This window comes from Macaca thibetana, chromosome 20 (genome assembly GCF_024542745.1).
Source record: "Macaca thibetana thibetana isolate TM-01 chromosome 20, ASM2454274v1, whole genome shotgun sequence".
NCBI lineage: Eukaryota > Metazoa > Chordata > Mammalia > Primates > Cercopithecidae > Macaca > Macaca thibetana.
In genome coordinates, this window is record NC_065597.1 from 31,731,512 (window position 1) to 31,843,873 (window position 112,362).

At 60.9% G+C, this 112,362-nt stretch overlaps 4 protein-coding genes across 4 annotated transcripts; 1 reads left to right on the forward strand and 3 right to left on the reverse strand.

Moving 5' to 3' along the window:
- Positions 1–2,840: 2,840 nt before the first annotated feature.
- SNAI3 (snail family transcriptional repressor 3) lies at positions 2,841–10,509 on the reverse strand. Its single transcript, XM_050773749.1, has 3 exons — positions 10,339–10,509; positions 5,147–5,767; positions 2,841–3,038 (listed from the first exon to the last, which is right to left on the reverse strand). Exons 1-3 carry the CDS (start codon positions 10,412–10,414, stop codon positions 2,857–2,859), a joined length of 879 nt encoding a protein of 292 aa, XP_050629706.1. The 5' UTR covers positions 10,415–10,509; the 3' UTR covers positions 2,841–2,856.
- Positions 10,510–20,811: 10,302 nt separating this feature from the next.
- Positions 20,812–31,194, reverse strand: RNF166 (ring finger protein 166). Its single transcript, XM_050773765.1, has 6 exons — positions 30,944–31,194; positions 25,956–26,112; positions 23,968–24,080; positions 23,319–23,433; positions 22,803–22,910; positions 20,812–21,926 (listed from the first exon to the last, which is right to left on the reverse strand). Exons 1-6 carry the CDS (start codon positions 31,096–31,098, stop codon positions 21,861–21,863), a joined length of 714 nt encoding a protein of 237 aa, XP_050629722.1. The 5' UTR covers positions 31,099–31,194; the 3' UTR covers positions 20,812–21,860.
- Positions 31,195–31,245: 51 nt separating this feature from the next.
- Positions 31,246–40,628, forward strand: CTU2 (cytosolic thiouridylase subunit 2). Its single transcript, XM_050773662.1, has 15 exons — positions 31,246–31,371; positions 31,915–31,989; positions 35,198–35,276; positions 35,474–35,533; positions 36,690–36,750; positions 37,284–37,393; positions 37,708–37,991; positions 38,388–38,523; positions 38,731–38,862; positions 39,222–39,313; positions 39,642–39,745; positions 39,845–39,992; positions 40,111–40,177; positions 40,288–40,346; positions 40,422–40,628. Exons 1-15 carry the CDS (start codon positions 31,304–31,306, stop codon positions 40,489–40,491), a joined length of 1,545 nt encoding a protein of 514 aa, XP_050629619.1. The 5' UTR covers positions 31,246–31,303; the 3' UTR covers positions 40,492–40,628.
- Positions 40,590–107,723, reverse strand: PIEZO1 (piezo type mechanosensitive ion channel component 1). Its single transcript, XM_050773805.1, has 51 exons — positions 107,594–107,723; positions 73,285–73,380; positions 66,143–66,265; positions 65,896–65,938; positions 65,570–65,708; positions 62,745–62,913; positions 62,401–62,614; positions 62,108–62,279; positions 61,903–61,989; positions 61,734–61,821; positions 60,861–60,961; positions 60,466–60,726; positions 59,560–59,671; positions 59,299–59,477; positions 59,076–59,224; positions 58,782–58,964; positions 58,368–58,498; positions 58,051–58,208; positions 57,773–57,949; positions 57,132–57,257; positions 56,859–57,059; positions 55,851–56,055; positions 52,860–52,964; positions 52,342–52,495; positions 52,018–52,261; positions 51,845–51,941; positions 51,583–51,754; positions 50,898–50,987; positions 50,718–50,821; positions 50,323–50,394; positions 49,191–49,291; positions 48,540–48,636; positions 48,409–48,465; positions 48,150–48,322; positions 47,884–47,990; positions 47,517–47,696; positions 47,107–47,365; positions 46,839–47,027; positions 46,418–46,736; positions 45,918–46,035; positions 45,614–45,761; positions 45,301–45,515; positions 45,048–45,206; positions 44,814–44,961; positions 42,304–42,492; positions 42,089–42,181; positions 41,835–42,007; positions 41,637–41,759; positions 41,474–41,553; positions 41,174–41,360; positions 40,590–41,096 (listed from the first exon to the last, which is right to left on the reverse strand). The coding sequence occupies exons 1-51, from the start codon at positions 107,655–107,657 to the stop codon at positions 40,847–40,849; spliced, it is 7,581 nt and encodes a 2,526-aa protein (XP_050629762.1). The 5' UTR covers positions 107,658–107,723; the 3' UTR covers positions 40,590–40,846.
- Positions 107,724–112,362: the final 4,639 nt, after the last annotated feature.

Genomic DNA, 112,362 nt, shown 5'->3' on the forward strand with positions numbered 1-112,362 from the left:
GACTATGTCCTCATAAGAGGAGAGACAGAAAACACACACACACCAGGGAGACGCCATGGGAAGCCAAAGCCACCAGAAGGCCTGGAACAGCCCCGCCCTCACAGCCTCCAAAGGAACCAGCCTTGCCGACACCTGGATCTGGGACTTCCAGCCTCCAGAACTGGGGGAGAATGAAACTCTGTTGTTTCTGCCACTCAGGCTGGGGGCCTTTGTTATGGCAGCTGAGTGGGTGCCTCCCTCTCTGGGGACGGCCAATCCCTGTGGGGGAGGCAGTGGTCCTGGTCCAGGAATGTGAGAGAGGCTTTCTCAGTGTGTTCACTCCTCCAGCTCACATGGAGGCTGGTAGCGGCTGCAGCCTGAGCTCTCCTGGGGTCTGTTTACTCAAGGTCACCCTTAGTCCAGAGGAGCCCAAGGTCTAGGTCAAGTTTCCTCTGGGATGTCCCCAAGGCTCCTCAAATAGGTGTCGTCAAACCATCTGCCCAAGGGCCCGTTAGCACCTGGCAAGTGTTAGCCAGGCTGATCTGCCGCGGCCTGCCCCGAGTGGGGCTCTCGCTGCCCAGGTTGGGACTGGAGCAGCCAAGTGGCTGAGCAACAGGGTGCTTCGTGTGTGGTCCCTGTGAGCCCTCCTGAATATTCTCATGGACAGACGGATGGACAGGAGGCTCAGCGGGCTCTGGGGAGCAAGGGGAGCCCTTGCCGCTCTCCACGTGGCTCCATTCCAGGACCAGGACGATGATGCCTTCCTGGCTGGAGCCAGAAGCAGAGCAGCTGACAATGGGCCAACCCTCCTGAGGAACAGGTGTCCCCCAGAAACCTCCTCCACTGCCCTCCTGAGGAACAGGTGTCCCCCAGAAACCTCCTCCACTGCCCTCCTGAGGAACAGGTGTCCCCCAGAAACCTCCTCCACTGCCCTCCTGAGGAACAGGTGTCCCCCAGAAACCTCCTCCACTGTCCTCATCAGTGAAGGCGTCAGGGACTAGGAGCAGCCTCCTTGCTCCTTCCTGGTTGCTGCCCCTGGGGTTGAGCTGACAACGGGCCAACCCTCTTGAGGAACAGGTGTCCCCCCGCCCCGAGAAACCTCCTCCACTGTCTTCGTCAGCAGGTGTCTCCCCCAGAAACCTCCTTCCGCTGTCCTTGTCAGCGGGTATCCCCCCCAGAAACCTCCTCCACTGTCCTCGTCAGCAGGTGCCCCTCCCAGAAACCTCCCTCCACTGTCCTCATCAGTGAAGGCATCAGGGACTAGGAGCGGCCTCCTCGCTCCTTCCTGGACGCTGCCCCTGGGGTTGAGCTGGAGAGGTTGAGACATGCTGGGAAGAGGAGGACCAGCCCAGTGGGTGGTCACCCAGCAGCTTGGCGGTGAGAAGAGGCCATGTGTAAGAAGGAAATGCCACCATCCCACTGTACGGGGGGAGCAGGACTCCGGGGATGGGGGTGTTGGGTGTAGACAACCATGCCAAATTGGCACAGTGTCTCAGCAGAGCAGGGCAAGGGTCTGGGACTCGACAGATGCCCCAGGTACCATGGGTGGACAGAGGCCCAGACCCTCTGCGAGACAGCAGTGATCACGTCAGACCCTCGCAGCATGTGAGGGCTGCAGGAGGAGCCCTGAGTCCTCTCTTCTGACCAGGCAGCAGGGAGGACTCACTGCCCCCAGCCGCACAACGCCTGCCCTGGCCTTGGTCTCGGCCCTCTCACCGGCATGAGCTAGAGCCTCTAGGCCGTTCCTCTGTGCCATGGGACAGGCAGCTGGGAGGACTGACTGCCCCTAGCTGCACACCACCTGCCCCGGCCTTGGTGTCGGCCCTCTACCCAGCACAAGCTGGAGCCTCTTGGCCGTTCCTCTGTGCCGTGGGATGCTCTCCCACTTCTGTGCTGGCTTCTGCCCACGACTGCGCCCCTGCTCACCCGATGGCAGCATCCCCACCTCTCAGAAGAGTTTTTCACAGTGGCAGGCCCTGATCCAGAGTCTCCTGCCTACTTGGTGGCTGAAGGCCCCAGGTGATCCCCAAATCCTGCTGTGTCAGGGAGTTTCTCAGAGTCCCACCTCCTCCACAGAACCAGGGGATTGGCCGAGACTCAAAGCTTCGAAGAATGGAACATGCAGGTGTGCAGAGACCGTTTATTACCCCATGGCTGTTCTTGCCTGGAAAGTTGAGTGCCCTGAGATCCCAGCCCCTTGAGGCTCTGAGCAGGACAAATCCCAGAGGCACGCCGTCTCATCCCAACGCACCCGAACCACCAATTGTGGGCTCCCCCAGTCCTGCCCCATCTTCTGGAGAGTCTGGCGAGGTGGGGAAGGCGCGTGTGTGTACATGTTTGTGCACATGCGTGTAGACGTGTGACACGGGACAACTTGTCCCAGACCCCAAACCGAAGGCTGGCAGGGGCCGGCTGAGAGGTAGTTGTGCCTACTGAGGAAGGACCACACGGCCGTGCTCACTGTAAGTCCAAACTGTTCATTTCTGCTGCAAGGGAACGAGGCAGCCTTGCAGGTCATCTGGCGGCAGTGCCGGCCCATGCTGGTGGCCACCTCCCCAAGGCTCTGACTCTTGGAAGGGCAGACCCAGAGACCTGACCACATTGAAATGGAACCATGGCTCTTGTTCTGATGACAGTCTTCGCTGGGAGAGGAGTCTCCTCTGAGTGGGCTCCGTGGGGTGGGAGGCCTGGGTGAGTGGCCTCCGCCCTGGTGGCCCCGCTGGACGTCTTTGGTTCTGACTGGACACAGATATGGAGGATGCACCAAGTGTGAAGCCAGGCCCTGCCCTCCCAGACTCCCGGCTCCTCTGGCGGCAGGAGGGACACCAGCTCTCAGGGCGAGGACCATCCCTCCTACCTGCACCGACTATGTGCCTCTCAGGGGCCTGGGCAGCAGCCAGACTCCTCGTGCCGCGCCAGGAGGGACATGCGGGAGAAGGTCTTGGCACAGCGCTGGCACTGGTACTTCTTGGTGTCCGAGTGCGTTTGCAGATGGGCCCGAAGGTTGGAGCGGTCGGCAAAGGCCCTGCTGCAGTGCGAGCAGGCATAGGGCTTCTCCCCTGGGGGAGGAAGAAGAGGGCCGGTGACACCATGGAAGGTGGCCTGAAGGCTAAAACACCCACTGTGACCATCAGTGGATACTCCCATCCCTTCCCTACAAATGCTCACAGCCCGAGCACCCAGGGTTGAGCTGTGTGGGGACGGGGTGGCACGCCACACCTGGGCGAGACACACCTGAAGACCCTCTGAGAAGCACAGGCGGCCACAGGCTTTAGAGCTCCTAATGTTGCTGCAATAGCCCTCCCGGGGGCCTCGGCCACTGGAAGAGGACGGGGGAAGCACTGGGGGCCTCTGGCAGCTGTTCCTGGCCACTGACAGGCAAGTGGGGGGGTCTGGCCAGCTCCAGCAGAATCCAGAGCAGGGGTAGAGCTGGGGACTTCGAGGAGGCAGCATTTAGGAGCCACCTCCCATCAGGACAACATGGGGTCTGGACAAAGTCCTGTTTGAACCTTGGCCCAACACCTGTAAAGGGAAGGGTGACTGGGAATCGTGTGTCCATTCCTGTAGCCCCATAGAGTCCTGAGAGACCCCAGCCTGCAGCCCCTGAAGGGCCCAGAGCACCTGCATTCCTGCTGGTGGGACACCAGGCATGCTCCTAGCCAGGCCAGCCTCTTGCAGGGCCTCCCCACACCCCTCACTCCCAGGCTGAGGGCACCAAGCCCCAGGGCCCTTTGGCATGGAAAGGGGGTGTGGCGGGTCTCCTCATCAAAGGGTTGAGAAAAACCGGAAAGGATTTCCTGGAGACCTGGAAAAGGCCTTCCCTCTGGCCTGCATCCAGGTGTGACTCAGAAGGTCCCAGTCACAAGAGTCATGACTTAGGGGGTAGGGAACCTCCAGTTAGAAAAAGTGTGAACTAGCTGGGCACAGTGGTTCATGCCTATAATCCCAGCACTTTGGGAGGCCAAGGTGAGAAGACAGATTGAGCCCAGAAGTTCAAGATCAGCCTGGGCAACATAGCGAGACCCCTGTTTCTACAAATAATTTAAAAATTGGCTGGGCATGGTGATGCATGTCTATGGTCCCAGCTACTCAGGAGGCTGAGGCATGAGAATCACTTGAACCCAGGCAGTCAAAGCTGCAGTGAGCTGTGATCAAACCACTGCACTCCAGCCTGAGCAATAGAGTGAGACCCTGCCTCAGACCAAAATAAAAACAAAAGTGTGAACCTCTGGGCCTGATGTGGAGACTGAAGCTTATTCCTGGAGCCCTTTCTTCCTTTCTGTTTTTATTATTTGCATGCTGAGGTTGACAGAAAGCCTGGGCAGAGGCTGCTGGCTGGCTCTTGGGAAGAGCAAGCCACTTTTGTACTTTAATGGCATTATTTTTTTGATTTTTTTTTTTTTTTGAGACAGAGTCTCGCTCTGTCACCAGGCTGGAGTGTAGTGGCACCATCTTGGCTCAATGCAACCTCCACTTCCTGGGTTCAAGTGATTCTCCTGCCTCAGTCTCCCCAATAGCTGGGATTACAGTTGTGCACCTCCACGCCCGGCTAATTTTTGTATTTTTAGTAGAGACAGGGTTTCACTATGTTGGCCAGGCTGGTCTCGAACTCATGACCTCAGGTGATCCACCCACCTCAGCCTCCTAAAATGCTGGGATTATAGGTGTGAGCCACCATGCCTGGTCGGTGTTTTGTTTTGTTTTGAGTTGGGGTCTTGCTCTGTTGCTCAGGCTGGAGTACAGTGGCATGACCACAGCTCACTGCAGCCTCAACCTCCTGGGCTCAAGTGATCCTCCTGCCTCAGCCTTCTAAGTAGCTGGGCCTACCAGCAGGGGCCACCACACTCAGCTAAGTTTCTATTTTTAGTAGAGACTGGGGTCTTGCTGTGTTGGCCAGGCTGGTCCTGAACCCCTGACCTGAAGTGATCCTCCTGCCTCAATCTCCCAAAGTGCTGGGATTACAGGCGTGGCTCCTGCACTGGCCCCTACTGACACCTGGACTTTGGACTTTTGGCCTCTAGTCTGTGGTCTGTGGGACTCTGCACAGATAAGTCAGGAGGCAGAAGCTGAATTGTTTATAAAATCACCCCTCTTCCTTTTCTAACTCCCACAGCCCTCCCTCTTCCCCCAGCCCAGACCGTCCTTGCAGACCTTCACCCTGTCCTACCTGTGTGGGTGCGGACGTGGCCCTGCAGCAGCCAGGGCCTGGAGAAGGCCTTTCCGCAGATCTTACAGGTGCAGGGCAGCGTGTGGGTGCGGATGTGCATCTTGAGGGCGCCCAGGCTGGTGTACTCCTTGTCGCAGTACTTGCAGGTGAAGACGCGCCCCGCCTGCAGGTGGCAGTGCAGCTGCCGGTGCCTGGCCAGCCCGGCCAGGGTGTGGTAGGGTTTGTGGCAGTGGAAGCATTGGAAGCCGCCAGGGGCTCGGGGCGTCCGCTCAGCCCCGAGCAGTTTTTCTGGAGCCCTGTGCCCATCTGGGCCCAGGATTGGGGACCACTGTGTGGGCAGCACCAGCAGTGGGGCCAGGTTGAGGTGGTTCAGGCTGTCTTTGAGGGGTACAATGGGGGCCCGGCTGGCCCAAGGGTCGACCCGGCTGACTTCCAAGGCGTCCGGCCCAGAGGCCCCCAGAGCTTCCTCGATCCGTGGAAGGAGGGGCAGGGAGATGCAGGCGATGGCTGAGGAGCCGTCCCAGGGCTGGGGAAGGTCACCGGGCACAGAAGGGGGCTCCTTGTCTTGGGGGAGAAGGGGCACCACCAGCCCCCCACAGGCAGAGCAGGCACCATTGATTTCTAGAGGGGTGGAGGGGAGAGAATATACAGATGAAGACTGAGTCCCCAGTGCTTTGTGTTTCCAGCTCCGATTCATGGGCCCAATCCCAGCCCATCAGCAGCCTGGCATGGGAGGTGTAGCCGGGAGCCCACATGCAGACCCAGCTTGCAAGGGAGCTGGCGGTGCTGTGCAGGGAAGTGACAGCATGGCCAGGAATGGAGTCATCTAGAACAAGAAGGCCCCGCGGTCTAGAGAGTGAATCTCACTTCCTCTTTAAACACAAAGAAACATCTGACAGGACCCTTCGTGTTCAGGAACATGAAACAGGCCTCGTGGCTAAAGGAGGGCCTTTACGCCTCGGCTGGGCGGGTCCCTCTGATGAGTGCCCCCCCACCGCCCCCGCAGAGGGGTACCAGCCTGGGCCGGCATCCTCCAGGCGCCCACGCAGCACCCATAAGTCAGACGCTTGGCAGCAAGGAGCTGGCTGAGTGTAAAATCAGCCCCCTCATAACTAGTCACCCTCCAGTCACCCAACAGCTACCCCTCGGGCATCTCCTTTTGTGGATAATGAGGCAGTGAGCTCAGAAGCCTCCCTGACCGCTGACCAGTGCCCACTCTGCTGTGCTCTCAATGCAGCCGAGCCACATGGCTGGGGTGCTCTGGCCCAGGCTTTCAGAATTGCCCCTGGCTGGGCTCCTCCCCAGGATGGTGGTTCCCGAATTTGGGGGCCGGCACACCACACACCACATGGTTGGTCCACTTAAGGGCAGTAGCCCCCAAATAAACAGGTTAGTCTGCAGGCAAGAGTTAAATTCTGTATTTCCCCAAAGCCAAAACAGCCCTCAATCCCTTTCTTACTCTAGATGTGTTAAAATAGATTTCTGGCTCTGTTTCTACCTCCATGCTGAGGCTTTGGGTAGAGAAAGACAACCCATAGAATAGGAGAAAATATTTGCAAATCAGACTTCTGATCAGGAATAGCATCTAGAACGCTAGAACATATAAAGGATGTTAGCAAGTCAACAATAAAAAGACAAATAATACAATTTTAATATGGGCAAGGGATTTTTTTTTTAAGATGGAGTCTTGCTCTGTCGCTAGGCTGGAGTGCAGTGGCGCGATCTCTGCTCACTGCAACCTCCGCCTCCTGGGTTCAAGAGATTCTCCTGCCTCAGCCTCCTGCATAACTGGACTATAGGCGCCCTCCACCACACCCGGCTAATTTTTTGTATTTTTTAGTAGAGACAGGGTTTCACCCTGTTAGCCAGGATGGTCTCAATCTCCTGACCTCGTGACCCACCTGCCTCAGCCTCCCAGAGTGCTGGAATTATAGGCATGAGCCACCGCACCTGGACTTTTTTTTTTTTTTTTTTTTTTTTTTGAGACAGAGTCTGGCTTTGTCACCCAGGCTGGAGTGCAGTGGCATGAATTCAGCTCACTGCAAACTGCAACCTCCACTTCCCAGATCCAAATGATTCTCCTGCCTCAGCCTCCCAAGTAGCTGGGACCACAGGTGTGCACCACCATGCCTGGCTATTTTTTTTCCCCAGATAGAGTTTTGCTCTGTCACCCAGGCTGGAGTGCAGTGGCGCTAACTTGGCTCATTGCAAACTTCGCCTCGCAGGTTCAAGCAATTCTCCTGCCTCAGCCTCCCGAGTACCTGGGATTACAGGCACGTGCCATCACGCCTGGCTTATTTTTGTATTCTTAGTAGAGACAGGGTTTTACCATGTTGGCCAGGCTGGTCTCGAACTCTTGAACTTGTAGATCTGCCTGCCTCAGCCTCCCAAAGTACTGGGATTACAGGCATGAGCCACCGTGCCTGCCCCACCCCACCTTTTTTTTTTTTTTTTTCTTTTTGAGATGGAGTCTCACTCTCGTTGCCCAGGCTGGAGTGCAATGGCGCAATCTCAGCTCACTGCAACCTCTGCCTCCTGGGTTCAAAGGATTCTCCTGCCTCAGCCTCCTGATAGCTGGGATTACAGGCACCTGCCACCATGCCCAGCTAATTTTTGTATCTTTAGTAGACACGGGTTTTTGCCACATTGGCTAGACTGGTCTCAAACTCCTGGCCTCAAGTGATCTGCCCATCTCAGCCTCCCAAAGTGCTGAGATTACAAGCGTGAGCTACTGCACCTGGCCTGGGCAAGGAATTTGAATAACTGTTTCTCCAAAGACAATACACAAATGGCCAATGAACGCATGCAAAGATGCTCAGTGCCATTAGCCATCAGGGAAGTACAAATCACAATCACAATGAGACGCTCACACCCAGTAGGATTGACAAAAAGAGACAATAACAAGCACGGTGAGGATGAGAAATAGGTAATTCAAAGGAACATCTCCCATCTGCCACTCTCTCCTGACCTGACCTTCTCCCACCCTCAGTCTTCCTAATTACAGAGTCATCAGGTTTCTGTCCACCCAGAAGTGAGGGCAGTGACAGGATAAGAGGCAGCGTCCAAGAGAGTTCTGGGGAGATAGCACTCGGGGAGCCCCGGGTTTCCCGGCTTTGCTGGGGCCTCTTGGCAGGAGAAAGTCACCATTTCTCGTCTCCATCTCTAAGACATGGCTACCTTTCTGCCTCCAGGTATTGTCACAGAGCCAGGACCCTGTTTGTGAGCCCAGTGGCTGAGCCCAGAGGCAGGACGGGGCAAGAGACAGTCTTGCCCATCAGGCTGACCATGTGTTTCTGCTGGGATTTTAAATGCTTTCCCAATACTCTCTGGGTTTTGTTTGCTTTTTTATTCATTCTGCAGTCCAGATCCTGGGGAGAAGAGACTGTTTTGTTTTGAGACAGAGTCTCACTCTGTCGCCCAGGCTGGAGTGCAGGGGTGTGACCGCGGCTCACTGCAACCTCCATCTCCCGGGTTCAAGCGATTCTCCTACCTCAGCCTGCTGAGTATCTGGGATTACAGGCGCCCGCCAGCACACCCAAGTAACTTCTGTATTTTTAGGAGGGACGGGGTTTCGCCATGTTGGCCAGGGGGGTTTTGAACTCCTGACCTCATGTGATCTGCCCGCCTTGGCCTCCCAAAGTGCTGAGATTACAGGCATGAGCCACCACTCCCAGTTGAAGAGACTGTTAAGTACCTTGCTGGCTTCAGGGGTTCCCTGGGGAGCCATAGAAGGAGAGATTGAGGGGCCCCAAACCCCAGCACCTCAGGTCTATCCTGGGGTAACATCTTGGCAGAAAGTCGCCAGGGCCCCCTGGCTGTCAGAAAGCCATGCAGCTGGGGCTACAGTGAGGAGGGAAGCGGGGGCGGGAAGCAGAGAGCACTGCAGGCAGCAAGGCTACTCATGACAGTTGGCCGCTGGGCCCAGCACAGCTACCCAGATTTGCACACTCGGATGGACTCTAAACAACACTTTGAAACTTGCAACTATGACCCATGTAAATTCCATTTTCCATCACATCTGTAGTTACATGTGCATCCACATACACATAACTGAAGCCAGTGTCCTTCACCATGAGCCAGGCACTCCAACAGTTTCTGCTCTATTTTATTTTACAAAATTGTTGGTAGTGACTCGAAACTGATTTCAAAATGCACATTTGAAAAGCACGGTCCTAGCTGGCACCTCCTGGTGGCAGCCTGGGCCTCGGGTGTGGGTCCAGGTGGGATCCCCCCCTACACCCAACTCTGGGTTCTGAGCTGGGATAAAGGCCTCTTGGGGGTGTTGCTGGGGGCCCCTGCCCCAGCAGTGCCCTTCCTGCTCTCCCCCACCGGCCACAGCGCGTGAGTCCTGACCACTGTGTCCGCCGGTGCCTCTCAGTGGGTCTTTGTCCCAAGAAGCTGCCAAGCCAGGTGGGGACTGCTCTCACCACCCGTGTGGCAGGCTGTCCTCTGAAGGACACAGTCCTCTTCTCTCGTGTCCCTAAGCCTAGCAGGCAATGGAAATGAACGGACAGCCCAGTTGCTGGGCACCCATCTCCCCAGGCTAGCCAGTGTGTGGAGGATTGCAGCCCTTTAGCCCAGCCTGCCCAGGCAAGCCTACCAGGATGAGCAAGAGGGCTTCTGGGGTGAGGGGAGGTGGGGGAGGGAGGCAGGCTACGGGAGAAGGCTCACCTGAACTGAATGCAGGAGGGGCAGTGCCTTTGCACCGGGAAGAGCCCATCAGTCCTCCTCCTCACCATCTTCTGTGCTCACACCCCCAGTCAGCATGCGCTGGGGGTCCCTCAGCCAGGCCACCCCAGACGGCCCTCCCTCCCTCCCTCCACCCCGCGACCCCTCCCAAATGTGTGTGCCAGGAAGATGACTCCAGGGTCCCTTTAGCTGGGGCTGTAGTGGTGGGGACAGGCGGCGTATTTAAGAGGTGAGTTCCAGGGAGACTTCGGGGCTTAGAAAACTTCTCCAAGTGGGGAGAGAACCTCCCCCGCCCTGCCGGAGGCGGGGCTCAGTGCCCTGAAGTGGAGGCACCCGTGGGCCACCTACCTTCCTGCAGCCGCAGCCGCTGCGCAGAGGTACTGGCTCGTTCTCCTCCCACCTGGGACAGGTGTCCCCCCACTCCCGCTCCCAGGGGCCTCTCTCTGTCTCCCGCCCCGCAGGGTCGAGTCCCGGGAGGGGCTCGGGGATCGGGTAGCCCGTACCTCTCTGCGTCTCCAGCCGCCGGTAGTTGGGGACCCTGTGGCTGGAGTGCGTTTTCACCAGGAAGGAGCGCGGCATGTTCCCCTCCCGGGCGGCAGGCCGGGGCGGGCTGGGGCGGGAGGGGCGAGCCGGGGTCCCGACTGCTGAGTCCGCGGGCGCTTGCGGGCAGCGCCGGGCCCGGGCAGGTGCGGATGGGGTCAGGCTCATTAGCATAGCGCGCCGCCTCCGCCAACCAGCGCCCGGCGCGAGTGGGGCGGGGCCACGGGGGCGGAGCTGAGGGCGGGGCGGGGCCGCGGCAACACGCCCAGGACAGGTGCGCGGGCGGGGCGGGGCGGGGCGGGGCGGGGCGGGGCGGGGCGGGGCGCGCGTGGCCACCGGTGTCTTCCCCACGGGACTTCTCTGGCGCGCGCGCCGCGGAGTCACACACCGACCCCTCGGGCCTGGCCGCCCACTCGCCGTGAATGAAAGGGCAGAGTTCAAAGCTGAGTGGAAACCGAACTGGGCTCCAGTGCACACAGCGTGGAAGCATCTGCCGAGCCTAGTCCTCGGAAAACCCTTGCTCCGGGGCATGACGCCCTCTCCACGGCCTCGCCTCCCCATCCCTTCTGCAAACGCACACGGCAGGATTGATGGGCAGAGCCCAGGAAGTCCGAAGCTGACCCCACTGACCAGCCCCAGTGGCGGCCCAGGGTCAGTGCCCTGGAACAGGCCAGGGACCGGTGGCCTGGGGACAGTGGCCCTTTCTGGGTGGACTGCAGTCTCCGAAGCCTCCCCCGCTGGAGACAGCCCTTTAGGAGTTTGCCGAGTGCCTCCAGAAAGCTCTTTTTTGGGGGTACAGAGGACTTGGCCTGCGATTCTGGAATTCCCAGGGGGTCAGACATGGTTATGGGAAGTGTAATAAAACTGGCTAATCACATGAATTCTGCAACAGCTGCACGTGTGACCTGGGCAAGCCGTTTCCCTCCTTTGTGGTCCTGTAGAACCCTCCGGGCCATAAAGAGCTGGGAGCCGCTGTGTCCAGTGTCTGGGTCTCTTTCGACGTGGACATTTCATAACGCTGGGGGCTAGGTGGGGCCATCCCTGGGCTGGCATGCACACAGGGTGTCCATGGCTGTGCCGCCGGCCTGCCTCCCCAGCAGGGCTCCCACCTCAGAACTGGGTGCCCTTTGCCCTCTGTGGGCCGGGGGTGGGGAAGGTGGTGGGTGGTGAGTCCATGGAAGCTCTGAGGGAGGGACAGCAGGGAGGAGGGCCATGCCACAGCAGCGTCCCACGTCCCACATCCCACATCCAGGATATGAAAATCTGGGATAGTATCAGCCCCGCTTTTCCAATGAAAAAAACCAAGGCTGTGAGGCTGGGCTCGGCAGTTCACGCCTGTAATCCCAGCACTGTGGGAGGCTGAGACGAGAGACTGCTTGAACCCAGGAGTTTGAGACCAGCCTGAAAAACAAGATGAGACCCCGTCTCTACAAAAAAAAAAAAAAATTGTTTTAATTAGCCAGGTGTGGCAACACCCATCTTCAGTCCCAGCTACTCAGAAGGCTGAGGAGAGAGGATCGCTTGTTGCAGTAGCCTCAGGAGGTGGAGGCTGCAGTGGGCTATGATCACCCCACTGCACTCTAGTCTGGACAACAGAGCAAGACCCTGTCTCAAAAAATTAAAAAAAAAAAAAAAAAAAAAAAAAAACCAAGGCCATAGGAGGTTAGGATGCAGTGGGATTGGGACCCAACCACATTCCAACTCGTCTGCCACTTGGTAAGGGGGAGTGGAAGGACAGGTGGGGGTGCCCCTGGAAGAAGGTGCCCGCCTCTCCTGCAACCGCGGCCTGGCACCACCCTGCCGGGAGTGTGGATTTCAGAGGACACATGCCTGCCTTCTGCTTATTCACCTGTTCCTCGCCTGGAAAGGTTTCTATTTATAGCCTCCCTTCCTTCTCTCTCCCCCTTGCAGACACAGATAAGGCTTGCAGATACCTGAGCCAAGCCTCCACCCACACCGTCCCTCCCCGCCCACCTACCCATTGTGTGGCCACCCGCCAAGCCCCAACAAGCTTATCCTAATCCCAGCTAGAGCCTCGTGTTATTCAGGGCTGCTGTAGCTCTCCTGTGGAGAATGGCTGATCTCACCCTGGAAACGCCCCAGAGGGCCTGCGAGCACCTTTGGGGTAGGGTCCTAGGGCTGCCACAACCACTTGCCCCCCAGGGACACTCAAGGTGGCTGCAGACTCACTCTTCAGCTGTGACACACAGGGCGGTGTCCAGGCTGGACCCAAGAAGGCCCCACAGAGGGAAACATCAGTGTCCCCTTCACACATGTGCAGCCTCGGGGTGGGGGTTGGGTGAGGGCGGCCGTCTCCATCCCTTCTGTGTCCGCCGTTCCTCAGTGCTGGCAGCTTGGCTCTGGGGGTTAAACTTACACGCCCCTGCGGTGGGAAACCCACGGCCCACGGCCTGCTAGAGCCGCCCCCTGAACTGCAGCAGGTGATCCAGGTCCTCGCCCCCTTCCCTGGACATCTAGGACATTGGAATGATGACTTGTGCTGGGTCCAGCAGCCTGGCCCCTCCCATCTGCCTCCATCAGACACCCAGGAGCGGTTTTCCAGTGGGGAACCCACCCCAGGAACTGCTGGTCAGGGCAGAAATGGTTACAGTTCCATTTATATTGACATTTTCATCCTTCCTATGCGTATGTCTTCCTGCTTTTCTGGTTTTACAGTGAATGTAACCACAGTGCCTGGAGATGTGCACACAGGTATCCATCCAGGTAGACATCTCTGTCACCATTGACTGTTATTCTGAGATGGAGTCTCACTCCAACCTCCGCCTCCCAGGTTCAAGCGATTCTCCTGCCTCAGCCTCCCAAGTAGCTGGGATTATAGGTGTGCACCACCACGCCTGGCTAATTTTTGTATTTTTAGGAGAGACGGGGTTTCACCAGGTTGGTCGGGCTGGTCTTGAACTCCTGATCTCAAGTGATCTGCCCACCTCGGCCTCCCAAAGTGCTGGGATGACAGGCGGGAGCCACTGCTTGTTTTTTACTGATAGGGCTTTATGACCCAAACCTTGGAAACCCTGACTCCGAGTTAGAACATGGTCCTTGAGAGCTAGACCAGGAGGGGCTCAGCCCTTGCTACCTGCACAATGCCCGCCTGGGGTCAGGTGCATGCTGGGGGTTTAGCAGGGCTTGTTGAACTGGATGGAAGAGAAGCAGGAGCTTGCAGACAGCGTGGCCTTTTTACAGGCCCTGCCCATGCTCTGGGGGCACATAGGCCCTGTCTGTCTCGAGTAGAGACACTCAGGTGAAGAACCAGGCCCCCAAAGGACAGCCTGGCAGCTGGGCCTTGGTTGTCCTCAGACTCAGAGAGACGGCCCCTCCTGTAGGAGCAGAGGCAGTTCCTCGAGGCAGACATCCTGACTCGGGACAATCCCATGCGGCCCAAGGTCATGGGCCCATGGAAACGTGAACCCAATGCTTGAAATCTCAACGTCCAGCCAGACTAGGCGCCACTGTGTGCTTGGTCACCCTCTGTGAAGGGGAACTCACTACTGTTTATGGCTGCTCACACCACCGTCTGAGAAGGGAAGGTGGTTCTTTTTTTTTTTTTTTTTTTTGAGACAGAGTCTCACTCTGTTGCCCAGGCTGGAGTGCAGTGGTGCGATCTTGGTTCACTGCAACCTCCACCTCCTGGGTTCAAACGATTTTCCTGCCACAGCCTCCCAAGCAGCTGGGATTACAGGCATGTGCCAACACGCCTGGCTAATTTTTGTATTTTTAATAGAGATGCGGTTTCACCATGTTGACCAGGCTGGTCTCCAACTCCTGACTTCAGGTGATCCACCCGCCTCAGCCTCCCGAAGTGCTGGGATTACATAAGCCACCGCACCCGGCCAGGAAGGGTGATTCTTAAGCTGGGGTTCAATGGACACATCCTGTGTGATATGGGGGTCCTGAGAGGCAGACATGGTTGTTTTCAGAGCCCCCAGTGAAACTGCCTTTCGGTGCCAGTGCCAGGTGGCTGGCAGGCAGCCCTGTGCTCTTGGGAGATGAAGGGGATGGACGTGGTATTTGCCGTGTGCCTTTCCCGGGATGTGTCTTTTGCCTGGCACATGGCCTGATGCCTAGTTGTCTGACCTGCAACCAGGAGTCCCTCCAGGAAACTTGCTTACACTGGCAGACGTCCCATGGCTCCTGTCTGATTCACGTCCAGGTTATGCCTGCCTGACCATCGCTCTGGTGCTGGGGCCTGTCCTGTGTCCCCTGCATCCCCGAGAAAACCCAGCCTGGGCAGCCCCTGGTTCTTCCTTGTGGAAGGTGCAAATTCAGTCCCCACCACAATAGGAAACACATTCAAAGACTTACTACTCACAGATCCTGGGCAGGGAGGGCGCTGGGAGTGGGGAGGGCCATCCTCCACCCCCAGATCCCATGAGGCAGAAGTGAAGGGTCCGGCAGAAAGAAGAGAGAGCGTGTGGCAACCAGCCGTACGCACAGGGAATGGGGAGTGGTCAGTGCAGTTCACGGTCAAATGCCAGAATGGTCTGATTAGAGGAAGTGCAGGGAGCACGGGGAGCCCAGGCTCCTGGGTGGGAGAGACACCCCTAAATGCCCATCTCTGGCCACTGGCATGGACGGTTGAGCGTGGTGTCCTCCTGGTGCCCAGGCTGCAGGCTTGGCCGTGCTGCCTGTTAGAACAGTCCCTACCTACACCACCTATAAGACACATGACACTATACAAAGCCTCGGCACAGGCCGGGGAGTGACACAGGCCGGGGGTGACCGGTGCCGAGGGGCCCTTGGGCGTGGGGCAGATGAGGTGAGAATTGAGCCATCAAGCAGCGAGGCAGCGTGCATGTGAGTCTGCAGGCCGCGGCCGTGTTCATGCGTGTGTCTGTGGGCGTATGTGTGTGGGAAGTCGCAGTAGCTGCTCTGAGGTGACATGGAGGCTGGGCATCAGCGGGTAAGTCCCAGGCACCAGGAGAAGGATCTGTGGGGTCCCCAGCATGGTCCTGCAGAGTTGGATACCTGAGCTCGGTTCCAGCTCAGCCGCCTGCTCTCTGCCAGGGTCCTGTGAGCTTCCCACCTGCCGTGTGAGGGAGCTGACACCTTACTGGCGGCAGGCGGTGGGGAGGCTGTGGGGCCACACTCTGCGGCTGAGGGAAGGAGGAACTCAGCCCGCTGAGTGTGTTCTCTCATCGAGCCACAAAGGGAACAATGCCTGCCGGGCAAGGGGCTGGGGCCGCATCACGCCTGGGACCCGGATGAGCACTGTCCAGGGCTCCTGTGAACAGGGGTGGGCCTGGGGCAGGGGCACCTGGGTGGGAGACATGGGAGAGGCGGCCCCTGGGGGAGAGGGACTTAGCATCCCTTCCAGATGCAGGCCAGCAGCGGGTTCCACAACGTGAAGTGCTTTCTCTGTGGCCTGCACCCTGGGTTACCACATCAGCAGGGTCCTTGGAGCCCCAGTGCCTCCAGAAACACCAGGGACAGTATCGACAGTGCACTGACGGATGGCACCATGGACTGAACTTTGCCCCCTAAAAGATGATGGGGTCCCCCCACCTCTGGGCATGGGGCCTTATTGAAAATAGTCTTCACAGGTGCCATCAAGTCAAGGTCAGGTCATTAGGGTGGACCCTAATCCAAGGACTGGTGCGGGGGGGAGGGTGACGTGCGGGTGCAGAGGAGTTGTGTGTTGACCACAGGAGAGATGCCCCTGCCAGCCAAGAAGCACCAGGCCGCTGCGGCCACCCCTGGTCCCCGCCCCCGCCCCACGGCACAGCCCGTCCACACCTAGGTGCTGGATTTCCTCCTGAGCTGGAGACACTCAGACTCCTGTTGTGTTCGGCGCCCCAGGTTGTGACCCCTTGATGCAGCAGCCCAGGAGACCCATAGTCCGGACCGGGACGAGGCCTCAGGCCCTGGCTCACCCCTGATTTGAGGGACTTGTGGGAACAGGCCACTGCTGTCCGTGCCGACCACACCCCAGTCCCTGCATACCCACAGCAGGTACACTGAGGGTTCCGAGAAAAGCACTGCGTGGGTGCCACTCCCATTTTCCGGGGCTGGCGCCACAGCCGCTCCTCTCCAGAGGCTCTGGGAAGCTCACATGGCGGACTCTGCGGGGGTCGCACTGGCTCAAGGTTCAGCCTGCCACCCTCTGCTGGAAGAGCCCAAACCGTGGCCAAGACCAGGACTGCATGTCAGAGGGGCCGGTCAGCTTCCAGCCAGGCTTCTACCCGCTGAGGCCTGGGCTCTGAGTGGGTGCCATGTGGAGGCTCCCCTTGCCCTGCAAAAATGTATCTCCGGTTGGGTGCAGTGGCTCACGCCTGTAATCCCAGCACTTTGGGAGGCCGAGCCAGGTGGATCACTTGAGGTCAGGAGTTCAAGACCAGCCTGGCCAACGTGGTGGAACCCCTTCTCTACTCAAGATACAAAAATTAGCCAGGCGTGATGGCGCGTGCCTGTAATCCCAGCTACTCGAGAGGCTGAGGCAGGGGAATTGCTTGAACCTGGGAGACTCCTTCTCAAAAGTATCTCAGGCCGGGCGCGGTGGCTCAAGCCTGTAATCCCAGCACTTAGGGAGGCCGAGACGGGCAGATCACGAGGTCAGGAGATCAAGACCATCCTGGCTAACACGGTGAAACCCCGTCTCTACTAAAAAAATACAAAAAACTAGCCGGGCGAGGTGGCAGGCGCCTGTAGTCCCAGCTACTCGGGAGGCTGAGGCAGGAGAATGGCCGTAAACTCGGGCGGCGGAGCTTGCAGTGAGCTGAGATCCGGCCACTGCACTCCAGCTTGGGCGACAGAGCGAGACTCCGTCTCAAAAAAAAAAAAAAAAAAAAAAGTATCTCTACTTCTGCCCAGAGCCCACTGTTAGAGATGCATTCCTTAGGCTATTTTTGTTAAAGTGCCTTTGACTTTGTGATGCCTTGCTGAGTGAATTTAGGCCTCTTTTTCCTAGAGTGAGTTGAGAGAGCAGAGAATCCTGGGGATGTGGTTATAGGAGGGGCGGCAGAGGCAGCAATACCGGAGACAGCGTTTTCAGGCCACCCCTCGACGGGGCCGGGTCCTCCCAGGTGTTTTGGATTGGAGGAGGCTGCCTGTAGCTGAGGGCGTCCTCCCTCCCCACCTTCTTCCTCCCTGCATCACATCCTAGGCAGAGGGTTAGGGGTCTCCCATGGAGGCCTCTGGGTTTTCTAGATGGGCTGCCAAGTAGGTTCCCCGGGCTGGGCCACACAGTGGAATATCAGCCCTGTTTGCCTCTTGTTAGCAGGGGATTTGGGGCAGGTTTTCTGAATATCTCTTTTCATCTATGAAACAGGAGCTGAGGCTTCTGCCTCCTTCCCGAGGGCCTCAGGAGCCTAAAACCAGGTGGCCCCAATTTAGAGGAATCCTAAGGCACCACCCAGATGCACCCAGAGGATCCTGGGAGGGTGAGGCTGCTGCGGTAGGTGTGCGGGTCCCGGGGTAGAGCAGTGCAGCTGGGAGACCCTTATTGGAGGCAGCCCCCCGCCCCCCTGCGCACACCTGCAGTTCTGGAAAGGCCTGGGCTGAGTCTTGCGAACCACACCCTGCTGCCGCCGTCTCCGAGTGCCCAAAATGCTCTTTGTGGCTCCTGAGACCCAGGTATAAGAATTACTGGCAGTTTCTTGGGGGCCCAGCCTGGGGCTGGGGGATCGCCGTTCCCACCTGACCCCTTTCTAATGGAGAAGTTCCCTGGTCCCTGGGACCTGGAGGCGCTTTCTGGGGAGCAGGGTTCATGCTCCCCACGCTGTTACATAACGTGAAACCGAGGGCGTGCTGCTGCAAGTCTGCGACGGGCCTGGACCCCGCAGGGCAGGAGCCCCAGCTCCTCCAGGGTGAGCCCCATCTGGCTTTGTGCCTTGCCGCCAGGCCCTGGTATACTCCAGGGTGGGAGGGAGACCCAGGCTTCCAGGACTCTGCCTAAGAGCAGTGGGTCCACATCCGAGCCGCCACGGCCCATGTGGTCGGAGCGGGCGGCCCTCTGGCTCCAGCTCCGTGCAGGCCCCCAACCCCCGACGTGAGGGGCTTTGGCCCACTTTCCTCATGTGGCTGTAGGGGGGGTCCCGGCCTCCCCACTGTCACTGGGACAGTCCCCACGGTATCGGGGTGCAGACATTTGGCTCTACCCAGGGCTTTGTTAACAAGAACAATGGAGCAGGGGTCTTGCTCCGCGCCTGAGGCCTCCTCCCGCCATGGCAGGGCCTGCTGAGCTCCAACAGACCTGAGTTCCCCACTTTGCTGGGGTTCATTCTGAAGTCCTCCCCTGGGCAGACCCTCCCAGACACCAGGTCACCAGAGAGGCGGCCAGGCCCATGAGGAAAGCTGAGGCCGCACCTTCACCCAGACGCTGGCCTGTGGCTCTCAGCTCTCCTGTGGCCTCCATGAGGGGACCTGGAGGGGACAGGCCTGCTCCCTCCAGAATCGTGTGCAGGGACAGGGCGTCCTGAGGAGGGGGTCCTGGGCTTCCTCTGACAGCCCCCTGGGAGCGGCAGCAGTGGGAGGCCTTGGTTCAACCGGGAGGGGACAGGGTTCCGCTTCCTCGGCATTCGGAAGTAGCCCAGTGCTTGGGAGTGGGTGCTCGGCGGGGCTGAGAGTTCGGAGGTGGCCCAGTGTTTGAGACTGGAGCAGGCCAAAGGTGACGGGGATGGCTCCTTGTCCGGGCTCCACTCCGTCCCCTCACTCTGGGCACTGCTGGCTTGTAGGAGGCTTGTGGCTGCGGTTCAGGGAGGGAGGGAGGGAGGGCAGTCGCATCGTCTGAGGCCAGCGGGACAAGCACACAGGGACAGGCTTTGGCCCCTTTCAGAGGCCACAGTCTGTTAAAACCGCTCCTATCCATAGCATGAGCCCCAGTGGGCCCCTGGGGAGTCTTTCTCCTGCCCACCCTGGGCCCAGTGCCTGCCCCGGCCTTGCTGAGTCCCCAGAGCAGTGGTCACAGTGCGGTGCCAAGAGGGGGCCTCAGAGCTGAGGGTGACACAGAGGAGGGGGCCTCAGACCGGCCCAAGTCGGGATTTGCCCCCTGAGGCACCTGCCATGGAATTGGAGGCCTGGGGCAGAGCAGAGCAAGGGAGGCCAGGCAGTTCCCAGCCCCAGCCCGTCCACGCCTCCCACAACATGCTGGCTCCTCTCCCTTCCCCGAGGCGGCAAGGAGCCGCTCAGTGATTTGAAGGTGCTTTGTCCTCCCCAGGTGAGGCGCAGAGACTCAGGCGTCACCTCCCCAAGGGCTGCTGTTGAGGCCACGGCCTGCCCAGACAGGGCCCAGAGCTGTCTCCAGGCTTCCTGGGGGCACCCAGGGTCATGCCCTCGTGACGGCTCCGTGTCACCCTCCGGTCAGATGTGGAGCAGGCTTGGACGTGGAGAGCTGCCCCCATCGCTGCTCCTGCTGGGAGGCGGGTGGGCTGCCCAAGGGGTGAGACAGGCTTGGCCAGTGGCCAGGTGGTGAACACATGGCCGGGACTGTCGGCCTCACGGGGCACCAGTCAGAGGCCCACATGGCTCCAGGGGACACTGTGTCTCAAGCCTCCTTCTGGAAGGCCACAGGGAAGGGCAGGCTGGCAGGTGGCTCTGCCGTTCCCTGGAGTTTGGTGCTGCCTGGTGAGGGCCTCCCAGACACAGGATCATGTCATCAGGGGTCGAAGAGTAGTAAGAAGGGGAGGTGGGGACTCCAGTGGCCCTTGGCGAGGGCAATCGGAAATCAGCCCTGCTCCCTAGGGGGTAAGCGTCTCCCCTTAAGTGACAACTGGTAGAGGCTCCTGTGTGTCCAGCCCAAGCCGTGGCCTTCAGGGTGAGGACAGCCACCTGCCCTGCAAGTAAACAATCCAGAACAGAGGCTGGAAACACTCCTTAACTGAGAGGGACAGGGAGAAGGCAGGAAACAGTGACTGGTCTATGATGGCCACAGCCGCCGTGGGGCTGGCAAGCAGGTGATCCTTGTTGGCCTGAGGCCCTGGGAGACTGGAGAACAGAGGATCCCATGGCCCCGACAGTGACCCCTCAGAGAGCTACAGGCAGTTGGCGTAACCCTCAGTATGCTCAGAAGCCAATCCAGGGGTCGCTGAGGTGGTGCACACCTGTGGTCCCAGTGACACAGGAGGTCAAGGCGAGCGGATCACTTGAGCCCAGGAGACAGAGGCTGTGGCGAGCCGCACCACTGCACTCCAGCCTGGGTGACAGAGTGTGACCCCACCTCTAAGAAAAAGAAGGTCAGCCTAGGAGTCCGAACCCCAGCAGCCCTGCGGGTGCAGGAACCGGGTGGTCCTCTCAGAGGGAGGAGGGCCAGTGCCCATGTCTAAATGGCTCTGTGGGACCCTCCATGGCTCGGGCCCCGGGCACACACGGGCTGCAGGCTGCACCCCCAGCATGAGCGGCCTGGGGAGGACACAGCCGACCTCCAACACAGACGCAGCTGGTGATTCCACACGTGGAGCATAAAACCCAGTCGAGGCTGCTGGAGATGCTCTGAGACATTTTATTTAAACTTTTTTTAAAAAAAGACAGCAATAATTAATGCCAAGAACAGAAAAGAGTGTTGACGTGTTGCTCAGCCTGCCAAGCGGGTCCCTGCCCAGGCCAAGCTCTGCCACCGCTGGGTGCCGTCCCCTCCCGCAGCGGGGCATAGTCGGCTTTGAAGGTGACAGGGGGCCAAGGCCCGGACTCTGGGTGGAGGAGGCCCCTGCTCTGCCGGCCCTGCCTCTGCTGGGAGCGGCCACAGCCTGTGGCCGGGATGCTGGGATTTCTTCCTAGTCATCAAAGAGAAACGCACAAACCTCAAGGACCCAGACACACAGTGGGTGGCCCCGGGCAGACGCCACGGCTCGCCTGAGCTCTGGCAGCTGCCCCACTGCTCCTTCCCTCCTTGCCCCAATCCCCCAATGCTTGTTTTGATTGTTTTTTTAAAAAATATAATTTTGTAAATATTCCATAAAAATACTATTATTCCTAGTCAAACACAGATATTGCAATATGAAGAGTAACTGCTCTGTCTTTGTTCTATAAAACGTGAAAAGATTATCACACTGGATAATATAGAAAAGATGCCAGGATTCCTAAGTATCACAAAAGCCAGTACCAAATGCACAAGGTGGAAGCGGGTCGGGCTGGGCAGGGCGGCAGCCTGGGCTCCTCCGGCTCGACTGCAGAGCATGGCTCGCGCACCGCCGGTCCCTTCTTCCCACGAGAGGGCATCATGGCTTTGAAGACACAGCGGCGGCTCCAGGTCCCAGTGGCCAGCCCTGCCCAAGGAGGCCGCCTGCTCGGCCAGAAGCACCGAAGAACCCAGCGACGCCGGTGGGACCAGGCGGCCCTGCTCTGGCAGGCTCAGCAGCTGGTCCGTCTTCAGGCCCAGAGGCTTGGCCCCGGCTCCCCTCCTGCGCAGGTGCAGGTTCCTCCTGGTCCGGTGGGGCGTGCTCCCGAGCAGGTGCCAGGTACGACACAGGAGCCCAGGCCTGTCCCTCAAGCGGGGACATCCCTGACCCCAGATGCAGGCGGGTGGCTGCGCTTCCCTTCAGTTCTCTGAGAGAGACAGGGCCAGGGCGGCCTGGAAGGCGGCCTCCTCATCAATGCTGTAGTCCTGGAAACAGGAAGGAGAGACGCACCGGGCTTGAGGGAGACAGGCAGGAGAGGTCCCCTCTGCCCATTACCCACACAGGCGTGTCCACCCCTCCTGCCTCCCTCCAGCAGGACACAGGAAGGACCCAGCTCTGTTGTTCCCACCGGCACGGGGCCTGCACAGTCCTCCTGGGGGGTGAGAAGGTGCTGACTAGAAGGCGTGACCATCACCCGCTGGGTAGGCGGGCACTCGGACGGCTGCTGGTTCAGCTCGGACTCTAAGCCCTGGGGTTTCCGAGGTGAGCAGGCCGGCCAGGGCTCCCTGACCTCTAACAATTTCCATTCTCAGGCAGGTGGAGCGTGGGTCCTGGACAGCTGGCAGGGGGAGTGACAGCCATCGCCAGGACTGTTAGCCAGGGCCAGGAATGAACAGGGTTGGGCAGGGTAGGGGCCGCACCAGGAGTAAAGAGTTTGTGCGAGTGTCTGCAGGCCTGGGGGCCAGGTGCGTGCCTGACCCGCGGCGAGTAGGAAAAGGAGACAGGGCTGGAGTGTTCAATGTTGATGGAAGTCCTTCCACTTCTCTCCAGAAAGCTTCCAGAAGGAAGCCTGGCTCACCCTCGCGGGGTTCTGTGGGGTGGACAGGCAGGGACCTGCCCTGTGTGGTCCACATCCCTGAGAGGCCTGGGCACCCTCTAGTGGCCACTCGAACTCAGCTGCCATCACTCCCCATCTGCAGGCAGCCCCCACAAAACCCGGGGAATGTGGTCACCTGAAACGAGGCTTCTGTTTCTGGCTTCCTCTGAACCCTGCGGACCCTGAGGCTGGCGAGGGGCCTGAGCAGGAGGAGGGTGAATGAGGGAGGAGGAGGTGGGGGAGGACAGTGCGGCGGGACACCTACCACAAAGGTGTCATAGGAGAACTTGTGTCGGTGAAGCAGGTGCTGCAGGAAGTTGGCGCTCTTGTAGCTGGGGTCCCCCCAGGGCATTGCTGAGCAGATGGGGCACACCTGGAACAGGCACTGGGGTCAAGCCGAGCTGGACCGGGGAGAGGCACGGTGGCCGCAGTGGGACTGGGGGCCCTCCCCTGAGCCCTGCCAGTGCTGCCTCAGCCTGGGAAGGCACCCCAGACCTGGAGGCATGTGCCCGGGTGACAACTGAGTTATTCAGTGTGCGTCACCCTGAAGGACTTATGGACACTCCCTGGTTTCCAGCAGGTGCTGCTGGGGCAGCCAAGTCCCCACCCTGGGTCCCAGGAGGCTTTGTGGCCTGGGCACCCCCGGACTCGCTGGGAGCAGGCTCCTGGGCCTGGCACTGTCCCCCACAGGCCTCCCCTCGCGCAAGCGTCTCTCGAGGCAGGCACCATCCCCCACAGGCCTCCCCTCGTGCAAGCGTCTCTCGGGGCGGGCGCCGCTCACCACGCGGTTGGGGTCGCTGCGGTGGCTTTCCACACAGTGCTTCACCAGCTCCTGCTGGTCCAGGTTGCGGGCGCCGCAGTACGGGCAGGCGAAGGTGGACCTGTTGGGGATGTTGCTGGCAGGGCAGGGGTAGAGTGAGTGGCACGGCTAGGGGTCTAGGGGCCCTGCCTCCCCGCTTCTCTCAAACACAGGTGTGGCCCCAGGCCTGCCCTCTGTAGGCTGCAGGAGCGTGGCAATGGCTGGGTGCCCCCTGTGCCTCTGCACACCGTGGCCTCCTGAGGACACACCCAGGACCCTCGTCCACCCCACACAACCAGGCCAGCCAAACGGCAGAGATGCTGCTGGTGCTGCCCTGGGAGGAACCATCTCTCGGCCCATCCACCTGCTGGGAGGTGATCTGTGGGCCTGGCCTGTGCCCTCCTCTTGCTCCCCACACCTTAGGTGTCCCTACCTCAGGGGGCCTGGTGGGTATGCCAGGGAGGGCAGCACAGGTGCCTTCCTGCAGGGTGGCAAAGGGGGTCCACTTCCCCAGAGTAGACCCGGCCCCGGGTGACTCCCTAAGCCTCTCTGGGATGGGGCGCTGCACTTGCTCCCAGAACGAGGAAACCGCTGAGGATGGTTCCTCTCCCCTGTACTGCAGGGCGCCTACCTGGGGATAGGCTGGGATGTGGGCACCACGGGGACGAACTTGGGGCAGTTGGCCATCTGCTCCTGGACCTTTAGGCAGGACGAAATGTGGACTCTCATCTTTGCCAGGGTCACCTAGGAGACAGGGCAGGGAGGGCAAGGCGGTCCTGAGAATCTGGAAGGGCCGTCCTGGGGAGGCTGAGACCTCAGGTGTCCAGGACCAGAGAACTGTAAGCAAGTGTCTGTGTCGCCAGCAGCAGAGGGATCCGGTCCCTTCTGCTGCTAAAACAATCACAGGCAATGGGCAGCCACCACTCCATGGCCAAAAGCAAATCACTGCAGGATGATCTGGCTGAGGGCAGAAACCTGGCTGGAGAACGGTGGTGGGAAACAGGCAAGGAGACCTCTGGCGCCTACGGGAGTTCAAATACTTGCTCCAGAAAAAGGAAGAGGCCAGGTGGAGGCCACTCAGAAATGCCCCAGGCTGGGGACAGATGCTCCGTGGGACTGAGGGGCAAGCCGGGGATGCTTCCATGGGGGCAGGGCGCCATCCTCCACCCACAGCGCACTCACTGTCCAGGGCAATAGGTCACAAGACCGCAGGTGCCTGAGATCCTCCTGGACACAAGCCTAGCACCCAGCTCTGCCCAGGGCTGCTGGACTCCAAGGGACGCGCCACATCCCAGCAAGGTGCTGGGAGACAGTCACATCTGAAGACAGATTAGAGAACCGTGCCGCTGTGGTGTGGGGGAGGCCGCTCTGCATGTGACCCATTCTGATCCTTTCTGTCTGCCCAGGAGAGAGGAACTCTGAGCATGGGAGAGACGGGAGCTGCCCAAGCACCCGAGGCCACAGCCTGCTCAGCGGCACCACTCTGGAGTCCAGGGCAGCCCCTGGACATCTGGACCTTTGACCTCGAGGACAAACCACCGAGGGGCCAAGTACCAGTGTGAGTGCTTCATAGAACTTATTAACCTGAGATGTGGCAATGTCGGGAAATGCAAATGCAAAATCAATTTTAGCTGCTCAGTCCTATGGAAGCCACTGAAAGAAAGGGGCACTTGGCCGGGCGCGGTGGCTCAAGCCTGTAATCCCAGCACTTTGGGAGGCCGAGACGGGCGGATCACGAGGTCAGGAGTTCGAGACCATCCTGGCTAACACGGTGAAACCCCGTCTCTACTAAAAAAATACAAAAAACTAGCCGGGCGAGGTGGCGGGCGCCTGTAGTCCCGGCTACTCGGGAGGCTGAGGCCGGAGAATGGCGTAAAAACCCGGGAGGCGGAGCTTGCAGTGAGCTGAGATCCGGCCACTGCACTCCAGCCTGGGCGACACAGCGAGACTCCGTCTCAAAAAAAAAAAAAAAAAAAAAAAAAAAAAAAAAAAAAAAAAAAAAAAAGAAAGGGGCACTAGCTGGGCCCTCTCCACCCTGAAGTGGATGTGCCAGGGAGGGCCATGGGGTGTGGGCCAGGCTCCAGGACAGGATGGAGATGGGGGCCAACAAGGCCTATGACAAGCTGCAGGCCCTTAGGCTGCTCTGATGTGGGTGTGTCAGTGCCCATCAGCCCGGCTCTGGCACTCCTGGCAGCTGGAGGGTGCTCAGCCCTTAGATGTCCTTGACTCTGCCTATCGCCCTTGTGACCTTGCAGCCCCCAGCGCTGTCCCCAGTATCGGCTGGCAGGGGAAGGCTGCATTGGGAAGGTTTCAGCTCAGGTCCCTAGTCCCTACCCTGGCCACAACCCACATGGGTTCCCCTGGCCCGGGCTAGGCGGCTCTGACAGTGCTGCCCCCATCGGGCTGGCCCCCTCAGCTGTCACCACGGGGAAGTGAGAGATGAAAACGGGAGGGGAGGGGAGGGAGGCGCCGGGGCCGGCTTCCTGGTGCAGAAGCAGAGACTGTGATTACTCAACAGGAAAGAGAGATGGCCCCGGCCCCCGCCCTCTGTGGAACCCGTGGGCTGAGGCTGCCCATCGAGTGACCCCCGGCTCCAGGACGGCCCGAGCAGGCGGGTACCTTTTTGTTGCAGCCTCGACAGGGCGCTTTGTAGGACGAGAGCTGCTTCTCCACGTGGGTGGCCTTGTCCACCTTCTTGGGGTCGAAGGGCAGGCGGCAGAGTGGGCACAGTGGGGACGGCACCTGCAGGCAGGGCTGGAGGCACTCCCCGCAGAACCTGCAGGGCACAAGGGCCTGAGTGCCAGCCCGCCGCTGGGGTCTCCCGAACCGCACCGCAGGCCTCTCTCGGGGCCCTTCTTAGGACCCAGCATTTGTGCGGTCCACAGGGGCAGCTCCCCCTACTGCTATCGCCGTCTCTGGAAATGGTCACTCCTATGTCCAAGGCCCACCAGCTGGATGGGACCCATCTGCCTAAAGGGTGGCCCCGGTCCTTCCTGACAGTAGGGCCCTGTGGTTTTCTGGCTAGGGGCAGAGCCGTGGCTATGGCTGTCCCCACACGTGGGCCAGAGGAGCTCCCATAGGCAGGAGCCTCGCGCTTGGCCTACCAGGTTTACCCTCACATGGCAACAACTGGGTGGGCTGCAGGGCACAGGGACAGCCCGGGAACTCTGGAAACTCCCCCAGTTCCACCCTCTGGAGGATAAAACCTCAAACAATTGTGGGAAAGGAAACTGCCAGGCCCCAGGGGCTCTAGACGCATTGGACAGGGAAGGGCCAAAGCCAGCCAAGTGGCAGCACACCCTGAGGCTGGGTGGCAGTCACCAGGCTTGGGACAGCTTCGCAGGCAGGAGGGGGTCCTGCTCCACCTAGGTGGAGGCTCGGGTCCTGGGCACCGTTGGGGCACCTGAGGCTCCCATGGGCCCTGACTCTCGGCACTGCCCCTGGAGACACCACATCGTGAGGACAGACTGAGAGTCCCGCAGCCCCATGTGCACTCCAGGCTCCGGCAGCAGGGGCTTCCTTGGGCTCACACACCCTCCTGCTGGTATCTACAACAGCCTCCCACTCTGCAGATGCACACACCCCTTGGAGGGGAGCACCACCAGCCAGCGAGAGCATCACCAGCCAGCGGGAGCATCACCAGCCAGCGGGAGCACCACGAGCCAGCGGGAGCATCACGAGCCAGCGGGAGCACCAGGCGCGAAAGCCTCCAGCGCAGGCACAGAGAAGGAGCTTAATACCAGGGCAGCCATATCCGGCCTCGTGAGGAGCACTATGGGGACAGCTGAGCTGCGGCAAGGAGCTGGAACTGAGGCGGAGCCCCTCAGCCCCAGGAAGGCTGCAGGACAGGGGGCGTGCAGGGCTGGTGCAGGAGCCCCACTGGACAGAGGGGCTGTGGGCAGGCCCTGAGTTCACAAACGACTCAGTTGAATTCAGGGCCAGAGTCCTCTTTGCTGTCAAGAGATTTCCACATCCCTCTCAAGAAAAGGTCCTTCCTGCAAGGAGGAAGGCTGAGGACCTCAGGCAAAGGCGGCCAAGTGGGCATCTTAAGTCCCTCCTGCTGTCCCCCAGGCCCTCTTTCCCACTACTGGATTCGCACGGAGCCACCACCTAGCTGGCGGCTCCCACATTAAACTTTGTGTGAAAGAAAGTGGGACTCCGCTTGAGACCTGTCAGAAAGTGAACAAGCCTTTTCCTGCAAAGAGGTTGCTCACCTTACCCGAAGCCTCACCAGGCGCCCCGGCAGGTCTGCGGAGGAGACACCCACACCAGGCGCCCCAGCAGGTATTTCCAGGGTCATCCCTGGTACTGACCCCTGGATTCCACCAGGGGGTCCGCCTACTTCGCCTGATCACGGGAGGAAGGTGTTGGCAAGATGGACCACATGGGGAGGCCTCAGGGAGACCCCCATACTCAGGCAGGGAGAAGTGGAAACAGCCCAGGTGCCCGTCGGTAAACGCGTGAAGAGACAAAGTGTGGCATGCACACGCACGGAAAGGGCGTTCGGCTAGGAAGAGGCGCCACGCACTAGGAGGCCTGGAAAACAGTGCAGGGCAGACAGCAAGCACGGCCCACCCGTGTCGTAGGAGTCCACTCACACTCAACGTCCAGCAGAGACAAACCCAGTGACCAGAAAGCAGAGGAGTGGTTGGCAGGCGAGGGGGAGGGCCCTGGGTTTCTTTCTGGGGTGGAAAGAATCTTCTCGAATTGCGTTGATTGTTGCATAATTGCAAACACACTGGAAACGACTGGACGGTGCACCTCCCAAGTGAACCCCGAGCTGTCAGAGACCAGGGGAGTCTCGGCTGCACAGCACGGCCACGGGCTGAGGGGAAGGAAAGGGTCCCGGGCAGAGCTTGGGAAGACAGGAAAGGTGCCCAGAAGGTTGGCTGGGAGGAAGACAGCCTCGTCCTCCCCAGAAGGACTCAGGGAAGACACAAGAGGGAACCCAGGGCAGCTGGGCCCAAGGAGCAGGAGGCAGAACGAGGCACCCGCACGGTGGATGCACTATCAGCCTAGTTTCCAGTGACGGCCAGCCTGGTGTTCAGAGAGCCAGCAGCCGGGAGCAGTGCCCGCCTCCCCCACAGGAAGTTCCTGTCTGCACCCACCCAGGGGCTTGTGCTGAGCAGCTTCTCCGCTGAAGGAAGTGGCTGAGGGCGATGGGTGTGGGGGCGTCGACAGCCTTGCAAAGGGAGGGGCGATCACGCACTGGCCCTCCCAGCAGACACCCAGCTGCTGATGTGTCTCCTACACTGGCCACTGCACGAGCTGAAGAGCTAGGACGGCCCGTGCTTCAGGGATCTGCCTGGCTGGCAGGCCAGCACCCTCAGCAAGCCCCAGAGCTGTCTTGCACGGGTGGAGGCTGCTCTCACAGCCCTTCCAGACAGGTTCATGATCATGCGTGTCCTGGCCCACAGGCTTCTGGTTACAGAGATGGCTCACTGCTAGGACTGTCCCCTGAATGACAACAGCTCCTGCTGGGCCCCAGGGGGCCTCCTGCCCGAGGGCTAGAGCAGGGTGCATGCCCCCACACTGGGATACTCTTGCCATGAGAGATCTACCCTGGAGGAGGAAGCTGCTCTGGTTGGGCTTGCAGAGGGGACAGAACCAGACCAACAACAGACTTCCGAAGGGAACCCGAAGAGCCTTTAAACTTTCTGTGGTCATTTGCATGCATGCCTTAGCAACACCAACAAGAAACAGAAAGTTAGAAGCAGAGAGAGAACAGCCAGAAAACAAAAGCCAGTAGGAAAAGTCGGGGAGAAAAATCTTTGAAAGGCAAAGGCTGTGTGAAAAGCTCTTGCAGTGAGACTAGGAAGGTTATCAAATTCTACCAAGAGAAGCGTGGGGGAGGGGAGTTTGTAGGAAAGATGCTCCAAATTCCATGGAGTTCTGGATTCTGTGTTATGGAAACCACATTTTAGGAAAAGACGTATTTGCAAAGGGCAAATACCAGTTTGTGCAGGCTAGGAAAGTGGAGGTGCCGTGGGCAGCCACAGCAGGGTGAAGGTGTCGACACCCAAAGCCTACGGGAGGCTTTTCTAAAACGAGGCCTAAGTCAAGCCTCAGTGCTCAGTAACAGATGAGAAAGTGCAGAAGGCACCTTCAAACACCCGGTACTACCTGCTCCCAAGAAGGAAGTCCCACCAGGCGCGGTGGCTCACGCCTGTCATCCCAGCACTTTGGGAGGCTGAGGCGGGCAGGTCACCAGAGGTCAGGAGTTCGAGACCAGCCTGGCCAACATGGTGAAATCCCATGTCTACTAAAAATACAACAATTAGCCAGGCATGGTGGCGGGTGCCTGTAATCCCAGCTACTCAGGAGGCTGCGGCAGAAGGATCACTTGAACCCAGGAGGTGGAGGTTGTGGTGAGCCGAGATGGTGCCACTGCGCTCCAGCCTGGGTGATAAGGGCAAGACTCTCTCTCAAAAAAAAAAAAAAAAAAAAAAAAAACCCGTTCAGAGGCTGCCCCACCAAAATGTCACAGCTAAGTGAGATGGAGGAGCAGGGGCAGAGCCTTTAGCAGCCTCACAAGAGAAGTAGGTAGAGCTGTCCCAGCGTGGGCAGGCGCCTGTGCCGCCTGACACAGGTAATGAAGGCAGCTCTGCATCCTCACACTGGCCCAGCCACCTCCGTGGGTGACCAGCACACACCCACCTAGCAGTCCCAGCTCCCTCTGTACCAGGAGCCTCTGAAGTCAGCTGCCTTTGCTTGCAAAATGTTCAAGAGCCTCCTACCAGCCTGGGTGCACCCCCCTCCACTCCACCACCTCAGCAGCTTGGATGTCTGCGGGGAAGCCCTCCTGCTCTCTCTGTACCCTGCCACTGCTAATTGTGCTCAAGAGCTGTATTATTCAGCACTTAGGAGAGAGCAGACACTCTGATCTCGGCTTCCTCCCAACGGGGCTGGCAGTTCCAGAATACTTGAACACAGCTCTCCACCAGGAGAGCCACGTCCTCGAGTTTCTGTTCCTGAAACACCCTAGAGGAGCCGGCTGTGAGCCCTGGCGCAGCTGGAAACCCCAGCAAGGTGGTCAGGGTCTGCTCCTCTGTGGACCAGCCTGCCTGGCTACTCAGTGATCGGTGTGACCCAAGTTCTCCTTCAAACAAAACATAAGAACATCAGACTCCAAACAAGCCCCTCTAAACTTTAGGAAACTCCTTTCCTCTGTAGTCAAAACAGGCAGACAGCGGGTCCGAACAAGAGTTGATAGCAAAAGCCACGAGTCATTTATTTACAGCTGCCCATTCCAGCCCCACAAGCCCAAATCCACCACCACTAGCGGAGCGGTGGCACCTGCTGCCCTCTGAGTACCCGAGCGCCCGCCGCAGCCCCCGGGGACCCCAGGGTTGGGCAGGGCCGCAGGTCGCCCCGTGAACCGAAGCAGCAGTCGCACCGGCGCCTGCGGCTGGCGCGAAGGAGGTTGGGCGGAGGATGAATGCGCCCAGAAGGGCAGCGGCGGCGCCGCACAGGGGAACCCGGACCCCACGCGACCCGAGGCCCCGCGCGCCCAGTCCGGGGCTGCACCGGGACGGCCGCCGGCCTCGCGACCCCTCCCGCGGCGGGGCACGGCCCCCTCCCCGCGGCCCCCGGGCGGGCGCGCTCACGTGTGGCCGCAGCTGCCGATGGCCACGGGCCGGTGATAGACCTCCAGGCAGATGGGGCAGGTGTACTGCGCCTCCAGGCCGCTGTCGCCGCCCGCCGGCCCGGCCGGTGGCTGCCGCTGCTGAGCCGAGGCCACCAGGCTGCGGAACATCGCCATCCCGGGGCCAGGCCCGCGCCGCCCGCCTCCCGCTGTCCTGGCCCGGCCCGGCCCGCTCGTCACGGCCGTTACTGCGCCGCGCTGACGTCATCGGAGGGCGCCGCCCCCAGCCGCGCTTCGCGGCCGTCACTGCGCCGCGCTGAAGTCATCAGGGCGCGCCCTCGCGTTGTCGGCACCGCAGTCTGCGACGGGATCTGGCGTGCCCATGTGTCAGGTGGGCGAGGACTACGGGGAGCCGGCGCCTGGGGAGCCGACCCCGGCGCCGCGGCCTAGGTAAGAGCTGGCGGCCGGACCCGCCAGGCCGCCCCTCGCCTTCCCGCCGCACTCCTGCCCCGAAGGGTCCCGGCTGGGCTTTGCCGTTGCTTCGGGAACCCCGCGTGGAGGGCGGGACCTGGCTCCCTGGCACTTGGAGAATGCCTGTCAAGCGGTGAGGAGCACCTAGAAGGGGGCTTACTCCACCGGTTCGCACCTCTCATCCTGATAGCCACGGGGGGCGGCTCTGCCGCTGACAGTGCTGTCCTTATTCGGAGAGATCTGGTTCCGTGAAGCTGTCTCCCCTCCCCGTGTCAGCCTTGGGAGACTGAAAAGCGGTCTTTATGTGCCCCCTGAGCCGGCTTTTCTAGGCTAAACATCCCCTTAGAGCCTTTGTTTTTCTTGAAGTTTGGACAAAACACAAGCGTGGGTTTTTGTGTGTACCGCGGTGCCTTCCTTTGACCCAACTCAGGGTGAGAATCAGGAGCTGTCTCCCCAAAGCCCACTAGGGGTGGGGGAGATGTGATCTGTGTTCCTCTCTTCTCCCCACTCCCATCTCCAAAGCCGTGAACAGAAGTGTGTGAAGTGCAAGGAAGCCCAACCCGTTGTGGTGATACGAGCTGGAGATGCCTTCTGCAGGTGAGGCCTGGAGGTGGCTGAGACCCTGGCAAACGTGGCCTCGCTGAGCAGACAGGATAGCCCCAGCCTGTGAGGCTTTATTTCTTCCTTTTAAAAACACTTACTTTATGCCTGCTTCTGATGTGGCCCCCGGTGCCCCTGGTGTTGAAGTGGAGGCGAAAGCGTTGGTTTACTGCTTGGGAAACAATTTCCCATGATCTAGCCACAGATCCGCTGATGAGGTTTCTGATGGAGCTTATGGGGACGGTTGGAAGTGGGGCCATGATGTCTAGATTGGAATAAGGTGTAGGAGGAGTGGGCATTTGGGGGCAGCTGGAATACATCTAGGGGTGGATGGTCTGGGTGAAAGTGTTTCATCTGATGTAAGATGCTTGTTTCACCTGTGGTGGGATAGAGGCTTGGAAGACCTCCAGCTTCCCCCCAGGTGCTTGTCATGTCTTTCTTGGCTTGTAGCCATTGTATTGTTCAGTTGTTTCCACTAGACTCAGCTCCCTGAAGGGAGGACCAGGTCTCTCTCCATTTAGCCCTCTTAATTCCCAGTGGTTTTGTGTTTTTTTGTTTGTTTGTTTGAGATGGAGGCTCGCTGTGTCGCCCAGGCTGGAGTACAGTGGTGCGATCTCAGCTCACTGCACCCCCTGCCTCCCGGATTCAAGTGATTCTCCTGCCTCAGCCTCTCGAGTAGCTGGGATGACAGATGCCTGCCACCATGCCCGGCTAATTGTTTTTGTATTTTTAGTAGACACGGGGTTTCACCATGTTGGCCAGGCTGGTTTTGCACTCCTGACCTCAAGTGATCCGCCTGCCTCGGCCTCCCACAGTGCTGGGATTACAGGCATGAGCCACCACACCTGGCCAAGGTAGGTACTTCTTTAACCACCTAGGAGCACCTGAAATTGCCAAGGACACCAGGCTGCCGGGAGAATTCACTGAGGAGAGGCTGCTGTGGCCAGCAGGGCCCCTGCTGAGGCCAGAGCTTTTGCTCTGCTGTGCTTGCTGGTCCTAAGGAACAGTGGGGAGCCAGCTCCCCAGGGGAAGGCCTTAGGAGTCTAAGTTGAGCTGGGCTCCCCAGGGATCATTCAGATCAGCACGTGGGAGAAACTTTGGCCTTCCCTGACCCACAGGGGACAGTATGGTTTCAGGAGCCCAGACGCAGCATGTCCCCGTGGACCCACCATGCTTGAATCCTAGCTGGTGGTGTAGGGCGCACAGGCTCTCCTGGTCCACAGTGAGGAGGTGAAGCCCAGCACCTGTGTCTCCTTGTGTGAGACTCCCCATGCCCAAAGCTCTGTCCTGGGGTCACTTCCCATGTTCCAGCCTTGACACTTGCCAGTTACCTGCAGTCCTTCGCCTGGCATCTTGCTGTTAAACACAGACTTGCTTTACTGTCTGTAAAGGAACCACAGGGGGGTCATTCGGCCTCATGTACGTGGTAACCATTCAGCGTGGGGAGGGACTGCTGTGGACACTGAGTGTGTCTGACAGGAAGGGACTTGGAGCCCCAGCTGCAGGGCGACTCTTGCAGTGGCATTGCCTGCTCTGTACCAGGTGCTGCTCTTCACCCTGCCTGCCAGGATTGCAGGGAGCTTTAAAATGTTGATTCCTAGGCCTCACCCCTAGACATTTTGACTTAATTGGTTTGTGTGATTCTAATAGCCAGGGCCAAGAACCTCTGACCTAGTGAGCCAGAGTCAGATGGCTGGAAAGTTTATTATGAACAAAGATTATAGCTGGGCGGCCGGGCGCAGTGGCTCACACCTGTAATCCCAGCACTTTGGGAGGCCGAGACGGGCGGATCACGAGGTCAGGAGATCGAGACCATCCTGGCTAACACGGTGAAACCCCGTCTCTATTAAATATACAAAAAGTTAGCCGGGCGTGGTGGCGGGCACCTGTAGTCCCAGCTACTCGAGAGGCTGAGGCAGGAGAATGGCGTGAACCTGGGAGGTGGAGCTGGCAGTGAGCCGAGAGGGCACCACTGCACTCCAGCCTGGGCGATAGAGCAAGACTCCGTCTCAAAACAAAAAAAAGGTTACAGCTGGGCACAGTGGCTCACACCTGTAATCTCAGCACTTTGGGAGGCCCAGGCAGGAGGATCAGTTAAGGCCAGGAGTTCGAGACCAGTCTGGGCAACATGATGAGACCTTGTCTCTACAAAAAATACAAAAATTAGCCAGGCATGGTGGCATGTACCTGTAACCTGTAGTCCTATCTACCTGGGTGGCCAAGGCAGAAGGATCACATGAATACATGAGTTTGAGGTTGCAGTGAGCTATGATTGTGCCACTGCACTCCAGCCTGGGTGACAGATCAAGACCCTCTGTTTTTTTTTGTTTTTTTTTTTGTTTTTTTTTTTGAGATGGAGTCTCGCTCTTTCGCCCAGGCTGGAGTGCAGTGGTGTGATCTCGGCTCACTGCAAGCTCCGCCTCCTGGGTTCATGCCGTTCTCCTGCCTCAGCCTCCCAAGTAGCTGGGACTATAGGCACCCACCACCATGCCCAGCTAATATTTTGTATTTTTAGTAGAGATGGGGTTTCACCGTGTTAGCCAGGATGGTCTTGATCTCTTGACCTTGCAATCCACCTGCCTCGGCCTCCCAAAGTCTGGGATTACAGGTGTGAGCCACCACACCCGGCCAAGACCCTGTCTCTTAAAAATGCAGTTCCCGGGCCTGGAAGTCCTGATTCTGTGGGATTAGGGGAGGAGCCCAGGCCACTCTGTGAGTGAGCCTCTCAGCCATTTCTGGCCCAGTTGAGCCCAGCACACTCAAGATGCCAGCTCTGGGGCCCCAGGATACAGAGCCCTCGCTGTGGCCCCTCCATTTCTGCAGTTCACCCCAAAGAGCTGGTGGCTTTATGTGGTGGGTCTTTTTTTAATGGGGTCTGGGTTGCCCTTGCCCTGTGAATGCCTAAGTCCGTCCACTCTACCAGCTGGGCCATTCTGAGCACCTGTAGGGAGGGGGATGCCTGGGCTCTAGCCCCTCATTGGTTGGATGCAGCCTCCGTGGCTGTGCAGTTTGTACCTGGTGGGGTTGTGGGAGGGACCAGTGAACCTCATGTTCACTGCCAGAGGGGCCCCAGCCCCGCCCCTTTCACCAGTCTCGGGGCAGGCCCTGGATGCAAAGATGCTGCTTTGGAAGATGGAAATCGGTAAAGGACGTCGTCCACCGTGCAGGGAGCACGCGGCTCCCTCATCTCAGGTCTGTGTTTCAGGGACTGTTTCAAGGCCTTCTACGTCCACAAGTTCAGAGCCATGCTGGGCAAGAACCGGCTCATCTTTCCAGGCGAGAAGGTAGCGTCTGGGCCCCGGGGGTCTGACTGAGCAGCCTGGCCCCTCGAGGGGCCCTCCCACAGGCAGCCTGGCCTGCTGCAGCCCGCCAGCTCCTCCCTGGCCTTTGAGGGCAGACTTGATGTCCTGGATGTCCATGAGGTGGGGTGTCTGCCCGTGTTGGAGGTGCGGTGCCCTGAGTGATGTTTTTTCTCCCCCAGGTCCTCTTGGCGTGGTCTGGGGGGCCTTCGTCCAGCTCCATGGTCTGGCAGGTCCTTGAGGTGCGTGTTCACCACCCCCTGGGCCCGGGCTGCTGGGCTGAGCTTCGGGCTGGGGCCCTCCCTTCTCAGCCTGCTGAGGGGCTCTTGGTTGGGGCTAGAGAGCAGCCCACCCCGCGGCCTGGACACCTGGAGGGTTCTCAGATGTGTTTACAGCAGGTGCACAAATCAGAAGCTGTGTCCAGAGTGCGTGTGTGCAGCCCACTTGACTTCTGTCCGTTTGCTCAACCGGCGTAGAAACGCAGTCAGTGGAAAGCGGCGTCTTGGCTCAGCCTCGTGTGACCAGAGGGAAGATCAGGAAGGGAGGGGGGGTGTTGCCAGGAGAAGCAAAGGGAGCAGCATTTGAGGTGGAGGGGACGGCACATGCAGGGAGGCGGAGGTGGGCTCAGGCTGCACACAGGACTCAGCTGGGGGTGGCGGGGCTGTGTACGTGGCGCATCAAGGGGCGGCTCAGGAAGTCCGAGGCAGGTCAGGCTTCTCAGGAGGGCACAGGAGTGGGATGTGCTTGGTTTCTCCGCACTCCCAGTGAGAGGTGCAGACCGGAGGAGGCTGCTTCTGTGGGGCGGGTGGCTGAGAAGGGGGAGTCGTTGGCTCTGCCGGGGTGAGAGGTGGGTGTTGGTCTGAGGATGGGCGCACTGCACGGCGCTGCTGAAATCAGTTTTCTGTTTTCTGAGGTCCGCTGAACCTGCCAGGAGGGTGTTATAAGGGACTGGCCCAGCCCTCTGTGTAACAGCGCTGCTGCCCTTCCTGTGCCCGGCGGCGCCCCTGCCTCTCACAGGCTGCTGCTTTCTGCTCGTGAGAGCGAGTGCTTCCTTAGTGGTCAGAAGTGTGTGGGATGGTGACACAGTGGCCCTGTAACCCCAGCCCCCTCTCCTGGGGTGTTGTTGGGACATCCAGGACCAGCTGGTGGGGGGCGTGTTTTACCAGGGGGGTGAAGACCCCCAGGCTACTCTTTAAAACAAGTCGGGCATGCAGCCTTTGCCTATTAGACCTGCCTGGCACCTGAGTCTGAATGGCTTATGTCCACTAAACGCAATGGCAGGGCAAGGCCACTTCACCTTCCAGGACGGCGTTAAATCCAGATGAAGAATGTTCGGAGCGGGAAAGGTGTTCTGTGGCTTATGGCTGGGGGCTGAGTCCCTGCCGCTTCTCCCTCCAGGGCCTGAGCCAAGATTCTGCCAAGCGACTGCGCTTTGTGCCGGGGGTCATCTTTGTTGACGGTATGTGGGGCCATTGCTCCTGCTAATCCCTGGCCGCTTGGGGTATGCCTTGCGGACGCTGCCTCTGGTAGAACGTGTCGAGCTGCTGGTGCGGCCCCTGCACTGAGGCCCTGGTGGGTAAATTTCCCTGGAGGAGGCAGTAGATGTGTCCATCGTTAGGTGACACCACTGTTCCTGGAGTCTGAGAACATCTTTAGAAAGTTGGGGGTGGGAGCAGGAGCGGCGGCGGCCCAGCCCCATCGTGGAGTCTGGGGACAGAGAAGGGGAGTTAAGTGCTGGTGGTGAGGGGGGTGCAGGGGCCGACTCCCGACCTTTGCTCCTGCAGAACGAGCTCCTGGGTGTTCCCGGTAGCGCTGAGGTCAGCCACAAGGGAGAACCCCCTGCCCAAAGGAAAATGGCGACACCCCACAGCTCCGCCAGGAAGTGCTGCCCTGCAGAGCAAGGCCTTTAGGGGTTTCCCCAGGTGGAGGTGGCCCCGTGCCCTGCCCTGCCTGGCTCTGTGAGCCCTGACTCTTTCTGCCTGGGTTTTTCAGAGGGAGCAGCCTTTGGCAAGAGTCTAGAGGAGAGATCAAAGACCCTGGCCGAAGTGAAGCCCATTCTGCAAGCAACTGGGTTACCATGGCATGTGGTGGCCTTAGAGGAGGTGGGGGGGCTGTCCCTGGAAAGGGGTCCTGGAGGGGACCTCTGGGGGGCACCTGCCCGTGTCCCGGGCCTCCCTGCCCTCTGCCTTGTCCCAGAAGGTGGGGCTGTCGGTGGGGGGTGGGGGGCATCTGCCCATGCCCCAGCCTCATTGCCCTCTCCTGCATCCTGGAAGGTGGGGCTGTCTGTGGGGGGCACCTGCCCATGTCCTGGGCCTCCCTGCCCTCTCCCTTAGTCCCAGAAGGTGGGGCTGTCGGTGGGGGGTGGGGGGCACCTGCCCGTGTCCCAGCCTCATTGCCCTCTCCCGCATCCTGGAAGGTGTTCAGTCTGCCCCCGTCGGTGCTTCGGTGCTCTGCCCAGGAGCCGGCAGGATCCGAGGGGGCCTACAAGGCGGCTGTCGACAGCTTCTTCCACCAGCAGCATGTGCTGGGGGCCGGGGGTGGTCCTGGCCCAACTCAAGGAAAGGAACAGCCACCCCAGCCCCGACTGGACCCCCAGAGCCTGGCAAGCCCTCCTGCCGCTGCCCAGACCGAGGCTCTTTCCCAGCTGTTCTGCTCGGTGAGGACACTGACGGCCAAGGAGGAGCTTCTGCAGACACTGCGGTGAGGCCCCGAGAGCCCCCCCCTTCCCTGGGCCCTGAGCCCCCAGGTCCCTGAGAGTTCCCCTTCCCTGGGTCCTGGCCCCCCAGACCCCTGAGAGTCCCCTTTCTCTGGGTCCTGGCCCCACAGACCCCTGAGAGTCCCTCTTCCCTGGGCCCCATACCCCCCAGGCCCCTAAGAGTACCTCTTCCCCAGGTCCTGACCCCCCCAGATCCCTGAGAGCCCGTCTTCTCCGGGTCCTGGCTCCCCAGACCCCTGAGAGTCCGCCTTCTCTGGGCCCTATACCCCCCCAGGCCCCTAAGAGCACCCCTTCCCCAGGTCTTGACCCCCCCAGACCCCTGAGAGCCCCCCTTCCCCAGGTCTTGGCCCCCCAGGCCCCTGAGATGCTCTGTGCTTTAGGACCCACCTGATCCTGCACATGGCCCGAGCCCACGGCTACTCTAAGGTCATGACTGGGGACAGCTGCACACGCTTGGCCATCAAGCTCATGACCAACCTGGCGCTGGGTCGAGGGGCCTTCCTGGCCTGGGACACGGTAGGCAGGGACCTGGGTGTTCAGGAGGCCCATCCCCACCTTCACCCCTTCGACCACCTTCACTGGAGAGCAGCCTCTCGTGTATCAGTCCTGCAGCCTCGCGGATGGTTGTGGGATGGAGGTCTGTGACCTCCCCCAGCTGGCAGGGGAGGAGGGAGGAGCACATTCTGGCCTTGACCTCGACCACACAGCCCCCGCCTCCCCCAGGGCTTCTCGGATGAGCGGCACGGGGACGTGGTGGTGGTGCGGCCCATGCGGGACCACACCCTGAAGGAGGTCGCTTTCTACAACCGCCTGTTCTCCGTCCCTTCTGTTTTCACACCAGCCGTGGACACCAAGGTGGGCCATGTGGACGGAGCAGCCTCTCTCACCACTGACACTAGGGTGGGCCTTGTGGGCTGGGCAGCCTCTCACAGGCTCAGGACACCAGCACACCTTCAGTGACTCCTGCTGTATTCCCCCAGCAGTGCCGCATCCTCTCACCCGCCCTGTGCCCTGAGGGCGTGGGGTTGACAGGAGGACCCCACAGTGGGTGCACTGCTGAAGCCGGTTCTCTGGCTGCCTTGAGCCGTCGCAGCAAAGCCAGATCCATGTGGGCCAGCAGTGTGGAACCCACGGCACCTGCCCTGGGGACTCTCTGCCCCAGCCTGGGGCTGGCCTCTGGGCTTTCCCATAGCCCCCAATCTGATTGTCTCTAGGCCCCTGAAAAGGCCAGCATCCACCGGCTGATGGAGGCCTTCATCCTCAGGCTGCAGACCCAGTTCCCCTCCACTGTCAGCACTGTGTACAGGTGTGTGCGGGTGTGTGTGCGGGTGTGTGTGCGGGTGTGCACGGGTGTGCGGGGGTGTGTGTGGGTGTGTGCGGGGGTGTGTGCGGGTGTGCACGGGTGTGCGTGGGTGTGTACGGGGGGTGTGTACGGGTGTGTGCGGGTGTGCGCGGGTGTGTGGATGTGTACGGGTGTGTGCGGGTGTGTGCGGGTATGTGTGGATGTGTACGGGTGTGTGCAGGTGTGTGTGGGTGTGTGCGGGTGCTGAGCTCACTGCTCGTGCTCAGGCCAGGGCTTAGGGTGGAGCCGCAGCCCGTGCAATTCACCTGCTCCTCCCACACCCTGGCCACAGAACAAGTGAGAAGCTAGTGAAGGCCCCCAGGGACGGCCCTGCTGCCGGCGACTCCAGCCCCTGCTGCCTCCTCTGCATGTGTGCCCTGGATGTCGATGCGGCTGGTCTGTGTATCATGCTCTTGGGGTGATGGGGGAGGGAGCTAGGGAGTGGGTGTGGGGGCTCAGCAGCCCCAGGCTCCCTCAGCCCCTTTCTGCTTGCAGACAGTGCCACGGCTTTTGGGGCTCAGACCTCACGTCTCTCCCAGATGCAGTCGCCCACCCCCCTGACAGAGACCCGGACACCCCCGGGGCCCTGCTGTTCTCCAGGGGTGGGCCGGGTCCAGGGCTGTGGCCAGGGGGCCTGCAGGAGGTGAGTCCCTGTCCCTGCCACCCATGGCCAGCTGCATGGGGGGAGGGGGACCTGCCCTTACCCCACAGTGCACAGCACTGAGGTGCCAAGGTGGGCACAGCCAGCTCTGCTCCCGCAGGGAGGACCCCCAAGCCTGCATCGAGGAGCAGCTGTGCTATAGCTGCCGCGTGAACATGAAGGACTTGGTGAGTGCGTGCCCACCTGCCCCGGGCCAGGCTTGGGGACGTGGGAAGGCCGTCCCCTCGAGGGGGTGCTGGCAGATTTTGTGGCCCCTTGACACCGGCCTCTGTTGCAGCCCTCACTGGACCCCCTGCCGCCGTACATCCTGGCCGAGGCCCAGCTCCGCACACAGAGGTACTGAGGCCCCCACTGCTGTGGCGTGTGGGGCAGGGGCCTCGGGGCTGGTGCCCACTGCAGCTTTCTCTCTAGGGCCTGGGTCTTGCAGGAGATCCGGGACTGTCTGATTGAGGACAGTGACGATGAGGCAGGCCAGAGCTGAGCCTCAGGAGGTGCTTGACGAGACAGCAGGTGGTGGCCGCCTGGTGCAGGGCCCAGCACACTGGAGCTGGAAGGCAAGGACGGGGGACTGGCCTCTGATTGTCCATTTGTATAAATAAAACATTTTTAATTAAAAAACTCTACAGTACATGTAGCGGGTGGCAGCACCACCCCGGCCATGGGGATGCAGTGTCCTCCTCTGACAGCAGCATCAGGGCTCAGGCAGGCTGGGAGGATGCATCACAGCTGGCGGCCTTGGATGGGGCAGTGGCTCCCCCGGCCTGAGGAGTGCCTCCCCCTGTGGCCACGCTGCCCAGCAGGCCGGCTCCTTCCCTCTCGGGCGCCAGCAGCAGCTCCTACTCCTTCTCACGAGTCCACTTGATCATGGTCTCTGGTGAGCGGTAGAGGAAGATGAGCTTGGCGTACAACTCCTCCTCCAGCTCCAGCTCACGAGTCTCCCGCACCAGGAAGATGTCCTGGCAGAGCTTGAGGATACGGTCCACGCACGGCAGCTCCTCAAACATGATGGAGTGTGAGATCTCGCTGAAGAATCCACGCACGAACTTGCCGATGACCAGCACGATGGAGACATACAGCCCCATGATCCTGCGGGGGAAGCTGGTGAGTCCTGGGGCCGCCCGGAGCCCCCTGAGCTGCGGGGTGCCCCCCAGCCACTCACTCACCCGTAGCCAGCCAGGAAGCCGAGGCTCGGTGGGCTGACTTTGTCGCTGAAGATGACCATGGGCAGCAGGTTGCAGTCGGTCCGGCACTCCTGCAGCTCGATGACCCACCATTCAAGGAAGCCGGTGGCCCCAGCACCCTGCTCCCTCCGCAGCTGGATGCGCACGCCGAGGTAGTCGGCCTCCTCGTCTGGGGCGGAGCGAGGAGACGGTTGGGGCCGCAGCCACCCCTCTCTCGCCTCCCCCAGCCCCGGCGCCCGTCACCCCTCTCTGGCCTCCCGCAGCCCCTGCGCCCGCACTCACTGGGCTGCAGCTGCTTCACAGGGTTGGCTTCGGGCCCGTTGGGGGCACGGATGTACTTGGGGAAGAGATTTGGGATGACCCTGCAGGGAGGTGCTGGCAGGTCAGGCCTGGCCCAGCCAACCTGGCCCAGCCCTCCTGCCCACCGCCCGGGCCCTTCACTCACACAGACTGGTCCGAGGTGCCCTCGAGCAGGCTGGCCAGCTGCCGCCGTTCAGTGCTGTTGGGGGCCAGGGCCAGCATGTGCTTCTCGTTGGCGTACTCCACGGTGCCTCCCTTGGCCAGGTCCCTGGGGGTGGGAACACAGCATGACCCACTGTGGTGGGGCCACTCACCCAGGCCCTGCCTCAAGTCCAGGACGCACCTCTGGAAGTTCCAGGTGAAACGCAGGGTGATGTCAGCCGTGCCGTTGTAGAGCTCCCGCTTCATCTGGGCGCGGCTGGGTGGGCTGATGCGCCACAGCGCCCCGGAGCTGCCCTCAATCTGCGCCGTGACGATGTCCTCAGGGCTGTACTGGCTGATGAACTGCATGGCCAGCTGGGTACAGGTGACACCCTCAGTGACTGCAGCCACCTCCCCCATCCCCCACCAGGCTGTCACAGGGCAGAGGCCACTTACCGGGTGGGGGTCAAACTGCCGGGACAGCTCCTCGTAGGCCTGGGCCGTGAAGGGGATGATGGACGGCTGCTGGGCGCTCATGGTGAACAGCGGCTAGGGGCAGGTACGGGGACACGGGGCCATGAAGATGAGTGTGGAGGAGCCGCTGGGGGTGGCACACCGCCCTGGCCAGAACCCTCGGGGTGGGAACGGACAGGTGGGCCACACATGCTCACCTCGTAGCCGCCCAGCTTGAGGGTGACGGTGACATCGACGGGCTGGTTGACGACCCCGACCACGGAACGCACCAGCGACATGAAGAGCAGCGGGAACCAGATGATGGCGATGAGGAAGAGGATGATGAGGCCACCCATGCCGTACTTGACGATCTTCTTCTTCTTCTGCCCTTTGGGCTGCGGATATTTCTGGAGGGGAACGACACAGGTCATACGCTCAGCTCTGCCCTTCCTGCAGGTCACATGACTGCATTCTTCAGCTCACCCAGCAGCCCACAAAAGCCCCAGCCTGACCTCAGCATGGCACAGCTGTAGTAATGGCGGGCAGACGCAGGCCAGTGGAGAAGAACTGAGGGTCCAGTTGGAACCCAGGGGCCACTGATCTTAGACAAGGGAGCTGTGACCGTTCAGTGGGAACGGTCAACCTTCTCACCACAGTGCAGGCAGCGCCCCAGGCAGGAGAATGAGACGCAACTCCTGCCTCATACCACGTGCCAAAATTTACCTCAGTGGATCAAAGAGCTAAACTTCAGAGCTAAAACTATAGAACTTTTAGAAGAAAACGGGCAAATCTTCATGAACCTGGATTTGACAAAGGAAACAAAGTAAACCAGATATTACCAAAATAAATACTCTGTGCTTCTAAAGACGCCATCAAGAGAATGTAAGAGACAGTCCATAGAATTGGAGAAAGTTTCTGTAAATTATATCTGATAAGGGTCTGGCAACCAGAGAATACAGAGAATTCTTCCAACTCAGTCATTTCTAGCCGATGTATCTACAGAAAAACTCTAATAAAAACCCAGCTGCCGGGCGCAGCAGCTCATGCCTGTCATCCCAGCACTCTGAGGTCAGGAGTTCGAGACCAACCTGGCCAAAAATACAAAAACTAGCCAGGTGTCGTGCACACCCGTAGTCCCAGCTACTCGGGAGGCTGAGGTGGGAGAATCGCTTGAACCTGGGAGGCAGAGGCTGCAGCGAGCGAAGATCATGCCACTGCACTTCAGCTTGGGCAACAGAGCAAGATCCTGTCTGAGAAGCCCTGGAGAAAGGATTTGAATAGACATTTCCCCAGAAAAGATACACAAATGGCCCAGCACGTGAAAAGAAACTCAACATAGGTCAACAGGGAACTGAAAAAAAGCCCACAGCAAGCCACCTGTTCAGCAGGAATGGCCAGAACAAAGATGACATAGCAACAGGTTGTTGAGGATGTGGAGAAACTGGAACCTCGTGTTGCTGGTGGGCACCTAAGATGGTGGAGCCGCTGTGGAAAACCAGTGGCTCCTCACGATGGAAACCACCACCAGCCCTTCCAGCCCTGGTGTGCAGCCACAGAACCGGGGGCATGGGCACACGTGTACCCTGGCATGCCTGGCAGCATCATGGGCAACAGCCCCTCAGTCCACACGTTGTGGTCCATCCATGCCACAGAATATCATTTGCCCATAAAAAGGAAGGCCATACTGCCACGTGGGTGGACCTCGAAGACACCATGCTGAGTGAGGAAAGCCAGTCACAAAAGGACAAATGCCGTCTGAGCTCGTTTTCATGAAATATCCGCTGTAGGCAAATCCATAGAACTAGGACCTAGACAAGGGGTTACTGGGGCCAGGGGAGGGGGAAACGGAGTGACAGCCAATGGGCACTGGGTTTTTTCTTGTTACTTTTTTAGAGAGGGTCTCACTCTGTTGCCCAAGCTGGAGTGCAGTGGTGTGAGCAGGCTTAATGCAGCCTTGACCTCCTGGCCTCAAGCCATCCTCCCACCTCGGCCTCCAGAGTAGCTGGGAGCACAAGTGTGCACCGTCACGCCCAGCTAATGTTTATTTTTTTGTAGAAGAGATCTCGCTGCGTTGCCCAGGCTGGTCTTAAACTCCTGGCCTCAACTGATCCTGTCCCTCCTTTGGCCTCCCAAAGCGCTGGGACCATAGGCCTGAGCTGCCATTGCCGGCTAATTTATTTTTACATTTGCTGAGGTGGGGTCCCACTGTGTGGCCCAGGCAGATCTTGAACTCCTGGCCTCCTCGATCTCTTAAAGTGTTGGGATGACAGGTGTGAGCCACTGTGCCCGGCCCAGGGTTTCTTTCTGAAGTGGTGAAAATGCTCTAAAATTGATGATAGTGGCAGATGCTTAACTGCGAATCTTCTAAAAACCCCTGCATTGTACTATTTAAATGGGTGAGTGGTCTGATGCACGAATTATCTCTCAACAAAGCCGTTAAACAAGAACGCAGGGAACAGTGTCCGTCCGGTCCTCCCCGCACCAGGCCCTGCTCTGCTGCCAGCCTGCCTGGAACAGGACCAAGTCCGCTACCCACTTCTGCCCCTGGCACTCGCAGCTGCCAAGATCACTGGCCTCGTGATCAGCCAGTGGGTGGGCTCACCTCCTGTCCCCATGGGCTGCAAGCCCGGGGAGGGCCACCAGCACCACGGGTTCTCGTGGCAGCAGTGCCTCTGCCTTAGGGAGAGGGCGCATCCCTTGTCCAGGCCCCCGCCCCGGGCCCAGGCACCTTTTCTGTCTCTCGGCTGCATTTGATGATGAAGATGTTGGCATAGATGTCCTCCACACACATCCAGCTGGACAGGGACAGCGTGGTGTCCGTCCACACCCAGTCCATCACTGCCCGCAGCTCCACCAGAAACGGCACCAGCCGGAACCTGCCCACAGCCAGGGTTCCCATCAGGCGGGCTCCCTCCTGCCCGGGCTGTGACCCCCACCCCGGCGGACCTGCACTCACGCTCACCCCTGGAAGAGGAAGAGGTTGAGGTGATTGTACTTCTTGGTGAGGAAGTTACCAAGGATGCGGGTGGGGTAGCCGCAGCGGATCTGGTAGGCGGACAGGGCGAAGTAGATGCATTTCACAAAGTACCACAGCTGGGCCACCACGTTCTGGCTGAACATCCTGGGGTGGGATGGCCAGGTCAAGGACCCCCTCAGAAACGGAGCCCTGCAGGGCCCCGCCCCCGGAGACCGAGCACCCCTGCGTGAGGGCCCACCTCTCGGTGACGGCAGGCAGGATGAAGAACATCCACAGGTGGATGGCCAGCACCAGCGCCACCTGGAAGGCCAGCTTGCCCAGCACGGTCTTGCGCAGGTAGAGGGCGCGGTCAACCACCATGGTACTGAACTGGATCAGCAGCATGACCAGGAAGGCCTCGGGTACCTGGTCGTCTGAGAGGGAGGACGTGATATCCGTGGCCGCCGAGTGTTTCTGTGGCCGGGAGAGCACAGGTCAGGGGGAGCCAGGCCCTGGGGATGTGGGTGGCTGCTGAGCTCTGCGTACATTGGGGTGTCCCGGGTCTGGCTCACCCCAAAGGCCCAGAAGCCAAAAATGATGATGATGAAGTCGACGACGTCGGCCAGGAACATGAGGGCATAGACGTCGGTGGCTGCGCGGTACTTAGTGTGCAGGATGTCATGGAAGAAGCGCCGTAGCGGCCGGTATGTGCCCTGGGCCCTGCGGAAGGGGCTGTTCAGCCTGGTGCCAGTACCCGCCTCCCCACCCCCACTGCCCAGCTGCCCCCGGCCACCATCACTCACAGGGACAGACCCTGGTGCCAGTACCCGCCTCCCCACCCCCACTGCCCAGCTGCCCCCGGCCACCATCACTCACAGGGACAGACAGAAGCCCTGCAGCTGCCGCCCAGCCGCCCTCACTCTTCTTCCAGCGCGGCTCGGCCTCTTCTCTCTCCCCGTGGGGGCCTCTTTCTCTTCCTCCCTGTCCTCAGCTTCTGTAGGGGAAAAGCTGACTTCTGCCTGGGCCCCCTGGGGCCTGGGTCTGGCTCCCGACCACCCTAAGAGGCTGGCATTCGCCCCATCTGACAGACAAGCAGACTGAACGCAGGAAGCGCCTAGTGTCCCTGGCAAGGAGACAGCTGGGGTTGTGTCCTCTGTCTGGGGCAACCGTGAGGGACCAGCCCAGGCCAGCAGTCACCCTGCATGTGGGGGGCATCCCTGGGGGCAGAGCCAGGAGCTGTGGCTTCAGAGTGCCTTCCTGGGATCCAGGTGGGCCCTGCACTGGGCTTGGCCGTCTCATCTGAGAAGGACCCTCCCTGCAGTAGCCCCGCTCAGAGAACTGGGTAGGCAGGAGGTGGTGGGACGGGGCGCTTATACCGATGGCTGCCAGTCCTCTCTGTGCTGGGCCCTCCTTCCTCCTCCTCCTAAAACGTAGACTGATGCGCCTCGTGTCACGGGGCCTGAGCTCCGCTTGGGGTTCTGGGGTCCCATCCGTCGGTACGACCCTCGCTTCCACCTGAACATGGTCCTCGGTGGTGGCCTCGGGCACTCCTGGCTCCTCCTCGAGCCCTGTGCCTGCCTTGGCCTGGGGTTCCTGCAGGGCCCCTGGCCCCTCCTCGGCCCCCTGCTCCTTCCTGCCGCTCTTGTCATGCTCCTTGGATGGTGCGTCCTCCTCGTGGTCCCAGAGGCCGTAGCACTGTGGGGCGGGAGGCTGTGGTGAGGGGGCCTTGCCTCCCGGCTGAGGGCGCAGGTGCCCAGAGGGCCTGCCCAGCCCCGCACTGGCAGGGCTCGCACTCACCAGCAACTGGGAGCGGTGGAAGAAGAGGGCCATGAGCTGCACCAGGTCGTACTTGATGTAGCCGTCAGTCTTCTCCAGGCCCAGGATGCGCGGCGGGAAGTAGGGCTTGTTCTCGTAGCGCCGCAGCACCGCGTGGCTGTTCCAGGGGAAGAATCCAAACTGGAACAGGTACTTGACGACCACTGAGACCTGCGGGGAAGGGGGCTCAGCACGCGGGGGGGCTCAGCGCAGCGGGCCAGGCGCCCCCTCCCCCGCGGCCTCGGCCCACCTCGGTGAAGACGATGGCCGTCATCCAGAAGCGCTTGCTGGGCCGCGGGATGGACAGCATGGCCCACAGGAAGACGAGCACGGGCAGCACCAGCGAGCCAGCAGAGGCCGTGACCATGTGGTTGAGGATGATGATGAAGTAGCAGAGCAGCTCTGAGTGGGCGGCCACGCACTGGTACACGGCCCGCAGCAGCCGCAGCGCCCGGCCCTGCCCCTCCGCAAACAGCTCTGCCTCCTCCAGCTCTGGGATGCGCAAGCGCCTGCAGGGAGACCCGCGCGTTTGGGGGAGCCCGGGACTGCCCGGAGGCACAACGGCCCGACCTGCTGCCGGTCACAGACAGGCTCCTGTCCCCGTTCGGCAGCTCCCCGAGGGCCATGGTTAGGCTGGAGTTGTGCGCGTCCCGCCCCCACCTGTCCAGCAGCAGCTCGCTGGCCGTCCGCATGCGTCCCTGGTGCAGAGAGGCACCAGCCTCGTGCTCCCCGGGGTCAGCGACCGCCTCCTCGCTGCCACTGCGTGTGTGGTAGCCAGTGCTCAGGGGGCTTCCCGTGTCATCTGTTGTGCTGCTGAGTGGCTCCTCCGCACCCAGCCCACTGGGGAGGGAAGCCGGGTCACAGAGAATCCTGCTCTAGGGCCTGACCCCAGGCTGCAGGGAGGGTCAGTGTGGAAAGTGCCCACGGTCCTTTGGTGGACAAGGGAATGGCGAGGGTCGGGGATGGCTGGACATTGCCCACCCTCCAGGGGCAGCAGCTGCGGTTCAGGGGTCACCCCAGCACCTACCTGGACACTGTGCTTGGTGCGTCGGGGGCCTCGGTGGGGCCTGGCAGCGTGGCCTCGGCCTCGCTTGTGTACAGCTGATCCAATATGCCCCGGTGCACTTCGCCACCCTGCAGGGCACAGGAGGGGGCTCAGGGCTGCCTGGCATGTGTCCCAGCTCTGGTCCCCACACAGGGTTTAATGTAGCGTGGGCATGGGACTAGGCTGCTAAGCAGGCAGGGGCGTGGTCAGGCAGAGCAGGGACGAGCGTGGTGCGTGGGCCGGCTCACCTGCAGGAGCTCCTGCGTGAGGACGTAGCGCTCTGCCCGCAGCACGTCACTCATGGTGCTGTGGTGCCGGGTGAACTCCTGCAGCCAGCGCGTCAGCCCGTCCACCAGCGCCTGCCCCAGCACCCACAGGAACTGCGCCATGCTCAGCACCCTCTGCACCATGTGGCTCCGGCCTGTGGGAGGGCGGGAGGGGGCGCTGGAAGGGCAGCCTGTGGGGCCAAGAGAGACCTCCCACTCCCCAGCCCCGGGGCCCACGCACCTGCTGCTGCCTCCTCGGGGCCCTCTGCCGGCTCCACCTCCTGGCTGGGGCCACCTCCTAGGCACAGGATGCTGGTCAGTGACTGGGAGTCCTGCAGCTTCCCCTCAGAGTCTCCACGCCACCCAGCTCACCTGTGGGTAGCTGTCCTGCCTGCTCCTGCCTTGCCTGCTCCTGCTGCTGCCGCCTCAGCACCGTCTGGGCGTTGGTCACCCATGCCTGGTATGCCATCTGTGGGCCAGCCCCCTGGGTTAGGACCCGGCCTTCCAAGCCATGGGACCCAGGAGGGAAGAGGAGGAATAGCCGGGGTTGGGCAAGCCTGGCACCAGATCCAGATCCCTGCTCTGTGTCTACCAGGGGCCTCCGTGTCCCTGAGCCCCTCCCAGATGTGGACCTTGAGGGGCTGTGGGTGAGGACCCCCACGCATGCAGCCCACCCAACTCCTGGTCTAGCACCGAGAGCCAGGGGCCCAAAGACAGACCCTGGACAGCCAGGCGGCCAGCACAAAGGTGTCAGGCCCATCTGACAGGTCAGGCCACAGGCAGCCACCAGAACCTGGGTGTTCAGAGCCAAGACCGTGGGGCAGCAGGCTACACGTGACCCACGTCCCTGTATCCTGGTTTCCCTTGGGACTTGGGAGGCCTGGATGGGGCTGGGTGAGCTAACTGGAGGCGGAGGAGCTGGGCTTCTAGGCCCTGGGGGCATCTGGCACCCCCTACGCTGCCCTGGCCGAGGGCCACAAGCTCTGTGGTTGCAGTGGGGCAGCGGGGGCTCCCCGACCTCACCTGGAAGGCACTCTGGGCCGATGGCCTAGGGTCTTCAGGGGCAGCCTCCTCCTCTTCCTCGCTGTCAGACTCAAACAGGAAGTAGTCCCCGGAGTGGATGACTGTGGGCAGGCAGTGCTGAGAGCCGGCCTTCCATGCAGGAAGACCCCCAGCCACACCCTCTCCGCCTGCATGGGCCAAGGCCCAACAGCCACCCTTCCCATGTGGAGCAGCCGGGAGCGGTGCAGGTACAGGACACAGGCCAGCGCGGTAGGACAAGACAGAGGTGGGCAGGGCAGCTGAGGAGCAGAGCCAGTGCAGGCTGGGGTGCTGAGTGGGCTGACTGCAGAGGACCCGGGAAAACCCAGGAGAGTTAGAAAAACAGACCGGACACAGTGGCTGACACCTGTCATCCCAGCACTGTGGGAGACTGAGGCAGGTGGATCACCTGAGGTCAGAGATTTGAGACCAGCCTGGCCAACGTGGTGAAACCCCATCTCTACTAAAAATACAAAAATTAGTTGGGCATGGTGGCGGGCACGTGTAATCCCAGCTACTTGGGAGGCTGAGGCAGGAGAATCCTTTAAACCTGGGAGGTGGGGGTTGCAGTGAGCTGAGGTCACGCCCTCGCATTGCAGCCTGGGCAACAGGGCAAGACTCCGTTTCAAAAAAAAAAAAAAAAACAACAACACTGGCTTGGAGTGGGGCGCATGCTTGTAGTCTCAGCTACTTGGGAGCCTGAGGCAGGAGAAACACCTGAACCCGGGAGGTGGAGGTTGTAGTGAGCTGAGATTACACCATTGCACTCCAGCCTGGGTGACAGAGTGAGACTCCGTCTCAAAAAGAACAGAAAACGTAGAACGACGCAGTGCTTGCTGCTGGGACCAACCAGGTGAAACTGCCGCTCAGCTCCGGTGGCGTCGGAGCGAGCTCTGAGACGTCCCCGTTGGAAGGGCTGGGGCATCGCCGGGAGGACATTCAGTCCAGGGGTGTGCAGCCAGTGAGGCACCCCCAGACCCAGGAGGCCTGAGCGCGTCCTGACACTCAGGGCCTGGGGGTCGGGGAAGGAGGGGAAGACAGCAGCCCAGGCAGAGGACAGGTGAGGGCACAGAGGGCCTGAGAGGGTGGTCACAGGTGGGCTAATTGGGGGTACCTGTGGCGTGGTCCAGCCAGGGCCGCCACCACTGCCTCCGTGGCGGGGAGGAGCCCCCTGGACTGTCGGGCCCTGTGGAGGGGTGGGGTGAGCGTGAGGCAGCAGTCAAGGCACCAGGAGGGGTCGGGGCTGAGTGTCTTGGGGACAAGATGGGTGGAGACAGACACAGAGACCCACGGTGATGGGGGCCACGTGAGGCCACGGGGCTCAGAGTCCATGTGCGTGGATGGACAGTCACGGGGCGGCCATGGGGCCTGCCGGACGGTGATCACGCGGACAGGACAGGTGGGCGGGGAGCCCTGTGGGACATCGCACGGGCACAGACGAGGCACACACCAGCAGGCACAGACATGCTGGACATGGGGCCTTGGATGCTAGACTCCAGCTGCACTCACCTGGCTCCGGGCCTGGGTCCTTGGGGCCCAGGGTGTCCTGGGGGTGACCGCGGTCCGCCCGGCCCTGCCTGTGCTTCTCCTGCTTGGCACGGATACGCTCCATCCTGTAGGGGGGAAAAGGCCAGGTATGCTAAGCGCTGGGTGGAGGAGCCGGGGAGTCCCCGCCCTAGAGGCACCTACTGTCTTTTCAGCTGGGCCAGGGACTTCTCCTCTGTCCTGCGGTGGAAGTCGATGCTCTTGAGGTTGGCAGCGTTGTAGAGGGCAAAGCCCCTGTCGAGAGGCAGGGATGGGGTGTGAGCACCAGACACTCAGCCCCAGCAGCACGGGCAGCCGCCGCTCCCCGCTCAGCCCGGGACGGCTCAGCCGGCTCCTCTCTGCCCATGCTGGGCGAGAGGCACCCACCGGGGAGGCATCTGCTACCCCCACCCTCTGTGGTGTCTGCGGGGAGGACAGGCCCTTCTGCCGTACAGATGCAGGGGTGTCTGGTGGCGCCCACCCAACCGGGGCTGCAGGGAAGCAGGCAAAGCTGGCCCCAAGCCCAAACCCCTCCCTGGGGCATTCGTGATACCACACAGGGGCCCTCCCGCTGGTGGGACACTTAGTCCTTAGCAGGCAAGTCGGCCGGGTGGTGAGACACCAGCCACCGTCGGAACTGCAGCCTGTGGTCTCTGACAGACCCAGCACTGGGGCAGGGTCTGATGGTGCCGGGAGTCTGCTGTCCTTCATTCTCTAGATGACATGCCCATGTCCCAGAGGGGTGGAGCCTGTTCTCCACAGGCTGGGGCCTGAGACAGCGAGGTCCCTCCCATTGCCCCCTCCCAGCCCCAGGACGGGAGCTCTGGGCGGTGTCTGGGCCAGAGCTTGCCTGGAGGCCAGCAGGGCGGTGGCCTGGAGGTCGGCCCTGACGTGCAGGTAGTAATAGCTGAGGAAGACACGGCGCTGCAGCAGCAGGAAGAAGAAGCAGATGCTGTCCCAGATGATGCCGGCCTCCTCCACAGGCAGCAGGCAGTCCTGGTCTCTGCCCATCATCTCCTTGGCTGCAAGGCAGGCGCCAGCAAGGGTCAGGCTCAGGGCCCAGGAGCAGGGGCTTCCCCACACCCTCCCCAGCGGCCATCCTCGCCACTCACGGTCATAGTAGCCCTTGACGGTGCACACAAGGCTGAAGAGCTGGATGACCCAGCAGAAGCCGGTCTGCATCTGCTCCACGAAGACGCAGGCCAGGAGCTGGGGGAGAGCAGGGTCAGCAGGGCCAGCAGGGCCCCGGGGCAGGGCGGGTGGGTAGGGCCGGGGCTGGGCTCACCGACAGCATGTTCTTGGAGATGATGACGGTGACGTTGTACAGAATGAGGCAGTCCCACAGCACGAGGCGGGCCCGCGTGTCCCTCTGCAGCAGGGCGGTGCCGAAGAGCAGCAGGTAGAAGCAGGCCAGCAGGTAGCCCAGCCCGAAGATGCTGATTCGGGTGGCCCCCGTGACAAACACCACCACCAGCACCAGCCAGAACAGGTACCGGAAGACGGCCACCTTCAGCATGTCGAGGTAGGACCTGCCAGGCCGGAGTGTCACGGCGGGCGCCCCGGCCACCCCTCCCAGAGGACTCCCCATGGAGGGTGGTGTGGGACCCACCTGCAGTGGATAAAGTTGGGCACAGGGTTGGGCTCCCCCCGCAGCGGCTCCAGGCGGTCGGTGTTGACACCAGCCATGCACTGCCACTCCTCCGTGCGCTCAGCTGAGAACACTTGCCACTGCTGGGAGGCGCACAGCAGCAGGAGGAAGTCGCCTGCAGGACACAGGAGCCGCTGCTGTGCTGCTCGGGGACCCACACGAGGTGGGCATGGTGCACACAGCCCGCCTCCCACCCCAGGCCTGTCGGCGTGCAGCCACTGGGAGCGGGGACACGTCTGCCTGGGGGAGTGGCCGGGTGCCACTGAGGGAGCCCTGGTGTGGGAGCGTCCGTACAAGGGCTGCCGTACACACATGTTGAGGTCTATGTGCGTGTGTGTGAGGTCAGGGCCTGCAGACTGCCACATGCCTGACTGCATGTCTGCCCTTGCAAGCCTGTGTGCACACTTGTGAGCAGATTGTGGGGTGTGAACATGCTCTGAGGGTCCTCTGTGGAGGCGGGGGTGGTGGGGGGCACTCACTGATGAGGTTGGTGGAGTTGGGGGCCCGGAAGAAATCAGGCAGGTACAGCCACTTGATGAGTGCAGAGTTCATGGGGACAGCCCGGCTCCAGCGCCACGGGTAATCTGGTGGTGGGAGCGTCATGTTAGGAAGGGCCTGGCCTGCCTAGGGCCTGAGATATCCCGTCCCCACCTGCTGACCAGTGGCTTCAGAGCCCGAGACTTTTTCACCAACCCTCAGGATCCATGGGAATCACCTCACGCACACCTGCTGTCTTGAGAACTGACAGCTCTCGTGTCCTGTGTGTTCACACACACGCATTCCTTCAACTATGCGCCAAGCCCCCAGGGGCAAAGGAACCAAGCGGGAGGCCGGAGAGCACGGAGATAGGGGCTGCTGGGCCTCCCTGGGTTGTGGCTCACACGGCCTCATAGTCCAAGATACGACAGTGTGTGTGATGTGACAGCTCTGAAAACAGCCAGGAGCCGCACGCAGTGCAGACCCCCGCAGCAGCCACAACAGGGAACGCCGCTCAGCACGTGGGACCGGGATCCACGGGACAGCCTAGACAGACCTCAGTGTGCTCTGCCAAGTGAAAGTCAGACCCAGCAGCACCTGCCGTGAGTCCTGCTGACGTGGCGTCCTGACAGGACCACGTGCCAGGGATGGGAGGGGCCACGGCCTGCGGGGGGAGGGAGCCATGGCTTTGCCGGCCCCGGCCACACTTCCTGGGAGGCGTGTGAGGCAGGGAGGGTTGGTCCCTAAGGACTGAGTGGGTGGATGTGACTCCACACGTCTGCAAAACCCACGACACCGTCTGCCGCAGAGGGAACCTCATGATATGAAAACGAAGTTGCCTCGATGTCAGAGAACCCAGGTTCTCTAACGCAGGTGTTTTACAGGAAAGATCTGGAGGGCCCAGAGGCAGGGGCAGCCCTGTAGCAACAGGCACAGCCGGCGCCCAGACCCCTGGCTCTAAACCTGATACTCCTGGAACGCGATCGGGCTCCCCGGAACAGTGGCTATGAGCACAGAGCTGAGCCTGGGAAGCAGAAGATGAGGCAGCAATGCCTGGGAGCAGAAAACAGGACAGGGCCGGGCGGGGCGGCTCACGCCTGTAATCCCAGCACTTTGGGAGACTGAGGCAGGCAGATCTCCTGAGGTCAGGAGTTTGAGACCAGCCTGGCCAACATGGTGAAACCCTGTCTCTACTAAAAATACAAAAATTAGCCGGGCGTGGTGGTGGGCGCCTGTAAGCCCAGCTACTCAGGAGGGAGGCTGAGGCAGGAGAATCGCTTGAACCCGGGAGGTGGAGGTTGCGGTGAACAGAGATGGCACCACTGCAGTCCAGCCTGGGCGACAGAGCAGGACTCCGTCTTGAAAAAAAAAAGAAAAAGAAAACAAGACGGGCTTGAAAAGGGCGGGGCAGGTGGAGAAGGCCCAGAGCTCCCAGGGCCTGAAGCTGGGACCACACGAGACTAAACAGTGCTGGTCCCACAGCCAGTCCCAGAGATGACGACCAACATCAGTGTCCACACCGACATAAATACCTGAGTAAAGAAATCAGCAGAGGACAAAGGACAGCTTTTCCTTACGGAAGATGCCAATTAATATATGTAGAAGAGTTGAGGAAACAGGAAACCGCCATTAGGAAACAGGGCCGAGCGCGGTGGCTCACACCTGTAACCCTAGCACTTTGGGAGGCCGAGGGGAGTGGATCACCTGAGATCAGGAGTTCAAGATCAGCCTGGCCAACATGATGAAACCCTGTCTCTACTAAAAAAAATACAAAAATTAGCTGGGAATGGTGGTGCCTGCCTGTAATCCCAGCTACTTGGGAGGCTGAGGCCGAGAATCGCTTGAACCAGGGAGGCAGAGGCTGCAGTGAGCCAAGATTGTGTCACTGTACTCCAGTCTGGGTGAGGAAAAAAAAAAAAAGTTCTTGCTATGTTGACCACAGTGGTTTCAAACTCCTGGCCTCAAGGGATCCTCCTGCCTCGGCCTCCCAAAGTGCTGGGATCACAGGTGTGAACCACCACGCCCAGGCAAATAAGGGGAGACGACGTAACAGTGTGTGGCCAGAGGGGCCAGGGCCTCCACTCAGCAGAGGGGAGGCCCAGTGTCTGTGGATGACGGAATTCTCGGAAAGTGGCCAGTGAGAAATGGCAACTCTCCCGGATGGGAAACCCAGCTGACGGACGCACAGAGATAACAGAAAGGGTCTGTTTCATGAAGCCACAAGGCTGACCCCAGACAGCCCACCAGTGCCAACAGGCTGGGTGCCACTGTGGGGCAGGTGGGACGCCCCTGAGCCGGCCGCATGCACAAACGTGACTCCCCATCTCAGACTGCAGGGTGCTGTGTGCCTTGAGCAGACCCTCATCACCAGGACAGCCACGCAAATCCAGTCTCAGGGCGTCAGCAACACCGCCAGCCTCCCTCCGGAACTTCCCAAGAGACCGGAGAGGCGGGGGCGGCCTAGACCCAAGACAAGAGACTAGAGCAAACATCAGACCAGATCCCATCTGAAAACCAAACCGCCACAAAGCAGGGTGCTGGGGCCGGGGCTGTTTCAATGCAGAGGACACATTTGACAATGGCACTGCCAGGAGACAGGTCCGCGCATGTGGGGCTGTGGGCTTAGGGACACCCACCCCCGGGAGACGCTCGAGGCAGCTCTTGGGTGTGAGGTATCACGGCCAACCCACGCGGGGACCAGAGAGGACGCAGCGCTCCTTGTGTGACTCACAACTTTCCTGAAGGTTTGAAATATTTCAAGATAGAATATTGGGCAAAAAGGAAAGAACAGCAGAGCCTGGAGAGGGCCGGGCCGCCCCCAAGAGAGGACGTAGATGAGGGCGCTGGGTAGGATGTGGGGTGGGCAGGAGGGACTGGGGGAGGCCAAGGCTAAGTCCAGGAGGGTGGACAGGAGCCCGGGGCAGGCGGGAAACACCCCACAGGTGTCCACAAAGCCCCAAAGCCCACACCCACCCAAGCCACGTGATCCTCACCGATGCACAGGGCCGGGGGCATCCCCAGGCACAGCAGGTACTGGTACAGCAGGAACAGAGCCAGGAAGAGGCAGTAGTTGGGCCAGAGGCGGGCGATGGCCTGGCGGTGCCTGCGGGTGAGGATGGCCACCAGCCAGCAGCCGTGCAGGGTCACCATAAAGTTCATGCGCTGCCCAATCACGTTCACGGCCATCAGGAAGCAGATCTGGGGAGGGGACAGGGTGGGGTGTGGGGTGCAGTGAGTCGGGGGGAGGGTGGGTGTGGGGGTGCAGTGAGTCGGGGGGAGGGTGGGTGTGGGGGTGGGGGTGCAGTGAGTCGGGGGGGGAGGGTGGGTGTGGGGGTGCAGTGAGTCGGGGGGAGGGTGGGTGTGGGGGGTGCAGTGAGTCGGGGGGAGGGTGGGTGTGGGGGACCAGTGAGTCGGGGGGAGGGTGGGTGTGGGGGTGCAGTGCGTCGGGGTGGGGTGTGGGGTGCAGTGAGTCGGGGAGGGTGGGGTGTGGGGGTGCAGTGAGTCGGGGAGGGTGGGGTGTGGGGGTGCAGTGAGTCGGGGAGGGTGGGGTGTGGGGGTGCAGTGAGTCGGGGAGGGTGGGGTGTGGGGGTGCAGTGAGTCGGGGAGGGTGGGGTGTGGGGTGCAGTGAGTCGGGGGAGAGGGACTTTCTGGTCCCACCCGGCAGGCCTCAGGCTTGCGGCAGCCCTGCCTGGAGGCTGTGGGCATCAAGCAAGGACAGGGCCAGTGGTGCTGTGAAGAGGGCTGGAGTGGCTGGCAGTTGCCATCATACAGGGGAAAGTGAGGCTCCAGGAGGTGGGCTGTACAGTAGAGCGAATCTACCTTGGCCCCCTGCTTCTTGTCAACACCACAGGAGGCCAGGGGAAGCCTTGCCGGGCCCTGTCCCCCGCCCCCGGTGGCCCAGGCAGACCCAGGTGGGGCCAGGCTTTCGGTGCCTGCACGGTGCAGCCCTCCCTTCTGACGGCCAAGCCCTGCCCCAGGAGGAGGCAACGTCCCTGCCTCACCTCCAGCCCGAATTTGTAGAAGAAGAAGTTGATGAAGTACTTGAGGCAGCCGAGCAGATCCTGGTCCAGCTGCTGGCGGGTGCCACTGGCGAACACGGCCTGGGCAGGCAGCGGGGCCAGCTGGTGCTGCCGGCGGTGGTGCTCCTGGCGCCGGTACACGATGGCCTCGAATACCAGCAGCAGCAGGACCTGCAGGTGGTTCTGCGGGGGGGGCAAGGGTCAGGGGGCAGCCGGGTACTCGTCCGCCCCGCCGTCCACCAGCCCCTCACTCACCTGGATGTAGCCTAGGTTGGGGAACCCTTTCCGCACCCCAAACCAGTTGGCAGGATCCACGGGCCCCCGGTACAGCAGGGACTGGCTGATCTCTGTGGTCAGCAGGTTGGTGCTGTTGGGGGAGGGCTGGCAAGAGACTGGGCATCAGTGTCCCCCTCCTAGGCCACAGTGCCCCCCTGGCCCTGCCTGGAGCCCACCACAGCCACAGCTCCGGGGCAGGTCCACCGCTGCCCCAGCCAAGGACACAGGGGCTGCTGGTCTTGGAGCCACCTTCACGGGGAAGGGGACCAGGTGTTTGAGAAACAGGGAGACCACAGGCAGGGGCTAGGGGAGTGAAGAGAGGTCCAGGGAGAAGGAGGAATGTGTGAGAAAGTGCCAGGCAGCAGCTGCCTGACTGTCTCTCCCCGCCCAGGCCTGGGGTGGGGCCCTCCCCTCCTCACTGCAGCAGACCCTGGGACTCTGCCCCTCCCAGACACCCTTGTGTGCGGGGAGTGGACCCCTGGTCCACAGATCAGGTCAAAGGATGCTGCCTCCAGGAGGCCCCCTTGGCCCCATTGCACTGAAGCAGCTGCCCTGGGAGGGTGGGGCTGCGAACACAGCTGCCTGGAGCTTCCTCCCGTCTCCGCCCACGGGGGCCGTACCTCGGTGCAGTTACTGGAATACTCCTGAGGGTTGACAACCTTGAGCTGGTACAGCATCTTACACACGATGATGACGCAGGTCCACACCGTAGACAGGCAGGAGGCCATGGGTCGGAAGCGTGGGTAGGGCAGGGCGAAGGCCCACAGCACCACCAGCAGCAAGTTCATCACCGACACCTGAGGGCAGCGGGCATGTGGGGCTGGGCTTGGGGAGGACAGCCGGGCAGGCCAGAGCAACCCCACCCCAGACGGGAAGCTGAGGTGCCTGCCACACTCACCTCCTTCAGGGCCACCCAGACGGTGTACAGGGCCACCAGCTTGAAGACGTGCAGCTCCAGCAGCCGCCGCAGGAACACCTGCACCCGTGAGAGGACGTCCGAGAAGCCGGCTGCCAGCTCCAGCAGCCGCTCGGCCACCAGGCCCCACTTGGCTGCGCCTGTGACGGTGTGAGGGTCAGTGTAGGGCGGAAATGGGGAGTCCCAGGTCCCTGTGCAGAAGAGGCTGTGAAGCTCAGAGGGGACTCTGTCAACGACCCCCCAGCTGGGATGTGGCACAGCAGACTGGGTGGCCGCTGTGCTCTGCCCGCCCGACTCACCTTCAGGCACCTGGGTGGCCTGGTGGGGAGTGGCCATGCCCAGCCCCTCATCCCTGGGGCCCTCCTCCTCCTCCTCCTCCTCCTGCTGCTGCTGCTGCTGCAGCAGTGGGGTCCCGCTCACTGCATCCTGCCTGGGAGAGAGTCCGAAAATGGCATCTCCCAACTGGGTTCCTGCCCCTCTCATTTCCTGGGCCTGGAGGAAGCCCTGTTTGCACCGCTGCTACTGCAGCTGCCAAGTCAGGCGCATACCTGCGTCGTAACTCATGCCCACTGTCTCCGGGACCTCCACGCTACTGCCATCCCCTCGATGTGAGCAAATAGAGAATGTGGCTCCTGTCCAAATCCCACCTGTCTCCCTCCCTGGCCCAGGAGGTTGCACCTCTCCAGGGCCAGCCAGGGAGGGCGGGGCCGCACCTGTGAGCCCAGCGTGGGAGGCGCCTGCCGGGCGGGGACACGTGCTCCATGTCGGTGAGCTGCATAAAGGGCCGGTGGAAGTAGTGCAGCTGCAGGATGCAGGCCAGCAGGAAGAAGCCGGGTACCAGGATGCTGGAGAAGAGCTCGGACACGCTGAACTGCTCCAGGCCCAGGTCCCCCAGCCTGCGGAGGGTTAGCATCAGCACCGGCCCGGCCCCTGGCAGAGCCGCTGGAGCCCTGGGGAAGTGCATGGGGTGTCAGCGCCGCTGCCCCACCGCCCCAGCCTGGACTCACTGCTCATCGGTGAAGCCAGTGAGGTTGCGCCAGTAGGCGGGGAAGTCCTGGAACTGGAAGGTGTAGACGGCGATGAGGACCAGCATGGTGTAAGCCACCACGAGCCACCAGAAGGCCTTGAGGAGCTTCCGCCACAGGCTGTAGTAGACCTGCCGGGTGAGGGGGGCGGTGAGGGCCGCGGGGAGGGTCCGTGCCCCAGCCCCCACCCCGGCCCGCCAGCCACCTGGAAGAGGGTGAGGCAGAGCAGGAAGAGGAACATGTAGACAATCTTGTAGACCACGAGGCGGCCGGCGAAGCTGACCACGATGAACATGCCGGCACACACATAGATCCAGTACTTGGCATAGACGCCCTTCACCAGCTCCCCCAGGCTCTGCAGCAGCGTCTGCGTCCGCGTGGGCTCTGTGGGCCAAGCCAGGGGGCAGGCGATGGCATCGGGGCGGGCAGGCAGGAGGGCAACTCCCACCTCTGGCCTGCCACTCACCTGTGTCTGCCACAGTGACCTCCGTTAGCGCAGCTGGAGCCTCTGCCCGCTTTAGCAGCTTCTCTTTCACAAACTGGCGCAGCAGGAGCCAGAAGGTCAGGGTGTAGAGCAACTGCGACAAGAGCGGTATGTCCCAGTCAGCCGGGGGGCCCAGCACCCCTCCCACAGCCAGGGCAAGAGCCCTCAGGGAGGCAGCGGGCACCAGCCCATCTACACCGGCCTCCCACAGGCACGAAACACCCTCTCGCTCACACCCACCCAGAGGCACACGAGCACACACTTCCATACCCACGGATGAGTGCATGGGTTCACACGCGCTCACATGCAGTCACACGGGTTCACTAGTTCACATGGGCACAGATCCATGTACACACATGCACACACATCCACATGCCGGAGTGCACATTTACCCACATGCATGTTCACATATGCCCACAGGCTTATGTGGAGGTGTACACACAGGTGCACGTGTTTGCACACACGGGCTCACAAGTCTCACAAGATGAGACACAACCCACTGGCCTGCAAACAGGTGACCAGACATGATGCTGGCACCCAGCTCACATGGACACACAGGCACCCCGTGAACACATGGCCTGCACAGCTTGTCACTGAGACCCAGGGCTGTGCCAGTGGGCAGAGCCCACGCTCACACACAGCGTCAGGGGTGCAGGGGTGGTGCCCGTGCCAACACAAGGTTGTCTGTTTATTTGCTCAACAAACACTCACTGCGAAGCTACTCTGGGCTGGCCCTGGGTGGGCAGAATGGGGACCCCATTGTGACAGACAGACACGGATCTACCTTCCTGGTGCTGCTACTCCCCTGAGCAATGGACATTGAACAGGACGATGACCCTGACGGGTCCATGCACCCAGGCACCCCTGGATGTGGTGGTGCACACTCACCATGGCGCCAAGGTCCAGGCAGGGGTACCGGGTGTGCTCCAGCCCCAGCTGGCGCAGGCTGACGGGGCCCAGGGTGGTGGGCAGCTCAGGGCGCAGGTCCATGGCCCACACGTAGCGCAGACAGCACAGCGTCATCCCGTACAGCAGGATGCAGGGCGAACACAGCATGGCCAGCTGGTGGCGGCTGCGCACCGTCCAGATGAGGCAGGCCCAGAGCAGCAGCACAAAGGTCAGCCAGCTGTGGTAGGTGATGCTCCACACCTGCATGGCAAAGGGACCTGCATGGCCGCCCAGCGCACCCCCCCCCAGCAATGCCCCACACCTGCGCAGAGGAGGGGGTGCTGCACAGCCACCTTCCGCCACCCCATCCCATCCCGATCCCCACGGCCGCCTACCATCATGGCAATGAGTGCGCACACATAGCTCTGGTCCATGATGAGGTGGCCTAGGCTGTGGAGTGGGGATGCCTCCCTGGGCTCAGCCCGTTTGGGCCGCACTGCAGGCGGGGACAGAGGTCAGCTCCGGCAGGGTGATCTCCAGGCGCCCCCCACCCTGACTATGCCCTAAAATCCAGGTCATGGGCAAGCACACAGCAGGAGGGACAGACCCCCGGTGGCCATGGTGGGCTATGGGCGGAACACACGGGCTCCAGTGGTGGGGCTGACACTGTTCCCCGAGCGTCAGGGATCGCCCTGCCAGCACCTGCTGTTCTCTGGGCCTCAGTTTCCTTGAAAGGGTGGGGCGCACAAGGTGGCCCTGACCCCGCTTCCAGCCCTGTGCACCTGAAGACTCTCGGGACCCCCACCCCAGGGCCCCGGCTTCACTTGTTTCATTCAGAAACACATTGCAAAATGGAAAATCAAGGGTTAGGGTAAAGAAAGAAAGGAGCCAGAAAGAGCCCCCAGACCCTCCCAAGGCGACATGGCCAACACGGAGTTCCCAGGCCAGCCCCTGCCCTGGACGAGCGGCCTCCTGGGGCCACTGGTCCACCTGGAGCAGCTCCCAGAGCGAACAGCACAAGACGGCGTAGCCATGTTTTCTGGGGAGGGGTTGGGAGACTGAAGGGCCCCCCCATGGGGTCTTGGGGATCAACGATGCAGCCACTCGGCTGCCCTGGGGGTCTCAGGGGTCAGGGACACCGACACATGGATGCCCGAGGGGGCAGCAGGCAGCGGTGCTGTGCGAGCATGCGAGAGCGCCAGGCGGTCACCAGGGGGCAGCACCGGCCTCCCCCTTACCAGCCGTACCTCGGAGTGCACGGTACTTACCAGGCCGCTGCCGGATGGGGCTCTGGCCTGTCAACTCGTGCACGATGCAGTTATCAGCCTCCGTGTCGGGTGCTGTGGGCACCACGTGCTGTGGACAAGCAGTGGTGAGCCATGCAGGGGCTGGCCCAGTGCCCCCCACCCTGGCACCTCCACCTACCTGGCTGCTCACCTGGGCAGCCTCCCCATCCTGGGGCCACTGGTCCAGCTCTGCCAGCTCCAGCTCCCGAGTCTCGTCCCCCTTTGCCGCCTCCTTCCTCTGCAGAGACCAGCGCCTTGAGCCCAGACCAGCTCCACACCCCACCCAGAGGCAGGAGGTCCCGAGACCAGCCCATGGTCTGACCTCGGCCCACCCCCCAAGGGTGGCAGGTACTCGCCTGGCCGGAGGGGCGGTGCACACGGAGCTTGCGCAGAGAGGCCGTGGCGTAGCACAGCAGCAGCAGGACGCCGGGGCTGGCATACATGGGCCAGTCCAGGCTGGTGTTGAGGACCAGCACGTGGGGGCTGGAACAGTTCGCAGGACCCACGAAGTCCTTGAGACCCAGCACCCTGTCCAGAGAAGACCTGTCACTGCCCACCACCCCGGAGGCAGTGGGGCCACAGGGGTTAGACGGGCCAGGTGGGCAGGACCAGGGCGGGAGGAAAAAGGGGCCGTGTGGCAAGCCGTTACCTAGCCCAGATGCCGGCAGGCGGGAGCAGAGCCTGTGCCAAGGGCGTCTGGTAGCAGTAGAGGGAGAGGAGATGGCCGGTACTGAAGCAGCCCACTGCGGCGCAGAGTCTGTTGAAGCCCAGAGTGCTGATGGGGAAGTGGCAGGCCCACCAGGTGCAGATGGCCAGGAAGACCAGCAGGTAGACGCTGGAGAGGACCGAGGGGTGGGCGATGCCTGCGGGGCAGGGCAGGGGCACACAGGGTTGTACCTGGCTGGTGTCATATGTCCCACTATCTCCACGGTCATCAGGGAACTCCAAGACCCCTCCCAGTGTGACTGCCAGTGCCCCTGCCTCGGCGCGTACCTGCCAGTGCGAGCAGTGTTACGGCCAGGACCCGCCCAGCCGCCACCAGCAGCCAGTGGGCAGTGACGCGGAAACGGGCGGCCAGCCGTGACCTCCGTGTAGGGGCCAGCGCTGCGGCTTCCTGCAGCCCTGCCGGGGGGCTGGCATCCACATCCCTCTCGTCATCATCCTGCCAAGGTCACGGGCAGGGGCAAGGTCAGGTGTATCACAGAGGCCACCTCTGCAGCCCACATCTGCCCAGCCAGGAGAGCGGGAGGTGGCCACGTCCACAGCTGCCCCTGTGAGGGCCACAGGCCAGCCTCCCTGAGCACAGGCCCCAGCCTCCCTGAGGTCTGCCTGACACCTTCCTACTTCCTCACTCGAGCCCACAGGCCCTGCAGGCCTTCCTGGTAGCAGTTCTCACCCTGGCTGAAGACCCACGGTCTGTCCTGGCAAGTCCAGGCACATGATGACCTTGCCAGGTACAGGCCGACCGCAGGCTGTCCTAGAGCGCCTCGTCACCCTGAACCACGCGCCCAGGGAGCAGCGGGGCCCTGTCTGCACCCCGGGGGGTCTCCAGAGACCAAGCGGGCCTGAGGGACATGGCCAGGCTCCAGGGTCTCCTGGGTACCCCTGCCAGCCTTCTGGGTGGCTGTGCCTAGAAGTTAGGGGTGGTGCTCCTGCCCTTGCCGAGCCTCTGGGGAGACAGAGGCTGCCAGCTGCCTAGAAGTGACAGGCCGGCCCGGGGTCGGGGGAGAGACCGGACAGCCTGTTTTCCCTGGTCCTGACTAAAGATTTCCCAGAACAGCCGTTTCCCAAACACAGGGGAAAGCCAGGGTGTGGTGGAAAGAACACGGCTGTCGTCAGATGCCCCGGCTCTGGCCTGGCTGCCAGCAGCCCAGTGTCCCCATCTGTGACTCGGGGGCTCTCCTGGTGGCTGAGGCGCCAGGCGCCCAGGCTGAGAGCACAGGCTGTGGGGCTGGATGATAGGCACCATCCCAGCTCTGACAGTCTCAGGCAAGTCACTTAGCCTCTCGGAGCCTGTTCCCCTTCTGTCAAACGGGATGGGGGCTTGACGGGACAGATGAGCCAGACCGGTCCTGTCCTCATAGGCCTCCAGGGCTGCAGGGGCTGCTGGGAGGCTCCAAGGCCAGGGGAACAGGGAAATCAGGGCAGGAGAGGCCTGGACCCTGAGCCCACCCCTCTGAGAGACCACACAGCAGCGGGGGGCGAGGCTGGATCAGAACGCAGGGTGCCATCGCTCACGCCCGGGGCTCTCCCACCAGACCCCAGAGCGCCAGGGCTGGGGCTGGAAGGCCTGAGCTCACCCCGTCCACAGCCTGGCCCTGGCCCTGGGAAATCTTCTGAGCAGAGCCGTGAAAAATGAGCATTTCTGGGAGTGGAAAGAACAGAGGCAGCTGCTGTGGGAGGACAGGTGTGAGGCCACCGAGGGGTAGGCCTGGCCCTGATTTGGGCCCCACGTGCCACAGCCACGCTGCAGACGCCCCTCACCTCCTCCAGCGGCCGGCGCCCCTCGGGCTGGCTGGCACACTCTGCCGCATGCCTGCACACACGTTGTGTGTTGCCCGTATGTGGGAGTGAGGGTCTCCCAGGGGCCCTGCCAGGCCGGGTCATGGGGCTTCTAGATCTGGGTTTCAGAATGGTGTCCTGGAGGTGCCTGGTGCCCCCACCGCACTCTGAAGTCTGTCCACACTGGCCGGCCAGGGCGCAGCTGCACGCTCAGGCTCCCATCACACCAAGAGGAAGCTGACCAGAGTCCAGCCCCCCAGCCCCGTCCCAGCAGCCAAGCTCCAGGAAGCTCGGGCCCTCCCTCATCAGCATGGAGGGGCTGACGAGGGAGGGGCAGGTCTCTCAGAGGACAGGCAGCAGCACAGCCCCCACGATGACCGGACCCCCTTAAATGCCCGGAAAAGCCACTCCAGGTCCCCATTCCCGCCTCTGAAATGTGGGTGCCAGCCTTGTTCCATGGTGCGGGGACAGGACAGGCAGGAGGGCAGCCCGCCTCTGCAGGCTGAGCAGCTGCACCCAACCTACCATGTGGCTTGGGGAGCCCCTTTCCCTCTCGGGTCCATGTGCCCAGCAAGCATCAGCTGACTGACGAGTGGGCACTGGGAGGGTGAGGTGGGAGGAGGCTGGGTGCCCGGGGCAGGGAGTTCATGGGCCAGGACACCCAGGTGACCATAAATCCCGGCTGAGCCTGGGGATGGCGAGTGTGGGACCGGGTAGGGGTGAGAGGGGCTGAGCAGCAGTGACGCAGGCCCCAGCTCACTCCCTGCCCGTGGGAGGTGGCCGTAGCTCGGAGATTCCCGGGGCCAGACCTCGAAGTCTCGTAGCAGCTAAAGTTCACTCTGCCTCCCACTCCGAGGACAGAGGCCCTGCTTCAGGCCCGTCGCTCCTGGGGCCGAGGCCCCTGCTGGGGCTCTGGGCCGACAACCTCTCTGCCTGGGGCCGAGGCCTCCCGCCGGGGCCGCCCCTTCTCAGCCCGTCTGCAGCGGCTCTCCAGCCAGACCCACTGCCCAGCACTGCAGGTTCCCACCACCGCGTGGCCCCAGACAATCCCCCCGTGAAGAGTTTCTAAGGGCAAAACAGACACCACCTCAGGGCCTGGAGGTTTCCCACCAGAGGCAGAGCCCGGGTAGAAACAGGTCAGAAAGGATAGAACCGCAGGCTGGGCCCGGGGTGGGACATGGAAGTTCCTCCCCTCTTTAACACCAACTTACAACTAAAAAGTCTACATTTGTTTTTAAAAGATTAACCCTCAAAATGGCTGAGACCACAGCTCTCAAATGACCTCCCTGACACATGGGTGATGCAGCTGCCCTCACCAGCTCCTGCGTATGTGGGCTCTGCTGGGTATTCCTTGCAAGGCGCCCGCAGAGGCCGAGGCAGACAGAGGAGACCACCAAGATGCCCAGGTCAGGGGCCACCAGCCGGATGGCGTTGGGAATGTCCTTCAGGTCCAGCCTGCGGAAAGCAGGGAGCAGCCGCAGTCAGAGCAGGAGGACAGGCGCGGGGGAGAGTGCGGATGGAATGTGGATGAGTCTCCAGGTCCCCATCCCCCTCTCCCGTCCCTCCTGGGTCCCCCCACTTCCTGGGGCCTGAAATCCCCAAGGGAGGCTCGCTGGTTGGGGGTGGGGGGGACGGTCTTAACCTTGTGACCCCTATGTGTCGCGAGAGGGTCTCCCAGCGGCTGCCTGCGGAGAAAGACAGAGGAACCCAGTCAGGCTCTGCCCAGTCAGCACCACGACCCAGTCATCCCTGGAGTGTTTCACGGGGACCATCCAGGCCAGACATAAATCAGGCTGAGTAGACCCCCCCCAGGAGACTTGGGGTCACTGCATGGCCCTCTCCCTGACCCCCAGGATGGCTACCCCTGTCCCGCCCCCTCAGCGACTCACAGCTGGGTCCCAGGAGCTGGTCCAGGTGAGGTACAGTGTGCAGGCAGATCTGGAGAGCGAGATGGGCCACCAGGAAGAGCAGGCTGAGGCCCAGCAGCGCCCGCAGGAGGCGGCCTGTGTGACCTGCGGCAGAGTGGGTGGGTGAGGCTGGTCCTGGGGATGGGGAGGGGCCCCAGCCCAGGCCAGGCCACTCAGCCCGACAATAGCCCCCAGCCAGGTCAGAGCTCGGAGGCCTGAGACGCATGCCCGGCATGGACTCAGGACCCCAGCAGGCAGGCCGGCCCCACTCCCCACGCCCTCCCAGGGCCACTCGTGTCACTATTCTGACAAGGAGCCAGGCACCCTCCTGGGGGTGGCAGCAGGATGGGCCTGGGGCCCACAGGCAGGAAAAGGCCTCCCAGGCTTGGAGGCTACCACCTGGGGTTTGCTCACTTATCCAGCAAATATCCGTCACCGTTCAGTTGTGGAAGCAGAAGAAATAAACACAAGGAGACGCGAGAAGCTCCACCTCACCCCAGTGGGGGCTGCAGTTGGATGGAGACCAAGGCATGGGGAGCGCCCCTGAGCAGCCGTGGCCAGGGTCGGGGTTGGGGGTGGCGAGGGGGCTCCCCCTGAGCAGCCGTGGCTGGTGTGGGAGCGGGGCCAGGATGGTTCTCGAGAAAAGTGGGGCGGGCAACTGCTTCCCTGGGGCTGAGGGGCCGCAAGGAGAAGTCGCATCTCTATGCATGGTTCCCAGTCCCCATGGCAGCCCTGGCATTTCAGGCACCTGCTGTGCGCCAGGTTGGGCCCCAGACCGCATACTCTCTCGCTGTGTACCTGCACCTGGCAGGAAGCGGCAGCACCATCCAGTTGCCCGGCAGCCTTGTCCTGCTCCCAGCTGCCTGTGGCCCCACTGGACTCAGCCCCCCAGCAGGGAGGCCTTGGGCTGCAGAGCGGGGGCTGGGCGGGCACCGCCTGTGGCTGGGGGCACTCAGGAGCCCTGACTTCGCCTCTGCTCTCTGCACACATGTGGACAGCTCACCCTCCAGCAGGGGTCCGGACCAAAGTCCTTGGCCCACCAGGTTCTGAGTCCTGAGCCCAGGGCTGTGGTCAGCTTCCCTCTCCACCCCAGCGCCTTCTGGCCAGAGCCTCTGGGCCCTCACCCTGGGGCAGCGACTCCTGTACCACCGGCCACGAGAAAGTGTAGAGCAGCTCGGGCCCTTCTCACAACTTCGTGGAGCTCAGGGACATTCAGGGTCTGGGTCTGGGTCTGGGTCTGAGGTGGTGAATGTCACCACACACCTGCCCTCTCTCGGCCTCAGGGCGCCAACTTAGGGCCTGTGTCCACTCTGTTCAGTTTTTTGGGCACAGTCGGTGTTAGGCGACAGACTCGGGATTGGCCTTGGACACTCAGCTTCCTCTTTCTGGAGTGATGACTCGTGACCCACGTCCAAGGCACCCTGCATATCCCTAAGCCTGACCGCGAGGCAGCACTCAGGGATGCCCGGGACCCCCATCCGCACCGCCAGGCAGCCGAGGCAGGTTTGGACCAGCTTCTCACTCACGCCTTCCTAGGGTTGCCCCAGGCCCTGACCTGCTGACCCTGCAGCTATGACCTCTGACCTGTGGAGGGTGGGAGGGGTGAGCAGGAGGGAGAGTGGGAAGGAGAAATGGAAAACAGAGACCAGGAAGAGAGGCTGCAGCCCCAGCACTAGCAGGAGCCACCACCAGTGGGGGCTGTGCAGGGCTCCTGAAAGACAGGACCTTCCAGGGCCTCCCTGCCCCGAACCCACAGGGGCCGGGCTTCTCACTGCTCAGAACCCCTGTGCCGGGCTCCTACGTGCTGCGCCAGCCGCTCTTCAGCAGAGCACAAGTCTGGCAGCAGGAGGGCACCAGGCAGGGGCCCGCGTCTCCGCCTCTGTCACTGTGGGGTGACCTGAGAGCACTGACCCGGGGAATGGGCTCCTGCCAGGCCTGCCCAGGCACCTGGGCTGTGAGTCCTGCTCGCTGCATCCTCCAGCCTGACATTGAAGTGACCTTGCCAGCGGGGCCCTCCGTGGCACTGGGCACTCAGGGAGAGCACGTGCCATTGCAGAAGGTATTCTGAGTCCTACAGAGAGAGACCCGCAGGGCACCTGCCCCATAGGCATGTGGAGCTCCTGCTGGTGCTGTCAAGGACCCCCCGGGCACCAAGAGGACATCTGGGCCCTTGAACAGCCAGGCTGATGGGTTCCCTGCACACACGATCCAGCAGCCTGGGAAGGAAGTGCCTGACCAGAGACCCCTGGGCAGGGAGGGGCTCCCAGGCCACCTGGCTCCCGCCCTCCTGCCTTGCCCTGCACAATGACAGTCCAGGATGTCCGTCTCTGGCTCCAACTCGGAGGTCACTGCCTCCCTGTTGTCCTCCTCCTTCCCCTTTCCCTGCCTCCTTCCTGGTTCAGTTCTCGGGCTGGCCAGAGTGTCCTGGTCTGGACATGTTAGAACGGCTGGGCCATGATCCCTCCCCCAGGGTCGAGGGGGCCGCAGCCTGGCCTGGAGGCCACCCCTGGCCGTGTGGCACGACCGCTCCCTGCCTGGGCTGGATCAGACTAGGGAGCTGAGAGTTCGAGGGGCACCCCCGGAAGAGACACTGCTGGAGACGGGAGGGGGCCCGAACGTGCAGAGGGACCGAGGTCCTGCTGACCTGCACGGGGCAGGGGGGTGCACACAGAGGCCGAGGGGGCACCCTGACGCCGGCCCTCTTCTCCCATGCAAACAGCATGACCTCTAGGGGTCAGATGGCTTTCTCCTTCCTCCACCTGCAGCCCCTGCCCCCACCCACCCCCTCACGCTCCCCCTGCAGGTCCCGCCCCCAAATGCAAAGCTGCGAAAGCCAGGCTGAGCCGAGGATGGAGATCAGGCCACCTCCTCAGGGACCCACTGTTGCCTCTTCCAGGAGCCCAGGAGGCCGAGTGGGGTCTCCTGCCCCCGACTCCAACTCCCTCCCGGCAGGACACACCCTATAGGCCACGGCCCAGCTTACAGTGCTCTCTCCATGCTGGGAAAGGGAGTGAGAGGAGGCTTGGGCCAGGGACCCGCCCAGCTCTGGCAGGCAGCCGCCCATCTGCCTTTGTTCCTGAACCACTGTGTGGGCCCCGGCCCATCCGCTGCCTGCTGGAGGGAGCCCATGGGGAACGGACTGTTCTTGCCACCCCTATCCATGGCAGGGGAGGGGCTCAGCATGGCCCTTGCCCACCCAGAAGAAGGTGCAGGGGGCCGGGCACAGTGGCTCACAACTTTGGGAGGCCGAGGCGGGTGGATCACCTCAGGTCAGGAGTTTGAGACCAGCGTGGTCAACATGGTGAAACCTGGTAGTCAACATGGTAGAACCCTGTTTCTACTAAAAATACAAAAAATAGCCAGGCGTGGTGATGGGCATCTGTAATCTCAGCTACTCAGGAGGCTGAGGCAGGAGAATCACTTTTACTTGAACCCGGGAGGCGGAGCTTGCAGTGAGCCGAGATCGCGCCACTGCACTCCAGCCTGGGTGACAGAACGAGACGCTGTCTCAAAAAAAATAAAAATAAAAATAAGGTGCCGGGCTCCCCTTCCAGCTTGCAGGGCTCTCAGGAGGAAGCAGGAAGGGGCGGGGAGGCCCCAGGGCACCACAGACCGGATGGTTGACAGAGCACGGACCTCCCCCAGAGCTGGAGCCCTTGGACCCCTGCCCAGCCTGCAAAGGCTCAGGGGCCCCACCATGGCAACGTCCTGATGAGTGGTCTGTAGACACCACCCCACACCTGCTGGACGAGGGCCGGGCCTGATCCATGGGGAGTGTGGAGCTGATCCTTGGGGTGTGCACGGGAGCCCCCCGGAACCTGATCCGTGGGGTGTGCATGGGACCAGCCAAGGGACCCAGGGTGCCTTGAGGCTGAGCCATGACACCCACCAGCGACTGAGCTAGGGCTGAGCTGCAGGGCCACGAGAGGGGGCTTTTGAGGCAGAGGATGGAGACTACACAAGGCTGGCAGAGCGGGGGGACCAGTGAGGCTGAAGAGGGTGGCAGGGCCTCCGTGCAGGGGGCATGGTGAGATGGGGGAGTGGTCTCTCTCCAGACAGCAGGGTCAGTCTTGGAGGTGGGTTTTATCCTAAGGCAGGATGGGGCTTCTGAGTCCCTAAATGACAAGCAGGTCTCTGGGAGCCGACCCCTGTGGCTCTGCCTGCAGCCCCGCCTGGACCACCAGGGTCTGTTCCCACCGCCCCAGCCCCTCTCCTCCCTGCTCAGTCTGAGCTCAACCTCCAGCCCCGCAAGGGTCAGGCTGACGCCTACAGGGGGACCAAGGCCCGGATGGCGTCAAACCTTCCACCAGGGCCGCGCCAAGCCCAGCAGCTGCACAAATCATAAAGCCCCGGGCACTCGGCTCGGGCAAGCCTCACACTTTCCTCTCTCCCTCCTGGAAAACTGGGCAGCGTCTCCATCTCTGAAAGGCCCCTGAGGAGGCTCAGGCAGGGAAGTCCTCCCGGGTCCACTCCAGATCTTCCCAGCCCAGCTCCTCCCCTGGCCTGGCTGGACGCCTGCCTTCCCTCACTGCCGATCAAAGGAAAGTGTTTCCAGTTGCGCCCGGGGCATGAAATATTTACGGAACAAACGGGGAAACGCCAGGGGCCTGGGAACAGATAGCACCGGCTCCACAGAGCAAAGGGGAGGCCCAGGATGGGGACCAGGATGGGGAGGTGCCCACCCATCCCCAGCCATGCATCCTGGAGAGGTTTTGGCCTCGGGTCCCAGCGACTCCCAGCACTCGGCCGCACTGGGCCCCTCCCCAAAATGCCTCTCTGCACCCCTGAATTCTACCCGTGACCCAAGATCAGTGCCTGTGCTGGGCACAGTGACTCGCACCTGTAATCGCAGCATCTTGGGAGGCTGAGGCAGGAGGATCACTTGAGCCCAGGAGGTGGAGGCTGCAATGAGCCATGATCATGCCACTGCCCTCCAGCCTGGGCAACCAAGCAAGACCCCCACTCAAAAAAAAAAAAAAAAAAAAAAAAAAAAAAAAAAAGCACGGTAGCTCATGCCTGTAATCCTGGCCGAGGCGGGTGGATCACCTGAGGTCAGGAGTTCAAGACCAGCCTGACCAACATGGTAAAACCCCTGTCTCTAAAAAAATACAAAAATTACCCGGGCATGATGGTGGGTGCCTACAATCCCAGCTACTCGGGAGGCCGAGGCGGGAGAATCACTTGAACCCGGGAGACGGAGGTTGCAATGAGCCGAGATTGTGCCACTGCACTCCAGCCTGGGTGACAGAGCAAGAATCCGTCTCAAAAAAATAAGTATAAAAGACCAGTGCTGGCCGGGCGCAGTGGTTCAAGCCTGTAATCCCAGCACTTTGGGAGGCCGAGACGGGCGGATCACGAGGTCAGGAGGTCGAGACCATCCTGGTTAACATGGTGAAACCACGTCTCTACTAAACATACAAAAAACTAGCCGGGCGAGGTGGCGGGCGCCTGTAGTCCCAGCTACTCGGGCCTGAGGCAGGAGAATGGCGTGAACCCGGGAGGCGGAGCTTGCAGTGAGCCGAGATTGTGCCACTGCACTCCAGCCTGGGCGACAGAGCGAGACTCCGTCCCAAAAAAATAAGTAAAAAAGACCAGTACCCGCCCCAAAGCACCCTGAGCTAGGAGGGAACCTGTGGGATGCTTCCAGCCAGATGTGGCGAGGCTGGAGGGTGGCCTCCCACCTGCAGCTGGCAGAATGATGGACCTCAAAGATGCCTGCATCCCAGTCCCCAGAATCTGTGAACACGGGAGCTCACACACAGAGGGGAGTCCAGGCAGCAGACGAAAGCTGCTCAACAGCTGATCTTAAACCAGGGAGGTCGGCCTGGATTAGCCGGGGAGGCAGATGGGACGCAGCCGCAGGGCTACCGTAGGGGGAGAGGGAGGAGAGACGGGGTGTGATCCTGACCCCACCCCACTGGCTCTGGAGATGGAGGGAGAGGCCCCAAGCCCAGGAAGGTAGGCGCCTGGAGCAGCTGGAAGAGGAAGCAAATCCTCCCCAGAGTCCCCTGGAAAAATGCAGCCCGGTGGACACCTCACAGCCACAGACAGGCCCCCATGCAGCCAACCTGCTGCATCCAGCACCTCCCAGAAGGTGGTGCCCAAGAGCGTGCCCCCACAGTCATGCCCCCCGGTCCTGCTTGGCCTCTTCTCCGCCCTCTGCTGGGGAAGGTCTCTCGTTCTCTACACTTGCCCTCCCTGGGAACCTTCCTTCCTTTCAGCGGCTCTTCACCTTCCAAAACCCAAAGGCCAGCAGAGGGCCCGGCCCCACCCACGTTTGGCTCATGGCCTTTGGGGACAGGTCTCTGAGTGTTTGTTCCAAAACCCGCTCTCCTAAAACGTGGGCACAAAATGGACATGGCCCCCACAGGGCAGGCAGGTGACACGTCACAGGATGGAGGGTTTGCCGCCACCCTCATCACCCAGGCTGCAGGCTTGGCGTGTGGCCTCACTGCCCTCTGTTTGGAGGATACGGGAGAGAAGCACAGTCCTGGCCCGGCTCAGACCCCAAGGTGGTTCCCAAGGCGGGCCCCAGCTCCCCACCGGCAAGTGGGTCAAGGTCAACTGAGGTCCAACTCCACGGCGGGCAGCGGGAGGGCGGTAGAGGCGGCTGGAACTTCCACGCCACCAGAGCCTTAGCAGGGAGGAAAAGTGCCTGGAGCCTGCAGGGAGCGGGCAGTTGGGGCCCACCCACTCCCTGTGGCCTCCCAGGGGACACAGGGACTCCACCCCTGTGGCCCCCTTTGCCTCCAACAGCCCCTGCAACACGGATCAGAAAAGATTCTGAGCTTAGCTTGGGGTCTACGATTAAAATAAGAAACTTTGATGGCTGGCGTGGTGGCTCACAGCTATAATTGCAGCTACTTGGGAGACTGAGGTGCGAGGATTACTTTAACCCGGGAGGCGGAGCTTGAAGTGAGCCAAGATCGCGCCACTGCACTCCAGCCTGGGCGACAGAGTGAGACTCCATCACAAAAAAAAAAAAAAGAAAAGAAATTTTTCTCGGGACCCCTCACCTTTCACCCCGGGTGGTTGAAGGTGAGGAAACCTGTATGAATTTTGGCCCCAAACGAATGTCCACCCCCTCCCACCCTGAGAGCACGGACGGGGTCCCCTGGCCTTACCTTGGAGGCTGTGCCGGGTGGGGCCAGGGAACCAGGGCAGCAGCAGCAGGAAGAGCAGGTAGACCAGCGAGAGCCCGCTGAAACGGAGCAGGCAGGCTGCGGGGAGATGGATGTCAGCTGCGTTGCCAACAGAGGATGGCCAGCCCCCACCCCAGAGGACAGCGCACCCACGGCCCAGCTCGTCACACCCCCAAGGCCGTGTGCCCTGTGAGTGCTGCCCTAGGCCGGAGCCATGGAAGCCCCCACGAGCTTCCGTACGTATCTCACGCACACCACACCATGCCACGCCACGGGCACCAGCCTCCCAGTGGGGCACTAAGGTTGTGACCCATCTTCGTACCTTGCTTTTCTTCCTTTAAAAATGCTATTCTTGGGCCGGGCGCGGTGGCTCACACCTGTAATCCCAGCACTTTGGGAGGCCGAGGCAGGCGGATCACTTGAGGTCAGGAGTTCAAGACCAGCCTGGCCATGGTGAAACCCCATCTCTACTAAAGATACAAAAATTAGCTGGGCGTGGTGGCGGGCACCTGTAATCCCAGCTACTCGGGAGGCTGAGGCGGGAGAATCGCTTGGACCTGGGAGGTGGAGGCTGCACCGAGATCACGCCACTGCACTCCAGCCTGGGTGACAGAGCAAGACTCCATCTCAAAAAACAATCAAACAAAAAATGCTATGATTCCTGCGCCCAGCACGTGTCTGGGAGCCCTCGCACAGGTATGGGGCGGTGGGACACAGTGTGCCCTCAGCCCAAACACTCTACGTGGCTGCACTCGCCGAAGCCGCCGCACGGTGTCCCGTGTCTGCCCTCCTGCCTCTCTCAGAAGGTCCTGGGGCCTGGCCTCCCACCCTCGCCTGAGAGCCCAGCCAGTGTTTGCATCAGTCCCAAGCACACAGCTCCCACGCGGGGTCTGCCTGGCACTTGCACTGATCTGACAGGGTCCAGAGTCAGGGAGGCTGCGCCTGCCACGCTCCAGCCAGGCCTGCTTCCTCCTAGGAACGTGAGGTTTGTCAGGAGATGAGGGCTGGGACCTGATATGGTCTCCTTGCAGAGGACCTGGGGGGCCACTCAGCCTTTCTGGGGCTAGCGGGGAGGACACTGGGATTGGAAGGGCGCCTCTTGCTGCCTGAGGGGCACCAGCAGCCCACCCTCCACCCGCCACCCTCCACCCACCCTCCAGCCGCAGGGCCCTGGTCAGGAGGCTGAGGAAGGAGGCCACAGTGAGCTCAGACCCGTGTCCAAGCGAGACCCGTGGCTGCTGCTCCCACCATGACCCCAAAGTCCCAGCCAGGGTGTAGCCAACCGGGTCCCTCCATAGTCTGGCTCTGTGCCCAGGGGAGGCCATGTGTGCCACCGTCTGCCCCATCCTTGGTGCCACAGGAGCCCCGGGAAGTCTTCTGGAGGGAGGCCCAACCCAGCCCAGCTCTCACCGTGACACCCGCCTGCCCCTCAGTCCCCAGGACCCGAGCCTCACCCTAGACCAGGGGCATGGAAAACGCAGGGTGAGTTAGAGGACGCACAGGCAGAGGAAGACCCCGACCTCCACGGACAGCACGGGAGGCCTGGCCTTTCAGCCTGGGGGGCCTCCAGGCCCGTCTCCCCATTGGCACCATGGGGTTGATGCTTGCACCTGAAAGGGCCAGGGGCACATGGCAAACTCAGCAAGCAGAGCCCCTCCCTTCCCCCCCTCAGCAGCTTCACCCTTCCACCCTCCCAGAAGCAGACACGAAAGGTTCACGCTCGGGATGGCTACGGGCTGAAGGCGGCCTCGGCTTAGTACACGCGTCGCAGAGTCCAGGGCTCCAGGGGGCACCACCCGCCCTGCTGGACACAGCAGCCTTCCCCAGCTCCCCCAGGAGCCCTCCCTGAAGTTAACATCCCCACTTCCTCCCATTAATGCATCAAGCATAGCCATCGGCTCCATGCTTTTAAACCTAAAGTTTTTTGATGATTATACATTTTCATAAAAAAAAAATCAATAAGATCTGGCCCAAGAGGCAGGAGGAAAATGCATTCACGACAAAGGCTTCTGAAGTTTGCGCTTGTTCCCTAGAGCTGCACTTTCCAGCCGGGTGGGTTCTGCCCCAGCCCTGTCCCCAGAGAAGGCGGCACCTCCCCTCTGCACCTGTCCGGCCAGGTGGCAGCCGTCCATGCGTCCATCAGAGCAGAGGAGCTCACAGTCTGACCTGCCAGGAATGGCCAATGCTGAACAAGTTCAGGTGCACCAGGGTTGGGTTCAAAGCCCGTGGCAGGGCGCCCTAGTGTGGCGTGGACACCAGGCAGGGCTCCTGGAGGCAGAAGGGTAGGTCCTGGGGATGAAGGTCGCCAAACCCTGAGGCTGTGGGAAGGCCAGGGAGGTCGTACCATGGGTGCGGTTTCCTTTGGGAAAACGAAGAAGTTCTAGAGATGGGTGTCGGTAACAGCTGCACAACTATGGGAACGTGTTTACCGCTGCTGACCTGTGCCCTTAAATGTGGCTAACATGACAAACTTTAGGCCGGGTGTGGTGGCTCACGCCTGTAATCCCAGCACTTTGGGAGGCCAAGGCAGGTGGATCACTTGAGCCCAGGAGTTCGAGACCAGACCGAGCAACATGGAGACCCCATCTCTATAAAAAATTACAAAAATTAGCCAGGGATGAAGGTGCATGCCCCTGGTCCCAGCTACTCGGGAGGCTGAGGCGGGAGGATCACTTGAGCCCAGGAGGCTGCAGTGAGCCATGATCGTGCTGTTGTGCTCCAGCCTGGGCGACAGAGTGAGATAATCTCAAGAAACAAACTATAAAATGGCAAGTTTTATGGATGTATATTTTGCCAGAATAAAAAAATAACCAGCCCCTGAAATCTGCAAAGGATTGTCAGAAGCCAGAGTCTGAGGCTGCAAGGGGCTGGGGCTGGAGACGAGGCAGGTGCAGGGGCTGAGGATGGAGATGAGGGAGGGCCTGGAGCCGGAGACCTCCCTGACCGCCCTGCCCCCGGCCGAGCCAGAGGGGAACCTTGAGGGGCAGAGTGGAGTCAAAGGCAGAGGGCGTGGGAGGCACTTTGGCAGGGGTTCCCCAGCAGCTCAGCGTTACCCGGCAGGGCAAGTCCCCTGCCTGAGACCAGGACCCACCACGGGCCTGCCCCGGGGTGATCAGCAACATGCCCCCCAGAGTTTGTTCACTCATTCATTCATTCATTCATTCATTCATTCATTCATTCAATACCCAGCAGGTCCCACCAGGCAGCGGGCTTGGTCTAGGGTCTGGGGACGTGGTGGACACTTGGACAGAAAACTAAGGCTTGTCCCAGGTGGTGGCCACTCACCAACAACACAGACAAGGAAAACGCTCAGAGAGGCAGAGGGCTACTTAGCCCAGAGCCCACCCGCTCGCCCGGGGATGGGCTGAGACAGGCGGGCCCTGGCTGGTCTCCCTGGCGCCATCTTTTCTGTCAGCCTTGCCGCAGACACCAAGCAGGGGCGGCCTGAGGGGTGGGATAAGAAGGGGGCTCGGGGTTACAGCCCAGCCCACCATTCCTCCCATTATCTGGTCTTGGGGTCCTCGGAGTAGCCAGCTGGCAGGGCAGGAGTGAGGAGGGGCCAATGCTCCAATCCCCCCATTTTCAGATGGGATGGGCTCTGAGAGGGGAGGAGCTCCCGAGAGTGGTCAGAACCCAGGTACAGGCGTCCTGGCCGCAGGGTCACGGCTTTTTGAAACCCTCCTTGTATCTACCTGTGTTGTCTATGCAGCCAGAGGTGCTGTTGGACGGTCTAAGTGTGTTGATGTGGCCTCAACTGTGACTTTGTGGGCTAAAGCCAGAGGGGGAGACACCAGAGCAGGCTGCCTAGAGGAGGCGGCATTACTTTTGGCCTTGAAGGTTGGCTCCAACTTAGGGCAGGTCAGAAGCTTCGTGGATCAGTCTCAGGCAGAGAAGGAAGAAACTCGGCCAGAGGGGAGGTGGGGCCCGAGACAACCCAAGGAGCGAGGACAGGAGCCTGCCCTACCCTGTGGCTCCCACGTTCCCATCAGGAGCTGCCCAGCCTGGGCCTGTGACCCTGTGAGGGTAGTACCTTTTCCTGAGTCAGCAGCAATGGGATGGGGTCAGAGAGAGAGGTGGCTCCTGAGCCCCGACCCCCTCGCCCCACCAGCACATGCCTCTTTGTGGCCCACATCCAGCCCCTCGGGAAGCAGAGAGCCCGGCCATCACCCATCCATAGACCCTCATCCGACAGCTGAGGGAAGCACAGCCGGGAGCGGAGAGGCTGCCCCCACGGTAGCTGCTGGGCCCCTGGGTATCCAAGGGCTGGGCTGGCCTCTGCTTTCAGTGGGTGCTGGCCAGGAAAGCCACAAATGCCACATGGTGGTAACCAGGACCACACACCACTCCACCGGAACATTCCACACAGAGGGCTGGACACCACCCACTCCCACTGGCCCACAGGAAGACCTGCCACGGGGATGTCAGATGCCTGAGCCCTCCCGCCAGGACGCAGCTCCTGGGATGAGACCCTTGCAGCTGGCCCACACCCGGGTGGGAGAGGAGAACCTGCCAACCCTCGTTCCCTGTGGCGACCGAGGAGCCGCCCGCTCCGAGCCTGGCCTCCTCTAACATGGGCTGAACCAAGCCCGGCGAGGCCTGAAGGACTGTCACAAGGAGGGCTGCCGGCTGGGCCTTCCACAGCCTGGACACCTCACACCTTTCTCCCTCCAGGAGCCACGCAGAGACCCAAGGCCAGGATTTTGAGCCCCCCTTGAGCAAGGAGTCTCCGTGAAACAGCCGGTGCGGCCTGTGTGTGACCCCACACCGCCGGGGCCCGCAGGCCAGCGCTGGCCGAGAGCAGGAAGTGGTGCAGAAAGACCGCGGCCAACACGGACAGGTGACCCGGGACCCACAGGAGCTGAGGCTGCACAGCAGAGCGGGCAGAGGCGAGCTGGGGGCACCGTGTGAGCCAAGGCCCCAGTGCGCCGTCCTGCTCCACACCTGCACAGGAGCTGAAAGCTGGGACTGGAGGGGCCCCAGACCGAGCAGCTGACCCTCCCACCCTAGGACACCTTTTGTGCCCCAGGGAGAGGGGAGGCCTAACCAGAGGGTGGACGCACCCGCGGCCATCACGTCACCACCGTCCCCAGTGCAGGCATGGGGCAAGGCCTAACCAGAGGGCGGACGCACCCGCGGCCATCACGTCACCACCGTCCCCAGTGCAGGCATGGGGCAAGGCCTAACCAGAGGGCGGACGCACCCGCGGCCATCACGTCACCACCGTCCCCAGTGCAGGCATGGGGCAAGGCCTAACCAGAGGGCGGACGCACCCGCGGCCATCACGTCACCACCGTCCCCAGTGCAGGCATGGGGCAAGGCCTAACCAGAGGGCGGACGCACCTGCGGCCATCATGTCACCATCATGGCCATCACATCACCGCTGCCCCCAGTGCAGGCACAGGGCTGGGCAATCTGTCCTATATAATCCTGTGGCACTAGGCAAGGACCACAACTGTCACCCCCACTTTGCAGATGAGGAGATGGAGCAAGCCTGGGACGCAGCAAACAGCCAACACCCCCGCCCCCGCCATGTGGCTCAGGCCTGGCTGGCTGTGGGGACAGAGTAACTTTATTTAAATGCTAATCTGCTGATTAACCCCGGGTCTGGGAATGCCTCCAAACTGTCTAGTTGATGTATCATATTTATGCAGGAACACCTATTCCCTGGCATTCATATGCAGGAAAAGAAAAAAAAAAAAAAGAACGCCTAGTCCTCGTAGGTTTCCTCCTAAACAAACCTGAGGCTGCAGAAGGAATCTGGCCACCCACCTGCCGCATTCCCAGCCACCTGCACATTCCTCCCAGGGCAAGATACGAGCCCCAGGTCAGGCGTTTGGGTTCAGAGCTCTACCTGTCTCGAAGCTGCCCGAGGCCATGTTTCTGTCTGTAAGTTCCCCCCAGTAAATAGCCCAGAACCAACATACTTGCTCTGTCTGCCTCCTTTGATTTCCCAGCTCCTTCAGTATCTGGGTGTTGCTTTGATTATACCACCTTTTCACAGAACAGTGGCACCTACCCTCGAAGCCACCACCTCCAAAGGGGACAGAGTGCTGGAGGCACCACCAGAGGACAGGCGCCCCCAGGCCAAGAGCTGCAGAGCAGGCCTCACAGGAGAGCCTCAGGCAGTGGACAGGTGGGGACCGGGTGGGACCAGCAGGTCTGAGACAGTGGTGGTCAGGAGTTAACCTGGCCAGCAGGTCCCGACATGAGAAACAGGGGCCAGGGGGCAGGGCTGTAATTCCTGGGTTCCCAGCACAGGGCAGAGCCTCGGTGTGGGGGGGCCGCCCAGGAGCCAGGACAGCAGGGGAAGGAAGGACGGGGGCCTGGAGTCCAGGTGCTGCCCAGCGCTTGCATCCAGGGTCACAGGACTGAGCGGTCAGAGGTGTCCTCAGTCATACAAGGCGTCACACACCAGGCAGGGAGGAGCGGCTCTGCAGCCGCCATCTGGGAGCCTCAAGGGTAGTCTACACCCTCGGGGTGACTGTCCACTCCTCACGGGCACCAGGCCACAGGGAAGGCATGCAGGATGCCCACACACCCAGCCCAATGTCCACTAGCAGCTCAGTCTTAGGCATGGAGGCACCTGCCCGACCTGGATGCCTAGAAGGATCCTAAGAGTCTCCTCCACAACCTGGAGTCAGCCGCTCCGCCCCGGGACTCTGGCCCCACCAATGGCCGGCACTGGCCGCTGGTGCGGCCGGGTCGGCCGATGGACTGTAAGGATCTCCAGTGTGACATGTCCTCAGGGACCACACCCACCTGAGTGCCGTACAAAACTGGTGGCTGGGGCTGGGCACAGAGGCTCACGCCTGTAATCCCAGCACTTTGGGAGGCCGAGGCGGGCATAGCACCTGAGGTCAGGAGTTCAAGACCAGCCTGGCCAACATGGTGAAACTAAAAATATAAAATTTAGCCTGGCGTGGTGGTGGGTGCCTGTAATCCCAGCTACTCAGGACACTGAGGCAGGAGAATCACTTGAACCCAGGAGGTGGAGGGTGCAGTGGGCCAAGATCATGTCACTGCACTCCACCCTGGGCGACAGAGCAAGACTTCGCAAAGGAACTGTAGCCATGGGCTGGACTGAGATCCCATCTCCACCTTCTCCAGGGCTCAGCTTCCTTACCTGGGAAGCAGGAGAGCCCGAGGGTTGGAGTCTGTGACCTGGGTTGGAGTCCTGGCCCTGAAGGAGCCGGGCTGCGGGGTGGAGCAGGGCCAGCTGCCAGGGCTAGAGGCATCACCCTCCTCGGGTCCTCCCGACAACCTAAGGGCGGCACCATCCCATCCTACAGGCAGGTGAACCGAGCCCAGCACGACCCACAAGAGACTCAAGTCACAGACAGGCTCCCCAAGCAGCCTCAGCTCCAGCAGGTGCCCCAGGAGGCAGGAAGGGTCTGGGCCAGTTAACACAGATTTCACAGACTCCAGCCAGCCCCAGAAGGTGCCACAGAAAGGCCTGGCTGGACATCCCTCTGCCACCCTGTGCCTCTACTTCTCTGCCCAGACCTAACTGGCAGAGAGGATATAGGGCTAGACCAACAGGCCCTCCGGGGTTGAGGGCAGAGCAGCTGAATCCCAGGAGGAATCCCCAGGAGCTTCCTCAGCCATGTGGTCCAACTCTCAAGCCCAGGTGGGTTCCCGGCAGTGGCTGCCCGGCCTCTCCTCCCACAAGGGGATGGCCATCAAGGGGCAGCGACCCTCTCGGCCTGTGTCTTTGTGCACTGGACCAACTGTGGTCTCAGACCAGTTCCTTGGTCTGGCATTCAAGGCTACCACCACTTTGGGTCCCCTTGTGTCAGCTGACCCTGTGGGCTTCCTGCCACTCCCCGACAGACCAACATCCTGCTGCATCCCAGCCTTGGCCCCAGCAGTGCCCTGGCCTGGTGGCAACCCTGGCCTCTGTGAGCTCCGTCGCCACCCATCGTCACTCAGTCATGCCCAGGGCTCCTCCTGCTGTGATGCCAGTCACACCTGGGGCTCACGGCAGCTCATGCATAACTGCTTCTCCCTGAGCCTGTGACGGGACAGTGCTTGGAAATGCAAGCCCACCACCCCCACTCCACAGGCACCCACGGACCCACAAGACACAGCAGATGTGGGAACAGCCTCAGCACCCACCCGCAGAGTGGGCCGGGCAGTAGGGTGTGCGGCGGAACCCTGTGTGTCATGTCTGTACGTGCCCTGTAAAATTACACCACTGGGCTCCAGCCCTGACCCCTCACAGCTGCTGAGATGACCACAGATGAGCCCAGTCTCCTCTGTCTTACTTTGTGCATTTATAAATCAAGAACCGTAACCCCCTCCTCACAGGATTGTTGCAGAGACAACAGTGCCTGACGCATAGCATGACAGAGCAAGCGTGCACCAAGCTCTGCGGCACTGCCGAGAGATACAAGCCACAGAGAGTCAGACGCCTACCATTCCTTTTGTGTAAAACTGAACTTCTGCATGTCTGGGATATACAAAAAGGGCCAGGAAGATCCGCACCAAGCCGCTGTGTTTGCAGAAGAGGTCCTTGGTCCCTCCTACCCACAGCATTTCCCTTTTCCACAAGGGGAATGTTTTCATGCGTTGTTGGAGTTATCAACAAGTGAACTGGCCAAAAAGAAAAAGGACTGGAGGGAACAGATGGGATGGAAGCAGGGCAGGTGGCTTGGCCCAGCCTTCCTCTCAGCCGAGGGAACAGAAGCTGGAAAGGACGTGAGTCTTCTGAGTCCCCAGAGCTCACAGCGGCAGTCGCAGGACTAGAACCTGGGCCTCCCGGCCGGGGCAGGCACTTTGCTAGGTCTTCACTTCTTTTGCTACCAGCTGAGCATGGGAAGGTCCGAAAAGGGCCAGGTGAGGGCAGGGAGGATTAGTTCGCAGATGACAGCTGCCAGGCCAAGGCAGCTACAGGGAGCCGGGGTCCTGGTCCAAGCCCCATCTGCCCTCCCCCCAGCCTGCTCCAACTCCTGCAAATGCGCTCTCTGCCTTATTTGGCTTGGAAGAGAAACCCATAAACACTTGTGTGCTAGTGCTTATGCCGGTGGGCGGGGCTGGGCAGAGGAGAAGAGGAAGAAGAAAAGAGCAGACGTGGTACGGGCAGCTCCCGGCAGCTGCTGCTCTGCCCCGCTCTGCAAGGGAGCCTGGTGGGCCTTACCTGCCATGACCCCGGGCAGAGCACAAAAACCAAACCCAGACCCAGAGGGGCCATGAGGGCTCAGGCGGATCTCACCTTTATGGAAGAAGGAGGCTGGCAAGGTTGGCCCAGGGGACAGGGGGAAGCCAGCCCACCCCCAGACGCCCCCCGCAGCCTTCACAGCGAGGTCTATGGTGAGGTTCACACAGGCCGCCACCCCACAGCCCCAGCACAGGAGCCTTGGAGAGCAGACAGAGGTGAAAGCTGTGTGGGGAGGGGACCTGGGGGGCTCCCCTAATGGAGGGCGAGCCTGCCCAGGCCCACCTTCACCAGCCACCCTGGCCTCCAGGCCTGCTCCACACATGCTCCCAAACCCCAGCAGCTTCAGTCCTTCTCTCCACGAATCCCCACCTGCCCCTCCAAGGCCCCAGCGGATGTGACCCGACCCACCCTCCACAAGCAAAGGTCCCGCCTCTAGCGCCCACCACCCCAGAAGCCCACCCCAGCCCTCACCAGCAGGGCCTCTGCGCCCTCAGTGACCCCAGCCATGGCTACAGACGGCGACGCCACAGGCTTCGCTCCCCCGGGGCGCTGGACAGTCTCAGGCTGGGATCCTGCAGAGTTCCCTGTCCATCCCACCCTGCCCCGAGCTGAGGACTGGGGAAGTCCCTCTTCCCGCCTCATGGACAAAGGAGAGTTGAGAGAAACTCACGGAAAAGGCCCTGTCTGCACCCTCTGTCCGGCAATAAGACAGAAACGGGATTCTAGAGCCCCTCACAAAACTCTGAAAACCTTAGAGACCTTCGAACCAACCCCTGCCATCTCACGGGAGAACCCTAGGCCCTAGGAGAGTAGGCTTTGTCCAAAGGCAACAGTGGGACGCAGTCATGGGACAGGCAGCACCCAGGGAGTCCAGGACAGGCAGGGCCCGAGGGAGCCACTCGCCTTCGAGGCAGCACCCAGGGAGCCCAGGACAGGCAGGGCCCGAGGGAGCCACTCGCCTTCGAGGCAGCACCCAGGGAGCCCAGGACAGGCAGGGCCCGAGGGAGCCACTCGCCTTCGAGGCAGCACCCAGGGAGCCCAGGACAGGCAGGGCCCGAGGGGAGCCACCCTGCCTTCGAGGCAGCAGGAGGTAAATGGAATGTTCCTTACCTACTTGGAGCCCGGCCAGCAGCCTGGGGCACCGAGGAGTTTCTGGAGCATTTAATTAGCTCGGTGCCTGGGTTTAATTAGCTCGGTGTCCGGGTTTAATCAGCTCAGTGTCCAGGAAACTCAGTTTTATGGCTCATCTGACCTACACGGGGCAGGGTCCTGCAGGCCTGGTGGCCGCTGTGGGCTGGGCACCCACCGCACCTGCCACAGCCAACTGCTCTCAGGCCTGCTGGTGTGGAGAGCCAGGTCACCCTCCCAGCCACACTCAGCCTGAAGCCCTCGGAGGGTTTGCAGGGCGCGGGTGGGCCCGTCTGTGAACAAGGTGACTGTGCAGGAACAGAGGGTCAGCAGGCACCTGCTGCACACAGCCACGTGGGTGGGACTGGGGGAACTGTCTCTGCCCAGGGAGTGGGGCAAAGCCCACAGGGTCCCGCAGGCATCAGCCCCTGGGATTCTCACACAAGCCAGGGGTGACTCCAACATGCCCATTTCACAGATGAGCACACGGAGGCTGCAGGAGGGAGGGTTCCCCAGGCGACTTGTGGTAGGCGGAACAGTGGTACCTGTACATCTGGGCCTGAGCTCTTGTGGCGCTGCCCTAGCCCAGGAGGGGACCAGGCTGAGTGACTTGGAGGGCACGATGGTGCTGACCAGAGGCCCAGCAGCACGGCCCGAGGCAGATGCAGTCTGGTCCCAAAGCCGCTGCCTTCCGGTCCCCACACCATGGCAGCTGTGCTTGCGGGGCGGGCGCAGGTGAGCTGGGGGGTGCCTTTGCGTTCTCCCCATGCTGCTCAGCACCCCATCCTCATCTTCTTGGTACTTGGGGTCAGCAGTGAACGACCCGCAGCATGGCAGGAGACCGAGCAGAGATGAGAACGCCCCACCCCACGCGTGAGACATGCCCCACGTCGGGGCCTCGGTGGCCCTTCCCCCCTTCCCCCGACCCTCCCCCCACTGCCCTCCCCGCCTCCCCCACCCTCCAAAGGGCCTGTCCTTCCCCACAGATGACCAGCAGTGCTGCCAGGGTGTGGAGGCCTCAGCGTTTTTCTGTGCTGGACTCTCCTGGAGGGTCAGGGATCTGGGACTCATCCCTCAACAACCAAGAAGGGGACAGATTCCAGGGTGTGGGTGAGGCCCGCGTTCCACACAGAGCAATCCCCTGACTCTGCCCAAGTGGGTTCCTCTCTAGCCTCTTCAGAAAGGGAGGAAACCAGGGCTTATCTGGGCAGCCATCTCTGGCACAGATACAGGTAAATAGGTGGGGGACAGTGGGTAGAGGGTGGGGCCCCAGGAAGGACGCGGGTCCCCGAATGTGTGACGGAGCCAACCCTATGCCTCTGCTGTGCCCTGGGAAGGGAGCTGGACCAGGCGGAGCCACCTCTGTGGGCAGCAAGGCCTCCCTCCCGGCCCACCCTGGGGTCTGGGCAGAGCCCAGATGAAGAAGGGGCCCCCGCTGGCCTCTGCACACAGCAGGCACTCAGAGGGGCGGTGACAAAGTCAGGCCTCCAGCTCAGCTCTCCTCCCTTCACACACCATGGCCTCTGCCACCTGAGGTCAGCGACTGGCACAGGGCACTCTCCTGCCATCCTCAGAGGGTCCAAGTGCATTGGCCCTGCCCACCGGCCCCCATCTGAGCTGCAGGCACTGCCCTCCTGGATTCCTGCAACTCCACAACCCCAGGGACGGCAGGACCCCCTCCAGCCTCAAGGAGAGGATGTGTCTGGGGAGGAGAAGGGGCTCCTGACTGCCAAGTGTAGACCCCCAGCAGCGCCACGGCCAGAGTGGTCTGCCAGGTCTCCCGCGGCAGCCAAGGCAAGGGTGGGGCAGCCCCTCAGGTCCCTCAGCAGCCTACAAGTGCTGAGTCAGTTCTGACCCTGCGCTCTGTGCCAGGAAGCGGCTCCTGTTGTGCCACTTGTCAGATGGGGAAACTGAGGCACGGTGGGCTCACAGGGTGCTGTGTGGACAGTGTGGCCTCCCACAGCTTCAGCCGCCCTGCACACAAGCCCTGACCAGGCGTGGCTGGGAAGGACAGCCAGCCACAAGCTGGCCCCTCGGCCAGAAGCTGTGAGCACATGAGTCCCACCGGCTCTTTCCTGGGACCCCCAGCCCCCAACACGCCCGCACCCCCACCTTGCACCCGGCAGCTCCAGGCTCAGGACTAGGAATCGGTAGTTCCCTAAGAACCACAGCTTTCCATGGACTGCTGTCACGGGGGGAGCCCGTCCAGAGGGTACACCCAAAACAGTCTGGCCCTGGGGTGCCTGGACAGGGTGCGGGTCCAGGGCTGGAGCCAGAGACGTCCGGCGTTCCAGGTAATGATTCAAGCCTGCCCAGGGGCCAGCTGGTGAGCTGGCAGCCAGTGTCCTCCAGAGACAGGGATGAGATGCAGGGCCAGCTCCTGGCAGCTCAGGGCACTTCCGGGGTCCAGCTCCCCAGGAGGGCCCTGCTCTCGGCCTCAGCCTGTGAGCAGCTCCTGTGTGAACAGCGTGGCCCCAGGCAGAGGCTGGAGGTGAGCAGAACCGGCCACAGACCAGCAGTCAAACCCCGGCTTCTTCTCTGGGACTCTGTCTCTTCGCCCAGAAAGTAGCGGTGGGCCGGGTGTGGGGACTCCTGCCTGTAATCCAGCACTTTAAGAGGCTGAGGTAGAAGGTTTGCTTGACCCCAGGAGTTTGAGACCAACCTGGGCAACACAGGAAGACCCCATCCCTATTTAAAACAAAACAAAACCAAACAAACCAGATCAGGAAGGCACTGACGTGCCTCTTCACCTGGAGCTGCTGGCCAGGGTCTAGTGTGGTACAAATGTGCACAGTGAAGAGCTGGGTCAGGGCAGCCCTGGGGTAACAGCCGGTAGGTGCTCCCTGACACTCTCTGGCTGACCCAGCGAGTGGACAGCACATTCCACAGCCCGCGTGGACCACACTGATTACACTGATTAGCACACGATGTTAAGGTTCCAGGTAAACAAGGTCGCTCTGTGACCTGGAGCTGGCCCCGCCCCCAGCATTCCAGACTAATTGAGAGGGTAGGATTCCTGCAGAGACGGCCCATTCCACCCGAAATGAAGGCTTTGGAAGCTAGGAGGCAGCTCTCCGGGCTCTGTGAGGCCGTCACAGCCAGCCTGCCCCAGGCACAGCTGTACACCTGCACACACAGTCGGCACGCGGGGGTCAGGCGTGGTTGGAAGCCCATGGTTCAGAGGGGTTTCAGGAGCCCACAGCCTCCTGGGGGCCAGAGTGCATGACGAGCCACAGTTAGCACCAGACGCTGAGCTGGGTCCTCAGAGAAGGCTTCCCTGGGGGTCACTGGAGCAGGACCCGGTGGCGGGAAGGATCTGGGAACATCAGATGCGAAGGTCCTGAGGGAAAACTCAGAGGTCACAAAGCTGCGGAGTGCGAGGTGGGGTACGAGGCAGGACGTGCTGTGAAACACGGGGTCTCGGCCACAGGAGATGGGGTCCTCTTTTTTTTTTTTTTTTTTTTTTTTTTTTTTTTTGTTGAGACGGAGTCTCGCTCTGTCGCCCGGGCTGGAGTGCAGTGGCCGGATCTCAGCTCACTGCAAGCTCCGCCTCCCGGGTTTACGCCATTCTCCTGCCTCAGCCTCCCGTGTAGCTGGGACTACAGGCGCCCGCCACCTCGCCCGGCTAATTTTTTGTATTTTTAGTAGAGACGGGGTTTCACCGTGTTAGCCAGGATGGTCTCGATCTCCTGACCTCGTGATCCGCCCGTCTCGGCCTCCCAAAGTGCTAGGATTACAGGCTTGAGCCACCGCGCCCAGCCGATGGGGTCCTCTTGAAGCCCCAGCAGCGAGCAGGCGGCAATGCCTCCCCCAGGTTCCTCCAGGTGCCCAGGCTCCACATAACCCATTCTTTCTCCAGAGCTGAGGTCCACACCACCAGCGTCACTGGGCCCTAAGCAGGTAGATGCTCAGGCTGAGGCTCACCCAGACCCAGGCGCCATGTTCTAAAGCGTCCTCCGGGAAACACGAGTGTGCTCTCCAGGCAGAGATCACGCAACGACATTCCCCTGCCAGGCCAGGCATGGTGGCTCACGCCTGTAATCCCAACACTTTGGGAGGCTAAGGCAGGTGGATCATGAGGTCAGGAGTTCGCGACCAGACTGGCCAACATGACGAAACTCCATCTCTACTAAAAATACAAAAATTAGCTGGGCGTGGTGGCACGCGCCTGTAATCCCAGCTACTTGGGAGGCTGAGACAGAGAATTGCTTGAACCTGGGAGGCAGAGATTGCAGTGAGCTGAGATCGCACCACTGCACTCCAGCCTGGGCAACAAGAGTGAAACTCAGTCTCAAAGAAAAAAAAAAGAAAAGAGAAAAGAAATGCCTCTGCCATGGCCTGCCTTTGACCCCCAGCGTCATGCCATGACCTCCCAAAACAAGGACTCCGCCCTCAGCACCAGGGGCAGACACTGGCGACCACTCCAACCACAGCCCCAGCAACTCACCCCAGAGAGGCAACGAGGGCTTCCTAAGAACCCCGGCCACTGAAAACCTCCCGGGAGCCACCTCTCAGGAGCGGCACTGCCTTCCAAACACAGGTACCCGGCCCCGGCAGACCTGGCTGCCCACTGTGTCCTCAGCGGTGCTGGGCCCAGGACAGAAGCTGGGGTGCTAACTCAGAGCCCTTACCCTGTGATTCACCCAGCAGTACCCAGCCCCCCTGACCTGACCAGCCTGGCCTGTCTAGACTGCCCCAGGGCCCAACCACAAGCTGGCCTGCTCTGTGGGGACTTCCCCGGCACTCAGGGAGGAATGCTGCCTGGCCACCTCTCTCGCAGGCAGGGTTGGGGAGGACTCACCAGCCACTCGGAGGCAGCCTGGAGAGGAGGGGTCACGGGCAGGTGTCTGGTCACACCCCCTTCAGAACCTTGCTCTCCCTTCCCCCCAGGCCACTGGGGCAGGGCAGGAGAGGGAGGGGAATCTCAGGGCAGGTGTCCAGGACGGTCACCTATCATGTCTGTGTACTTCTGCAGAAGACTGGTGTCTGGTCCTAGCTCAGCCCTCCCCCTCTGTGCCTTGAGTTCTCAGTAAGTGAAATGGGGACAGAATTGGGCACCTGCACCAGGACTGTCTTGCCCTCCCAGCAGATGCCGCCCCAGAAGCACTGCCCGAACACATGGCCAGGTGAGCACCTCCTAGAACTGGCACAGGGCTGGACAGCAGCACCTGGAGCCTGGCTTCCTGGTCCCTGGAGAGCCCAAGTCCTTATCTCTAAAATTTTTTTTTTTTTTTTTGAGACAGAGTCTCACTCTGTCGCTCAGTCTGGAGTGCAATGGCACAATCTCAGCTCACTGAAACCTCCACCTCCTGGGTTCAAGCCATTCTCCTGCCTCCGCCTCCTGAGTACCTGGGACTACAGACACCCGCCACCACGCCCGGCTAATTTTTCTATTTTTAGTAGAGACGGGGTTTCACCACGTTGGCCAGGCTGGTCTCGAACTCCTGACCTCAGGGGACCCGCCCACCCGGGCCTCCCACGGTGCTGGGGTTCCGGGCGTCAGGCCGCGCCGGCCGCTCTCTCCGTTCTGAGCAGGTGCCGAGGTGGGCGGAGGCGTGACCACAGTCAGCGCGGCTGTGTTCTCAGTCGGCAGCTTGGGTGCCGCGGTCGCGCCCGCCGGTGGGGCGTGAGGTTGATTCATGTGTCGGGGTGGCTGGGCCACGCTGCCCAGTTTAGTCAAAAATACCTGGTATGTAGGTATTTTTTAACTGAGATTGATTTAAATCAGCAGATGGCACGACGGCCTCATCCAATCGGCGGACGTCACGAGGGCCTCATCCAATCGGCGGACGTCACGACGGCCTCATCCAATCGGTGGACGGCATGGGGGCCGCCTCCTCCTCCTCCTCCAATTGGCGAACGGTACGAGGGCCTCATCCTATCGGCAGATGTCATGAGGGCCTCATCCAATCGGCGGACGTCATGAGGGCCTCATCCAATCGGCAGATGTCATGAGGGCCTCATCCAATCGGCAGATGTCATGAGGGCCTCATCCAATTGGCGGACGGCACGAGGGCCTCATCCAATCAGCTGTAGGCGGGGGAGTGACGCCTGAGGCCTGGAGAACTTCCCAGGATGGCCACAGAGAACCCCCGCTTGAGCGCACGCGTGGACCCGAGACTGCAACAGCGGCTCTTGCCAGCCAGCCCGCCCTGCGAACTTCAGACGCGCCAGCCCCACAATCGCGTGCGTCAGCTCCTTAAATATCCATTTCACAGGCAGACAGACATATCAATGTACCCTGCCTGGCTCGCGCCCAGGATCATCAGCCCCGGAACCCGGCCCCAGCTGCTCTCAGAGCCACAGGGACAGTCCCCTCGGGGCAACGGGGGCCGGGGCCACCCCAGGCTGGAACCCTGGGCCCAAACCGGCTAGAGTGGGCCTCAGTTTCCCCTTTCCATAAAATCTCAGAGATCTTTCACTTTCCTCTTCTCCACTTTCGAAAGTTTTTAAAACGCACAGAAGCACAAAGTGACACCCAAGTGACAGTCGTCACGGTCGACCTGTGCGTGCTGTAACTACTCCGCCCGCACGCACGTGTTCTACCACGCACGGCTTTCCCATCGGCTTCTCCATCGATCGGCTTCCCTGATCGATTAGCTTCTTCCCGGACTGAGCCGCTGTACTCTCTTCACACATCTCCCCACTGCTCTCCCTCCCCAGAAGGAAACAGTCTCGTGAGTTTCGGGACATTCTTCCGGGAAGCAGCCATTTCCGAGCTCTGGAATCCATCCAGGGCTATCTTCGAGGGCATCCCTGGACTGTGGCTGTGCTCAGACCCCCGGGCCAGGCCCTGCCCATGAGGAAGGAGCTCAGGGGACTGTGCGGGGAGAGCTTTGACTCACAAAAACAGCCCCCCCACAACCCAGAGCCCCCCCAGTCCTGATCCCCCAGAGACCAGAATGACTGAGGCGGGAGGGAAGGGGACCGGCCACAAGGTGGAAGCTTCAGTCAGCTTTGGAACTCCCCTACTGCAGGTGACTGGCTGGGGTGGAAGCCACCAGCTTCCCTGCAAACCGCTGCTCCACTCCCATCTCTCTCAGGACCCCAAGGGCCCCATGCCATCATGTGCTCGACCACTGAGCCAGACCCCGCGTTTGCAGGGGTAAGCCCATGTCACCCTCAGCCACCTAGGAAGGCAGAGCCACTGCTGTCCCCACTCAGAGGAACCAGGGTTCCCATAGGTCACAGAGTGAGGCCGCCCAGCCAGGGAGGGGCAGAGCCAGGCCAGAACAACTCCACGGAGCCTTCCGCCTCAGGGTGACCACCCTGCCCTGCCCTACAGCCCGGACTCAGGACTAGAGCCTTGAGGGATCGAGGGGACTCAAGCCAGCTCCCACCACTGCAGGTCAAAACCCACACTCACTGACACAACCCCCAAGCCCTCGCCGACTTCCCGGACCCCCTGACAGCACGAGACTCACGCACATGCTCCTCCTGCTCCCTTCCCCGGGTCCAGACCCCAGGCCCTCCGGAGGGGACCCCATGGACCAGACCCTCTAGAGCAGAGGCCTGCAAAGTGGGACCCACGAGCCCCCAAAACCACGTGTCACCACAGTCCTGGGGAGAGGGGCCCAGGGCCCAGCCAACCTCATGGGCCCAACCTCACTCCAGGGCTGCCAGCTGGTGGGGGCAGGGGCTGGGCTCCTCTTGTTTGGCCTGGCACACTGCCTGGGCCTCGCAGCCCCTCCCCCCACACCCCAGCTTAGCTCCCGGACCTTGTAGCAGGGTGTCCCCATAGCTGTTCCCACCACGGCAGGCCGGCTCCAAGAAGCTCCCCAGGCCAGGAGGAGAAGCTGATTAAGTGGCCACTTAACAGCACAGTGGGTTGTTCCCTCTGCGGGGTGGGGAGGGGACTGGACGGTCCTGGCTAAAGCCTGGTTATGCATGTGCTCAGTTCCTGGAAAAGGGGGAGCGAGAAAGAAAGACGGACACACTGCCCTTTCACCCACCACATCCTGTTTTTATGGAAAACTAATCCAATTCCTAACAGCAGAGCGAGCAGCCGACCTCGCGGGGGTCCCGGGTGGCCCTGACAAGCGGCCTGTGGGCGGGGGCTCCCTAGTCTGTGTGGCAGGAGCTGGTCCACAGGCCAAGAGCGCTTCCCTCTCAGCCACTCCTCCCTCCTCCCTGGGGAGAGGCCAGGATGGATGCGCCCTTCCTGGCAGCGAGGGGCTGGCTCGCTGTCTCCACCCCTGCAGCCTCAGCCAGGCCCTGCTCCCTTCTAGGCCTCGGCCAGTCTGTGGGGGGGGTGGGGGGCGCTGCCCACAATGGGCAGGCTAGCGACACCGCAAGCTGCAGGGCCCAGTCCTGTGCACAGTAGCATTGTGGCTGCAGACCCTGGGATTTGGAGCCAGAGTAGCCCTGGCTGGGGCCAGCTCCACTTTGGCAAAGCAATCTGGGCCTCAGTTTCCTCATCTGTACAGTGAGGATGCCAGCCCTATTCACTGCAAAGGTCACACACTGAGATGTGCTAGGACACAGCAGCATCGGCACTCACTCTTGCTATGCAGGGTGAGGATCCCTTATCCAAAGGGGCCAGAAATATTCCCAGTTTGGGATTTTTCTGGATTTTGGAATATCTGCACATACATAATGAGATGTCTTGTGGACGGGACTCAACACAAAATTCTATTTACATTTCAATATATACCTCGTACACATACGCTAAAGGCAGTCACGTAATTTTATTTGTGTAAATAGTGACAGGGGTCTCACTGTGTTACCCAGGCTGCTCTCGAACTCCTGGCCTCATGATCCTCCCGCCATGTCCTCCCAAAGTGCTGGGATTACAGGCGTGAGCCACCGCGCCCGGCCAATTCTGGCTTTTGACGGTGACCTGGCGCATAAAGTCAGGTCTGGAATTGTATTTCGCTTAGGTTTGGATTTCGGACTTGGGGACTGGGATGCCCAGACTACAGCATCCTTGCATTTTCCCTACCAATATGAAGACAGACCTGCGGAACGCCTCAGCAGCGAGGGAGCTGTGGGACCGGCCCAGCCTCCTCTCCTACCACTGCGCCTGACCGGAGCCCCACCTCATGTTGGCCGGCTCCATTCCTGAGGGTCAGGGCCAAGCCTGGGGACCTGCAGCCTCCAGTCAAGAGCAGGGAGAGGACCCCAGGCCTGGCTGTCACTGCCTGCCTCCAAGGACCTGGGTCAGATCTGGGGCTAAGGCTCAAACAGAACATGTAGCTCTGGTAGGCGGAGCGTGGTGGGAAACAGGGAGGGGCCAGGGTGGGCGGGACCAGGACAGGCCTCAAGTCGCCTCTGCTAGCTCAGGCTGGCCCTGCTCCTGCGCAGGTTAGAGGGACAGAGGCGGGCATGGGGCAGAGTGCAGTAAACAGATCCCCTAGGGGTCATACCCCTTCCTATGCCAGATGGTGGGGCAGTGGGGGGTTCTGAGGCCCTGCTAATCTGCTCCAACCTGGAGGCTCCAGACCCCCAGGCCTCTGCCCCCAAGAGAGGAAGCGAGGGACTGTTGATGCATAGCCCATCCCTGGGGAGGAGGACTGATGCCTCCCAGGGTGTCCTTGCTGCCCGCAAGCTCCAGCCCCTCCCCACCCTCTCTCAAGGCAGAGAGGGCACAATCCGGTCTTCCTGAGCCTCGGTCTGTGGGGACAGAACCTGCCAAAGCCAGAGGAGGCCTGCAGGCAGCCCCACCGGACGGCCCGGCACGCAGCTCCCAGGACGCATCCCCGAGACCTCTCAGCCTGATGCCTGCGCACAGCCCGCTCCCCCGTGACCCGGTCACAGCTGCCCCCAAGCCGGGCCCCGCCTGCATCACTTTCTGGCTGTGGGCCTGGGAGGTGGCTGGACCTTTAGGAGCCGCAGTTCCTGTCTGTGGGGTGGGGGGACGGCAGTGGCTGCCTGGCCGGGCTGTTCCGGGGATGGCACGGTGGAGTGCAGAGCGGGGGAGGTCTCACTCCTTCTCACTCCCAGCCCTGGCCTGGCGGCAGCTCGCTGCCTCAAGAGGTCGAGCCCACCGACCCTGGGAGTGTCTAAGTTGAAATTCTGCCAGGACACTGGGCAGGGCGTTCTCCTCAGGGGCAGCTCCAGAACTGCAGTCCATCAGGAGAGGTGGCCGTTAGCGCAGGGGCCCCGGCATGGGCAGTGCCTGCCTGGGCTGCTCCCTTCCCCCTCGGCCTGGACATGGTCCTGGGTGGGGGTGCTCTCCTGCCAGCTGCCCAGCATGTCCACCACCTGGTGCCTTCACTGCCAGTGACTCAGCCAGGCCAGCCGGCAGCCCAGTCGTGCCAAGTCACCCTGAGCACGCCCCACGGTTCCCACGGAGCAGCCAGGTCCGGGCCAGGCGTCCTCCACTGGGCCCCGCACGGCCCCGCCGTAGGCAACACCAGCCACCACCAGAGTCTCTGGGCCTCACGTCCTCACCTGGGAGACCCCTAACATGCCCTGGGGGCTTGGGTGAGGAGCTCCTTACTATAGGGATCTGGTGGGTGGCACTGGAAGGACTCCCTGTCCTGACATGCCCTGAGCGCAGGTGATTAAGAGGCTCTCGGGCCTCTCATCTGCAGGCGGGGCCTGGGTGGAGTGGCTCCACCCCCTCACATCCTGCTACGTCTTGTAAATTCCTTCCGGCCCTGTCACCTGGCAGGTCGTCCTGGTCCCTGAGAGCCAGAGCCGTGAGGCAGAGCAGGGCAGGTGCCAATCTCACAGGGAGATAAAAATCAACCGTGTGAAGGGCCCCACAGACAAAGCAACCACTGCTGGCACCGGGCCCAGCCTTGCAGGAAACCTGCACCCAGTAACCCCACTTGGGAGGACCAGGCCAGTCCCACTCTTAAAGATGAAGTGCTGGAGGCTCAGAGAGGCTGAGAGATTTACCCAATCACCAGCCCAGCGGTGCTCAGCAGCAGAGCTAGGACTGGGAGCCGCATCTGGCTGTACAGAGCTGGGGTCGCGGCGAAAACAAGAAACCAGGCCAGGCGGGGCTCCCATCCCACCGCCTCCCTTGCCCTGCAGGCCCCAAGCCCAGCAGGCAGGGAGGAGCACGCAGCTTTATTGACTAGGGGCTCGGCTCCCCACAGCTCACGCAGCTGCTGGGCTCAGGGGCCACAGGCATCCAAGCCTGAACTCCAGCAGGACCACTCTACAAGTGCCCTGTGACAGTGTCCAGTGGAGGTCCCAAGCCAGCTATGGGTGTCCCCCTCAGCCCAGTCAGAGCAGGGCCATAGGGAGGCGCCGGGTGAGACAAGGTTGCAGTGGTAACACCAGCAGAGCCAATGCCCATCCACCTGAGGCCCCAGGCCCTCCTGAGACCCTGGCATGGCTGTCAGAATGACCATCCCTGGTGCCACTGAGACCCCAGATCCAGCACCTGTGTCTAGCACTGAAGTCCCAAGTCTGTGTCCGAGACGGGAAGGAGGGCCCGGAATCCCAGACATCTCACGGCAGCAAGTGAGCCGGGGGTTGGGACGGCTAAGTGGGCTCCTGTGGCTTGGCCACCAACTGGGAATGTACTTTCCACTTTCCGTGTGGACATGAGGCCCAGGTGCCAATAACCAACAGCCACGCTGGAGCTGAGGGCCCTGGAAGCCTGCTGGCCCTGGCTCACGCTGCCCCTGAAGAACCCAGTCCACAGGCAGGCGGGCCAGACAGCTGCAGTCTGGCAGCGGGCACGGCTTCCTCCCCCATAAAAAGGCCCATGCCTGGCAGGGTGTGGTGGCTCACACCTGTAATCCCAGCACTTTGGGAGGCTGAGGCGGGCGGATCACAAGGTCAAGAGATCAAGACCATCCTGGACAACATGGTAAAACCCTGTCTTTACTAAAAATACAAATATTAGCCGGGCGTGGTGGCGGGCGCCTGTAGTCTCAGCTACTCGGGAGGCTGAGGCAGGAGAATCACTTGAACCTGGAAGGCGAAGATTGCAGTGAGCTGAGATCGTGCCACTCCACTCCAGCCTGGCCAAAGAGTGAGACTCTGTCTCCAAAAAAAAAAAAAAAAAAAAAAAAAAAAAAAAAAAAAAGGCCCGTGCCCCCTGCTACCCATTCTCTAAGGGGGATGCCCGCAGCAGCCTTCATGTCACCGTCTTGCAAAGGTGCGAGCTCCTGAGGCCGCAGGCTGGGGTGGGCCACGGCAGGGCCAGCCTCCCCTACAAACGCCCACGGGACATGTGGGTAGAGGCACATGGCTTCCAGCTGGCCCCAGGGGTGCCTGGAAGACTCTGTCAGTCTCTGGAATGTGAGGCGGCCTGTCTGTCCACCCAGAAGCTTCTGGCACTCCCGGGAGCTCAGGCTCGCTGTGCTCTGGAAGCAGCGATTACTCCTCCATCTGTCACCAGTGGCTCCAGCCAGCCCCCGGGTCCACGTGCCTCGTCCCTCCTGGGTCTCATTGATTCAGGCTGAGCCTCCCCCTCGGGACCCCCAGTAACTCCTGGCCTCAAGCCTGGGCCCTCGCTCAGGGGATTTGAGTAGAGGGGAGGCCCGAGACAGGACGGCCCTCCAAGAGCGGGGAGCCCACGAGGGACCCCCGAGTAGAAACCACAGAGGTCTGCCCACCCGGCATGGGGGCCAGGGAGGAGGTGGGCAGGGAGAGGGGCCTTTTCCAAGACCAGAGGTGGACGGGGGCCGAGGGTCGGCAGGAAGCCAGGCGACTGACGGGTGCATTGCAGACGGCCTCCACGTGGCGCTGCACAGCCTGGCCTCACTAGGGGAAGGGTGAAGACAGCGGCTGGCGCTTCCCCCAGAAAAAAACCCCGGGGGCTCGAGGCCATGCCTGAGGCCCCCCTCTCCTAGGGACGGGGTCTGATAGGGAAAAGGCTGACAGGTTGGGGAAGAGGGGTCTGGCCTCCCTGCACCTGGTGTCCTCCTGGGTGGTCTTGAGAAGAGACCCCAGCCCCCCACTGCAGGGCCCCACCGGAGCTTGCTCTGGGCACTTCTGGACCTGCCGAAAGTCCCCTCAGGTGCCACCATCCCTGACCACCAGCACCTCCCTGCAGGTCCCCTAAGTCCCTTCAGCACCGCAAGCCTCCTCCCCCGCACACTGCTGACCGTCAGAGATTGGGGCCCCTCCGGGCCTCCCTCTCCCCTGGCTGGGAAGGTCTGTGCCCAGCGATAAGGTCTAGGGTGCGGCTCCCAGCACAACAGGAACAAGTCACAGGCAGGGCTGGGTGGGCGTGGCCTGAGCGGCACGCGGAGTTCATCACTGTCACCTCCTCCTGGCCTCTGCCTGCGCCCCCTTCCCACCCACAGGACGGCAACACCCGGTGACTCCCTGACCTGGCTGTAATCATATAAACTAGAGGTCCAGCGTGGTGGCACGTGACTGTAATCCCAGCTACTCAGGAGGCTGAGGCATGAGAATCGCTTGAACCCAGGAGGCGGAGTTTGTGATGAGTCGAGATCATGCCATTGCACTCCAGCTTGGGCGACAGAGGGAGACTCTGTCTCAATAAGTAAATAAAAATCATCATATAAACTGGAGAAAGACACCCATGGGTGCTGAAGGGGAAATACAGGTCCCAGCCGTGATAGTCAGGACAGCTTGGGGTCAAGGAGACTCACTCCTGGGCACCAGAGTCCCCAGCAGCGGCCCAGGCACCTCTGCACACCGCGTGGAGGAGAAACGGGTGGGCACCGCTGGCCCAGTTGCAAGTCTGAGCGGGGTCCCAGGAAGCCTGAAAAGGAAGCCGGCAATCCCACGCTGACCCCATGACGAAGGACTGACCAGACAAGGATGGGGCCCAAGGGCAAAGGAACCCCTTGTCTCATGCCAAGTGGCTGTGGAGAGCACTCTTGGGGTACACGGGGCTCCCTGGAGGATTCCACAAGAAACGAGGCACCCCGGAGATGCCTGCACAGAAGCGAGTGGTGCCCACATGGTCTAAGATGCCTCAGCACAGGCTCTTGGGTGCTGAAACCACCCAGGCATTGGGAGATGGTAATGCAAGGCCTGGGAATTAATCCCAGGGTAACCAGTCAAAGGAAGGAAAAACAGGCACAAAGATAGTCGCTGCGTAATGACAGGGCGGTGCTGAGAGGCGGGCTCACTTTGCAGGGACCCAAAGGATCCCCCTCCATCCAGCAGACACCCAGGGAGGCCCCAGCCCAGACAATGAAGACGACAGACTCCCGGCCGTGCACGTGACACCCAGGATGTAAGGGAATGAGGGGACCAGGGGCTCCGGAGCATGGCAGAGGGGTGTCCCTGACCCTGACAGACAGGCTGGAGCAGGAGGCAGAGGTGCCCGCACAGGGCAGAGAGGATGCCAGGACAGACCCAGCGGCCAGAAGCTAGGCAGAACAGGGCCCAGTGCAGTCCGGATGCCACGGCCACCCACGCAGGGAGAGGACGTTCAGTGGCAGGCAGAGCCCCTGACCAGAGCCCCCCAAGAATGTCCAGGCTTCATCTGAATGAAATGCCTGCTCTTAAAAACACATGGCCGGGGCTGGGTGCGGTGGCTCATGCCTGTAATCTCAGCACTTTGGGTAGCCAAGGTGGGCAGATCACCTGAGGTCAGGAGTTCGAGACCAGCCTGGCCAAAATAGCAAAACCCTGTCTCTACTAACAATACAAAAATTAGCTGGGTGTGGTGGCAAGCACCTGTAATCCCAGCTACTAGGGAGGCTGAGGCAGGAGAATCGCTTGAACCCGGGAGGCAGAGGGTGCAGTGAGCCAAGATCATGCCACTGCATTCCAGCCTGGGTGACAGAGCGAGACTCTGTCAAAAAAAAAAAAAAAAAAAAAAGAGAAAGAAAAGACAAGACACCACAAAGGGCAGCACAGGAGTGGCAGCCAAGGGTAGGGAGAGTGCAGGCAGGAGGTTGGCTGACGGCACCAACAGGTCAAAAGAGAAAAGACCGCATCATTTAAACAGCTGGGAGACTTGAGGAGACTCCTCAGAAGGCAATGCACACGTAGAGGCAAAGACCCTTGGTTTTTTTTTTTTTTTTTTTTTGAGACGGAGTCTCGCTCTGTCGCCCAGGCTGGAGTGCAGTGGCACCATCTCGGCTCACTGCAAGCTCCACCTCCCGGGTTCACGCCATTCTCTTGCCTCAGCCTCCTGAGTAGCTGGGACTACAGGCGTCCGCCACCTCACCCGGCTAATTTTTTGTATTTTTTAGTAGAGACGGGGTTTCACCGTGTTAGCCAGGATGGTCTCGATCTCCTGACCTCGTGATCCGCCCGTCTCGGCCTCCCAAAGTGCTGGGATTACAGGCTTGAGCCACCGCGCCCGGCCACAAAGACCCTTGTTAAGCATCCAGATCATGCTGATTAAAGCCACGGGAGGCATCAGCCAGAGCCAGAGCCTGGCCCCAGCACGTGCAGCACAGGCCGTGGGGCAGTCGAGGCCTCAGAGCCAGGCCCACGGGCTACAAGCTGGGGAGCGCGGGGGCAGTTTCCTTTCAGATTAAACACGTGCCACCCGGGACCTGGGATCCCACACCGTGGTGCATAGAAGGGACAAGACGCAGGGCCGGGACCTGGCAGCTCAGGGCATTGCCTGGGGCCCAGCTTCCCTTGGAGGGGCCCTGCTGGCTGCCCCAGCCTTTGAGCAGCTCCTGTATGCACATCTGGGAGGGGAGGAAGGGGAGAGGGTGTGCTCAGGGCATCTGCGGAGGTGAAGCCAGGAAGGTTACCAAGGAACGAGCACAGGAGGGAACTGGGGGTCCACACACGGGGGGCAGAGCAGGGGACTTAGCAGACGGGACTGACTGCAGAAGGGCCAGGGCTTGGGGACAGCACTGTGGGGCCGGACCCTGGCTTGGGGCGGGCCAGTCCAGTGCTGACAGCCTTTCTGCCACTCATGGCCCCTGAGCCTGCACGTCCTCGTCCTCGTGTGCGCAACAGGGCTGCTGCTGCTGCTGCTGTCTGTCCCAAGAGGGGAACGTATGTGCTCATTCCCCGCCCGGCAGGAGATCTGGGCCCGCTCACTTCTTGGCAGGGACTAGAAGGAGGGAAGGGCCCGCACCAGGCTGAGGTGTCCTGATTTTCTTCTTTTTTTTTTTTTTTTTTTGAGATGGAGTTTCACTCTTGTTGCCCAGGCTGGAGTGCAGTGGCTGATCTCAGCTCACTGCAACCTCCGCCTCCCGAATTCAAGTGATTCTCCTACCTCAGCCTCCCGAGTAGCTGGGATTACAGATGCCTGCCACCATGGCCGGCTAATTTTTGTATTTTTAGTAGAAACAGGGTTTTGCCATGTTGGCCAGGTTGGTCTTGAACTCCTGGCCTCGAGATCTGCCTGCCTCGGCCTCCCAAAGCGCTGGGATTATAGGCGTGAGCCACCATGCCTGGCGGACCTGCTCTTTTAGGAAAAGCACAAGGGCGTGCACCCACCACGGAAGGAGAAAGCGGAGGGTGGAGCAGAGCCTTGCAGGCCGCCCGTTGTGGGGTCCTTATTGTCACTGGCCCACAGACAGGAAAGGAAAAGCAGATCCCTGTTGAGGCAGGGGCAGTGGGATGGACGATGGCTTCCCCTTTCAAAACTCCCTTTCATGTTGCTTTAATAATGGGTTGTTTCAAACGGTGCTTTAACCATAAATAGAAATCAAGTAAGTGAGGGAGCGAGGGCCACATGGTGGCTGAGCCTGCGTAGAGGCAGACAGTGGGGGTCCCAGCCAACAGATTGCAAACCACAGGCCTTGGAGGGTCCAGGAGGTGAGTGAGACCAAGACCAGACCTGGGGTCCTTAAGGCCCCTCCCGGGCAGGCAGCCCCAAACCCACACCTGTCCCCTCTTTCGAGGCCCCTCCCGGGCAGGCAGCCTCCCCAAACCCGCATCTGTCCCTCTCGCATGGCCCTCCAGGTCTTGCCACAGCCACAGGCCTCCGGGAGCTCCCGCGGGCCCAGGAATCTGTTGAAGTCACAGTTGAGTTTCATTATTCCCGAGGCTGGAGGCTTCTAGACACACAGGAGGAAGGGTGAACAAACACACCCAGGCACTTCGGGGTCCAGGACTCCCCTGCCTGAGGCCGCTCCCGGACCGGTGGGGCTCACAGATGGGCATGGCCCGAGCCCCCTTCCTGCTTTTGGGGGTGGAGCTGTGGCACCCAGAGCCGGCCTTGTTCTTGACTCTTCCTGGGCCCATTTTAGCCGCCCATCCACAGGCAAAGGAAACCACAGGGGGTGGCTGAGGCGGCCGCTGTCCCTCTTTAGCCTGAACCTGAGGAAGGAGAAGCAGCCCCAGCTATATATACCCACAGAAAAATAGTGTGCAGATTGGAGCCTGGTAAACAGCCGGCAGCCAAACCCTGCCGGCCCGTCAGAGGGAGCCTGAAATACTCCCTGTAATTATGCTATTAAAACACACCCGAAAAATTGATCCACCCCACTCAGCAAAGGCTCCTGAGACAACGGCGGGGAATCGGGTGGCCACGCACGTCGGCCTAAGGGGCCCTGGCAGCACCCGGCAGGACAGCCGTCCACTGCACACCTCAGCGCTGGCACCCGAGACAGTCAGCGTCCCCATGGGCCCGGCACCAGAAGCTGCCCAGATCCTCACCCGCACACAGGAAGGGTCCCTGCAACCCAGCGTCCACCATGGAGAAACATGAACGTGAGCAAAAATACAGCCTGCGGTGGGTGTGTGACCCCACACAGAAGGGCGTGAGGCTCGTGCGCCATCCCACACACTGGGAACCACCCACACACTCAGGCATCCAGCAGCCGCCGAGGCACAAGGCTGTGCCCCAAGGAAGGCACCGGGGGAAGCGGCCGTTCCAGCTGGGAGAGAAACCCAGAGAGCAGGGGCAGGTGGGGTGCATGGTGCATCCACCAGAGGCCTCCTGCTGGGAACAAGGGAGGACAGAGGTTCAAAGGGTTAAAAAGGGAATGTAATCTGATTTGCGCCTTCACTTTTTTTTTTTTTTTTGAGACAGAGGCTCACTCTGTCCCCCAGGCTGGAGTGCAGTGGCGCAATCTCAGCTTGCTGCAACCTCCACCTTCTGGGTTCAAGCGATTCTCCTGTCTCAGCCTCCTAAGTAGCTGGGATTACAGGTGCGTGCCCCCACGCCCAGCTAATTTTTGTATTTTTAGCTGAGATGGATTTTGCCATGTTGGTCAGGCTGCTCAAGAACTCCTGACCTCAGGTGATCCACCTGCCTCGGCCTCCCAAAGTGCTGGGATTACAGGTGTGAGCCACGGCGCCTGGCAAGGGACCCTGTTTTGGGTGGCGTTCGGGGGGGGGGCCCATTTTCCTGGCACTTCTCTTTCCCTGCCTGTGCTCAGCACTGCACTTCATGAATAAACAGCAACGGTGCATCCAGAACAGTGCGGGGCCCACAGCCTCCTTTCTTGACTAGCTTGGGAGGGAGAGCAGCGAGCTCCAGCCACACCCCCCACACCCACCTCCACTGGCCCTGAACCAGAACTTGGACTTCTGGCTGCTGCCCAGAGCTCTGTCCCACAGGACCTGCGTGAGCGGATACATGAATGAATCCGAGTGGTCGGGAATCTGCAGTGGGGTGGGCCGGGCTGCAGACGCCCCTGGGGACACGCTGCGTGTGCAGTTTGAGGGAGGCCGACGGCCCCACAGGTCCCAAGGAGCCTCTGTGCTCCTGGGAACTGCGCTGTGTGCCCCGGGACCAGGTGGTGAGCAGCTCCTTCCCCTCAGCTTCATGGAGGCCCGACGGACCCCCGGCCACTGCGGCCACCGCGGCACGCAGCGCAGCTGGGAAAGCCCACGTTCCGGGTCTCCTGGTCCATGACTGTGCGAGAAATTCTGAGCCTTCCAGTGGGGAGAGCTGTCCGACCCCTGCTCCCACCCAGCCTGGGTGTGAGATCCAAAGCCCGAGAGACCTGAGACTTGGAAGCGGCTGTGAAGCTTTTACGGTGTCACTTACAGGGGAGGAAACCCAGACCCAGAGGAGCGGCTGAGGGCCCTGCACATTCAGAGCAAGACAGAGTCTGCTGCTGCCCATGAGCCACCACCAGGTCGGCCACACCTCCACCTGCCCCCGTCCTCCCAGTGACCCTGTACCCCAAGTCCTCTTCAGATGCCTCTGCCAGCAGGTGTGGGACTCAACTGCCAAGGAGCGGAGAAGCCTTCGCCCCGGGCATGTCCCTTCCCACCAGTGTGATCTTGGGTGTGTGAATTCACTTCCCTCACCCCAGAGTCCTCATCCAAAACGTAGGCTCAACAGCCGCACCCTGAGGCCGGCACCCTGAGGCCGACAGGGGAGCTCAACGGTCAAGAGCAGGACAGAAGGCAGATGTGGAGGATGTGGGCGGGGTTGGGGGAAGGGGGGTCCTGCCTCACAGTCACCGGGAGACTCAGGCCTCTAGGCAGACTAAGGCAGAGCGGGGCAGGGGCTGGCTGGGAACAGCTTGCCTTTCAGAAGAACACAGGACAGACACCCAGCAAAGGTCCGTCCATGCCAGATGTGTGTGTGGGACGCGGTGCTGGCTTCTAAACTGCTCTGTGAGCTAGGATTCTCTACCACAAGGAAGGGCAAACTTGCTTCTGGAACCAGAAGAAAAAGCATATATAAACAAAAGCAAAAGTCTAATTGTCAGCTGGGTGCCGTGGCTCATGCCTGTAACCCCAGCGCTTTCGGAGGCTGAGGCTGGCAGATCACTTAAGGTCAGGAGTTCAAGGCCAGCCTGGCCAATGTGGTGAAACCCCATCTCTACTAAAAATCCAAAAATTAGGTATGGTGGTACACACCTGTAATCCCAGCTACTCAGGAGGCTGAAGCAGGAGGATGGCTTGAGCCCTGCAGGCTGAAGTTGCAGTGAGCCAAAATCATGCCATTACACTCCAACCTGGGCAACACAGTGAGCCTCTGTCTTGAAGAAGAAGAAGAAGAAAAAAAAAAAAAGTCTGATTGTCTATTTTTAAAATAGCTAAAGAGAAGGCTAACATTTTGTTGAATTGAAAAGGGGATTTCTTGGCCGGGCGCGGTGGCTCAAGCCTGTAATCCCAGCACTTTGGGAGGCCGAGACGGGCGGATCACGAGGTCAGGAGATCGAGACCATCCTGGCTAACCCGGTGAAACCTCGTCTCTACTAAAAAAATACAAAAAACTAGCCGGGCGAGATGGCGGGCGCCTGTAGTCCCAGCTACTCGGGAGGCTGAGGCAGGAGAATGGCGTAAACCTGGGAGACGGAGCTTGCAGTGAGCTGAGATCCGGCCACTGCACTCCAGCCTGGGCCACAGAGCCAGACTCCGTCTCAAAAAAAAAAAAAAAAAAAAAAAAGGGGATTTCTGAGGCCAGAGAGGCCAGGAATGGCTTCCTGCGAGATGCAGCTCTCACAGGACCCTGGAGACCGCGGTGGCCCCATCTCAGGAGTGGGCTGCAGAGGGCAGATTAGGCCAGCAAGGCCTAATAAGACCCACGGTGGTTCCCCTTCATCTTTGAGCACTGAAAGCAAACGCACTGCAGAGTCAGCACAGGAGAAACACCGCCCAGGAAGCCGCTTTGGGGCCAGGATCAGAGACTGTGCACCCCCACCCGCCCCCAGAGGACACTTCCTCTCTGTGGGACCCTGGCAGCTGGGGCTGGAGCTCCCTGTGTCCTGGGCATCAGTGACCCACTGTGGGACGGTCACCCGCCGTGACCCATCCTCAGCTCCTGGGCAGTCCCCGGCCCCTTCCCCAAACGCACACACATGTGCACACTCACACCTGCAGCCCTCGGTGCAGTCAGCCAGGCCCCACGCCCTCCCGCTGACTCATCCAGCCTCCAGGCCCAGCATGGAGACACAGCATGCCCCTCTGCCATGCCAGGGAACTGATGCTCAGAAGGGGCCCCCAAGCTACAGAGAAAAGCAGCCCCCCATCCTACTCTGCCACGGCCATGCTGTTCCCAGCACCCTCAGATGGGACAGGCCAGGGTTCTGTGCAGGTCCTGAGACCCCAGCACAGGCCTCCGAGGGGTGACTCGGCCGTGCTGGGCTTGGCGGCTCCGCACTGCTGAGTGACTGTGAGCCAAGTGCCTGCTGTTCCCCAGGCCTCTATGTTCTCATCCCAGAGGCAGAACGAGACCCCTTCTTGGCTGCCTCCCAGGGGTGGTGAGACTCTGATGGTGACAATGGTCTGAAAAAGGAGGAAGCATCCCCCATGCTAACTGGTGACACTTCTCAGTGACAATCAGCCTGAAGGAGGCGACGCCCAGCTTGCCAGCCGTGGGTGTGCCCCTAGGCTGTGCCACGAGGCACCCTGAAAAGCAGAAGCCATATTGTCAGCCCACGTGGGTGTCCCACAGTCCGTGACACAGTGGCTCCTCTCTCACCACCTGGCTTTCCGCAGCCCTGTCTAGATTTCCCACAGACAAAAGCAGAGGTGCAGTCCTGTTCTACCAGAATCACAAATGTCCTGCCTTTTGTTTTGAGACAGGGTCTGTCACCCAGGCTGGAGTGCAGTGACGCAATCATGGCTCACTGTACCTCCACCTTCTCGACTCAAACAATCCTCCCACCTTGGCCTCCTGAGTAGCTGGGACTACAGGTGTACCACCAACACGCCCAGTTAATTTTTAAATATTTTTCGTAGAGATGGGGATCTCTACATCGCCCAGGCTGCTCTCGAATGGCTAGGCTCAAGCAATCCTCCCACCTTGGCCTCCTGACACTCTGAGATTACAGACGTGAGCCATTGCACCTGGCCCTGCCCTGACATCTCTCTAGAAGAGATGGGCCCTGATCCCCCAAGGCTCCAGGAACAGGTGAGACTGCTGAAGGAGGCCTCTGCTCCCTGTGGGCGGGGGCAGCTCCCTGCTGGATTTTTGGGTAATGATCTTGCACTGGAGTGGGAGGGCGTGGGGGCCGGGGCACCCCAGGATGACTCAAACCTTCACCAGGCACTGTCTGAGCCAGCACAGGCACACACTGACTAATGCCTTCTGAAGGCCTCATTCATTTCCAAAACACCGTAGAACTAACTGCTTCCAGCCAAAGCTCACCAGAGAGGGAGGGGGCACTCCAAAGACAGCAAAGCCAGTGTCCCACCTCCGGCCAGGCCAGCAGAACCTGCACATTGCCAGTCCGTCTGGTGCTGCCCACACCCCAGGGCCAGAGAGCCTGACTCAGGAGTCCCAGCCAGCAGGCAGGCAGGCAGGGCTCTTGGCCAGCTCCACATCCACCTCCCCCAGGCACTTGAGAGAAAACACTGAGGCCCAGGCCCCACGCCCCATCCCCAGACACAGAATCACTGTGGGGTATGGCCTGGGCTTCAGCACTTTTCAAATTAATAGACTTCATTTGGGGCCAGTTTTAGGTTTACAGAAAGTACCTTACAGAGTCAGTCATCATTATTCTTTAAAAGTTTCACAGGAGACTCTGACACGTGGCCTGGGGTGAGCACCCCTGGGCTACCTCCCCATCCTCCCCAAGGAGGCCAAAAGCAAGAACGGTGATCCCTCCCCCAGATGCCCCATGAGGATAGCAATCGAGAAGGCAGAACCCAGGCCCCCTGACCAGTGCCCAGAGTGCAGCAAACCACATCCGCCACAGAGTCTGCTCAACACCTGTTTAGGTACAGCCCATGAACTAAGGATGGCTTTTACAGTTTGTACTGGCTGGAAAAATACCAGAAGATGATGATGTTGTGACATAAAAATATTTACCATCTGGTCTTTTAAAGAAAAACATTGCCAACTCTGCCCAAGGAGCAGTCGCCGTCTGAAGGGGGCATTCCCTGCAGGAAGGACCCCCACTCTCAGACACAAGAGGAAATGGAACGATCGGTGTGAACGGGACGTTTCAGAAGCTTTCCTGTTTCCCTCTCCAAGGCCTGTCAGCTCCAGACTCTGCCTCTGTGCCCAGCTGTCCTGCTTGTTTTTAAGGCACAGGAAGGAACACAGCCGGGCCCTGTTTACGGCTTCTGACCCCACACTGGGAGCAGGTCCCAGGCTGCCCAGTTCACACAGGGCGACCGCACTGAAGAGAGTCGCTCAAAACCTCTCCTCTCCAGGCTCAATGGTTTTCATTGATTCCTGTCTAGAAAATCGTCCCCAAGTTTCACCACCTTTCCGTGCGACCGATCAAAACATAGACTGTCCGGGAGCCTCACGCAGGCGGCCCTAGATCCCCAACGCTAGCGCTGGGCGAGCTCCCACCTGGAGCCAGGCAAGGGCTCTGGAAGGGCTTTTAGAATCAAAACGCCCCACCTGCCGGGTCCATGGCGGACTCCCAATGCAAACCATCCCACTTGTCCGTGGGTTAATTTCATCTGACTGCTTCCCAGCTCAGTCACACGTGGGGAGCCCCGGGCAGAGGGCGCGGGCCCTGAGTCCCGGGTAGGCCGTGGAGCACCAGGCACCCGGGTGTGCTTCGCGAAAGGGAAACCACCGCCCGGCAAGCAGGGAACACAGATGCCAGGACTGGGGACCCCTGCTCCGCCCTGACACCAGGCCGCAGCCTCCGGGGGTGTCCACTCCCCCAGACCAGGGCAGAGGCCGGACCCCGCCCCTGCCAGACTGAGCCCAGTAGGGCAAGGGAGGACCAGGGAGGAACCCACACTATTTTTTTCCAAAGTGTGGGACCGCCTCAGTCCGGCAGAGGGGGGTGCAGTGGTGAACGGGGCTGGGCCCTGGGCACGGACGTTCGTTGGGCTCGGGAAGCTCCAAATTAAACAGCTCCAGGCAGGAAGCCCGCCTTCTCCCAGCCTGTCAGGAAGTCCTGATGCAACTTTGCGCTTTTTTTTTTTTAAAAACACGAAAGAGAAAAAGAGATTCGTGCTCCCCCCACCACCGCTCCGGCCCTTCCCACCGGGGCAAACACCGCCTCGCCCGGCGGCCCCCACTCCGCAGCGCCCCGGCGAAGACGCCAGCCGCGCTATCCCGGGCGCTCGCTCGGCCTCCCCCGTGGGCACGCGGTGCCGTCTCCCCCACCCGCCGCCGCCCTTCCAGCCCGGCCCTGGGACAGGAGCCCCGCCGCCGCCTGCCGCGCTCATGCTTCAGGAATGCGGGCGCCCGGGTCGCGCGTCCCTGGGAATCTCCGCGCCCGCCCGCAGCCCTCGCCCCGGCCGGCGTCGTCCGGTGTCCAGGCCGTGGGGAGCCGAGACGCAGCCCCCTCCCACCGTCCCCCGGCGCCCGCCCCCACTCACCCGCCAGCAGCGCGCAGGGCAGCAGCAGCCAGTACAGGACCGCGCCGAGCACGTGCGGTTCCATGGCTGGAGGGCCCAGGGCCCGGCCCGGACCGTGCGGACGCCGCGGCGCTATGGGGCGGTGTGGGGGCCCCGGGACCGGCGCGTCATGGCTGACCCGCGGGGACCCGCGCGCCGCCTTCTCCTCTTCCTCGTCCTCCTCCTCGGGCCGCCCCGCCGGTGCCGACGTCCCGGGCCCGCGCTCGCTCAGGCGTCCGCCCTGCCCCTCGGCGGAGCGCAGCGCTCGGCTCACTGGGGCCGAGCTGGGCCGGACGGCGGCTCCCGCCCTCCCCGCCCCGCGGGCCTTTATAAGCTCGGCCCCCGCCCGCCCTCCCCGGCGTGCCCGCCTCCGCGCTTCCCCGACGGCCAGGCGCGCCCAGGCACCCCCTCCGCCGTCCCGCGCGGCCCGTCCCCCCTCCGGCCTGCCCTAGTGCGTGGGGTCTGGAGACCCCCGACCCGCGCTGGCCCGGAGCGGACCCCTCCCCTCCCGCAGCCTTGGCCCCGCGGCTCCGAGCGTGCGCGGCGGTGGGCAGGAGCGCTTCTCGCCGGGCAGGCCGGGGCCGCGGCCCGGGCTCTACAGAAGGGGTCCCGGGGCCTCTGGCTCCCCCAGGCAGCGCCCCACGCGCAACTGCACCCCGCGTGCCCCAGCGACTTTCGCTTTGCGCCCCGAGGCGCGAGCACGCAGCGCCCCCTGGGGACCGTGGGGAGGCTCGGAGCTCCCGCGGCGGCCGGGCCTCGTGGTCCCGGAGGGAGCACGCGGGATGCTCGCGTCCCAGCAGTGCCGCGATCCGCATTGGTCTGAAGGGGGCTCCGGGGCCGCTCCCAGCCAGGCCCGCCGCCGCGCGCGGCTTTGCCCGGGTCGCTCTGGCGTGAGACGGTGAGAGTGAGAGCCGCGGCCTGTGCACCTGCTGCCGCGGCGCCCTGCCACAGAGAGGTGGGGTCTGAGTCCAGGGTGTTCGGGACCCTCACCCAGGCCACCTCAGTTTGGCCTTCGTCTGCCCTTGATATGGGCACAGAAAGGAAGAGGGGGAAGAGCTCTACACAATTGGGCTCCGTCCATGGCTCCCAAACTCAGCTGCGTAAGGGAGTGAGTAAGGCTGGGGGGACTGTGGCCACTGAGCCTCAAGACACTGGCAACTCATGAGAGCCCAACACAAGCCCACACTCTCCAGCTCAAAAAGAAAAAAAAAAAAAGGTAGCAGGGCAGTGGCCCAGGCCTGTAATCCCAGCACTTTGGAGGGCTGAGGCAAAGGGGTAGGGTGGGGGGGGATCACTTGATGTTGGGAGTTGGAGACCAGCCTGGCCAACACGGTGAAACCCTGTTTCTACTAAAAATACAAAAATTAGCCAGGCTTTGTGGCGCACACCTGTAATCCCAGCTACTCAGGAGGCTGAGGCAGGAAAATCGCTTGAACCTGGGAGGTGGAGGTTGCAGTGAGCCAAGATCATGCTGCTGCACTCCAGCCTGAGTGACAAGAGCGAAACTCCATTAAAAAAGAAGAAGAAAAAAAAAAAAAAAACAGAAATGGAGATTTTCATGGGAAGTCTACTGTTTAAAGGCTGATTTAGGCCAGGCGCGGTGGCTCACGCCTGTAATCCCCACACTTTGGGAGGCCGAGGTGGGTGGATCACGAGGTCAGGCGATCGAGACCATCCTGGCTAACACACTGAAACCCGGTCTCTACTAAAAATACAAAAATTAGCCAGGCGTGGGGGCAGGCGCCTGTAGTCCCAGCTACTCAGGAGGCTGGGTCAGGAGAATGGTGTGAACCCAGCAGGCGGAGCTTGCGTGTGCCCAGACTCTCTCTCAAAGAAGGCTGATTTACTTTCTCTCCAAGTGTCACCTTCTGCTCAGGCTTTGAAAAGTTGCTGCAGAGGTGGGGAAGTCTGGGAGCTTGCCCTGCAGATGGACTTGCAAAGGTGGAGGATGTCCTAGAACTGTTAAAGTAGCAAAAGTAGAAAAAACTCTCCCCCCACAGTTGCCTGTCAAAGGATAGTGTGTCTGGCAGTGGAGGGCTACACAGCAGGTTAAAAAGAGAATCCGGCTGTGTGTTTTGTATCCACGTGGAGCAATTGCTAAGATACAGTGTTACTATGTAGCAGCAGTTAGAGAGAATCCTGCAATGGCTCTGTTATCAAGGAGGAACAATTGCTAAGTTACAGTGTTACAATTGGGAAAAGCAATCAGGTACACTGAGGTCCATGCTTACCCACTTGGGGTGGGAGGGAGACCTGGTCTTCACCTATATCCTTTGGTGCTGTTTTAATATTTTGCTTCATACATAATTCACTTATTCACAAAACAAAATTAGCAAAATGGAGATAAAGACACTGAAAAAGATCTCTGCTTGCCAGCCAGGGAGAGGTGGGGCAGGCAGGGGCGGGGGAGCCTGCCTGTGCCCAGCCCACTGCCCATTCAGGAATTTGGACCGTGTTCAAACTCAATTGCTGTTGCAGAAGAGGATGCTGAGGGCCAAAGCGGGATAACCATTTTCCAAAGGAATAGACCAGCCTTTGCACCCAGCTTTCCAGATTCCAAGTCCAAAGTCACTCCTGTCCCACTGCCCCACAGCTGGGAGCCCTTTCTCAACTTGCTGTTGCTTTTTATTTTTGTCGCTGTTTAAAACAGTGATTTATTTTTTATTTTATTGTATTTTCTTGAGACAAAGTCTCCCACTGTTGTCCAGGCTGGAGTGCAGTGGAGCAATCTCGGCTCACTGCATCCTCCGCCTCCCGAGTTCAAGTGATTCTCCTGTCTCAACCTCCCAAGTAGCTGCGATTACAGGCATGTGCCACCACACCTGGCCAACTTTTGTATTTTTAGTAGAGATGGGGTTTCAAAGTCTTGGCCAGGTCTTGAACTCCTGAACTCAAATGATCCGCCCACCTCGACCTCCCAAACTGCTGCGATTACAGGTGTGAGCCACCACGCCTGGCCAGTGATTTACTCTTGGGAGAGCAACAATGGTCAGGTCCCCTTGGGAGAGAGGAAAAGCCAGGGCAAGAGGGGTCAGAGGGACTTTAGGCTTTATCACGCAGGTTGTAACTTTTTCCCCAATGATACTATAATCATCACTACTTGACTATACTTAAAATTTAATTTCAGGCTGGGTGTGGTGGCTCACCCCTGTAATCCCAACACTTTAAGGGGCTGAGGCAGGAGGATGTCTTGTGGCCGGGAGTTGGAGACCAGCCTGGATAACACAGCAAGACCCCATCTCTACAAAAAATAAAAATTAGCCAGGCATGCCAGCCAGGCACTGTGGCTCATGCCTGTAATCCCAGCATTTTGGGAGGCTAAGGTGGGTAGATCACGAGGTCAGGAGTTTGAGACCACCCTGGCCAACATGGTGAAACCGTGTCTCTACTAAAAATACAAAAATTAGCCAGGCGTGGCAGCAGACACCTGTAATCCCAGCTACTCAGGAGGCTGAGGCAGGAGAATTGCTTGAACCCAGGAGGCAGAGGTTGCAGTGAGCCAAGGCCGCGCCATTGCACTCCAGCCTGGGTGACAGAGTGAGACTCTGTCTCAAAAAAAAAAAAAAAAAAAAAATTAGCTAGACGTGGTGGTGCCTGCCTGTGGTCCCAGCTACTTATGAGGCTGAGGTAGGAGGATCTCTAGAGCCCAGGAGGTGGCGGCTGCAGTGAGTAGTGATAATGCCACTGCACTCCGGCCTGGGCAATAGAGCAAGACTCTGTCTCAAAAATAATAATAATTTTGGCCGGGCACTGTGGCTCACATCTGCAACCCCAGCACTTTGGGAGGCCAAGGTGGGTGGATCATTTGAGGTTACGGTTTCAAGACCAGCCTGGCCAACATAGTGAAACCCCGTCTCTACTAAAAATACAAAAATTAGCCAGGCATTGTAGCGCATGCCTGTAGTTCCAACTACTCAGAAGGCTGAGGCAGGAGAATCACTTGATCCCAGGAGGCAGAGGTTGCAGTGAGCCAAGACCGCGCCATTGCACTCCAACCTGGGCGACAGAGCGAGACTCCGTCTCAAAAATTAATAAATAATAATGTTAAGAGGAAACAACTCCAGAGTCTGTTAATGGAGTGTAGAAACGAAATGTGGTCTGTTCATACAATCTGATATTATTTGTCCATAAAAAGAAATGAAACTCTGATGTGTGTGCTACAAGGGGATGAACTTCTCTGTGTGTGTGTGAGACAGGGTCCTGCTCTGTCACCCAAGCTACCAGGCTAGAGTGCAGTGGTACAATCATGGCTCACTGTAATCTGGAACTCTCAGGCTCAAGGAAGCCTCCCACCTCAGCCTCCCAAGTAACTGGAACTACAGACATGCACCGCCACACCCTGCTAATTTTTTTTTCCCATAGAGATGGGGTCTTGCTATGTTGCCCAGTCTGGTCTCAAACTCCCAGACTCAAGCGATCCTCCTGCCTTGACCTCCCAAGGTGCTGGATCACAGGTGTGAGCCACCACACCAGCATGGGGCTGGACCTCGAGCACAGGATGTGGACGGAAGAGAGCCAGGCACAGAGGGAAGGCACCGTGTAGCTCTGTGTATGTGAAATGTCTATGGAGCCAGAGAGCAGAAGGTAGTTACCAGGCCAGAGGGGAAGTGGACAGCTATTGTTTAACGGTGGCAGAGTTTCTCTTTGGGGTGATGAAAAGGTTCAGGAAATAGTAGTGGTTATACAACATTGTAAACATGCTTAATGCCTTAAAGTGATTTAAAAGGTACATTTATATTATATATTTTTAC

What these genes read in the sequence shown, in the direction of transcription:
- SNAI3 (XM_050773749.1), bottom strand. Translation starts at nt 10,414, where the DNA reads ATGCCGCGCTCCTTCCTGGTGAAAACGCACTCCAGCCACAGGGTCCCC. An exon ending in GCGGCTGGAGACGCAGAGAG is followed by an intron (nt 5,768 to 10,338) that starts GTACGGGCTACC and finishes CCACCCCTCTAG; the next exon opens with AAATCAATGGTGCCTGCTCT. An exon ending in CCACGTCCGCACCCACACAG is followed by an intron (nt 3,039 to 5,146) that starts GTAGGACAGGGT and finishes TTCCTCCCCCAG; the next exon opens with GGGAGAAGCCCTATGCCTGC.
- RNF166 (XM_050773765.1), bottom strand. Translation starts at nt 31,098, where the DNA reads ATGGCGATGTTCCGCAGCCTGGTGGCCTCGGCTCAGCAGCGGCAGCCA. An exon ending in GTCGAGGCTGCAACAAAAAG is followed by an intron (nt 24,081 to 25,955) that starts GTACCCGCCTGC and finishes CCTGTCTCCTAG; the next exon opens with GTGACCCTGGCAAAGATGAG. An exon ending in TCTCCTATGACACCTTTGTG is followed by an intron (nt 21,927 to 22,802) that starts GTAGGTGTCCCG and finishes TCCTGTTTCCAG; the next exon opens with GACTACAGCATTGATGAGGA.
- CTU2 (XM_050773662.1), top strand. Translation starts at nt 31,304, where the DNA reads ATGTGTCAGGTGGGCGAGGACTACGGGGAGCCGGCGCCTGGGGAGCCG. An exon ending in ACCCCGGCGCCGCGGCCTAG is followed by an intron (nt 31,372 to 31,914) that starts GTAAGAGCTGGC and finishes CCATCTCCAAAG; the next exon opens with CCGTGAACAGAAGTGTGTGA. An exon ending in CACCAGCCGTGGACACCAAG is followed by an intron (nt 38,863 to 39,221) that starts GTGGGCCATGTG and finishes GATTGTCTCTAG; the next exon opens with GCCCCTGAAAAGGCCAGCAT.
- PIEZO1 (XM_050773805.1), bottom strand. Translation starts at nt 107,657, where the DNA reads ATGGAACCGCACGTGCTCGGCGCGGTCCTGTACTGGCTGCTGCTGCCC. An exon ending in GCCCCCGGCCCTGTGCATCG is followed by an intron (nt 52,965 to 55,850) that starts GTGAGGATCACG and finishes TCCCACCACCAG; the next exon opens with ATTACCCGTGGCGCTGGAGC. An exon ending in GGCAGGACAGCTACCCACAG is followed by an intron (nt 48,466 to 48,539) that starts GTGAGCTGGGTG and finishes TCCTGTGCCTAG; the next exon opens with GAGGTGGCCCCAGCCAGGAG.